The sequence below is a fragment of the Mya arenaria genome, chromosome 16 (assembly GCF_026914265.1).
Source record: "Mya arenaria isolate MELC-2E11 chromosome 16, ASM2691426v1".
Taxonomy (NCBI): domain Eukaryota; kingdom Metazoa; phylum Mollusca; class Bivalvia; order Myida; family Myidae; genus Mya; species Mya arenaria.
In genome coordinates, this window is record NC_069137.1 from 663,287 (window position 1) to 807,465 (window position 144,179).

At 34.6% G+C, this 144,179-nt stretch overlaps 7 protein-coding genes and 1 long non-coding RNA gene across 11 annotated transcripts in view; 5 read left to right on the forward strand and 3 right to left on the reverse strand.

Moving 5' to 3' along the window:
• Window positions 1-5,555: 5,555 nt before the first annotated feature.
• On the reverse strand, window positions 5,556-35,962 carry LOC128221364 (zinc finger protein 570-like). Its single transcript, XM_052929963.1, has 2 exons — window positions 35,875-35,962; window positions 5,556-7,843 (listed from the first exon to the last, which is right to left on the reverse strand). Exon 2 carries the CDS (start codon window positions 7,118-7,120, stop codon window positions 6,305-6,307), a length of 816 nt encoding a protein of 271 aa, XP_052785923.1. The 5' UTR covers window positions 7,121-7,843; window positions 35,875-35,962; the 3' UTR covers window positions 5,556-6,304.
• Window positions 35,963-38,856: 2,894 nt separating this feature from the next.
• Window positions 38,857-39,967, forward strand: LOC128221115 (uncharacterized). The gene is made up of 2 exons (XR_008258891.1): window positions 38,857-38,979; window positions 39,501-39,967. It is a non-coding gene; the product is annotated as an uncharacterized LOC128221115 (long non-coding RNA).
• Window positions 39,968-60,804: 20,837 nt separating this feature from the next.
• On the forward strand, window positions 60,805-62,307 carry LOC128222311 (zinc finger protein 160-like). The gene has a single exon (XM_052931290.1). It carries the CDS (start codon window positions 60,805-60,807, stop codon window positions 62,305-62,307), a length of 1,503 nt encoding a protein of 500 aa, XP_052787250.1.
• Window positions 62,308-71,882: 9,575 nt separating this feature from the next.
• LOC128221111 (uncharacterized) lies at window positions 71,883-92,802 on the reverse strand. Its single transcript, XM_052929566.1, has 6 exons — window positions 92,613-92,802; window positions 91,069-91,200; window positions 87,535-87,663; window positions 85,911-85,997; window positions 84,956-85,086; window positions 71,883-72,003 (listed from the first exon to the last, which is right to left on the reverse strand). Exons 1-6 carry the CDS (start codon window positions 92,722-92,724, stop codon window positions 71,968-71,970), a joined length of 627 nt encoding a protein of 208 aa, XP_052785526.1. The 5' UTR covers window positions 92,725-92,802; the 3' UTR covers window positions 71,883-71,967.
• A 13,347-nt stretch (window positions 92,803-106,149) lies between these two features.
• On the forward strand, window positions 106,150-109,385 carry LOC128221110 (zinc finger protein 726-like). 4 transcript variants are annotated; one of them, XM_052929565.1, is made up of 3 exons: window positions 106,150-106,284; window positions 106,495-106,575; window positions 106,839-109,385. In XM_052929565.1, exon 3 carries the CDS (start codon window positions 107,267-107,269, stop codon window positions 108,467-108,469), a length of 1,203 nt encoding a protein of 400 aa, XP_052785525.1. In that variant the 5' UTR covers window positions 106,150-106,284; window positions 106,495-106,575; window positions 106,839-107,266; the 3' UTR covers window positions 108,470-109,385. The 4 variants fall into 4 exon arrangements, with proteins under 4 accessions (XP_052785525.1, XP_052785524.1, XP_052785523.1 ...); XM_052929564.1 differs by having other exon boundaries at window positions 106,150-106,575; XM_052929563.1 differs by lacking the exon at window positions 106,495-106,575 and having other exon boundaries at window positions 106,150-106,314.
• Window positions 109,386-111,100: 1,715 nt separating this feature from the next.
• On the reverse strand, window positions 111,101-129,338 carry LOC128222312 (zinc finger and BTB domain-containing protein 18-like). Its single transcript, XM_052931293.1, has 9 exons — window positions 129,192-129,338; window positions 127,230-127,447; window positions 119,118-119,277; window positions 118,406-118,481; window positions 116,821-116,957; window positions 114,778-114,846; window positions 113,907-113,978; window positions 113,032-113,237; window positions 111,101-112,684 (listed from the first exon to the last, which is right to left on the reverse strand). The coding sequence occupies exons 2-9, from the start codon at window positions 127,419-127,421 to the stop codon at window positions 111,794-111,796; spliced, it is 1,803 nt and encodes a 600-aa protein (XP_052787253.1). The 5' UTR covers window positions 127,422-127,447; window positions 129,192-129,338; the 3' UTR covers window positions 111,101-111,793.
• Window positions 129,339-136,602: 7,264 nt separating this feature from the next.
• LOC128222313 (BTB/POZ domain-containing protein 6-B-like) lies at window positions 136,603-139,075 on the forward strand. The gene is made up of 3 exons (XM_052931294.1): window positions 136,603-136,809; window positions 137,399-137,550; window positions 137,908-139,075. The coding sequence occupies exons 1-3, from the start codon at window positions 136,618-136,620 to the stop codon at window positions 139,073-139,075; spliced, it is 1,512 nt and encodes a 503-aa protein (XP_052787254.1). The 5' UTR covers window positions 136,603-136,617.
• A 4,172-nt stretch (window positions 139,076-143,247) lies between these two features.
• Window positions 143,248-144,179, forward strand: part of LOC128222508 (BTB/POZ domain-containing protein 6-B-like) — an 8,465-nt gene continuing 7,533 nt past the window's right edge. Inside the window, exon 1 of the mRNA XM_052931547.1 lies at window positions 143,248-143,499. Coding sequence (XP_052787507.1) covers window positions 143,314-143,499 — 186 coding nt within the window. The 5' untranslated portion in view covers window positions 143,248-143,313. The remainder of the gene's footprint in view (window positions 143,500-144,179) is intronic.

Below are 144,179 nucleotides of genomic sequence, written 5' to 3' on the forward strand. Positions count from 1 at the left end.
AAGGTAACATTTAGAGTTTACTTATCATGAAAAGCTGAACATATGCACATGGGTAGGATACCCGTGTCCGGGCTGTTACGTTGTCATTGGTGGAGGGATTTAAAAATAATTTCGCCATACTGGTCTATCGAAATACGTTCCTTCTTTCAGTCATCATCATTATTCCAGTATGACCAGTCTTTGTTCAAGGTCACACTGAAGTCGTACCTTTATGACCCGTCAAGGTCACACTGAAAAGTTGTTTTTTTTGTGTGTGTTTTTTTTAATTAACAGCGGTCCTGTTTGATAATATGTTTGATAAATCGACATGGCGCACACATGTATGTCAATGGTAACCCTAACAAAAGCGCCAGGCTTTACTACACATGTGTGTACTATCTCCCGCAGCATGTGGACCACAGTTTCATTTGACTATCTTCAACAGTGATAACTAACGGCTTTTGCAGAACAACACCGATAAACGGAAACGTACCAGCTTAACATCTGATATATATAAAAATTATATGTTTTATGAGGTCAATGTTTTCGGCTTTCGATCAAACCTTTTATTGAAAACCAAACATTGTGCAGTACTTTTGCACCGATTACGTAAAATTATTGCTTATAAAATATAAAAAGAAAGAAAAATAATATTTAATTAAAAGAAGCATAATTTATCGCTAAGTCAGAAACATATTTTGCAATGGTTGATCACAGATCTGATTATCATAACGTACATGTACGTATGCAGAATAAACTTGAATCGTGAATAGTGTACGTATGCAGAATAACCTTGAATCTTGAATATTGTACGCATGCAGAATAATGTTTCACATTCAATACCGTTGATACGAATTATCAAGCAATTAAAAATTCTTACTATCGAGTTAGGACGTGTTCTTATGAAACTATATTCAATTGGTTAAATGTATTATTATTTCGAGTCAATTAATCGAATATTCAACATGAATGAGCGGAACATTGAATATATACCTCAAGTCACTGTATCCAATGATCCAGATAATAAAATAAACTAGGGATGGCAACGAGTAGTAAAATTGGTACTCGAGTACTCGGACAATCTTTCGATCGTGTACTCGGGTACTCGATTACTCGGAAAAAATGAATTCGTTTTCGGAAAAGACAAGATCGTGTATACATGTATCCTCATGGCGAATATTGTGCGTTGGTCGTATTTTTGATCATTTTCATCTTTAGATTAGACTTTCATTATGTACTTCTAACAAAAATAAAATAAAAGGAAAACAAATTTTGTTTCAGGCTTTTAATTATGTACTGCAAATAAGCTACAATATAGCTGGAAAGTTAAACCCGGATTTTCTTAGTCGAGATTTATATTCTTGATTTAAAATATCAACCAATCAATTGTGATAAACATTACAAAAATAGTTAAAATACGCCCATTGATCACTAATTGGTAAACAATAGAATTGTGTATGTGGAAGTTCCGCTATCAAAACTTTGCTAATCGACATCAGTGCTCAATGGAAATAGGGGCCCTTTGTTGACAGTTTGCAACACTCAACTAATTTATTAGGGTCAATTACACAGCGGGGATTAGAGGGGCCATAAATTGTCCTCTTGGCAACTAACCAGATCTGATACTTCGTGTGTAAATCGTGTATTTTGTGAGTTTTGTAGATTTTTTTCCGAGTACTCGAGTAGTGATTTGGTACTCGAGTACTCGGACGTTCGATCGAGTATTCAAGTACTCGGGTACTCGTTGCCATCCCTAAAATTAACGCCACACCTTTTGTATGTAATTTCACTTGTCTCTATATCCAATGTTCCACACATTTAAGAGCTCCTCTTGTATGACGTTATCAATTGTCACTATTTTATTTCATCACAATAATTTCGAGATTTTTAAAGGCTCCCTCCATTTTGTATTCCAGTGTTTACTTGTCTTGTATCCAATCATCCACATAATATAGGTGAAAACATAATGAGTCCCTCATGTTTTTTTGTTCATGTGTTTTTTATCAGTTTACCTTCGATGAACACGTAATGGCGACTGTGTGTATACGTGTCTCAATCGCCGTTGATCAACATAACTCATAGAAACATTTAAGAAAATAATAATAAATAAAAACATCGGCATAAACACACAGAAGTGTACAGCAAATAAACATGTTTACATGAAATGTTTAATCAACATGACCGTTTGTGAATTCCTATGTGTGACTTAAGACTAGATTTATGCATGTATCCAACCCCACGGAGACGGGCCTCAAAAGTAAAGTACCAAGTATCACTTCCGGTTCGAACACCAATGGCTCCCCGATATCGAGTTGGCTCAACCTAACAGTATTCCTCATACGGAGACCTCCAAGCTCTAGGGTTGCGCGGGGAGTGTGGCATTCTGTGACGTTTGTGTAACACGCCCGTGCTCATCTTCGAAACTTCATTGTGCCCATATCTCTCCCGAAGAATTTCAATCTTTGGTTAATTCCCATAACGAAACGATGAAAAGTGATTCTCGTAGTATACAGCATCCTGAAAATAGAAATAATAATTTGTCGAATGACCTCTGTTATGATGTTTTACATTTATATATTGGTTCACTCAACGTGTGTGGCCTAAAGACAAGGCTCAACTACCCAGAATTTGTTGATCTAATTAAGAATTTTCATATTTTCTGTGTCCAGGAGACTAAAATTGACAATTTTGATATCATAAGTTTGGATAATTATCACTTTTATTCTAAACCACGGTCACAAAAGTATCTCCGGAAATCTGGGGGTCTCGGTTTCTTTGTTCACAATAGTTTAGATCATAAAGTGGAAATTATCCAATCTAATAATGAATATGTTCATTGGCTAAAGTTAAGCTTATCAAATAACGATTGTATAATAATAGGCAACATCTATGTCCCACCCGATCAGTCTAGATTTTTTAACGAAGATGAATTTTTAGAATTTCAAAATGATGTCTCTGACAAGTGTATAACATACAAAAAGATTTTTCTGACAGAAGACTGTAATGCATGCACATCTAATATGCCCGATTTTGAAGATTTTGATGATTTTCTATCAAAACACTTCAGATTAGACGAAGAAACATTAAGTTCTCTTAATACATCACGAGTTTTAACTGACCTGAATCTGCCATTGTCACGCAATTCACAATGTCGTAAAATTAACAACCATGGATATATGTTGTTAAATATATGTAAGTCCAACAATCTTTTTTTATTAAATGGACGTCTAGGTAACGATACCCACTCTGGAAATAACACATTTCGTAATAGTTCTGTTATCGACTATAGTATTGCATCATCTCATTTACTCTGTTCTGTGAATGACTTCGAAATAATTGAAGTCGATCCACTTTTTTCGGATGGTCATAGCTTACTGTCAACAATTGTCACTATCGATATTTCCAATACACAAACAAATGCAAACATTACCTCTAGCTCGCGAAATCCAACCCGTCATCCTAAATGGTAGCAGGAAAAACACGAGGAATTCGTGTTCAACCTGAACAGTACCGACAAAGAATCTATTGATAACCGGTTGCGTAATCCCCCACGGTCAAATACGCGATTATTCCTCAATACAATTACTGAAGATATCGCTAATCTGTTCAAAGAATCGGCTTTTAAAACATTCTCTCAAAAAATAAGTAATAACACCTATCCAATAAAATATACATATAGCACGAAAAGGCCGTGGTTCGGCCTACAGTGCAAGAAGGCGCGGTTGCTATACAATAAAGCACGGAAAGCTTATAATATGAATAAATCGACTTCGAACAAAGAAAAATTACATATTGCGAGTAAGCATTATAAAGTTACAATGAATACGTATGTCGCAAAACACAAGCATACAGCAGAATACAAACTTCGAGAACTTCATTCAAAACATCCTAAGGATTACTGGAACCACTTGAACAAGGTTACCAACGTATCTAAACATGAGTCACCCCCTATAGACGATTTTTTTCATTATTTCAAAAAAATCAATGACGTCGTTGACGCGAATGATCATATATCGGATAATAACCACCAGAGCTTCTCTATCGCCGAAACCGATCTGTTAAATAGGGCAATAGAACATGACGAAATTAACAAAATGATACTGAAAAGTAAGAATGGTAAAACATCGTCGCAGTTTGATAATATTATCAATGAATACTTTAAAGCCTCGCGCGCCAATATGGTCCCAACCTTCTGTACACTTTTCAATATAATTTTTGACACTGGTATTCTCCCGGATGTATGGCTAATCGGGACAATAAAGCCAATTTTTAAAAACAAGGGTTCTCCTACCGACCTCCAAAATTATAGACCGATTACCATTCTTAGTTGTTTAGGCAAATTATTCACGTCTATCCTTAATGAACGCATCAACACATTCCTCTATAATAATAACTTATTAAACGAGAACCAAGCCGGATTTCGCACAAATTATTCAACCTGCGATCATATTCTTACATTGCATTTCCTTATAAGTAAACTTAGGGCCCAGAAAAGAAACTGTTTTGCTCATTTATTGATTTTTCTGCCGCATTTGACTCTGTCTGGCGAGCTGGCTTGTGGCATAAGCTAATGCAAACTGGCTTACAAGGTAAAATTCTCACAGTCATAAAAAATATGTATAATGATATAAAATCATGCGTTTCCATCAATGGGCATCTGTCTCCTATGTTCCCAAGCTTTTGTGGAGTTCGTCAGGGAGAAAATCTTTCTCCGATTTTATTTTCTATTTACCTAAACGATTTAGAAGAATTCCTTAAAAGAACATGTTCTAGTGTTTCTATAGAAGTAGATGCTAATGAGAAAATTATGTACCTTCAGTTACTTATTCTCTTGTATGCTGATGACACTGTACTTTTTGCAGACAATGAACGTGATTTTCAAAAAAGTCTTAACTGTTTCCAAGATTACTGTTTGCAATGGAAACTCTCAAAGACTAAAATAATTGTCTTTGGTGCCAGAAATCTGAAGAAATTTAACTTTAGCATTGCTAACCAAGCGCTAGAGATAGTCAAGGAATACAAATACCTAGGTGTATATTTCTCGTCCACCGGTAGCTTTTTATACTGCCGTAAATATTTAATAAGCCAGGCTAACAAAGCAATGTATGCTCTATTTCTTAGAATTAATAACCTAGACTTGCCTTTGGACATACAACTGAAGCTTTTTGATTCTACCATTGTCCCGATCCTAACGTACGGATGTGAAGTCTGGGGTTTTGAAAACCTTGATCTGTTGGAGCAACTTCACTGTAATTTTTTGCGACGGATTACAAATACTAGAAAAAGTACTCCACGGTACATGCTCTACTTGGAACTGGGTAGATACCCCCTTAACACCATAGTTAAAACCAGAATGATTAGTTACTGGAGTAAACTCGTTTCATCCCATGACTTGAAAATAAGTTTTTTGATATATAAAGGCATTTCACATAGTAATAATTCAGCCTGGACCAGTTACATCAAGTCAATACTTGATTCAACGGGTTATTCATACGTTTGGCATAACCAAACAAGAGTACCTGTTAAACATATCAGTAAACTTGTGAAATCTAACCTTGTAGAACAATTTCAGCAAAACTGTTTTGAACAATTTAATCTTTCGTCTAAGGGTAAAATGTATTCTCTGTTTAAGTCTGATATTAAATTTGAGGAGTACCTTAATATTTTACCCAAATCTCTACGTTTTACACTCTTGCATTTCCGCACTAGTAATCATAAATTCCCTATCGAAGTCGGTAGATGGAGACAGAATGCTGTACCACATGTCAATAGAAAGTGTACGTTTTGTAATCTAAACGATATCGGTGACGAACTGCACTATTTACTTACATGTCCATTTTTTAATCCTATCAGAAAACAATACATAAGTAGTCGGTTTTACTCAAGACCTCATGTCTTACACTTTAGTGAAGTTTTAAATTGTAAAAACCCGGATACCTTAAGGAAAACAGCAATTTTTGTTAAAATCTTAGTTAATCACTTTAAACGAATCTGATCATGTATTTTATAGTTTTTCATTTGATATCTCATAACTATATCGATTATGTTGTATCTTAATTCAAATAAATGAATTTGTTTTGTTATTAAAAAAAAATAATACTATTTAAACTAACCACATTCCCCTTACTTACTAATTATATTTGTTTTGTATAATGATAAACTCTAAACCTGTTGTGAAGCCGCCATTAACCCACATATTTATACCTGTGTTAACATATATATATATTGCGTTTTCACATGCTTTTACTTAGATGTAAACTGTGATATAATAAAAGAATATTGAATTGAATTGAACAAAGTAGCGTCACATGTCACACATATAAAGTTAATCTCCAGTGTGAATTCGCATATGTTTAGTTAAAGTTCCATTGTGGGAGAAACTAGTTCCACATATCTTACACAAATAAGGTTTCTCTCCTGTGTGAACTCGCATGTGTGATCTAAGTTGAGTTTTTCTTGAAAACGTAGCGTCACAGATGTCACACCTGAACGGTTTATCTCTAGTGTGAATTCTCGCGTGTGCCCTCAGAGAAGATTTATCTGAAAAAGCAGAGACACAAATGTCACACTTGTACGGTTTTTCTTCAATGTGAATTCGTATGTGGGTCTTTAAATTATGTTTGTGTTTAAACGCAATACCACATATGTCACACGAATACAGCTTTTCACTTGTGTGAACTCGCATATGGCTTGTTAAGCTAGATTTTACTGAAAAGGCGGTATCACATATGTCACACTTGTACGGTTTCTCTCCGGTGTGAATTCGTATGTGTGTCTTAAGAGTAGTGTCTTTTGAAAAAGAAGCGTCGCATATGTTACACTTGTATGGTTTCTCTCCTGTGTGAATTCGCATGTGTGAACCAAGGCTATGTTTATGGGAGAAAGCAGCGTCACATATGTCACACTTGTACGGTTTCTCACCGGTGTGAATTCGCATGTGTGTACCAAGATGATGTTTATGAGAAAAATTAGATTCACATATGTCACACTTGTATGGTTTCTCTCCAGTGTGAATTCGCATATGAGACTTTAATCTACTGCTTTGTGTAAATGCCGAATCACAAAGCTTACACGTGTACGGTTTTTCCTCTCTGTGAATACTCATGTTGGTCTTTATTGCTATATTTTCTTGGAAAAACATGCATCACATATTTCAAATTTGCACGGCTTTTCACATGTATGGATTTGCATGCTGTTTTTCAAATTATACTAAGTGAGTATCACATATCTCAAACTTAAAAGGATATCTTCCAGTGTAAATAATTATGTAGCTCTTTATAACTAACTTCACACCTGGTTGGTTTAACTCCAGTATGAATTGGCACGTGCAGTCTTTAGGAGAATTAACGTGAAAAGGCAGTATCTCTCGTTTCTCTCCAGTGTGAACTATCATCTGGGCCAGCCAGTTACTTTTATTGAAAAGTATATCACACTTTAAGGATTCTATTCCTTGAGTTATATTAAATAAGATGAAAGGTATGTGAAAATGTGTTTCCACACATCTGATACGGCTTCTCATCCATGTGCATTATCAAGCGACTCTTCAATTGATAACTTTGTTAACACGCCTCTTGATAAGTTAAACACGTGAAAGGACTTTCAAATGGACTTTTAAGGACGTTGTAGTCCATGCAAATTAGCAAGCAGTTTTTCAAATGACAACTTTGTGAACACGTTGCTTGATAAGTATGTCACTTATGCAGATTTTTCCCCGTGAAAATTAGCCAGCCACTCTTCAAATGATGAGTTTTAAAAACACGCAGCTTGATAAACTCCCTCCCTATGGCTTGTCTCGCGTGTCAACTAGCAAGAAGCTCAATTACTCCTCATATCTTGTTTGTAGTATGTGTTTCACCTTGTATTCCTGAAAAAGTTCATATAAGTATAAACAAACATATAAATTATGTATGATTAATTGATGAACTACAAGGACATTTAACAATTGATATATCATAGCGTTTGGCTTTCATTGTCGTAAACGTTAACATATCAATACTCAAATTTACGAAAAACAACAACATTAAATTAAAAACTCTTTAAGACTCAACTAATAAATATAAAGTTATTATACACATGAATGTGGTAGAGGCTTAAGTTTAAGTCTCAATTTAGTGAGCAATTTTGAGTAGTGATTTATATTTCGCATGTAACGGACTAATTCAAGTAAAGAGAGAGTCGCCTTTCTGATTGTAATACACTATTCTCCATACCGTAGAAGTAATATTTTTAAATGATGTGCATAAACTCAATATTTGCCGCTGAGCACTTTTACACACATTTATATATGTCTAGCTTGCATATTTCTAGAAATATTATTGGATCTTTTGTTTCCAGATGGACGGTAAAGCATACACACTATGTCCGTTGTTTCTGCAACCTTATGTTTTTAGGACAACAATGTAACGGAAATACTCAGTGTTTCATACAGTATGTAAGTTTAATAGCAAACTAATAAAAGATGCCAGTGCTAAATCATATATAACCACCTCCAATTTGTGTTTGCAAATCCAAGATTTCGCAAACTCAGGTACCCTTTAAATACGGTGTAATCAAATATACTGGCCTATAATTTAGTTAGAAGGCTTCATTTAGGTATGATTTTGGTGTTTTCGAAATGTTTCTGGTAATTTGTCATATTGACCCGCCAATTTCGGACCCCAGCGGGTTTTTTGCAGAAAAACACGGGGGTTTTCACACTTCCGCGGGGTTTTTCACACTCCCGCGGGATTTTTCTCCCGATTTTCAAATGCTGGGGAAAATCCTGCGGGGTTTCAATAATACAAGATTTATGTTATATTACCACAAAACAACATCTTATTTCTAAAGGAGCATTATGCTTCAACATCGGAAGTGAAATAACGCGAAACAAAAAAACCTCTTTTCAGTACGGGGTTTTTCTCCTGCGGGATAAAACTCCCAGATTTTACCGATAATGCAAAATCCATAAAAACACCCACTTCTGAGCTATTATATTATTATTATGATGTTAATTATCACTTGTTTATGGATTTTGAAATACTTGTTTTTATATAAAGAACAACAGAAATTTCATGTGTTTCTTTACGGGAGAAAAACCCAGCAAAAACTTTTTTGACTATTTATGATTTAAAACGCGATTATTGCACTTCATTTAAAGCAAAACAAATGTTTCTACATATGAATCTTATATGTTTAATATAACATCCATGTTAGTTATGTAAATGATATTATTAAAGGTAATTTGACTGATTTCGAAACATATGAAATATAGTGTAATGTTTCCTTGTTTTTCAATAATCTTCCTTTTTTAGCGACTTTAAAAATACTGCAAAAAATGAAAATTATAAGTGACGTTAAAAGTTGTAACGTTAAAATGTTAATATTGCTTAAAATGTTTAATTATTGGTACTTGAATCTGACTTTAAACAAACATACAATTACGATAATCAATACTGCTGAAAAATTAAGTGTCAGACGAGTTATTTTGTCGTTCATAGAAGATAAACAAAATCATCGAGCTTTGCAGAACAAAGAATCAGAATGACTGAATGACACTAAGTTTTGCAAAAAGCATATATCCCAAACTTCCATGGTAAGTCATATATGTTATTCATTTGCATTTTTGTGTGGCTTGTTGAATATGTACAGCTAAGATCACAGGTACTTGACACAAACTTTGTTCAATAAGAATATCTTAATACTCATATATAAAGCCGATTTTTGATTATGTGACTTGCGCCTGTTGCTAAGAAGTAGGACAACTCTTATTTATGCACCAGTCACTTGTAAACACGCCCCCCCCCCCCCGGTCCGGGGAATAGCGGGGACTTTGACTTTTGGTCCAGCCAAGCCCGGGCAAAGGCCCATTTCCCCGGCTATCCCCAGTATACCCCCGGCCTCCGGTAATCACGGCCTCCCCAGGTCCGGAGAATAGCGGGGACTTTGACTTTCTATCCAGCAAAGCCTGGGTAAAATCATTGTACTGCGGGGACAAACTGCCGGTAAAATCCTTGCCAAATGACCCCGCACCCGAAGGACCCTATATATGTAAGGCCCATTCCCCACTGTTTTGGGCGCGAAGGCAAACCCACCGCATTCAGCCGGCACTGTAGGGCAACCTGGAAGGTAAAAACATGGCCCATTTCCCCAGCTATCTTCGGTATAAATACCACTGGACATGGGGGCATGGTTACATTTGACTGGTGCATTCCAAGGGTCCGACTATCGGACCCATTCCCCTTGCATTTCATATCATGTTTTTCCCGAACACATTTAGAAGTATTTATCTTTCATGAAAATATTTTTGCCTGTAATTGCTCATTCAACATCCTATTGCATTATTAACTGTTATGATCTGATTATAATATATTAATGGCGTATTTAGCTGACTGAAGTGCTCAAAATTGACACAAGCCAAAATTTTATGTAGGGCGTGTAAAAAAAATGCCAAGCATTAGTGTTAGAAGTCGGGCTTGTACCTCCAAAAGTCTAATTGAATGACTGTGACTCAGTATGTGCATGTTTTGACATATTTTTGTTACTGTTTGGACTTGGATGCCAAACTACATTACTTCGACTGTTGGAGGACTGGAATAAGGCACTTGATAACAACGAATATGTGGCTGCAATACTAATGGGTTTATCTAAAGCATTTTAATTGGTGAGATTCTTTGTAAGGTACATTTCAGAATACCTATTTCTGAATGGGTGTCAATGTTATGTCCGTCCCTGAATAACTGTCACCATGTGGTGTGTCATTACAATGTACATGTCAGAATTACTATTACTAAAGTATAATGTCATTTAGTCAATGTATGTTTGTCCCTGAATAACTGTCCCAATGGTTCAATTCTATGTAAAGTAAATGTCAGGATAACTATAAATATATGGTATGTCAAGCGTGATGTCTGTCCATAAATAAGTATCCTCATGGCGTTTGTCTTAAAATGTTAGTCAAAATAACTAGAACTTTAGTGTATACAACAATATTATGTCCGTCCCTGAATAACTGTCCCCATAGCATTTGTCTTTACAATGTTCATGCCGGAATAACTATAACTATACTGTATGTCAATAAAATGTCCATCCCTGATTTGTCCCCATGGTGTGTGTCTTTACAATTTTCATTTCAGAATAACTACTTTTATAGTGTATGTCAATGTAATGGTCAATGTAATGTCCGTCCCTTATTAACTTTACCCACGGGGTATGTCTTTGCAATGTTCATAAATTTCAGAATAACTATTTCTATATAGTGTATGTCAATGTTATGTGACGGTCCCTGATAAACTTTCCCCATGGTGTGTGTCTTTGCAATGTTCATTTCAAAATTACTATTTCTATAGTGTGTGTTAATGTAATGTCCGTCCCTGATTAACTGTCCCCATGTAGGCATTCTATGTAAAGTACATGTCAGGATAATTAATTACTGTATTGTATATCAGTGTTATGTCTGTCCCTAAATAAGTCTCCCTAAGGTGTCTGGTGCGTGTCTTTGCAATGTTCATGTCAGAAATACTATCAGTATAGTATATGTAAATGTAAAGTCAGTCCTACAGTAATTGTCACCACGAAGCGATTCTGTGTAAAGTACATGTCAGGATAACTTATTACTATATAATTGTATGTCAATGTTATTTTCCTAAATAAGTCTCCTCATGGCTGTCCTTGTAATGTTCATGTCAAATCATTAGGGTAACCTTCCCAAAATGTCTAGGTAGGGTAGGTAGGGATTTTTTTTAATTTTTTTTTCAAAATCTGTCTTAAGTTCAGAGTGTTTTCTTTCACATGGCAGTCTTTCCTACATTACTGTCATTGCCTGACTTTGTTTTATCATATAAACAATAATTCTGTTTAAAATCTGCATTTATCCGCCCTTAGTAACTCTCTATTCGCTAATGAATTATTTTTTTTTGCTCAGAAACGGAAAAAAATAGTTAGGGTCGGCGCATTTTTATAGGTAGGGTCGGGTTACCCGAAACGGACATATTTATTTAGGCCTTACTATAGTGTATGTTAATGTTATGTTTGTCCCTGTATTGAACTGTCCTCATGGTGTGTGTCTTTTCAAAGTTCATGTCAGAAATACTATTACAATAGTGTATGTCAATGCAATGTCCATCACCCTGAGTAAATGTCCCCATGTAGTGATTCAATGTTAAGTACAATTCTATATTGTCAATGTTATAATGTCCGTCCCTATATAAGTATTCCTATTGGCGTGACTGTCACTGTAATGTACATGTACCCATAATTATAACTTTAATATATAATCTTAATACTTACAGTAGGATGTCAAAATGACTTACACCATGATAAATGATAATTTTATCATGTGTGGATTGTGCTCTGAAATTGCAGATTCTAATATTATTTTTTTTGTTGGAAGATTCTACTATTGTTAAAGTGTGGAATAAACAGAATTTATGATGAAATGAGTTCATTTTCCTACATGCCTTGGCGAAACAAAATAACCCTCATAATAGTTCTATCAGTTCCTTGAAGCTGTCAAATAAGTTCACATTTGGATTAAATATATATATTGTTTATATTATATATGTCTAATGTATACACTCATCCACAATAGTTTGCCCAGAATTGGGCGCAAGCCCACTAACGCGTTCACAGGGGGTACTTTGAATGACTGGGGAATAGCACAGAAGAGCCCCTGTGCGGCCTTGTTTTCAGTCCCTACTGACAGATACTGTTGGCCAGCCTTAGAGTATTTGAGGTTTGCTGATGTAGTTTTTTCAACAGTCAGAGACATCTGTTTTGAGGTTTTCCATTCCTTTATTCAAAGAATAATGTTCTGTTTAAATCAGAGATAACAAATAACACAATTCCAATTGCAAATCCAGTATGATTTAAGTTTATGTATAGTCATATGAATTTTTCATATGTGGCAGGTCTATTTTAAGAAGTCTTTTGTTCATAATTGTCACTGTGACTGTATTTATGTCACTGATCCTGTTGTTATTGAGATAATAAAGGTCTGCCCGTGCCCTATGATGGCTTGATCCCTTTACATACCCAAGTGTGACTGAACAAAATTTTGAAACCAAAGGGGGAGTTTTAACCCCATCCGTTAATGGAATATTAGCTAAAGGAGTAGTTTTGTACCCAAAATGCTGCGAAACCTGCAATGAACGACATCTAGAGTCGGACAGACCCTCAAAACTCTCCATTAGCAAAAAGTCCCCAATTAGAAAGAAGTAGGAGAGGACATAATTAAACTTTTCCAATATATTTTTTTAATCAAGATATGGAAAGGGCCATTATAATGGCAAATTAAACTTAAAATTAAAAACAAAAAGTAAGACTTATTAATTACTCCAAAATCTAGGTGTTAGATGACATTTAACATTCTCACTTTCATATCAACCATCATGCACGCTGATTTGTGTGTAACTTGGCTGATGTTTTCCTTTTTTTCTTTTGTTCTTTCCATTTATGTGTAATTTCTGAAAAATCTGTCAATGATACAAAAATCATTTAAATCGTGTTATACATGAAACTATATATATTTTGATTGTTTATGTGTGTGTGAATTCAATATTTATGTTTATATTTGTGTAATGTGACGATGAGCTGTTTACACTTAAGTAAAAATAAATTTTCTGTTCTGTTTTGTTCTGATGACCGTAAAGCTGCATTCTCACATATACCATTTGACAACTTTTTATTGTTTGTCTTGGAAAGAGCAAATTTCTGCCTAAATGTCTTCAAATAAATTTATGATATAAAATTGCTGACAAAATCAGATCGTAGATTTTCACATTTTACTGTTTAAAAAATTAACAAATTTACTGTTTATAAAATTAACGTTTTTTAAGGAAAATTCATATTAGGCCACTCCTTTTTTATTTTTTGGTTTACAAGAATTTTTGGAAAAAATGTCCACTGGGTGGTCGAAAAAAAAAAAAGTCACAAAACATACTCTTAAAGGGTGAAAATCAGAAAACAACATAAAAAAAGTGAATATTTATATCATTTACTTGTCAAACTGCTATTAATGCATGTTTTAATACACTCAAAGTTTCAAAGTTCTTATTAAACACACAGTTTAAATCTTACATACTGTGCATATAAAACATCAATGAGGCCACTACTTTTATATAAATTGGTTTACAAAACCGGCGGGTGTAATTTTCCGAAGAGTACAAAAAAAATAAAAAATGAATTTCACTATTTTTTCAAAATTATTTTCCCGACCGTATTGATTTTGGTACGAAACGAAAGAAAAACGCTCAGATAAGAGTACGAATGCAGTAGATCTCGACTGGTTTGTTGTTCCGTGGCCGTATTTGCCAATTTATAGTGATAGCATGTGAGCCAGTCAACTGTTATGGCAGCGCCGATGGCAATGGCGGAATTGACGATAGCAGTCATTCTTTGTATGAAATAATTAATTAAAATATGCAGGAGCTGTTAAAATAACAATAGCAATAAACCTTGGCAAATTTAACAGCCGACACAAACAATAACTGTCAAGTGATTGTTGTTATTACCCGCCAATTTAGGTCATGAAAATATTGTTGTTTATAGATAAAAAATAAAATTGTCAGCGGCTGCCATCGAATTAGTAGACACAAATATCTGTAAATTATGTGTGAGAATTGTTTTTTATAACATTTTATGGTTAAATATCAAATAATAGTGCACTAAGTGTGCGTGGTGAAATCGAAAGTAAAATATCTAAGTTGACACCGGTGACCTAGTTTCACAAGTTCGGTCGATGGTGTTTATGGATTTGAAATCACAAAATGGTTTGGAAATACTTGTTATTGAGTCAATGTTAAGCTTGTGTTTATTCTAGATTACATGTTTATTCATGTTTGGGTTAATAGTAGAGTAAAAACAATGAAAGAGTTGAACACATGTCTCAATGACATTTTAATACTAATGCCAGGAGTTGTGTGCAAAACATTTAGATAAAACAACACTTTTTTATTGGCTTAAAAGGTAATTTAAAGCTTGTACTTTAAGAATATATGTGGTTATCATAGCCTGCATTCGCTCGAAGTGCCTTTAAATGTTGTCTAAAAATTATAATTTTACATTGAATTATATAGGGAATAACAATGGTGGTGTGTAACCTGTAACCCGATCCATGCTTAGTTCGGATATTTTCGGACCGGGATATTTACCATGGGATGTTCCCCAAATCCATTTCAAATTCAAATCTTGCAGCAAATTACCACATCAGTACATAAAAATCACATAGCAAAATAATAAATCTAGCATGTGACTTAACTTTATGTACCAATGATAGTAACAGAGAAATCCATAATTATGTATAGGACATTTGCATCTTCTCCCAACTCCGCCATTTTGTGTATACATGCGTTCACAGGGCATCTATACTTCATGCTTGTTTATTTTTCATTTTAAAGAGTATTCCTTGGTTATAACAACAAATCTCATTTATAGTGAAATATCAAGTTCATTACAAATTGAAATTGACTTATTCAAAATAGTTTTCCGTGTTGTTTTATCTAAATGTTATCACAACTCCTGGCATTAGTTAATGTCATTGACACATGTGTTCAACTCTTTCATTGTTTTTACTCTACTATTAACCCAAACATGAATAAACATGTAATCTAAAATAAACACAAGCTTTACATTGACTCAATGACAAGTACTTCCAAACCATTTTGTGATTTAAAATCCATAAACACCACCGACCGAACTTGTGAAACTAGGTCACCGGTGTCAACTTAGAAATTTTACTTTCGATTTCACCATTCACACTTAGTGCACTGTTATTTGATATTTAACCATAAAATGTTATAAAATGTTTTTCTCACACATAATTTACAGATAGTTGTGTCTACTTATTCGATGGCAGCCGCTGACACTTTTATTTTTTATCTATAAACAACAATATTTTCATGACCTAAATTGGCGGGGAAAAACAACAATCACGTGACAGTTATTGTTTGTGTCGGCTGTTAAATTTGCCAATGTTTATTGCTATTGTTATTTTAACAGCTCCTGCATATTTTAATTAATTATTTCTTACAAAGAATGACTGCTATCGTCAATTCCGCCATTGCCAACGGCGCTGCCATAACTGACTCATAAGTTGACTGGCTCACATGCTATCACTATAAATTGGCGAATACGGCTACGGAACAACAAACCAGTCAAGATCTACTGCATTCGTACTCTTACCGTTCGTTTTTCTTTCGTTTCGCACCAAAATCAATACGGTCGGGAAAATAATTTGGAAAAAAAGTGAAATTCATTTTATTTTTTTTGTACTTTTCGGAAAATTAGACTCGCCGGTTTTGTAAACCAATTTATATAAAAGTAGTGGCCTTACATGATTTTTTTTGGATTTTTTGTCAGCAGTTTGATTTATATAACTGGTTCCATGGATTTTTGCAAAAATTGGCTGGTTCCAAGACAAACAATAAAAAAGTTGTCAAAACGTTCAATCTGTGAGAGTGCAGCTTTAAGTGCACCATACAAAGAAATCTGATAATAATATTGAATAAACACTAAGTCAAATCATGTTTAAACAATTGCGAATAACAACAATAATAATAGTTTTGTCTGGCTTTTCTTAACAAGAGGCCCAAAAGGGCCTATGCTCTACTGGCATGGCTTTTGTGGTCATATCAATCCAGAGCATGTATGTATGGGTAAAAGGCAACAGACATATAGTTTATGTTTTGTGTTTGGGTTACCTGAAAACGTAGCACGTTCAACATCTGAGCCCAGAAAGTATTGCAAGCAGATTAGTTGCATGAACTATTTTAATACCCGGTATGTGCCAAGTAGAAGTCATCTGACAAAAAAAAATGCTTTCAAAACTGTACTCATAGTAAAATTTTCTGTAGTTTTAAAAGTTAAAAAATGTTGGTCAAAAGGTCAAAGTCAAGGGCATCCTAGGACAACATTGATCAATTTGAACAAACATTCACAATCAATTGTGCTGAGATGGATGCATGAACACACAAAAAGATTTTCAAACCTTTCCAGATTTATGTTTACCAAACCTGTGAACCCTGGGTGTGGCCAGTAATGACACCAGGTGCATAACTTAAACATTCACAATCAATTTTGTTAAGATGAATGCGCAAACTACAGAACTTAAAGCTAAAAAATGGCCTTTGGGCTTTCAACAAGAACAAGGCAGAGTAATTCACAAAATCAACTGCAGAAGCAAAAAGCAAATTGTCTCTCAAAATCCTAGACTTGCAAATTGTCTCCCTTAACTCTAGACTTGAATTAACATATACATGTAAACTTGGCTAAAAATAGAATTCGCTCATGCAGACCTGGCTAAAAATAGAAAGCATTTCTTTAAAACTTTCATGGCCCATAATCTAGGCATTCATGGGCGGATCTTGCTGGTTTTCGAAAGGAACCAAGCTCTAATGGGTATCTAGATACTGTACAAGTTTCATCGAGATATAATCAAAACTGAAGACTGTATCGTGCTCACAACCAATTGTTTACACAATAGCATTTTTTATACTATCAAGGGCCATAATCTAGGCATGCATGGGCGGATCTGGCTGGTTTTCGAAAGGAACCGAGCTCTAATGGATATCTAGATACTGTACAAGTTTCATCGAGATACAATCAAAACTGAAGACTTTATCGTGTTCACAAGCAATTGTTTACAGACGCACGACCGCACGGACGCACGACCGCACGGACGCACGGATGCACATACTACGTACACATTACCATCGCATAAACTCTTCTGGCCTTTGGCCAGTAGAGCTAATAAAAAAAAATTAATTTCTTAATCAAACAAAATACATTAAAACTGCATTTCCAGAATATTCTTAAAATAATATCAAAATGTCAAATGTACAAAAACAAGAGCTGTCACAGAGACAGCTCGCTCGACTATTCCGCCGCTTTTCAGTGTAAGGATTGAAAAGTTTTGGCAAAACATGCATGGATCACTGTTCGATTAGATTTCAATGCAATACATGATGTGCTGAGATATTAACATAAATGTGGTTATATGCAAAATTTTAACCAGAATTTTTAAGTGTAATAATAAAGGGCCATTATTTGCAAAATACAGTTATCTAACTTGGTTATTCAATTAGGTTGGGTGGTTGAATACCATTGTATAAAGTCTCAATGCAATACATCAAGTAGTTGCTAAGATATTATCCTATGTGTGCTAACATGCAAGACCTTAACCAGAATTTCTAAGTCGCATAATAAAGGGGCAAAAATGATATCATATGAAAGATAGAGTTATCTTACTTGATAAAATAAGAAGGTTAAATGGTTGGGAGCCTGTGTGTAAAGTGTCAATGCAATACATGATGTATTCGCTGAGGTATTGACTTACCGGTAGAAGTGGTTACATGCAAAACCTTAATCAGAATATCTAAGTCTAATAATAAAGGGCAATTATTTTGCCTTATATGCAAACTAGAGTTATCTAACTTGATTAATTTAGTAGGTTGGATGGTTGAGTACCATTGTATAAAGTCTCAATGCAATACCTCAAGTAGTTGCTGAGATATTAACCAATGTGTGCTAGCACGCAAAACCTTGACCAAAATTTCTAAGTCTAAAAATAAAGGGCAATTATTTGCATTAAATGCAAACTAGAGTTATCTAACTTGCTTAATTAAGTAGGTTGGATGGTTGAGTACCATTGTATCAAGTCTCAATGCAATACCTCAAGTAGTTGCTGAGATATTAACCTATGTGTGCTTGCAAGCAAAACCTTAACCAGAATTTCTAAGTCAAATAATAATGGCCTATTATTGGCATTAAACGCAAACTAGAGTTATCTAACTTGGTTAATTAAGTAGGTTGGATGGTTGAGTACCATTGTATAAAGTCTCAATGTAATACCTCAAGTAGTTGCTGAGATATTTACCTATGTGTGCTTGCACGCAAAACCTTAACCAAGGGGTTACGCCGAAGCCGACGCTTGGGTGAGTAGTATAGCTCTCCTTATTCTTCGAATAGTCGACCTAAAAACACAACAACGTCTGAATTAATTAACAATTAGCAATTTTAGCAAAATGAAGAATAAAACATTTAAGATATTCACATTAAATTCACCTCAATTTTTCCTTTCCATATAATTATATATATTTTTTATTTTATTTCCTCTTTGCTATTAGCTTAAATCAACATGACCATAAGCAATTATATTAAACAATTCTGTGAAATTTTATGCTATATTAAATTCTATTTTGCCATATTATACCATTTAAGGATATTAACTTGTTGCATAAAATTTATGTTCAATTCTAAATTGACAGTCATTTATTTCTTCCAATATTATAAGGATTAATATTTTAAGCATAAGGAACATGAAATTTGATCAATTAAAGTGCATAACTTTAGATTATGTTTATTATCTTAAATAAATCATAAGCAAATTCATAATCATATTTATAGCCTCCTTTTCAGAATAATGATTGTGATTGTCACAGGCTTTCCCTGTATATTAAAAACTGTCATTCATAAAGAAACCTTTAAAAGGCACATTAACTCAGCCAATCAGATGTCAAAATCAGTATAAGAACTGAGGAACTGTTTTGTTTTTCCTCATTTGCTTGTAATAAACATTAAATTTTAACATTGATACAATATGAAAGTGAAATATTTAAGCAAAATAATGACACCAAACATGACACATCTTGCAAAAAGATTTGCATTTTGATAAACTTCCTGGAATTGTTATAATCAAAATACCTTGCACCAATATATCAAATCCTACTCCCACACAATGCAATGTAATAAAGTAAAAATATATACAGTATGCAAAACTCTCTTCAAATTAAATCCTTGATTAGGCCAAAAAAATATTCTACTAACATCTCCAAAAAAAGGGTAGATAGGTAGGCATTACTTTTTTTTCTTCTTTTTTTTGGACGAGCATAATTCTTCAGCAAACTGACCTGTATCAGGGTATTATTTTAGGTCTCTGAAAAAAACACATTTTGATCAAATGCCAAAACAAGAGGGCCATGATGGCCCTAAATCGCTCACCTGAGTAAAAGAGTTTAACCTTTGTTATTAATATAGCTTGTTTCTCAAAGAATATTGAACAAGAGCTGTCAAAGTATGTGACAAATGCCCCCCCAATGTGACATTGATCTATGAACAAGTACATAAAAAGTTGATCTTGCCTTTATGTGTCAAATACATATTGAAAGTTATATTAAATTGCCTCTCAGCATAGAAAAAAAAACAAGCATACTAAATGACAGCCAACACTCTTTATGTCCTCATATTCAGCATTCCATTGTGAATAAACACTTAGTGTATCTTTCACCTTAGAGGTAGGGACATGGGTCTTGCACACGACACGTTGTCTTGGTATGTCGAAAACATATGGCAAGTCATTTTAAAATCTGTCCATATAAGAGTAAGTCACAGCGCAGACACGACAGCCTACATTTTCCTTCAGGTTGCCATGGCAACCAGAGTTCTGCATGGAATTAATTTTTTTTGAACAATTTTGAAAAAGCACCAACCAAGGATCATTCCTATGAAGTTTCATCCAAATTGTCCAAGCGGTTTAGGAGAAGAAGATGATTGTAACCAATTGTTGACACTTTTCCTTTAGGTTACCATGTCAACCAGAGTTCTACATGGAATTAATTTCTTTGAACAATTTTGAAAAAGCACCAATCAAGGATCATTCCTATGAAGTTTCATCAAAATTGTCAAAGCGGTTTAGGAGAAGAAGATGATTATAACCAATTGTTGACATTTTCCTTTAGGTTGCCATGGCAACCGGGCCAAACAAAATTATGTGAACAAATTTAAGAGAGGTCCATGCAAGGACACTTCAAACCAAATTTGCTGAAGATCTATCAAGGGGTTCATGCGAAGAAAATGTTAAGTTTTTTTTACTAATTTTAGCTCTGGTGGCCCTTAAAAGGGGCCAAACAAAATTATTTGAAAAGACCTGACAATGGCCCATGCTAAGATGCTTCAGACTTGAAGATCCATCAAGCAGTTAATAAGATCAAGTTGTTTAAAGGTTTTTCTATTTTTTGCTCTGGTGACCCCTAAAAGGGGCCAAACAAAACCATTTGAACAAAGTTGAGAGAGGACCATGTAAGGATGCTACATATCAAGTATGGAGTCATTCTGACCTTTACTTTCAGAGGAAAAGATGTTTAAGTGATAAGACAATGTAAAAACAAATGACCCCTGAGCAAGGCCAATTTGACCCCGGGACAATAATTTGAATACCTTTGGTGTAGGTCCACTAGGTAACACTATATACCAAATATGAAAGCTCTAGGTCTTATATTTTGGAGAAGAGAATTTTTAAAGTTTTATTATATAAGACTATATAAAAATATTGAAAACCTAAGCCTATGAACACGGGGCGTGGCCAATTTTGACCCCAGGGCTAAAGTTTGAACAATCTTAATAGTGGTCCGATAAACAATGCTTCATACCAAATATCTAAGGCCTTCGCCTTTTGGTTTCGGAGAAGAAGATTTTATAAGTTTTCATCATATACATATATATGGAAACCCATGACCGCCCGGGTGGGGCCATTTTTTGACCCCAGGGCCAAAGATTGAACAATATTGGTGCAAGTCAACTAGATGATATATCATGCCAAATATCTAAGCTCTTGTCACTACTTGATTTTACGTGTGTATCTATATATGTATATTTGTTATTAATTGTTGTATGTGGCCCATATTGAAAATTGGTATGTGTACTAAATATGTTATCCAGTTTAAATTAAGACGTTACTTGTCTTTGTGAGTTCGGAGAAGATTTTTTAAGTTTTCACTATAATACATATAGAGAAAACCCATCAGCCCCGGGGTGTGGCCAATTTTGACCCCAGGGCCATAATTTGAACAAACTTTATAGAGGTTCACTAGACGATGAATCATGCCAAATATCTAAGCTCTAAGCCACGTAAGTTCAGAGGAGATGATTTTTGAAGTTTTCACTATAAACATATAGAAAAAAGCCATGACCCCCCCAAGGGGGTGGGGCCAATTTTGACCCCAAGGCCATAATTTGAACAACCTTTGTAGAGGTCCACTAGATGATGAATCATGCCAAATATTTAAGCTCTAGTCCAAGTAAATTCAGAGGAGAAGATTTTTGAAGTTTTAACTATAAACATATAGAGAATACCCTAACCCCCCTGGGCGGGGCCAATTTTGACCCCAAGGCCATAATTTGAACAACCTTTGTAGAGGTCCACTAGACGATGAATCAAGCCAAATATCTAAGATCTAAGCAATGTAAGTTCAGAGGAGATTTTTGATTTTTTTTAATATAAACATATAGAGAAAACCCATGACCACCCGGGGCGGGGCCAATTTTGACCACAGGGCCATAATTTGAATAATCTTTGTAGAGGTCCACTTGACGATGAATCATGCCAAATATCTAAGCTCTAGGCCAAGTAAGTTCAAAGGAGAAGATTTTTGAAGTTTTCACTATAAATATATAGAGAATACCCTAACCCCCCGGGGCGGGGCCAATTTTGACCCCAAGGCCATTATTTGAACAATCTTTGTAGAGGTCCACTAGACGATGAATCATGCCAAATATCTAAGCTCTAGTCCAAGTAAGTTAAGAACAGAAGATTTTTGAAGTTTTAACTATAAACATATCAAGTATACCCATGACCCCCCGGGGCGGGGCCAATTTTGACCCCAAGGCCATAATTTGAACAATCTTTGTAGAGGTCCACTTGACGATGAATCATGCCAAATATCTAAGCTCTAGTCCAAGTAAGTTCAAAGGAGAAGATTTTTTAAGTTTTCACTACAAACATATAGAGTAAACCCATGACCCCCCGGGGCGGAGCCAATTTTGACCCCAAGGCCATAATTTGAACAATCTTTGTAAAGGTCCACTAGACGATGAATCATGCCAAATATCTAAGCTCTAGTCCAAGTAAGTTCAGAGGAGAAGATTTTTGAAGTTTTAACTATAAACATATAGAGCATACCCATGACCCCCGGGGCGGGGCCAATTTTGACCCCAGGGCCATAATTTGAACAAACTTTGTAGAGGTCCACTAGACGATGAATCATGACAAATATCTAAGCTCTAGGCCAAGTAAGTTCAGAGGAGAAGATTTTTGAAGTTTTAACTATAAACATATAGAGAAAACCCATGACCCCCAGGGGCGGGGCCAATATTGACCCAAGGGCCATAATTTGAACAATCTTTGTAGAGGACCATTTGGTGATCCTACCTACCATATATCAACGGCCTAAGCCTTGTGGTTTGGGAGAAGAAGATTTTTAAAGTTTTTCCTTTCCATTGCCATGGCAACCAGAGTTCTGCATGGAATTCAATTCTTTGAACAATTTTCAAAGGGGACCACCCAAGGAACATTCCTGTGAAGTTTGGATGAAATTGGCTAAGCGGTTTATGAGGAGATGTCGTTTAAAGTAAAAGTTTACGGACGGACGACGGACGGACGGACAGACGGACGACGGACGCCGGACAAATTGTGATCACAAAAGCTCACCTTGTCACTATGTGACAGGTGAGCTAAAAATAATATAGGAAGAAAAAAATATATTCAGATGGGTGGAAACAAAGATTTGTTTACGCCTTATTATGTCCATGTTGTCATGTCTAAGTGATCAAAATAATCAAAAGCCCACAAGCCCTGCAAATGTAAAGTTTTTTCTTGGCTGTCAGGGCCCACTTAAATTCTTGATTTATAGTAGGTTTTGTTGAAAGTGTTTGAAGCAATATACAAGTGTAAGAATATTGGCTTTAAAAGTCTCCATAGTAACACTTCTAAACCTAATAAATGGAGTGAATAAGGGGGTTAATTGGGGGTAATAAAACACATCTTGATAGTGACAATTTAAGTTTTAATCTTTCAAGTGGTGGTTCAATTAAGGAGGGATATTTATATTCTGTAACATTCTAAACTTTAGCATAAAATGTTAACTTAAATTTAATAATAAAATAAATCATTTAAATGTGATTTTTTTGTCATTTGAAAAAAAGAGTCACAGCTTCACATTCTCTTATTTTTAAGGCCTTCGACATATTTGAGTGGGATCCTGAAACAACCCCCGACACAACAACTTAATTTACAAGAACAACCCTGTGTATAAAAACTACAATACTTCTGACAAACAACAGCAACCCCAGATTTATGAACAACTCTGCTTACTAGAACATGAACACCAACCCCACCTTCAAGAACAACAACACCAACCCGGCAGAACATCAACACTTCTTACAGGGACAACTACAAAAATACCAGCTTCAAAAACAAATTCATCCTATATACAAAAACATCAGCAACATTAGCTACCCGAATACCAATACTCAGACTTCAAGAACACCAGCAACATACACTTTTAGAACACCAGCATCATCATCTTCTGCTAGACCAGCAAGTGCAACAAACACCATAGACAAAGTTGAATGGTATGTATATATGAATAAAAAGTTTTGACATACACATGTATAAGATATAGTTATTTGTCTTATTCCATAAATATGACCTACTCATTAGAACATCATTGATTCAATTATGTAAATAAATAGAACTAAATAATCATTTTGTTATCATGGATTTTTTAAGTCAATGAGCATATGACTTTTTTTATTGTCTTTTTATTTTGTTTTTGTCTCAAAAAAGAATGACTACCTGTACCTCAAGTTCGCTGATTTCCATTAGATTTGAAACATTATTGAAGTATTCAACAATATATTTTGAATAGGCTTTTTTTATAGAAGATTATGTTCATGCAACATGCCTACTTTATTTTTGTGCAATGTAGCCATAAACTTAAAGGGACTACACACCAGGTTGGCAAGTACAGTATTTCTTCAAAATAAGCCTAGAATTGTCGATGTGAGCATTTAGAAGGCTGATAATACAATAGGGTTATTAATTAGTACTGTGTTTTGATCCAAAAGGTTGTATTCAACTTCAGTGGATTTTGCAGATTCGGATCTCACAAGGCACAAGCCTCCCAGATCAAAACACAGTTCTTATAACCCATTTATTATATACTTGTTAGATCACTTAAAAGCCACATGTTTTCATAATAAACGTCATTTTAAGGGCATACTATTTTGTTTTATGACATCATTTTAACATCACGCAACGATACTTGTAAAGTTGTTATGACGTGACTACACAAGAGTTGAAAACGGCTGTAGTGCACTGGAGTGAAATACAGACTAATGTATTTTGCGATATGTTATATAATAATTGCGTGTGGATAAATTTTGGGTATATAATAAATAATTTTACATGATTAAAAAAACAGCGCAATCATTTAACTGTCTCATTTGGGTCTCCTTGTTTAACTAGAACTGTAAGCCATAGGCTAACGAATACCCCCCACCCCTCCATGTCTAGGTTGTTTGCCCTGGAGTTAGGCCGGACAAAGCTAATTTTGCCTACAAGGGGAGATAACTCCAGTCAGGGTCATGTGACCTGTACCAAATTCACAGAGGCGAAAGTTTACAACATGGCCATTAATTTCTGAAAGTTTGATAAAGATTTGTTGAATAATAACAAAGATGAATCCCGGACAGGGCTTATTTTGCCTACTTTAACACATCAAGGGGAGATAACTCCAGTCAGGGTCATGTGACCTGTACCAAATTCACAGAGGCGAAAGTTTACAACATGGCCATTAATTTCTGAAAGTTTGATAAAGATTTGTTGAATAATAACAAAGATGAATCCCGGACAGGGCTTATTTTGCCTACTTTAACACATCAAGGGGAGATAACTCTGGTCAGGGTCATGTGACCCGTACCAATTTCACAGAGGCGCAAGTTTACATCATGGCCATTAATATCTGAAAGTTTGAAAAAGATTTGTTCAATAACGACAAAGATGAATCCCGGACAAAAAAAAACGGACGGACAGACGGACAGACAGACAGACAGACAGACAGACGGACAGACGGACAACCCGATTCCAGTATACCCCCCCAAACTTTGTTTTGGGGGGTATAAAAATAGCGTGTTAAGTTTTCCAAGTTTATATTATATCCGTTTATGAATACAGATAAATATACTGATGCTTTTTTTAAACTTACTGGGATGATGTGGTAAACCCAACCCAGTAAGTTCATATTAACAAAATGTGCAAAAACTGTGAAATATGGATGTGTCTTAAGCAATGTTTTACATATATCAAAGTAATATTAAAAGTTATATCAATTATATGTAAGTTTTTGACAATTATCTATTTTTTTGCAATTGTATCATCTGGTGTCTAGTCCCTTTAATAAACACTGTTAAATTCATACATTTTAAAAGCTAATGTCTGATTTTTGAAAAAAATGACAAGCAGCAATTGTCATCACTTGTCATCACTTGATTGTTATCCTTGCGTTGGCGTTGGTTAGGTTTTGCGTTCATAGAAACTATCAAAGCAGTCACTTTGAAACTTGGGGAACTTGTACATCTAACGGTCCCTTCTTCACAATTTACCCTAAAGATATTGAGTCTCATCTGTTTTTAGGGTAAAAAATGTGAATTTTGGTTGATTTTGAGAAATGGACACTAAGCTTCAATTTGTTCACAGAAAATGAATGGATAATGCCTTTAATATATCAAACTGGTTTCACATTTTGAAGGATAAGGGGAGTGTCAGGTGGGGGATACTTTAGTATTTTTGGACTTTGTAATTTTTAGCTAGTTTTTTTCTAAGTTAAAAGTTTTAGGTTTAGCTTACTTGCATGGAAAAGTTCTATCAATGTTGTCACTTTAAAACTTGGGGAACTTGTTCATCTTTTAAATGCCCTTCTTTACATTGTGTACCCTTAAGATGCTGAGTCTAACCTGTCTTTTGGGTAAAAAACATAAACTTTGATGGATTTTGAGAATTGGATATAGCTTTTTTTTTAATTTTGTTGGATTGATTTTATTTTTTGTCACAAATAATGCCTTCAATATATCAAATGTGGTTTTGAATCACACATTTGGAAGGGAAAGGGGAGGATGGGGGATATTTTAGTATTTATGGACTAGTATATTTTTTTTAAGTTTAATAAAATAATGTGCTAAGGCCACTTACAAGCAAACTATCAGAGCTATCACTTTCAAACATTGGAAAATTCACTATTAAATGTACAATATGAAATATATTAACCATAAAAGGATATAATCAGACGAGCGTTCAGCACCCGCAGGTGGTGCTCTTGTCTTATGCCAAATGTGCTAATATGAACATGTTCTGCATGACAATGTGCTTATTAAATGCAATTTAAGGCTCTTTAAATGCTTAAAACCCATGAGCTTCAGGGGGCTTTGCCCCCTCTGAACCCCCACAAGGGCGCTGCCCTGGACCCATAAGGGGCCCTTTCGCGGCCCCCTTAACCCCCCCGCGAAAAAGTGGCGACAACTTTTTAGAACCAAGGGGGAACCTGAAGTGCCATTTTTTGTGTGAAATTTAAAGTTTCCTTTCTTAAATTGCAGGCTAACTTCAATGGAGAGGACAGATTAGTGGCAAAAAGAGGATCATTTTAAAAAGAGGAGGAAGTTGGATTTTATGTAAAGAGTGTTCTGAGGCCAGGATATCAGATTCTATTTCACGATGGGGGTATGGGGGGTTGTTTTTGAGAATTATTGACATACATGTGTGTATATATATATGGTAGGAATTTTGTTTGCCTTGTTAACTGTGACTTAAATATTTAGTTCTTGTGTCAGCATGTGCTTATCTCAAATATTTAATGACATTTTATTGGTTTGTTTGATAAACATGCAGATAAATGATAATCATATAACTATTAAATATAAATGGCAACAATTTTAGATAAAACATTGTAACTCAGGTTAACTTTATAAAAGATAATTAATTGTTTGTATGCAATATATATTTAAGGATGTATATTTCTTTTATTCTTGAATCTATTTTTGTGAATTTTTTCATATATTGAAAATATTTTTTTAATTGTTTGTCACTCTCAGAAGAATTAAACAACTTGTGTTCGAATTAATTTACTAGACTGAAACTTAAGGCTGTTAATATTGGTCAGACCAATTGAATCTGAGAACAATATGTACAGCTAATACGATGACTGACCAATATAGTGAATTTAGTCAATGATGTATGACCCTAAGATTAAGATTGACTTAAAGCTGCACTCTCACAGATTAAGCGTGTTAACAACTTCATTATTTTTGGGCTTAGAAAGAGCCAATTTATGCGAAAAATATATTCATGAAAAATAGTGATATAAGACAGCTGACAAAATATCAGACTGCATACTTTCATATATTTTAAGTTCAAAAAGTGATGTTGTAGGCCATTACACATTAATTTTCGAACGGAAATCTGAAAATCTGCGATCTGATCTTTTATCAGCAGTCTGATTTGCTGTCAAAACGGTAAATCTGTGAGTGTGTAGCTTTTTTGCATATATCAAGTATATGTTTCTTCATATTTTTTTTATTTTTTAATTTATTATCAATTTAGATCTTAGAATATTATTTTTATAATTGATTTATCTAAATATATAACAATATTATACTAATATCAAAGGAAATTCGTACTGGCAAATTTTAAATGGACAGTTAACAAATGGTTAAATGTTTTGTTTTGAATTCTGATTTGTATAATAAGTAGATGATCGCCATGTAACATTGAAATAAAATGTAAAAAAAATAATCTTGTTTATTTTCCAACCATGTTTTACATTTAAATTTGCTGACATAATGCTCTCCAATAACTTCTGATATGTGGTTTTAAAATGTGTGTTCATCCTTTATTCAGCTAGTGGATGGAATTCTTTAAACTACTGTATTCAATACACCATGCAGCTCTTCCAATTGTTTGAAAGCAATTATTTCACAGAATCTGATAATAAAGAGACTAGACTCAAGATTCTAAATTGCAAGAAAAAGTGAAAATTGTCAAAATTTAACATCAAACTGTTCTTTCAACAGTGTACAGTGCACTGAATCTTACTTACTTATGTAATCATATATTCCAAGTCGAAATTAACTCGCTTTGTCTACCATGTAAATCGAAGTTAATTTAGAAATAGCGTTCATGTATTTATCTGTACTAACCATGTGACTTTTACATGCTAAAAGTAGATATGCTAATACTAACAAGCAAATTCGTTGAATTGATATCCCCCGCCTGATTGGGCTAAGTCAAGGAATGGAAATCAATTGTTGATGAAATATATATATATATATATATATAGTTTGAGTTTGATTGCAACTGTTTGAAATAAAAAATATTGTATATATATAACATTTAGAATTGAACAAGAAACCTAGTTTATGACTCCATGCTACCCAATTCCAAACGAATCTAAGATTTCATCAAGGCAAACATTCTGATAAAGTTTCATGAAGATTGGTCCAGATAAATGCAAAAAACAGCCTCTAGAGTGTCCACAAGGATTTTTTTAAGATTTGATTAAGATTTGACTCAGTGACCTCATTTTTGACCCCATATGACCTACTAGTTTCAAGCTATTCCAAGATTCCATTGAGACATCCTGATTAAGTTTCATGGAAAATAGAGCATAATTTATGTATTGCCTCTAGAGTGTTCCAAAGATTTCTGTAAGATATAACCTATTGACCTAGTTTTTGACCCATTAACCCACTTTTAAAACGCAGTCGAAATTCATCCTAAGAGAACATTCTGACCATGTTTGAACTTAATCGGACCAATCACCACCATAAGATAGTTTCGGACATAATCCGACCAATCATTTCCATTCCAGACAAAAAAAATCTAAGATTTGATCTTGTGACCTAATTTTCAATTATATGTGACCCAGTTTTAAATAAGTCCAAAATTTCATCAAGGAAAACATTATGATTAAGTTTTATAAATATTTGACCATGTATAATGCCTCCAGTATGTTCCAAAGATTTTTCTAAGATTTGACCTACTGACCTAGTTTTTGACCCCATGTGACCCACTTTTTTAAGTGGTCCATATTTCATCAAGGTTTACATCATGACCAATTTTGAACATAACTTGACCAATCATCACCATGATATGGTTCCGGACAAGATTTTTCTAAGATTTGACCTGGTGATCTCATTTTTTATCATATGTGACCCAGTTTTATTAACGACCAAGAGTTCATCAATTTGACCATTCTGATTAAGTTTCTTGAATATTTAACCATGTATAATGCCTCTAGTATGTTCCAAAGATTTTTCTAAGATTTGACCTAGTGACATAGTTTTTGACCCCATGTGATCCACTTTTATAATAGGTCGAGATATTATCAAGGGGAACATTCTGACCAAGTTTGAACATTTTCTGATCAATGCCTACCAAGATATGGTACCGGACGGACAGAAGGACGGAAGGAAGGAAGGACGGAAGGAAGGAAGGACGGAAGGACGGACGGACAACGCCAAAACAATATATATCCCCTCCCGAAATCTTCGATTCGGCGGGGGATAATAAACTGGGAAATCATTATGTGCTCTTTTTCAAAAGAGAGAGACAGAGATGAAATCTTTTAAACACATAAAATGATCATATATTCTCAGTCTCGAAATAATTGGTATTAATTCGGCTAGGCTTGTTTTGAGGTAATACTGAATATCACGTTTATGGATCATCTGGTGTCTAAGTCCCTTGAATGTGTGTCTGGGTTGGAATCATCCACTGGGGCTGAGTAGGGGACAATGCTTGTGTATTGTCTATCATGGGTTTAATCCCCATATTGGGCGCGCTTATCTATAAAGTTTAACCAACTTTTTAACAGTCGGTATAAAACATTGTGTAGACAGGGTATAGATTACATTAGTATTAAATGGGTTGTGTGTGTGTCTATGGGGGAGGTAGAACTTTGTTAAGCCAAACAAATTGTAGTCATTAATGGTATTTTTTCTCGACAATTAAATAATTCTAGATAATTATTAAAGCTGCACTCTCACACATGGAACGTTTTGACAACTTCTTTTATTTTTTTCATGGAATGTGAAAGTGCATTCAAACCATTCATATAAGACTGCTGACAAAAAAATAGTCACAGATTTTTTCTTTATAAGTTAAAATTTTATGTTTCATGTATTTATCTTAAACCATAAGTAACGCTTTATAGAGATAAAACATTAGTTTTCGAACTGAAATTTAAAAATCTGCTTTCATATATTTTGTCAGCAGTCTTTGATCACTGGTTTTCAGATATATTTATGCAAAGATTTGCTCATTTGAAGACAAAAAATCAAAAATCTGTTAAAACAGCAAATCTGTGAGAGTGCAGCTTTAAAATGTTAAGTGGCAGTGACGGGGAGTGGGGGCGGGGGTTAGTTATCCATTTTTAAACGAAATTATATATCGCTTGGTAGTTCTTGAAATTTTAAAGCCTTGAATGAAAATTATCATTTAGACAATAAATAAACTGGAAGATCATTGATGGTGACAAGGCCATAACGTCTGTATATCGACGATGCCAACGGTTACATACAACTAATTATTAAAATCTGAAATTAAAAAAATAAATATTAAAAACACATGTTAACTTAATATTATTAACTAAATATAAATATGTAAAACAACTTCACATCCTTAACAACATCCAACCGCTGGAAATTTAAATTTAAATGGCATTTGTCGTTGTTTTTTTTGTTAAATTGCATTCCTGTTTTTTGCTGGACTGGGTTTTTCTCCCGTAAAATATGCATTAAGTTTATGGAATTCTCAAATGAAAGATATGACTCTAGAAAAGTCATTCAAAGTAGTTATTTACATAAAAGTAATGTATAAAATCTCAAAAACATAAGGCTTGAATTGATTTCGTTTTTTATTGCTAAAATCTGGGAATTTTATCCTGCAGGAAAAAACCCATACTGAAACTGTTTTTTTTGTTTCGCATTATTTCACTTCCGGTGTCGAAGCATAATGCCTCTTTTGATATAAGATGTGTTTTTAAGCTAAAATAACTTGAAACTTGTTTTATTGAAACCCCGCAGGAATTTTTCCCCAGCTTTTGAAAAACGGGAGAAAAATCCCGCGGGAGTGTGAAAAATGCAGTGTTTTTCTGCAAAAACCCCCCTGGGGCCCGAAGTTGGCGGGTCAATTAGACAAACTTCCAAAAACATTTTCGCAACATAAAAACACCTAAATCATACCTTAATGAAGCCTTCTTACTAAATTATAGGCCAGTATTCGATTACACAGTATACTCAATGTATCATCTATGTATACCGTCTATCGAGAACTGTTAGCTACAAACATTTGAAGATCATGTTGTTTCTACGCGTAAGTATTCCCCAAAAATTAAAATATAAACGTAATTACATTTTTTTTCTATATTCTAAGGCCACTACTTTTATATAAATTGGTTTACAAAACCGGCGGGTCTAATTTTCCGAAAAGTACAAAAAAATAAAAAATGAATTTCACTATTTTTTTCAAAATTATTTTACCGACCGTATTGATTTTGGTGCGAAACGAAAGAAAAATGCACAGATAAGAGTACGAATGCAGTAGATCTCGACTGGTTTGTTGTTCCGTGGCCGTATTTGCCAATTTATAGTGATAGCATGTGAGCCAGTCAACTGTTATGGCAGCGCCGATGGCAATGGCGGAATTGACGATAGCAGTCATTCTTTGTATGAAATAATTACTTAAAATATGCAGGAGTTGTTAAAATAACAATAGCAATAAACATTGGCAAATTTAACAGCCGACACAAACAATAACTGTCACGTGATTGTTGTTATTCCCCGCCAATTTAGGTCATGAAAATATTGTTGTTTATAGATAAAAAATAAAATTGTCAGCGGCTGCCATCGAATTAGTAGACACAAATATCTGTAAATTATGTGTGAGAAAAACATTTTATAACATTTTATGGTTAAATATCAAATAACAGTGCACTAAGTGTGAGTGGTGAAATCGAAAGTAAAATTTCTAAGTTGACACCGGTGACCTAGTTTCACAAGTTCGGTCGATGTTGTTTATGGATTTGAAATCACAAAATGGTTTGGAAATACTTGTTATTGAGTCAATGTAAAGCTTGTGTTTATTCTAGATTACATGTTTATTCATGTTTGGGTTAATAGTAGAGTAAAAACAATGAAAGAGTTGAACACATGCCTCAATGACATTTTAATACTAATGCCATTAGTTGTGTGCAAAACATTTAGATAAAATAACACGGAAAACTATTTTGAATAAGTCCATTTCAATTTGTAATGAACTTGATATTTCACTATAAATGAGATTTGTTGTTGTAACCAAGGAATACTCTTTAAAATGAAAAATAAACAAGCATGAAGTATAGATGCCCTGTGAACTCGTGTATACACAAAATGGCGGAGTTAGAAGATGAAAATAGCCGATACATAATTATGGATTTCTCTGTTACTATCATTGGTACATAAAGTTAAGTCACATGCTAGATTTATTATTTTGTTATGTGATTTTTATGTACTGATGTGGTAATTTGCTGCAAGATTTGAATTTGAAATGGATTTGGTGAACATCCCATGGTAAATATCCCGGTCCGAAAATATCCGAACTTAGCATGGATCGAGTTACACACAACTAGGACCCACCATGGTAAAGGTTATTAAAACTCAAATCTAGGTCTAGTTTGGTTTTTAGTTTTTCCGGAATTGCTTTCACAAAGTTAAAGCTCAAATGTCTTCATAAAATGTTACTTCCTTATTTACAAAATTGGTAATTATTTCACTTTATTGGCATTTTCCAATATTGAAATAACTGAAACAATGTTAAGAAAATAGTATGTATTGTTTTAATACAGTGCAATTTTTTGTATTTTAATGCGTAAAATTGCCTTCTCTTTTTTCAATTTAATATTGTTCAGTTTAGTGTTCTGCATTCACTTTTGTTTAACATACCCTTGAAGCTTAACAAATGTCTTGCTGAGTGATATTCAATGTATCTTTAAAAAAAGGTGTAGTTTATACATGTAAACATGTTTTATAGTCAATTTCATTGATGTTTTATATGCACAGTATGTAAGATTTAAACTGTGTGTTTAATTAGAACTTTGAAACTTTGAGTGTATTGAAACATGCATTAACCCTTTAGCGCATGTATACGAGATAGGCCGACATAGCTCATTACCAGATGTATACGCATTTGGCCGACCGTATCCATTACTGGATGTAAACGCATGGCCCGCATATTTCAATAGGGTCATTTCAATATTTCAATTTTGCATCTTTCTTTTTGTAAACAATATCCCGGATGTTTATAAAATTAAAGTTTAACCTTTTGTGTATTGATTTTCCCTTGAAAATATCGTCTGCTAAATTGAGAAGGTGTTTATACTCCCAATCGCAGGTGTGATATCCCATTGTGACGTAATAAGACCACGAGCTAAGTACTGTATGGAATTTCCCCCAAATTCATTGATGCGTAAATCATTAAATATATTACGTCAGTTCAGTTTACCATTAAAATCAATTGAGATTATATTTACTTAAAGGTAATATTTTGTTTACAAACAAAAGAAACAATTAGTAAATGAGAAAATGATAGGTAAATTTTCTGTGAAGCTTATATAATGTCCATCATAGTTTTGGCTGTAAAATAGGTCATGTGCAAGCGTTTTGTTTGATCTAGATCTTTTTATTCATACCGGAAAATCATTTATCGGCTTTCTTTTTTTGTAAACAATTTTATGAGGGGGTAATAAAGTTAAACAGACACCTTGGACTGGATCTCTCAGTTGGATGACACCGGATATTCCTGACATATGTCTGTGTATTAATACACAAGAACATAAATTGTCGGCTTTTTAATCCAGATGGGTCTTTTTTATGATAGGGGTAATAAAAATTAGATCGATCCCAGCATTTTATTACCCTTTGATTTAATGCAATTATGACATTTCAAAGAAATGTTACAAATCCATCTTGAAAATACATTCACAGCTGAAATAAAATAATTTAATATTTCATCATTGACACCATTTATTAGATAATTTAATTATCTATAAAAAATGAATTCACATAAAAAAGATTTGGACACAATTATTTGGAGTAACATTGATTTTAAGGTCATACTGCTGTATTCATTTTCTCATTTTCAAATATCCAGAAAAGTGCCTATGCAGATAAGGACTGCTTATCAGTAAGATGGCTATTGACTGGGAGGTGTAATCTGGCCACTTGTCTATGTGCTAAAGGGTTAATAGCAGTTTAAAAATTTAAAATGTCATGTAAATGATATAAATTTTCAATGTTTTTATGTTGTTCTCTGATTTTTACCCTTTAAGAGTATGTTTTGTGACTTTTTTCCTTTTTTTTTTTCTTTTTTTTCGACCGCCCGGTGGACATTTTTCCCAAAAATTCTTGTAAACCAAAAAATAAAAAAGGAGTGGCCTAATTCAACTTTCTAAATGTAAGCCATTGCTATCTCGCAAAACCCAGATCGGATTTTCCCGATTTCATCTATTTATATATGCGGATGACATCACTGACAGGTGCTTCTTAACAACGTGCATATTTGCGGTCACATTACCTCTATGTTTGGTTTTGTAATCTACTGAAAATGTCATATACACCGGTTGATTGTACATACGTCACAAAACAAAATGGCCAACCCCTGTCAACATATAGGTCAGGTGTCGGACATATACTATAGAAATACTTTTTATGGCAACATAATTTGAAAAGTAATTAAATCCTCAACATATTATGTATTAAAAATTATACATTTATGACAACTTCGATTTAACAGTAAGCAAAGGAAGTCTTAGTCTTGATACACACAGGCACAGGTGCTGGTCACAAATATTTTACAAAATCGCCATTTATATGTATATTATTATAGTATATAGCCCATATAGAACATTAAAAAAAGTTTGTGTCAAACACCTGTGCACATGTGGTTATTTAAAGGGTACAGGTCTGAGTTTGCGAAATCTTGTATTTGCAAATACAAATTGGAGGTCGTTATATGGTTAAAAGTAAATACTTTGCATATGAAATTAAGTGACATAACTGTACCTTTCAATAAATGTATCTCGAACATAATGTTACAAAAGCAGTTTTCTTCGTCAACCATTAAAAGGTAACAGACAACAGTGTCAAAAAGCAGTCAACAAAATTGTAACGGCACATACCAAACACCACACCGCAGTAACTTCCCCTTACAGTATCCAGCAATCGCAGGTACAGTGCTCGTTAAATAATTTAATCCTTCTTTTTTGAAAGCAAATACTTTCATCAAGTACAAAAGATGTCAAAAGTAATTATCTAATTTAGGGAAATTAGAATACAACATCGCTATTAAAAATGTAAATGAATGTTTAACCGGTATACAACATGCTTATAACAATAACTCTAATGTAACAAATGTGTGTTTAATATCTAAATGATGAACTTAATAAACACACACAAACAGAAAGATAGATACATTTTAAAACATGATTTACACGTAATTCAAACTATATCCATAAGTACTTTGCTAAAATATACGGAAATAAACACAAATTCATTATTGAAAATAATGACAACATACCTGAATAATAAAGATGAAGCTTGTTTAATAATTAAGTCCTTTTATTTTGAGAGCAAACAGTAATGTATTTATTAATTCAACTGATTGGAAATAAAAAATAAACAAATAAAAGCGATAAGTTTTTAAACAGATATATAGTACATAAATTTAAATCCATTTTTAATGCATGGTCACCATTGTTATATCTGAAGTTTGGAGCATCCTGGTTAAATCATATGAATAGGCTATTATATATAACATTACTCTTAATATTATTCAAAGGCATTGTAATGATAATATTATTGTCATTTGAAAACAACAACAACAACAACAACAGCTTAAAGACAATATGTATTGTCCATTTCTATAATAAAACCTCTATAACTGCACAGCTGGACACTTAGATCGGAGATCTGATAAGCAGCACAGGGCGATTAAGATCAAGATCAATACACAGAAGTTGTGTTTTGTATACGGGTTTCTTTTTTGTTTTGTTTTTTGTTGTTGTTGTTGTTGTTTTCTTTTCTTCTTTTTTTCTTTGGGGGGGGGGGGGCACTTTTAAAAGGCTTAGGGTCACTTTTAGAAGGCTTAAACTATGCCTTTAAGACAGCGAAAGCTCATTTTTAATCCTCAATAATTAGTTAAGTATATTCGTTTATTTGTTCTTAATAAATAATAGGATTGTAAAAAATTAGGAGTGTGGTGTCAAATTAACAACAAGTCTTAATTTATGTAATGTTTGACGAGCTTAAGGCAGCGAGTACACATTATTAGTCCCCAAAACTGAGCTCTCGGAAAGAATGTAACAGTTTTAATTAATATAAGTTTTATTTTGTTTTCTAATTCTCGAACATATTGTGATGTATTTCATTTGTATACATATAATGTATGTATATTTATTGGCTATTTGTTTAATTGCGCAAATTGTAATTTTGAAATATTGCGTTTCCGTTTGGAAATTACAATATTTCTACAATAAAAAACTATCTATATCCCTTAAAATATTCCTTCTTGTATCATCACGTTCTGTTAGTTTGGGTCAATGTGCAGCCATGCAGGAATGCTTGAATATAGGTATGCTTTAAAAAAATCTTGTCTAAGGGAAGAAACAGTACACTTTTTATATCATGAGATCATGGGTGCTCATTCACGTAAAATAGGGAAAAATACATTTTGGGATCATGTAGCTCTAAAGCTAAATTATGCAACCTTCTAAGAATGTTGAAACTGGCTTTGATGAATCTTATATTTTTTATATTTTTATTATTAAATAAATGTTGTGACAAGTATGCTAAGGCCGTATAAACCAGTTTAAGCCCCCAGTAGACTCGTGCCCCGTAACTCAGACCGTTCCAAGGTCATAATCTCATCATATATCGGTGAAGCTATTTCGATGCGTGTGTGGTCTGTTTTGTCGTGTTTGTACTTACGTGTGTGTCTCTTATGTAGTATCGTGTGGGCAAATATCTGTAACAGGGTTTGTATTTGTGTTTTAGCTACTGTTTTATTGTTTTATTTATACTGGTAATCTCTGCAACGTGATTAATTCATAATCGTTTAAAGGTTTGTCCAAACAACGTTGATGTTTTAAACATACATGTATGTCAACATTGGCACCACAAATTGATGGTTTTTCTTCCAATTTTGTGCGACTAAGCACAAGTATACCGACTCAGAGATGAACATAAGAATCCCCTGCGTGAATCTGTGTTGGCTGCGCATCGGTCCGTGATGATACAAGACGAAAGATGTGAAGAATATGTGAGAAAAGCGGATATTTCATTGAAACATTGAGATAATTCATTATTTTTACCTTTTTTGTTGTAGGAATATTGGAATATCAATTTGTAATGTAAATGCAATTGACTAGGCAGAATGTAAAAGTAATTTCAAATTTAATACTAGTTTTCGCATTTCCCACATTTCCCTCTCTAAGTTATTATTATCTAGTAGCATTTTTTCCCGGAATATCCAAATCGCGTTACTGACGCTTTTCAATATCACCGACCTCAAAGGCAAGATAACGACCATATGTTAGCATTACTTAAAGATTGCAAGCTATCAAATTACTTAATTCTTACACTTTAAATGATTCGGAAAACCTAATTTTGAAAAGGGATTGTTTTCCTATGTGTAAACGAGTCACTTTAAATATCTCTTCAAACGATTTGCCACGCTTAATTTTCAAAAAGGGATGCACTGTGCTTAAAAACTGCTATTGATATGTGAACATATCCCTTTAAATAAAGAGATACGGAAGCATTATAAGAAACTTATATATTTCATTTATATTATAAGTCTTTATACATTTGTACGAGTAGTCTGTAAATGCATAGATATATTTTCCAAATATTTGTTATATATATAACTCGCTTAATGTCATTCCAAGACAACGATACTGGAAGGGGAAGCTACTACGGCTTGGAGTTTGGTATGTGCCCATATGAAATGTTGACTGCTTCCTGTACTGTTGTCTTTGACCTTTAAATGGCATTCGGAACTCCTCGGCCATTTTTTTCAATTTTTTTTTGTTGAGTTTGTTATTAAATTAAATGAATGACATGTTGCAATTAGTGTGAAATTGTTAAAATCTGCAACTTCAAAACAGTCAAGTAAATGAAGCTTAAATGTGATTAAGAAGGGCATTTAAATACTGACTGCTGTGCTGTATGTAAACAAATATGCAGGTCTTAGAATAACAGCTTATTAATATTGTACTAGTAAATTGTAACTATTTAAATATCTGACTGATATTAAAGCTGCACTCTCACAGATTAAACATTTTGACAACTGTTTTTTTTTGTCTTCGACTGCCAATTTATGCAAACGTGCAAGAAAACCAGTGATAAAAGACTGCTGACAAAACATTGGATCGCAGATTTTCATTTCTAAGTAAATAAAATAATTTTTAAATGGAGATATGAAAATCGGTGATCTGATTTTTTTGTCAGCAGGCTTATATCACTGGTTTGCAGATATTTACGCAGAAATTGCCTCTTTCCAAGACAACAAATAAAAAAAGTTGTCAAAACGGTAATCTGTGAGAGTGCAGCTTTAACAGTTAAGAGTCTTTTATATTTTTATTTTTTTCAGGCTAAGTTGGATGATGATAAAACTATTTATTTTATTTCAGAGATGTCCATCCCGGATGTTTGAGTCCGCCAAGTTGATGCTCAACAGGAGTAGGCAGTTGATACCATTAATCTGATAGCACCTGCTATATCAGTGGTTTTACAAGATATTTTTGTGCAAAACACAAGAGACGGAATCGGTCCAAGAACAGAGATAACATAAATGAAGTGTGTCAATATGAATGAAAACTTTCCTTGACTGCAAGGACTAAAGAAATGCACACAAGTGACATAAATTTAAATGTTTGGTACAAAAAGTAGACATTTAGAACTTAAAATTATGACACAGGATGTGAAACAACACTTTATAGCCGATAACTGTCGAACAAGAGATTTTTCAAAAAGAAGCAAGATGTGTTTTTTTAACCCTTGGCAAATGAACCTTTAAAGGGATTATTGCATACCAAGGACAATTTATTGTTATTGAATTATATCATGTTTAATGTTGTTATTAAATTGTAAAAAATACCGTTGTTATTAATATGGTTGTCTATGATCTTTTTATTCCAATGACTGTGTAAACTCCCATGGTTAATATTAAAAAGACATAAAATCGAGTTAACGTTTGTGGGCAATAATTAGCCACCCGGTTAACTTAGTTTGTAGGAGCACCATGCCTTTTCCGGCAGCCCTTGGTTCGAGCTTTTTCCTATCATGTTACTTTAGTATTGTTATAGTCAATAAGCCTAGGTGTCGTTAGCGCAGTACTGTAGGCCGAATATTTTCTTAGCCCAAATTCAAACAGCCTTGAGATTTAAATGAAACTTGGTACACATGCAAATTTCCAGAAACAATAGGCTCATGTCCAGCAAGATCAAACATAATATTTCAAGACTTGAATGATTCAATACATCTGTTCCTATGTATTTTAATTTTCATAACTAAAATTGTTCATCATTGTAAATACAGTGCTCAAGTTTAAAGCTGCATTCTCAGACTGACCATTTTGACAAAAAAATGTCTGAAAACCAGTGATATAAGATTGCTGATGGAAGATCAGAAAACATTTTTACAGAATTATCTTGACCGTTTTGACAAAAAATGTCTGAAAACCAGTGATAAAAGATTGCTGATAGAAGATCAGATAACATTTGTACGTATCTTTGTTTGAAAATGGATATATTTATGGTTAGAAGCGTTTCTAACGCTTTAAGAAAATGGAGTCTTTTGACAGTGTTTCAAACAACTGATATCTGTTATTTTGTAAATCATCTTATACGACTGACTGAATTGAAGGCAATGATATCAAAATCAGTTAATCTGTAAGATTGCAGTTTTAAAGGTGCATGTCCCTAAAGGTCAATTGGCAGGAGATCTCATCAAATTTAATGAAGAATCCTACATTCAATGATGCAATTCAACTTATTCATTTTGAGGAGAATCAGCATTTAAAGAAGTTACCATGAGCTCTGATTTTTTTGCTGTTGGCAAATCATACAGGTGACCTTATTGTCGTCATTAGTTCGATAACTAACGTGTGTTTTGAATTGGACTTTGTTTGAACTTTGACAAAGAGAGGGCTAGTTTTTGACATTCATGTATTACCTGTATGTGTCTAAGAAAAATAGAACATTATGTCATTTTTAATAAATCAGCAAAGTTATTTTATAAGAATCTCCTTTCATATGATATAAAACAATAAAACGTAGCGTCACATATGTTGCACTTATACGGTTTCTCACCAGTGTTAATTTGCGAATGGGTCTTTAATAACTATTGTCTGAAAAGCAGCATCGAACACGTTTACGGCTTATAACCTGTGTGAATTCGCATGTGGGGGTTTAAGCTACTTTTTAGCAGCATCACATATTTCACACTCGTACGGTTTCTCTCCTGTGTGAATTCGGATGTGTGTCCTAAGATGAGGTTAATGTGAAAAAGTAACGTCACATACAGGTTGTCACACTTGAACGGCTTCTCTCCTGTATGAATTCGCATGTGTGTCCTAAGATGAGTTTTTGTGAAAATGTAGCGTCACATATATCACACTTGTACGGTTACTCTTCAGTGTGAACTCGCGTGTGTGACTTTATATTACATTTTTTTGGAAAGGCAGCATCACATATCCCACACTTGTACGGTAGTTCTCTGTTGTGAATTAGCATGTGGCTCTTGTAGATTATGCTTAAGCGAAAAAGTAGCACCACATATTTCACACTTGTTTGGTTTTTCACCAGTGTGTATTGACATGTGTATCTAAGGAGTATTTACGTGAAAATGCTGCACCACATATCTCCATTTGAATGGTTTCTCTCCCAAATGAGCACTCATGTTGGCCATTTAAGTTTTATACTTTGATAAGATTTTGCGTTTTATCTTTATCTCGGATTGTTGGGATAAGAGTGAGGATTTACATTTTACTGAACGTTCCAAGGCGGTACCTAACAATCCTTGATAAATAAACAAAGCTTTTTATATATGACTAGAAAGTTAAAGAAGTCATACTTTAAACGAGATTATGGCTTACACTATAAAAACAAATGTTTAAGAAACACCTTGAAATTTGATGATGTTCAACCATTTACGTTATTATTTTATTCAGGATTGTTGGGATAAGAATGAGGTTGTACACACAAACTGGTTTAAACCCCCAGTAAATTTACATTTTACTGACCGTTCCAAGGCGGTACCTAACAATCCTTGATGAACATACCTAGTCAATGTGAATCAGCAAAAAACTCACAAAATGACAACTATGTGATAACGCAGCATAATAAGCCTTACACTTGAACGACTTATCGTCCTTGTGAATTAGCAAGCAACCTTACAAACGACAACTTTGTTAAAACGCAGCATGAGTCTTACACTAATACAGCCTCTGGTCCCTGTGAAATATCAAGCAACTCTTCAAATGACAACTTCGTGAAAACGCATTCATGAGTATAACACAAGTACGGTCACTCGTCCCTGTGAATTTACAAAAGACTCTTCAATTAAAAACTTTGTAAAAAAAAACCTTGATAAGTACGGCTTCTCGTGTGTGTGAATAAGCAAGCGACTTCTCAATGACTTTGTAGAAACGCAGCTTGTTAAGTCCTTCACTTCTATGGCTTTTCCCTCGTGTGTACTAGGTAGATACTCGCGTTGTTAAAAGCAGCCCTTTGTGAAAATAGCGGTGTTTGTGTTGCACTTTGTATTTCTGAAAATATATATATATGCAAATATAAATATTCGTGTATAGGTGATTTATTGATAAATAATCAAGAATATCTATCAATCGATTGATCATGTCGTAGGGTTTTCATTGTCGAAGAATTAAACATATCAAGACAACAATTTCGGACTGCTGTTGTGAGTAAACAATTCTGATTATTAATTGAAATTCGCTTCATAAAGTTATTTTCAGCATAATTATCAAGTAATATGAGCGTCGCGTTTCTGGTAGAAGAACAATAGCCCGCTTGCCATAGTAGCAATACTTTTAAATGGTGTGCATACTTTCCTTATTGGCCCCTCACCACTTATTCACAAAGTTTCATATACTTAAAGCTTGCATACTTCTTGAGTTATCACAGGATCCATTTTTCCAGATGAATGGAATGCTGTTTTTTTCTCATTTATTTTCTACATCGAATGTTGACATAAAAGGCAAACGAAAATGATATTTTGTAAACATTTCAATGCTTAATACATTTTACAAAAAAGAACAAACACACACACACACGCAAACACGCACGCACGCAAGCACGCTCGCACTCATACATACACACCCACGCCCACACAAAAGAAAACTCATGCACGCGCATTTACACACCTTCAGAGTGATGTCTCTTTTTTCATGAAGATTATTTTTGTATTTTTATAAAAGGTTCTTTTTGATTAATATTGTTGTGGCTACTCATGTCGTTTTTTAGATTAATCATATAAGATATCAATAACTCTCCATTTTTGTTTGTGGATCTCATATTTGTCATGATTAAATGCTACTTGTTCTTCTATTTTTATTCTTAGCTTCAGGTACATCAAGTATGCATCAAACGACAATATTCTACTGTTGGAATGTTATTTACAATATTTCTGTTGTTACAACAACCACATGCTTTGTCGGACAAAAAGTAAATTGACATGCATAATCACCTTAGGAACTCCTAACCACAAACCAAATGTCATAACCCTAGTTTGCCTTCTCTTTGAGTTTATGCATTATGCATTATGCAGTGATCATTTTGTTACAATAGCATAGTCAAAAAGTCCTTTTTGTTCTATATGTTCATTGCATATAATGTTTGTACGCCCAAAATAACATTACGTATACTATTTAAATCCAGACAAAACATGCCCACGCACCACTGCAACATTGTTGTTAACCCATCTTTTTAGGTTCTCTTATTTCTGTCAACAAGATTTTATATATATAAATGGCTCAAAACTATTAAAGTTTACTCTTTTCCCCGTTAATTAAAGGGCAATTAGACTTTGTGTTATTGACCAGATTCAAACGAATCGTGCGCATGCACCATCACACTATATTTATAAATATTTTACGTATTAAATACATCAATTTCGTTAAAGGTACTCGCTCAAGGTTTGTAAAATTCACGTTTTTTTTTAATTATGTGTGGCAAATCATAAGGTGTGTTAAAACTAAAATACCAAAAGCTGGAACCCTTCAGCAAATGTTGACATTTGCTCAAAAATCGTCTTTGAAGACCACAATTTAAATTAGCGTTCACTACGCTAATTGTCACTTAATTACGACTGTGTTGTTGCGTGATTGGTTGATTGACATCTTCACGTGATGTTATCAATGTGTCATTAACAGGTCAACATATCTATCACTTTTGTTAACGTCCCGTAAAAGCCATTAAGTTACATAGAAATAGTTCAGGACGGCCAATTTTACCGCTTGCCATTTCTAAAGGGCATTAACTTTTGTGTTATTGACCCAATTCTGTCGAATATTGCATGCAATGCCAGTCTACAGTAATACACCTTTCACACAAGCAATAGCTATTGTGTTACTGACCTGATCCAAATGGATATAGCGCGTGCACCTATGCGCACCACGGTTATTCACACATAAGTTTCATTTATTTATTTCCAGTAGTTACATAGTAAAGAATTCAGGACGGACAAAAGAGTGGAAGGAAGGACGAACGAACGCACAACGCCAAATCTATCTCCCTTCTCCAAAATATTTCGGCGTCCGGGGACTAATAATTTATTGAACAGGACGGACAAAAGAGCGGAAGGAAGGACGAACGAACGCACAACGCCAAATCTATCTCCCTTCTCCGAAATATTTCGGCGTCCAGGGACTAATAATTCATTGAATTAAAACAAAATGAGTACTAAGGTGGGTATATGTCATGGAACTGTATATTCGCATTTTATGCGAACTGTTTTGTCTTGCCGGTAATTTCACTTTGTGGTAGTTGTCTTATCTTTGGTTTCATTTTTCATTCGTAAGAAAAACGTTTTCGCACATGTTAAAGAAGATTTTTATGTTGAATGTCCATTTAGAGTCCGCACAGTGTAAGTTTTATCATATTTTTGGTGTATTTTGATAGATAAATGTATAGTTTACAATTCAGCAAAGTGTCAGTTTGTAATAATTCGTTTTTATATGGAAATTCCTCGATTAATTTTTGTACGCTTTCGGACTATGACCTGTTCGTACCAAATGTGTTTTTATGGCAATTCTTTAAGTTAACTTAGATTTTGTTAAAATATTCAAGTACATATTGTAAGGAACACTATGTATATGAGAACTATTGTCTGTTTTCAGCTTCTTACCGATTTGACACCAATAAAGATGGTATGGTTTACATGGCTGTTATTTGTTTATTAGACATCATTGAGGCAGTTATAGTATATGTTTTACTTTAATTAAATACCCTGTCCAATATGTGGTCTAAATTATTTAATATACATTCAATATCAAGTTGAGTTAAGAAGGTCATCCATACATATTTGTTTGAAAATACATCATGTTTGAATACGACAAGGATGGATTAACCAATGAACTTCATAACGTAATAAAATGGTGATGTACACCAAATGATCATAAAACAGAGAACAACAGATTGTCCAATTTTGCCCATAATTACACTTAAATGAGATCTTAAAACTTTAAAACATTCTGTATAAATATCATGTGAGGGTTGGCATAGCAACTAGAATGTAAGGTGTATGACTGTAAACATAGTGAACATAGTAAAAATAGTAAAAATCAAGGGCAATAACATTATTTATTTGATCAATTAAGAGGGGATAAACTAAAGACGTTCTGATCCAATTTAGCCCATTTTCAAACATGGTCGAGATATAGCGTGCATACATATTAATTTTCAAAATGATTATGATTGGTGAAGAAATGAAGGTGCTAGTGTGTAAACAAGGTGAAGTATGGCATATTTTAATAAATCAAGGGCTATAACTCTTGACTTTATTTTACTGACAATCGAACCCTGTCAATATATTATTGTCATACACGTTTAACCACATCGTGGCCAGGCGAGCAAAAAGTCATCTTGTCGATCACCGGTCTTCCGCTGAAGGAAAAATCAACTAGGAGACAATTCTTTTATTTCTGCTTTAATATATGGAAGTCATATTTCAAAAAGCACAAGATCATAAAAAACATTAGTTAATTAATTAATTAAAATTTGCATTATTAGTATGATAATAATTATTATATTTATATCATAATTATTTTTATTTTAGTTATGTTAAGAACATATTTTTAATACAAAATTCATTTAAACATTGGATGGTCCCAGCCAGCAAAACATATGGGACCCATATGGATCCCATGTGGGCTACCCATCTGGGCCCCACATGCGTTTTGCAACAGGGCTCCATGTGGGTCCCATATGTGCAAGCCCATATGGGTTGAATGTGGGACCCACATGGGTTTTTGAACAGGGCTTGATATAGGACCCATATGGGCCCCACATGGGTTTTTGAACAGGGCTTGATATGGGACCCATATGGGCCCCACATGGGTTTTTGAACAGGGCTTGATATGGTATATGTGGGCTGTATATGGGCCCTACATAAGCAATACATTTGGGATAAACCGTTACTTTTGTTATTACATGTTTTTATATATTGATTCCAATTACCTAAAATATTTTATCTTGAGTGTTCACCTATTGCATTACTATCCTTTATTGGTTATCTAGACCAACAGCTATGTTGAGAAGTACAAATGACATAATGTCAACATAATATTTCATTACACAACAAAGATAGCAATAATCTTATTAAGTTTATTAACATGAAAACATTAGAAATGTAAAACAAGATGTACAAACTAAAACAGTCAACAAAAATTAAATACTGACAATCTTGAGTGGCACACAAAAAAAATGTGACTGAAATTTTGACACATTTTTTCAGTTTGGTTTGACAATACCAAGCTAAAAGGATCTAGTACATTTATATAATAACTTAATAATAAGTGTTAACTTTGTTTTATTGATTGTATCAGTCACTTAAAGCTGTCAAATTGAAAAAGCGTGTCAAAAATTACATGTAAAAAACCACACATTTTAAAGGCTTTAACAAAATTCGGAGCTCCTCGGCCATTTTTATCAAAAACTATCTTAAGTATTAAACCATTTAAAGGATTGTATAAAACGCCAAATATTGAAAGACAAAAATATTGGGTTTAGCTTAATCATGTTTAAAGAGACTTGAGATGTTTCGAGAAATTGGGACCAGAGCATGGAGTGCATCTTCACATTCAAGTATAACAATATTGCTTAGAAATAAAGCAGCGTTTCAAACCAGAATTGAAATAACAGTTTCAAGTTAATAAGCACATTGGATTCAATCACAAAAATCATACATGTAAAATAAAGAAGAATTTAAAAGGAGAAAAATTAAACACAAACCCGAACTATTGACTAACACAATTAATGCACCTTGTAATACTGACTAGTGAACCGGCATGACTGAATGTTAAAACATATATATATATATATCCTTATTTCCTCCATGTATGAAGAGTTACATTACAAAATACATATGAAACAAAAGTAGATCAACAGCATATATTATATACCAAATATTTACATAATAAATTTATATCATTTAGACCCGTTTCATTGTGGTCTATCAAGTATTAATTAATATATAGACACTCACTCTATAGGTTAAAAAAGCATGTACAAATCAGCGATCACTGTTATGGCCAGGGAAATAAATGGGGTTCATATAATTATAAAGTCATCTGGCCCCAATTTCTCGAAAATTCTTAAGCGTAACACCCTTAAGTAGCTTATTTCATTCAGCCAAATTTCTTACTTCATCTTAAAATAAGTTTATAGTGGGTGTATCAAAGTTTAAAATGGTGTACCCAGGATAAGAAAATATTATAGTAAAACAAAAACCAACATCATTCCGAGATATAATGATAATTATTCAAAGCCAACAGGTTTCGCTTTCAATGTTCATCAGGGAAACAATACAATCGAAGTAAAATATGATATTATTGACACCGTAACTTGGGAACATTATTGTGTTCACATGTGTACATGTGTTGGTAAATGAAATCTGGCATCGTCACTTATTGTTTAGAATTGGATTAAAAATGTTAATAAAATATATTTCCTTAAATAACCTACCTGAAACATCAGCGTAATGCTGTTTATAAAAGGGAAGGATTAAATATTAAGAGTCTTCTTTTGAACAATCATCCAAATCCGAACTAAACATATTTGTCTTGTTGATGGGTCTCTTATTTGTCATGGACAGTTTGTCTTGAAGTAAAAGCAACATGGATTTGCCTATAAATATAGATAAGAAGTGCTGTTCTTGCAATCCTTAGCGATATGAAAATTTAGGGCAAAAGTTGGAGATATCTCATTATTACATTTTTGTGATACAAACTATATAACATGTCACACGACATTGATGTGTATGATAAAATAATCGATGCATACATATTGTATATAATCAATTTGAAAATCCGTGACAATTATTCGGACAATTTTTGTTGGTTAAATTCCGAGTCGTGAATCCGATTTTTTTTGGTAAGTAAATAAGTCAACATTCTACTCAGGAAGCATCGGGGTGACCCTTGCTCGGTCTTTGCGGCCAACCTCACGACCTCGAGACTCGAAAAGCCACTTCTGGATGGCCCCCTCCATTTCCTTGCGGCTACAAAAGCGCGTTGCTGGGTTCAATTGTAGACATCCTATAAATAGTGTTGGTGGATAGATGAATATCCGAGACAGTTATTTCATCAAAGTGATTATCAAATGTTTACTAATAAATCAGCAGCATTTTATCGTCAACTATATATTCATCGAATAATGAACGGGTAGCTGGAATGTTGGGGGGTGTTGGTCTTGCCATCATCGTCATCATCACCATTAGCAGTAGTGGCAGGCTGTTTACCCTCGCTCACATCCTCGTACAGCCTCCTTGGTGCACTTTTAAATTGGATAAAATATTAATGTCAGATTGTCAGAATCCATTAAAGAGAAAAGAATAGGTTTAAGTCTCTTTGGTGGTTTATATGTAAATAGGTTCCCCACAGCTGCATGAACCATTAATTTGTCGTTGTTATTTTTTAGTTTTGTTTTGTTTTGCCATCTGCCATCCCGAATGCCTCTACTTTATAATTTATATCGATATGATCGCGAAATTATATGACAAGTTACAAAATCGTACCACGAACAATACTTCTACATGAAAGTCATCAGTAATTCACTTGTTTAAAATTAAAATACTATTAATATTAATATAACTTGCATTAAAAGTTAAATTAAAACCTTTACCTTTTCTTTAAAGACCATTGTTTTTTCACCCAATCACGTCGATAAAATATCACGTGACAAATTTTCCGCATATTTTTTTTATTTGTGACTGAATTGCTCATAAAAACACAATTGCAAATGGTTTATATTTAAGAAGTAATAAAAAAAATGAAATGACGGAAACATATCTGTTCCTTGTGTATGTATGCATCATCGCCACAACATCGTGCCTTACCATCTAACACTGCCCTACTATAATGACAATGCCGAGTATATGGGACCCATATGGGACCTATCTGGGGCATATCATAGCAAAATATATGAAGCCGATGCATGAAATAATGAACTTTTTGCACATAGTATCGATGTTTACATATTTTCATATAACAATGATCTTTGTTTCCCTTTTTGTATCCAATTAATATAGATGAGCAGCCATATGGGTCCCATCTGGGTCCCATCTGGGCATTCTCAACCATATGGGACTTATATGGCCCCATATGGGCTTTTTGCCCAGATTCAGCCCATATGGGACCCATTTAGCCTTGCTTGCTGGGGTGTAGAGATGAGAAGAAATAAGCATAACCAGTCGGTAATAACAACAAAAGAAAGGATAAGAACGGTGACGGAAATAGTTGTAATAGCAAATTATGAGCAACAATGCTGAAAGGAGTCGTAACAACGGTGTCAGAAGGGGTAACAGTGATGACAGAAAGAGTTAGAATCATAATAATCGTATTGCGTTAAGATCAAGTTCCAAAGGCGCTTGTAATTTCGAACATGAAAAATGTTAAATAGCGTGAAATAGTATCGGTATGATCAGACTCCCGGGGCACTTGTATGTTCTTGATTAATTAGCTAGTGCCAAACATGGGTATAATTGCGTAATTGTCAATGACAGGGAGTTGTTTTAGCATATGCTTAATTTTCAAAAAGGGAAACTTTCACTGTTCTTAAAAACTGCTATTGACTATGTGAACATATCCTTTTAAATAAAGAGAGACGATAGCAGTATAAGAATCTAATTTATTTCATTTATGTTATAAGTCTTTATACATTTGTACAAGCTGTCTGTAAATACATAGATATATTTTCCAAATATTTGTTATTTTGGATTAAAACACTATTATTTGAAATATATATAACTCGCTTAATGTCTTTCGAAGACAGCAATATTGTAAGGGGAAGCTACTTCGGCGTGGAGTTTGGTATGTGCCGATATGAAATGTTGCCTGCTTCGTGCACTGTTGTCTTTTACCGTTAAATGGTTGACATTTTGAAAAATAGTCATAATTTCAAATCAAATTTATTGAAAGGTAAGGTCATTTGAAATCATAGATACAAATTATATTTAAGCAGTATATCATTGAATACTTGCTTGTAGTTGTGCGTATAGTGTAGAAAACGGAGGGTGTTTTGTGCACTCGATCGGTCTACGTCAGATAACAGTAACTTTTATATATCAAATTGTACGCTAGGGTCTGTAGAATATGGAACTATATTTCATTTTTACCGAAAGTGCTGGATTCTCCTACAATCCAAGATGGCGTCCAAGATGACCGCCAAAATTGCCAAAAATACCCCTGGTCTTTTTTACGATTGACATATAGTCATTTTTGGTATGAACAACAATTCATTCTGCTACAAGTCTTTAAAAGCTAATTAAATATGAAGTTAATATTATTTCAAGCCACTGATTTCATTTGTAATGAATATTTTTTAGAAAATATGAAGAAAAATACCTTGAACTTCGTATATTTTTGCGATCCAGTTACTACAGTTTCAGTAATATGTTTTAAACTTAGCAAATTAATTATTTTTTCATCGCTAGGAGCAACGTTATGCTTTAACTGTTTGTGTCTAGTAAACTTGAGTCACTAGGATATTTTTGTCTGGGAACAAATGTGTTCTAAAAGTGGGTGTGGTAAATTGGTATTCCAATAAAAGCCAAAAACTTAATGTTTATAAATGCTCAATTGTCTTTGTGTGAACATACTAAAAAGGTTTCATTCAACAACAATAAGAAAAATAAAAACAATACATGCAGATGAAGATTTAGTTAGTGAAAAATGAAATAAAAAATAGTTATATATAACCTTGTATCAACATAGTTGCTGCCCCTGGATACACTTTTTCCATTAGGTTGTTGTCCTATTCTGCAATGTCATATGATATCATCAATCATATGAGTTCATATTTGCCTTGAAAATGCTACTAATTTTGGAAAAGTGAACACAATTGACGTGAGTACAAATTTACTTGTTTAATGTATAAATGAAATTCAATTTATTTAGTATTTTCTCTCATATAAATGATAAAGAAAATTCAAGGACAATTTCGGATACAATTGTGGCATTGTATATTTTTTACACAGTAAATCTTTTATATACTTCGAAACTAATGATTATTATTTCCTTGTTCTATACATTGGTAAAAATTCCAAGAAAGGCACTTACTTTATCATTTTTTTAAATTAAAAAACTTGAGTAGTATTCGGATATATACTAGTAGTAGGATATGTTGTTTTTTTCAAGCAAATTTTGTTTGTGACCCATTTGAAAGTTGACATTTTTTACTTTTCCGTTTCTGCAAGATATTAATATACGTGTATAGGTGATTTATTGATAAAGAACCACGGATATTTAACAATTGATATTTCATGAAGGAAATATACAAATGGCAAAAATTTAATCAAGACTCTTCAAAGAATAATTTAAAAAAGTTATTATGAATATGAATAGGGTATAAACTTAATCATTTTTTTTTATTGATATTCATTTCATAAAGTTATATTCAGCAAGCATTATCACGTTATAAGAGCGTCGCGTTTCTGCTAGCAATACAATAGTCTCATGCCGCAGTAGCAATATGTTTATATGATGTGCATAATTTCTTATCGGTCCTTGACCACTTGTACACAAAGTTGTATATACCTAGCTTGCATATTTTTTTTAATTATGCTATCCCGACAAAAAGTGGTGTTTTTAATATTTGTGTTGCCATAGCAACCGCAAAGTTTGCCCAATGTGAAATACCTTATCCCCTAATTGCCCTCTTATAACATACGTACTTTCATAAATATTGCTTTATATACTTTTGAGATACTAATCAAGTAAAAAAAATAGTATTTTCACTATTTTTGTTGCCATAGCAACCTAAATATTTGTCCAAAAAAACCCCAAAACATGTGCAAAATATTCTTACGGCTTCTTTCTACCAAATTTCATGAATGTATACTAAGCGTTTATAAATACGTTTTGAGTAAATATACCAAGATCCTGTCAAAAAGAAGTATTTTCACTATTTTGTCTAACAAAAATATAAAAAGACGTGCATAGTCTCCTTAATTAATGGCCCTCTATATATATCCATATACAAAGTTTCATCAACCCAGCTTGCCTTCTTAATGAGTTATTGTATATATTCTCTTTATTTCCATCCGAGGGTGATTTCAATATATATAAAAATTGAAACAATCACAATTATACAATATACTAGTATACTGCAATACAAACATGTCATTAGAAAGTTTTTACAGAAATAAATACAAATCATGTGTTATCATGATATATATTGTAGCATGAGCAAGGTTATGGTGAAATAGAATACTAAGGATTGGATGAATGATTTAACTTGGAAAAAGCGTGATGAACATTACTTGTCGCCGATATCACCGAAGGCAGCGGTGCGCATAGGTGTGATTGGGTCAATCCTTACCTACAGGACACAGCCAAGCTTTAAGTTACATAGCAATAATTCAAGACGGCGAATTTTAGCTTTTGCCATAATAACATGCAATACCATACTACAGTAATACACACATCACATAGGTTTCATTAATTTATGTCAATTATTTAAATATAAATGGTTCTGGGCGTACAACATTTAGCTTTTTCCATTAATTAATGCAATGGGCATCGTCAACATTTATATGAGGCTGAGTTGTACTACTTAAAGTTCTTGCCGCAGCAAACAGTGAACCAATCGTTTTTGATCCCTTAAATTCTTCTTTTCCGGATTTTTGTACAATAATACTTGCTTTTGTGCGACATTCGTTCCCGTTCACAATCACAATTCGTAGGAGCTACAATAGAAAAAGCCCTGATTATGACACCAGCGTATGGGTCTCATGTAGTGCTTCAAACGGGCGAAGAAAGATTTTTGATGTCTCAACAAATATGGTTATGGTTAAATTTACTGCTTACGTTATATATAAAAAATATTACACTTGAATACAAAATGAAATACGTCTCCTAGTTTGTAACCGTGAACCGTGAATGGTCAAGACATGGATTGTTTTTCTCCGGGAAATATCTTGAAAATTAGTGTCATAATAACTAATTATTTCAATCAAAATTGATACTGGATTAAAGTTTAAACATTAAGCTTCATGTCTGTGGAGTTAAAAACTGGAAACAATCAACCAAATAAGAAATATAAGACGAAAAAGAGAAAAGCTAGCCGCTCGTTATCGGGTAGCCATATTGAAAACAGTGACCACGCTGGATCGATAGCCACGTGCATAAATACTGAGTCGGATTTTCTTTATAATTCACAATCATATGTGTCAACTGTGATGAATCCTAACCAATCACCTGTATTTAACTATGGACAGCCGATGCAATTTGGATTTAACCCCCAGTCCCCAGGAGTGTTCACATCGTCCACCCCGCAGGGTAGTGCCGCCCCACCCCCCTGGGCAGCGGAAATTATCGCGGACATTAAATCCATCAAAGCGGTAATTCCGAAAATAGACCAAATAGAAAAGGCTCTGAGTTCTATAAAACTGAAGCTGACAGATTTCGACACCAGAATAGGATCTGTGGAAGCTAAAGTTAACGACATGGAAAAGTCGTGCACCTACATCAGCGACGAAAACGATGCGCGAAAGCAGGACTTTGCTACAATGCAACAGCAGGTGAAAACGCTAGACAGAATGTGTAAGAATGCGGAAAGTTCTCTTAAATCACACCAACAGGATGCAGAAAAATCTAAGGAGGACCTTTTAGACTTAAAAGCCCGCTCAATGAGAGAAAACCTTATGTTTTACGGCATCCAAGAGAGCCCTTCCGGAAATGTCGAAGACTGTGAAAGGTTAGTCAAAGACTTGATCAAATTAAAACTAGATCTAGACACTGATAACATGACATTTGATCGAGCCCACCGTCTTGGTGCCCCATCAAGAGGTCGAACCCGCCCTATCGTGGTTAAATTCCACAGCTACAACACCAGACAAGAGGTACGTACCAAAGCCTTCCAACCGGAAGTGAGGTCCGCCCTGAAGGATAGCAACCAGGGTATCGGCATCCAAACGCCCAAGGAATATCGGGACGCCAGGAAGGCGTTCGCGCCGCTCATCAAGGACGCCCAGGAGCGAGGACAGACCGCCCGCGTTACCGGAAATAAACTTTTCTTCAATAGGACACTGCACAAAACGTTCGTTAACGGGAAGCTCTGTGATCCACCACGTGCTTAGGACAGTCAAGAGAGATTGGACATAAAATTACTGTCATGGAATGTGAATGGACTATCCAGAAAATTATTTGATATTGACTTTTTAGATATTATACAGCAGTATGACATTATTCTATTATCTGAAACTTGGATTTCAAAACAAACTTGTTTAAATTTAGAGATAAACAAATATGTAAGTGAACATATTACTGGAAATAAGGCACATAATACTAAAAAATGTCGCTATAGCGGCGGATTATCAATATACATACATACAACTTTATGCAAATATTATGAAATTGTGGATAAAAACCAACATGGTATATTATGGTTAAAACTGTCAAAACAGTTATTTAACTTTGATAAAGATGTGTATATTTGTTTCACATATATTCCTCCTATTAATTCGAAAATATTTGCAAATGATCAATTTGATTTTTTTGAAGAAATAGAACAAGGAATTGAGAAATATTCTCCATACGGCAAATGTTTTGTCTTCGGTGCACACGGATAATAACGTGGGAGATTATACTTTTCATTCCCATCAAGGGTCCAGTGTAGTAGATTATTTATTATTGAAGGCCCATGATATTAAGTACATATCAAATTTTGAAATATTAGAACCAAATGAATTCTCAGATCATTCAGGTATATTTTGTTCTTTTGGGAGACATATGATAGAAAGAAATAATACAAACGATACTGAAAATGACGTAAACAAATCAAAATACATTAAATGGGATTTGTCAAAGGTACAGGATTTAAATAATAAAATAGCTTCGTATCACGAACAATTAACATTATTGACTGAGCAATTAAACTCAAGCACTAATATTAATGAAACTACGCAATCATTTATACAAATAGTTCAAGAGTCTGCGTCTTGTATGTCTGTTACCAGAAATACATTAAATACAGATAAAATACCACATCCGAACAAGAAAGTATGGTTCAATGCAGAATGCTATAATGCACGATCTACATTTAAAAAGGCAAGGAATAAATTCATACGGAATAAATCGAGGCAAGGAATAAATTCATACGGAATAAATCGAGTGATGAATTGCGCCATAAATATATTGCATCAAAATCTAATTATAATAAGGTTAAACGCAAGAATAAAAATAAATACTTAGCCAAGGAAAAGGAAACATTAGAAAAATTAAGCAAAACTAAACCAAGGGAATTCTGGAAAAGGGTGAAGAACCAGTATAAGAAACGCCACCAAGATGCGGAAAATCTAAATATTTCTGATCTTTTCGAAAATTACCTTACGATGAATACCTTGATAAAGAAATAACCGTTGCTGAGCTAAAAGATGCAGTATTTTCCCAAAACAATAATAAAAATAGTGGTCTAGATAATATCCCCGCAGAGATATATAAGCATATATTTCATCATATTGCACCGTTTCTGCTTAAACTTTATAACTATATGTTTGCAAAGGGGGAGTACCCAACATGTTTTGGGGAGGGTATTATCGTCCCAATTTTCAAAGGCGGGAATGTAGAAGAAGCAAAAAATTATCGAGGAATCACACTCATTAATATTATAGCTAAAATTTATTCAACGATATTATTAAATAGGCTCACTAAATGGAGTAACACTAATGAATAAATAATTGAAAATCAATTCGGATTCCAGAAAGGAAAGTCCACAATTGACTGTGTATTTATACTTCATTCAATAATCGCTAAAACTCTTGCATCAAAAATGAAATTATATTGTTGTTTTATCGATTACGAGAAATGTTTCGATAAAATCTCAAGATCTCATTTATTTCATAAACTTATAACCCAAAATGTTAGCTCATTGTTCGTAAAAGCTATTCAGGCCATGTATAATACTGTAAAAACCTGTGTTCGATATAAGGAAACGGCGTCCCCCTTTTTTACCTCAAATATTGGAGTAAAACAGGGGGATCCCAGTTCAAGTTTGATGTTTTTATTTTTCGTCAATGACATACTTAATAATATTAATCATAATATAGATGGGCTATGCAGTATCAATGATATCAAACTATACTTACTATTATTTGCAGATGATGCAGTTATTTTTGCCAATACGCCTATAGCGCTACAATCAATGCTTAATGATATACAATTATATTGCGGCCATTGGGATTTAAAAGTAAATATACCAAAGACTAAAATAATGATATTTGTAATAATACTAATCTAGATATAGTAGAATCATTCAAATATTTAGGCATAACTTTATTTAAGAATGGAAACTGGAACAGAACGCAGAAACACACCGCTCAACACTCATTATATGCTTTGCATAATTTATTCATCGCAGTCAATCAATTAAAAGTAAATACAAAAGAGCAATGCAAGTTGTTTGATAGTCTGGTAGGATCAATATTAAACTATGGATCCGAAATTTTCGGATATTATCCTGCAAAAGATATAGAAATTATTCATTGTAAATTTATGAGAAAGGTTCTTAAAGTAAGAAAAAGTACAAATTTATCAGCGTTATATGGTGAATTAGGAAGACATCCTATGGAAGTTCAGAGAAAAATAAATATGATACGGTACTGGGTTAAAATATTAAAAAGCAATGATAACTCATTAGTGAAAAATATAACACAATGCTTAAAACCGAAGCAAATTCTAATAACACATTTAATGGATTAAACTGGGCTTTTCAAGTGAAAACAATATTAGATGAAATTGGAATGTCTGACGTCTGGATCGAACAAGATATACAAGTTATACCTTTACAACTAATTAAACAGAGGATAATTGATATATTTATTCAATCGTGGAGTGCAGATGTGAATGGATCCAACAGATTAGGTACATATAGTTGGTATAAAAAAGAATTATTACATGAAAATTATCTAGATCTTATACAGATAGATAAATATAGGATATCATTAACTAAATTTAGAGTCTCATCCCACGACTTACTTATTGAAAAGGGAAGGCATTTTAATATACCTAGAACAGATAGAATTTGTACATATTGCAACATGAATGTCATAGAAAATGAATATCATTTTTTGTTAGTATGCCCGCATTATAATAACCTGCGAAAGGAATATTTTAAAACATATTTTTGTCATTGGCCCACAAAACAAAAATTTATAGATTTGATGTCAGCAAATACAAAGAAAAAGTTAAATTCTCTTGCTAAATTTGTATACCATGCTTTTCTTTTACGATCACGTTTAGAGTAACATATAATAAATATATATGTATGATAATATTAATTCATAAAACAATCTTAATATAACATCCAATTTGTAATTCTCTCTTATGACCTTTCACGTTTGATAATATGTGAAGCATTTTGGCTATGAATGTTGTACATTTAATGCTAAATAAATGTTGTTGTTGTTGTTGTTGTTGTTGTAACCTTTTCATATTGGATGAACTAAATCAATGAAGGGCCATTTGTATTTAATCACGTTTTATTAACATTCATTTTGAACATTATGAATATTGGCAATTCACACATATTGTTCTCAAATCACACATGATTAGTTATAGGGTTGACATAAAATTAGGTCTTAGGTGGCAAATAAGCATTCCTAAAGATAATAATTAAAGGACTTGATATAATTGTGCGTATTTATTTAATGCTTAGTATACATTCATGAAATTTGGTAGAAAGAAGCCGTAAGAATATTTTGCACATGTTTTTTTTTTTTTTTGTAAGACAAAATAGTGAAAATACTTCTTTTTGACAGGATCTTGGTATATTAACTCCAAACGTATTTATAAACGCTTAGTATACATTCATGAAATTTGGTAGAAAGAAGCCGTAAGAATATTTTGCACATGTTTTGGGGGGGTTTTTTGGGACAAAAATTTAGGTTGCTATGGCAACAAAAATAGTGAAAATAATATTCTTTTACTTGATTTGTAACTCAAAAGTATATAAAGCAATATTCATGAAAGTACGTATGTTGTAAGAGGGCAATTAGGGGATAAGGTATTTCACATCGGGCAAACTTTGCGGTTTTTATGGCAACACAAATATTAAAAATACCACTTTTTGTCGGGATAGCATAATTAAAAAAAATATGCAAGCTAGTTATATACAACTTTGTGTACAAGTGGTCAAGGACCGATAAGAAATTATGCACATCATTATTGCTACTGCGGCAAGGGGACTATTGTATTGCTAGCAGAAACGCGACGCTCTAATAACGTGATAATGTTTGCTGAATATAACTTTATGAAAGGAATATCGATAAAAAAAATGTTCGTTTACAACAACACATCTTGTCTTTAAGTTTATACCCTATTCATATTCATAATTACTTTTTTTAAATTATTCTTTGAAGAGTTTTGATTAAATTTTTGCCATTTGTAAATTTCCTTCATACATGTGTGTTATGTACTTGTAACTGTATAATTTATACAATAAAATATGGTTAAATCAAAATCAAATTTTTGCCTAAATTTGAGTCTTGATACAAATGTATGTATAATTATTCGACAATAAAAATCCTACGGCATGAAATATCAATTGTTAAATATCCGTGGTTCTTTATCAATAAATCACTTATACACGTATATTTATATTTTTGATTTTTTTCAGGAATACATGGTACAACACCTACATGTACAACAAGCGTAAGACTTGTCGAGCTGCGTTTTCACAAAGTTGTCCATCGAAGAGTCGCTGGCTGATTCACACGAACGAGAAGCCATACAAGTGTAAGACTCATCAAGCTGTGTTTTCACAAAGTTGTCAATTAAAAAGTTGCTTCCTAATTCACACGGGAGAGAGGCCATACAAGTGTATGACCTATCAAGCTGCGTTTTCACAAAATTGTCCATTGAAGATTCGCTGGCTGATTCATACGGACGAGAAGCTATACAAGTGTAAGACTCGTCAAGCTGTGTTTTCACAAAGTTGTCAATTTAAAAGTTGCTTGCTTATTCGCACGGGCGGGATGCCATACAAGTGAATGACCTATCAAGCTGCGTTTTCATAAAATTGTCCATTGGAGATTCGCTGGCTGATTCATACGGACGAGAAGCTATACAAGTGTAAGACTCGTCAAGCTGTGTTTTCACAAAGTTGTCAATTTAAAAGTTGCTTGCTTATACACACGGGCGAGAGGCCATACAAGTGTATGACCTATCAAGCTGCGTTTTCACAAAGTTGTCCATTGAAGATTCGCTGGCTGATTCATACGGACGAGAAGCTATACAAGTGTAAGACTCGTCAAGCTGTGTTTTCACAAAGTTGTCAATTTAAAAGTTGCTTGCTTATTCACACGGGCGAGAGGTCATACAAGTGTAAGACTTATCAAGCTGCGTTTTCACAAACTTGTCATTCGAAGAGTCACACGGTCGAGAGACCGTCACACGGTCGAGAGACCGTTCACACGGTCGAGAGACCGTATGTGTAAAGTTACATTTGCACATACTTGTTATTTAATACAACACATGCTAATTCACATATGAGAGAAATAAAGTGTGATATACTATATATCACTGTGTGATATAATTATTGTTCTTTTTAATTAAAGGAACATTAATGGCTCGCATTGTCACTTAAATATTCCTTAAATAGTCACATGCCAACACACACTTGAGAGAAACCATTGAAATGTGAACTATGTGGTGCAGTATTTCCACTTAAATACTCCTTAATGTGTCACATGCAAATTCACTCTGGAGAGATACCATTCAAATGTGAACTATTTGGAGCTACATTTTCGCTTATATATTCCTTAAGGAGTCACATGGCACCTTACACTGGAGAGAAACCGAAAAAGTGTGAAATATGTGGAATTACTTTTTTTACTTAAGCAGCCACTCTGAATTCAATCTGGAACACAAACGTACAAGTGTGAGACATTCGATGCTGCCCCTTTTACAACATATAATTTAAAGACCAACATGATAATTCACACAGGTGAAAAAACCGTACACGTGTAATCTATGTCATTCTGCTTTTTCATAGAAGTTATTTAAAGTCCCACATGTGAAGTCAAACTGGAGAGAAACCGTTCAAGTGTCACATATGTGGCGCTACTTTTTCAATAAAAACATCTTGCGTATTCACACAGGAGAGAAGCCGTACAAAAGTGAGTGAAAAGTGTTGCTGTTTTTTAATACAGCAAAACTTAAAACCCACATTCCACTCCGGAGAAAAATCGTACAAGTGAGACATGTGTGATGCTTCGCTTTCACATAAACAGCGTATTGGTACACGCATGCCAATTAAGACTGGAGAGAAACCATACAAGTGTGACATATGTGATGCTGTTTTTTCGAAAAAACCTTATCTTAAGACACACTTGCGAATTCATACAGGAGAAAAACCGTACAAGTGTGACATATGTGATTCTACTTTTTCACAAAAGCCTAATCTTAGGACACACATACGAATTCACACAGGAGAGAAACTGTTCAAGTGTGACATATGTGACGCTACGTTTTCACAAAAAAATACTCTTAGGACCCACAGGCGAATTCACACTGGAGAGAAACCGTACAAGTGTGACATTTGTGATGCTGTTTTTTCACATAAACCTTATCTTAAGAGACACATGCGAATTCATACTGGTGAGAAACCGTACAAGTGTGAAATATGTGAGGCTACCTTTTTAAGAAAACAGCATCTTAAGTCACACACCCTATATCACACAGGAAAGAAGCCGTTCAAGTGTGAAATATGTTTTGCTGCTTTTTCAAAGAAAACGAACTTAAAACCCCACATGCGAGTTCACACAGGAGAAAAACCGTACAAGTGTGACATTTGTGACGCTTCTTTTTCCCATAAACAGAGCATTTGTACACACATGCGAATTCACACTGGAGAGAAACCGTACAAGTGTGACAAATGTGACGCTGCTTTTTCACACAAACCCAGTCTTAGAAAACACATGCGAATTCATACAGGAGAAAAACCGTATAAGTGTGAAAGATGTGACGCGGCTTTTTCACAAAAACATCATCTTAGGACCCACATCCGAAATCATAAAGAAGAGAAGTCATTCAAGTGTGAAATATGTGTTGCTGCTTTTTCAGTGCATAAAAAATTAAAAACCCACATGCGAGTTCACACAGGTGAAAAACCGTTCAAGTGTGAAAGATATGACGCTTCTTTTATAAATAAACAGCGTCTTGATAGACACATGCTAATTCACACTGGAGAAAAACCATACAAGTGTGAAATATGTGACGCTACTTTTTCGCAAAAAACTTATCTCAGGACACACATGCGAATTCATACTGGAGAGAAACCGTACAAGTGTAACATATGTGCCACTGCCTTTTCATACAAACCTAGTCTTATGACACACAGGCGAATCCACACAGGAGAAAAACTGTACAAGTGTGACATATGTGCCACTACTTTGTCCCGAAAAGCTCATCTTGAGACACACATGCGGATTCACACAGGTGAAAAGCCTTACACCTGTAATATATGTGATGCTGCTTTTTCACAAACGCCTAATCTTAGCAGACACATGCGAATTCACATTGGAGAGAAACCTTTCAAGTGTGACATATGTGACGCTACGTTTCCACAAAAAAATAATCTAAGCACACACATGCGTATTCACACTGGAGAGAAACCGTACAAGTGTGACATATGTGCCGCTGCTTTTTCATATAAAACTAGTCTTAAGACACACAGGAGAATTCACACAGGAGAAGAACGGTAAAAGTGTGACATATGTGCCGCTACCTTGTCACGAAAACCTCATCTCGGGAGACACTTGCGGATTCACACAAGAATGTGAAGATGCTTCTTTAAAATATAGACTTAAAACCACCTGTGAACTCACACAGCAGAAAAGTCGTATACGTGTGCAACAGTAATTTGAAGATCAACATGAAAATTCACTCGGGATAGAAACCGTACAAGTGTGAGATATGCCAATGATTTTTTCATTATTTTGAATGGACAATTGTTTTTTAAATGTGTGGTTCATTGGTGATACATGGGCACGTGGATGTATACACATGAGGCAGCCATTACGTATTTCTTTAGGTGATGTTGATCAATGAGATGGATGCTTAAAACTCAATATAAGGAGATTCGTGAGCTGTTTCTATAATGTATGTTAATCAACGATGATAGAGACACGTTGAGATAAACACAGGACCCATTAAAAGACACGTTGATATACATGCATGAGGGAGTCAAACAAAGTTCTCCTATATTAGAGTTAAATGAATACAATAATACAAATGGAAGGAGCTTTTAAAAACATTTCTAATTTATCATGGTCAGTGACACGTTGAAATACACATAGGAGGAGCTCTACATTTCGTTGAAAATTGGATACATAGAGACAGGTGTAACATATACGAGAGAGCCATGATGAGTTTCTCTTATTATCTGGATCATTGGATACAGTGACACATTGATATACAAACTTGAGCAAACCTGACAGATACCGAATATGTGATTTCTTGATAGTTCAGCGTTGATTAATGTGAAACGTATTTTTTGTACTTTATTATTTATCATACGTATAATATACTTATGCTATGATTATCAGATCTGTTATCTCCTGTTTAAGCCAAAGATTGCGCTTGTTATAAATATACTTCTTTCTTATTCTTTTCTTTTTAATAATTGTATAAGCAATAATTTTATGTTATTCGTGCAAGAACACGTGCGCACCATTTGGTTTCCAATAAAAGGTTTGATAAAACAATTTATTGACGTCACAAAATATATCAGATGTTTAGCTCGTAAATTTTCGTCGATGTGCATGTTTTAAATTTTTGACATTACCGTTGATATTTAAAATAAAACGTTGGTCAGCATGTTGCGAGAGACGCGTAGCGTTAATAATTGTAGAGTTATGCCCCCTGTTTTACTATGTTGCGAGAGACGCACATGTGTGTTAAGGCTTGGAGTAAATAATTGTAGAGCTATGCTCCCTGTTTTACGATGTTGCGAGAGACGCACATGTGTGGTAAGGCGTGGCGTTAATAATTGTAGAGCTATGCCCACTGTTTTACGATGTTGCGAGAGACGCACATATGTGGTAAGGCGTGGCGTTAATAATTGTAGAGCTATGCCCCCTGTTTTACTATGTTGCAGGAGACGCACATGTGTGGTAAGGCGTGGCGTAACTAATTGTAGAGCTGTGTCCCCTGTATTACGATGTTGCGAGAGACGCACATGTGTGGTTAGGCGTGACGTTAATAATTGTAGAGCTATGCCCCCTGTTTTACGATGTTGCGACAGACGCACATAAGTGGTAAGGCGTGGCGTTAATAATTGTAGAGCTATGCCCCCTGTTTTACTATGTTGCGACATACGCACATGTGTGGTAAGGCGTGGCGTTAATAATTGTAGAGCTATGCCCCCTGTTTTACTATGTTGCGAGATACGCACATGTGTGGTAAGGCTTGGCGTTAATGATTGTAGAGCTATGCCCCCTGTTCTCCTATGCTGCGAGAGACGCACATGTGTGGTAAGGCTTGGCGTAAATAATTGTAGAGCTGTGCTCCCTGTTTTACTATGTTGCGAGAGACGCACATGTGTGGTAAGGCTTGGCGTAAATAATTGTAGAGCTGTGCCCCCTGTTTTACTATGTTGCGAGAGACGCACATGTGTGGTAAGGCGTGGCGTTAATAATTGTAGAGCTATGCCCCCTGTTTTACGATGTTGCGAGAGACGCACATGTGTGATTAGGCGTGGCGTAAATAATTGTAGAGCTGTGCCCCCTGTTTTACGATGTTGCGAGAGACGCACATGTGTGGTTAGGCGTGGCGTTAATTATTTTAGAGCTATGCCCCCTGTTTTACGATGTTGCGAACGACGCACATTTGTGGTATGGCTAGGCGTTAATAATTTGATCTATGCCCCCTGTTCTCCTACGCTGAAAGAGACGCACATGTGTGGCAAGGCGTGGCGTTAATAATTGTAGAGCTGTGCCCCCTGTTTTACTATGTTGCGAGAGACGCACATGTGTGGTAAGGCTCGGCGTTAATTAGTTTAGAGCTATGCCCCCTGTTTTTCTATGTTGCGAAAGACTCACATATGTGGTAAGGCTTGGCGTTAATAATTGTACAGCTATGCCCCCTGTTTTACTATGTTGCGAGAGACGCACATGTGTGGTAAGGCGTGGCGTTAATAATTGTAGAGCTATGCCCACTGTTTTACGATGTTGTGAGAGACGCACATGTGTGGTAAGGCGTGGCGTTAATAATTGTAGAGCTATGCCCCCTGTTTTACTATGAACTTACGTTGGCTTTCATCCGAGGGGCTTTCTTGTTAGGGTTACCATTAAAAATAATTTGTGTTGAAGTTGGACTTCTTTAATTATCACCATACGGGTTACCATTGGCATTCATATGGACGCCATGTAGATATAGTTATCATACAGGTCCGCTGAAGAAGTCTTTTTCCCATAAACCTTGTTTTAATTCAGGCAGGGGTCCTTTTGTTCAGACTTTTTTCTGACAGCTTTTGGCATTACGCAAGATGGCGTTGGTTTTATTCATTGAAACCAACATTAATACGATTTTGATTTTGTTTAAGTAAAGATAAAAGGTCAAGTTTATGTGTGCAATGCATGTATGTATGTCTGACAAGCTGATATAATGTATACGGTATATGATTTATTTGTCTTCTTTAACTGATCAAGGAAGATAACTCAGTAGGATAATTACCATTTTGGTAATTACACCCCGACAGACGAAGTTTTGAAGCAGATATATTTGACCCTCTTTGGTCGGTCGATTGATGCGTTGGAAATTTTCTTGTCCGGAGCATTACTTAAAACTTCTGGATGAAATATAATGAAAGGTAGTGCAGTGTACATGAATCATAACTCTAGTATAGCTTATTACTGAGTTCTTTGCCCTTTGTTACTTGTTCATGACCGGAGCATTACTTTAAAACTACTGAATGAAATCTAAAAAAAACTTTATATAATGGTAAAGCACATTGAGAGAACTTGAAGTGTACAATAACCATATACTATTTTAGCCAATTACTGAGTTTTTGCACTTTACTACTTTTTTTGTCCAGAGCATGACTTGAAAATTACTGGATGGAATTAAATAGAACTTCATACAAAGGTAAAGCGCAATGACAGAATTTGCAGTGTACAAAACCATAACTATTTCAGCTCAATACAGAGTTATATCCCGTTGTCACCGTTTTCTTGTCCGGAGCATATATTCAACACTACTGGATGAAATAGAATTAAAATTCAAACAGAACAAAGAACAATAAAATGAAATGCATCGTATGACAGCCATAACTCTGTCTTCACTAATTACAGAGTTATTTCCCTTTGTTACTTTTTCTTGCCCGCAGCTTAACTTCAAATTACTCAATGGATTTTAATAAAATAAAAAAAAATATGACAGATATAACCTCTTGATTTGTTTTGACCAAATGTTTTTATAATAAGATTAGATATTACATCCTAGTGTTCAGTAATCGTTGTAAGTATTCTGATATTTCCACCAATTGACCTTTTGCCAAAAAATAGTTTTAATTCACACCCCTCTTCCTAACTAATTTTGTTCAGTAATAACTGATCTACATTCTAAAACTAAAACAAATTTTGAAATGAAATGCAGCTCAGACCTTCCTACTGTAAGGCTCAGTTTCCTTGTTGCTACTCTACTTTTAAACCGTCGATCAGGTTAAATGATGATATATTTCTTCAAAATCCAAAAATAATTGTATAATATATGTTTTGTTACCAGGCTCGGTGTGCTAATCAGACATGACTGGGCTGCTTATCTGCAACATTTCCTCGAATTTCTGCAGCCTGGATATCTTTTGCTCTTAAATCTGTTTAAATTAAAAGTAAACATGGAGTGCACAGGTGTAAAATGCTACAAGTTGCAGCCAGTATGCGGTACATGAAATCTTTTAAATGTTTAAACTTCATTTGCCATTTGTAGAAAAAGTTTTATTTGTGGCTGTTAGGAATCTGCTCACATGAATGCAATCAGATAATCGCTGTTTAAATCCAGCATTATGACTAGAAACAAATACAAATTCTTAATGTTTATAGTGACAATAGAAACAGTTATTTGGCACATTCGATGAAACCAATTTTAAGCATAATAAACAACTCTCCCCTTTTAAAAATAATTGGAGTTTGTTTTATTTTTCTGTGTGACCTTTGTGCAAGCATATAATTCAAAATTTAAAGTTGAATTATTTCCATATAAACGGCAAATGTTATTAAACAAGAAATCATAAAGGTACGAGACACATCTTAACATAATGGCTGTCTTTTTATGATCCCAAGTGCGACCCCAACTTTATTCTCCGCCCCACATTCATTTCCACGTTCCCCATCAATGTAATCAATGATCAGTTACCTATCTCTTGCGTGTCAATGAAAATCCATTCGGAACTCCTCGGCCATTTTCCAACGAAAACAATTTCGGACGTGTATAGACGATTTACAATGTCAGAATTCTTTATACTTAACTACGCTGCAAGTAGATTGCGTAGTAATTTAAATTTAGCAGTTAAACTTAATGACTTTACTGTTGGGAATCTTAATTATTTATGCAATAATACGATTCACTGGCAATCAATTTAAACTTCGTAATACAAAATATTCGATGAAACACTTCTATTAATTTAAACTATTTTTTAAAATTTTACGATATTCTTCTACTGATGTACCGACAAACATCCGGGGTTGTTTTCGATGGAAAATGACCGAGGAGTCCCGAATAATGAAAATCTCGTTTAAAATGTTTACTTTCATAACTAGGTATATATATTTGTCTTAAATTGATAACATGATCATTTCATGAAACTACATTTTTAAATGATTCAGTTAAATACAAAATGTAAAACTTATATATAATATCGACCATTTGCTGCAGAATGAAGAAATAAAGGGAAATAACTCTATTCCACTGCTTCTGATGCAATTAACTCCCTTGTACAAGGTAAACGTCAAAATATTATTTCTTTATGCACAGAAAGTCTCAAACAGCCGCGATCGCATAACATATAATACCAAACATGATTAAAGGCAACACAGAATCACCTCCCCTATATACCACCATCAGAAATCATCTTGATCGTGGGGGTTAGAGGTGTCGAGGAGCAACTGGTCTTTAAACCAGTAGATGTTGACAGGAAAGTGATCTTTAAGTCAGTATGTGTTTGGTCGCTCCATTCCTTCCTCACTCGCTGGGTACAACAATGTGACTGGCTGGCCCGTCTCCACATTCTTCAGCTTTGGGTTGGTGACTATACGAGGGTATCCCTGCGGAATGCCTGAGTTAGGCATTTAAATATGGTTATTTGCTGACTAGAACAATGGAAGAAGAAAAAAAAACAGTTTACAATTATTATGAAACTATAATGTGCATTTTAATTTAAAATAAAACTGAAAGATGAATAAAGAGGTAAAGGGGGGGGGGGCGCATTTTTAGCTACAAAGGTAGTTAGCATTACATGCAAATCTTTCAAGAAATCAGAACAAAATAAGTTACAATTTCTGTAACACAATGACCTGCGCCAACATTAATTCATCTCTGTTTAGGTCATCATTTCTATCTTAAGCAACTTAGAGGTCAAAATGTCATAGCGTTCATTTCATCGGAGCATCACCACCGTTACCCGGTATTCTAAAATGATAGACGTGTTATACGGGATTTTTCTAATCCCTAACGTCTAAACGAGTTTGTTCCAAAAAAAAAGCAACAGAAATTGTATTAAGAGATCCGATCGGAATAACTACCCACTTTTGGAACAAAACAGTTAGTACCTGAAGTCTTTTCCATATCAAAAATCGTAAAACATCCGTCAACGAACAATTATTTGGACTACGTTACCCGGCAGGTGTCGATTAGATATTCTGAGAATAGATGGAACAGTCAATCGCTTAAGCACATGTTTAGAATGGCCCTAAAACTAATATACCGTTAATAATTATTATCAAAGGATCTGCCTTTTGCTAAACTCATATTTTACTTGGCTCCATCGAAGTTCAATCGATTCAACCATAGGTCAACCGCTACAGGCTATTGTACGTACTGTCTAGAAAATAGTTTAATTACCTTGTTTGGTCTGTTTTTGTTAATTAATCTCAAAAAGATTTGGCCATGCTCCTTGATTGACAAGCTCCTTTTTTGTGACGATAGCCAGTAAAATAATTTCATTATTGTCACGCGAGGTTAAATGTATCCCTTCAAGTCATAAAACTATTATGGAGAATTAAGAAACAGTTTCTGAATGGTCAACTGCAATTGGAGTCAATTGGGAAGTATAAAAATATCCGGAGCTTGATAGTTAGTTAGTAAGTTAATAAGTAAGTATAGTCTGAGTTATATTCTAAGAAGTGGTTAAAATCTGAAAAATTGTAATTGGGTTTAATGTTGAGGTATATGGATCGAGCTAAGACAGTCTGCCTGATAAACATCTGAGAAATTGTATTTGGGTTTCATCTTGAGGTATATGGACCGAGCAAAGACCTGGTTAAAATCTGAGAAATTGTAATTGGGTCTAATCTTGAGGTATATGGACCGAGGTAAGGCAGTCTGCCTGGTTAAGATCTGAGAGTCAGCTTGGCTGTCGTTTAATATAACAAATTAATGTACAACTTAGAAATACATAATTGCTTACAATAAAACTTGTATCATCGGACGTGGTTGTTTTATCTTTATAAAAAACGATCGGACGGCATAGTGTATACGACGCGGATTGAAGTGAGGATGAAACATGTCTACACCATTATTAATAGTTTATGTCCTACTGAAACAGAAATTTCAACCATACACGCTTTCATTGACGTAGCGTGGAAACGCAACGTCAGTTTTGAATAGGTTTAATTGTTATACTATGAAGGATTAAGTGATCAAAATTAATCAATGAATAAAATATGATTGATAAAAAACAACCTTAATTAACAACCATTTGAATGAACTGATTAAAGAAAAAAGAATCATCAAGATACAACAAACGTATGTCTTATTATACAGTTATTAGAAACCTTATGAAACATTCAATGGTTATTTAATAACTTGTCCCCAAACTCGTAGACTGCGTTTTTTTATAGCTTGATTTACGAGAATTAGGACCTGATTTATTAAAAAAGTGATGTTTTGCTTATTTAAAATAATCTGAACTGTAATAAATGAGTAAATCGGATGTTCAATGTCAATTCATTAAATATAACAGTTTCTTTCATGCTTATCATTAAAATAGTTTTATCAGTGAAATAACAACAGTGAAAATATTAATTTGATATTTTCTTTGCAAAATAAAGAAAGAAAATATCAAATTTTAGAACTACTTTTAAAATCCATTGTAGTTACTTCCCCTTGAGCCAAAAAATATTTGCACACTTACTGAAATTTAAAAAAAAATGTTGCATAAATTTAAATAAAGATACATGTGGAAATAAATAAATTACCGATTATGCGAAAAATGGTAATTCTGTTTAGTTAACATTTTATTGAACTTTTAAGCTAAATGTCCGAGCATTTGCTTTCATACAAAACAAATAACGGAAGAAAACAACAGTTCGAACATAAATAGGATGTTGAATCATCGTTCAAATATCTTTTTGAACTATCTGTCGTTGTTATACGTAATACGAACTTCCCGACAGTTCGTACAACAATAAACAGATAAGCTGATGCTTTATTTACCCCATCCATGCCTCATAATTTGTTAACAAACTAGCACGGTCTTCACTCTTTACCTGGAAAATGACCTATCTTCAAGCGAATCTGACTGGTCTGCTCTCTTACAGTGAGGGATGACTGAATACCCATGTATTTTGAAACAAGCTCTAAAACTAGGTACATTGTTGGTTATTTTCATCCACACGTTCGACCTTTCATTCAATAAATGGCGGTGGAGTAATAAGGTCATGAATTCATACCCTGTTAAATTTACAAGTGCTTTCATTATGTTATGGAACGTAGATGCATCAATAAAAGTTCATTGATGAATGTTCATAAAAATGATTGCACCTGTGTGGTGTTCTTGTACCACAAAGTGTTCAGTGCGTTTGAAAGACAGTGGTTTCCTAGCTACCCTGCCTTATACAAAAGGTAAATTTCAGTATCTGATTCTTCATTGGCTACCTATCTCGATTTCCTTTTCCCTTGCCTTTTCAGGTCTTTCCCGTTGCTCTGGAGTCATGCTCTTGGGTTTATGTTTAATTTTTTTTTGCTTCTGAGCATGTTTCTGTAGTTTTTCGCAAAAATCTTGAGGAACTCTTGCCTCGCCCCACTGTGGTTTCATAGTCATTCTCCTATAGATGTCTTCATGCAGAAATTATTCATTGATTAACAAGTAAGAACTCGTACAACTATTATGTCTGATATGTAAAGTCTACACTCAAAAGAGCAACGCCTTGCATGACATGACTCATTTGTTTTTGGTCAGAGTCTTTTATGATAACAACGAGTGAAATGTTTGCTTTTCAAGTTTGCTTTTCGACTTAGTATTAAAAGCGACTTTCCCATATCGTAGCGTCAGACATCAAAAATATAAATTGATTCGTTTTTAAAAGAGGGCGAGTTTAACAAGACAAGTTTGGAAGAGTCAATCATTACAAAAACATAATTTATACTGATTATTTTGATATCTGTTTCAAAAGGTGGCAAAAATGCTTTGTACTAGTATTTCACCGCGTAAACAACGAAAGTGAATGTTTCACTCGTGGATACGCCACTCGTTAATTATAACTTTTGGTGCTCACTCGGTGAAATATATTACCATCGTACACTGAAAAAACAATTTTCCTGTATTTATATCATAAATGCCAACATAAAATAATGTCATTACATATTTCTTGTATACTGTATAGTAATATAATTTACAGTGCAATATTTTTCATAAAGTAATAGCGTTACAACGAAAATGGACGTGTTATATAGTAACTATTTTTTGTGCTGTAAATCACTTAATCGGTATTAACGTTATAAATAGAACATCTTATTAGTGGCCATCCAATACAAATTTTAAAATGATCAATTTTAGAAAACTGGTTTAATAGATTCTGTATTGATTAACCCCTATTTATTATTTAATCATATGAGAAAAGATTTTTCTTGTTCACTTCAATTACCTTATTAATTTATTTTCTCATATTTATTACAATACTTATCAATAATGTTTAGGTAATTCAGAAAGGTGCCAATTTATACCTTAATATCAAAGCTGCACTTCATTTCACGGAGTGTGCTTGAGTCATACACCGTCCCGTCCTTATGCCGCACACAGAGAATAAGCTCCCGAACAAGTATGTTCATTTTTTCCGGCTGAATCGTGCAGACTTCTCTCAACTCATGTTCAGGAACTGGTGCATCAACTTCATCTGGGATTTATTTTTTGCTCTCCGTGTTCTTGTTTTTTAGGAGTTCACGGTATTTAGCAGGAGTATACTGGACTGAAGCAAAACGTTATCAATTGAAGTCGGTGGAGTCATACTGTGGTACAAAATGTACGGTTTTCATTTTTGAGCTGAATGATTCATAGCGGTAGACTGAATTGAATCATGGACTTAAGGAGCATGAACTTTTTGGTCTGCTGGAGGGACAGTATGGAGGTTTAACTGGAGGGATGGGAAGGCCTACACACTAACTTCATTGTTATTCCCTTAGTTAAATTCATGATAATTTGCAATGGTCTGCATTGCCTGATCAATGTCGTTGCGTGAAAACCAATCAAATAGGTCCTGAAAATCTTGGTCATGCCATCCTTTCACTAATTCAAGGCGTGCGGCCGACTTAAAAGCACCTGTGCAGTAGGTGTGTACCTTGTACATAGAAAACGTACCAAGACGTATAAGCGCCTCCGGAAATGATTAACAGGTACCCTACCTATTGCCAGACGCGTGAATTTCGTGACCGTTTAAATCGGTATTCGGGAAAAAGGGCGAATAGTAGTAACATTGCTTTACAAGGCAGTGTTTGTAAAATCTAAGTTAGTTTATATTACAATTTATATAGTAAAAAAGAAGAAATCTTAATCTGTTTGTAAATGTAAAATATGTCATGAAAATGTCTGGCAATCGTTTGCAGTTAACAAAAATAAAAGTCCATGTTTTGTAAAATGTAACGTCAATTACATATTTGACGTCGCAAACTGAGCCCCATACTGCCAAAAGGCTTGTAATAGTCAATTATGTTGCCTTTCTAACCCTTGCTGCCTATTTGAACGACATTCTTCAATTTTAAATTCTCGCAAAAGAGACATTTAAGTTGTTTTTTTTGTTTTTTTTATTTATTCTGTTTTTTGTTTTTTTTTAAGAAAACGTAACCGGAAGTTGATTGTGCTCGCACGGTAATTATTCTGTATATCTCCGTTGTTTGGGAAACTCCCGAAAATTTCATTTGATTTAAAGAGCTAATGACGGTACATATTTGTATGTAGTATGGCTCATAACTGAATCATTGCATGATTGGCACATAGTTGTATGTGTATGGCTCATAACTGAATCATTGCGTGATTGGCACATAGTTGTATGTAGTATAGCTCATAACTGAATCATTGCATGATTGGCACACAGTTGTATGTAGTATGGCGCATAACTAAATCATTGCATGATTGTATGTAGTATGGCTCATAACTGAATCATTGCATGATTGGCACATAGTTATATGTTGAATGACTTATAACTGAATCATTTCATGATTGGCACATAGTTGTATGTAGTATGGCGCATAACTAAATCAGTGCATGATTGGCACATAAATGTATGTAGTATGGCTCATTACTGAATCATTGCATGATTGGCACATAGTTGTATGTAGTATGGCTCATAACTGAATCATTGCGTGATTGGCACATAGTTTTATGTAGTATGGATCATAACTGAATCATTGCGTGATTGGCACAAAGTTGTATGTAGTATGGCTCATAACTGAATCATTTCATGATTGGCACATAGTTGTATGTAGTATTGCTCATAACTGAATCATTGCGTGATTGGCACATAGTTGTATGTAGTATGGCTCATAACTGAATCATTGCGTGATTGGCACATAGTTGTATGTAGTGTGGCTCATAACTGAATCATTGCATGATTGGCACATATTTGTATGCAGTATGGCGCATAACTAAATCATTGCATGATTATCACACTATGTAGTACGGCTTATAACTGGGTCATTGCATGATTGGCACATAGTTGTATGTAGTACGACGCATAACTAAATCATTGCATGATTAGCACACTATGTAGTACGGCCCATAACTGAATCATTGCGTGATTGGCACATAGTTGTATGTAGTATAGCGCATAACTGAATCAGTGCATGATTGGCACATAGTTGTATGTAGTATGGCTCATAACTGAATCATAGCATGATTGGCACATAGTTATATGTAGAATGGCTCATGACTGAATCATTGCATGATTGGCACATAGTTGTATGTAGAACGGCTCATAACTGAATCATTGCATGATTGGCACATAGTTGTATGAAGTATGGCTTATAATTGAATCATTGCATGATTGGCACATAGTTGTATGTAGAACGGCTCATAACTGAATCATTGCATGATTAGCACATAGTTGTATGTAGTATGGCTCATAACTGAATCATTGCATGATTGGCACATAGTTGTATGTAGTATGGCGCATAACTGAATAATTGCATGATTAGCACACAGTTGTATGTAGTATGGCGCATAACTAAATAATTGCGTGATTATCACACTATGTAGTACGGCTCATAACTGAATCATTGCATGATTGTCACATAGTTGTAAGTAGTACGACGCATAGCTAAATCATTGCATTATTAGCACACTATGTAGTACGGCTCATAACTGAATCATTGCATGATTGGCACATAGTTGTATGTAGTACGACACATAACTGAATTATTGCCTGATTGGCACATATTTGTATGTAGTATGGCTCATAACTGAATCATTGCGTGATTGGCACATACTTGTATGTAGTATGGCTCATAACTGAATCATTCCGTGATTGGCACATAGTTGTATGTAGTATGGCCCATAACTGAATCATTGCTTGATTGACACATAGTTGTATGTAGTATAGCTCATAACTGAATCATTGCGTGATTGGCACATAGTTGTATGTATTATGGCTCAAAACTGAATCATTGCGTGATTGGCACATAAATGTATGTAGTATGGCCCATAGCTGAATCATTGCGTGATTGGCACATAGTTGTATGTAGTATGGCCCATAACTGAATTATTGCATGATTGGCACATAGTTGTATGTAGTATGGCCCATAACTGAATTATTGCATGATTGGCACATAGTTGTATGTAGTATGGCCCATAACTGAATTATTGCATGATTGGCACAAAGTTGTATGTAGTATGGCTCATAACTGAATCATTGCGTGATTGGCACATAGTTGTATGTAGTATGGCTCATAACTGAATCATTGCGTGATTGGCACATAGTTGTATGTAGTATGGCTCATAACTGAATCATTGCGTGATTGGCACATAGTTGTATGTCATATGGCTCATAACTGAATCATTGCATGAGTGGCGCATAGTTGCATGTCGTATAGCGCATAACTGAATCATTGCATGATTGGCACATAGTTGTATGTAATATGGCTCATAACTGAATCATTGCATGATTGGCACATAGTTGTATGTCATATGGCTCATAACTGAATCATTGCATGATTGGCACATAGTTGTATGTAGAACGGCTCATAACTGAATCATTGCATGATTGGCACATAGTTGTATGTAGAACGGCTCATAATTGAATCATTGCATGATTGGCACATAGTTGTATGTAGTACGGCTCATAACTGAATCATTGCATGATTGGCACATAGTTGTATGTAGTATGGCTCATAACTGAATCATTGCATGATTGGCACATAGTTGTATGTAGTATGGCTCATAACTGAATCATTGCATGATTGGCACATAGTTGTATGTAGTACGGCTCATAACTGAATCAGTGCATGATTGGCACATAGTTGTATGTAGTATGGCTCATAACTGAATCATTGCATGATTGGCACATAGTTGTATGTAGTACGGCTCATAACTGAATCATTGCATGATTGGCACATAGTTGTATGTAGTATGGCTCATAACTGAATCATTGCATGATTGGCACATAGTTGTATGTAGTATGGCTCATAACTGAATCATTGCATGATTGGCACATAGTTGTATGTAGTATGGCTCATAACTGAATCATTGCATGATTGGCACATAGTTGTATGTAGTATGGCTCATAACTGAATCATTGCATGATTGGCACATAGTTGTATGTAGTATGGCTCATAACTGAATCATTGCATGATTGGCACATAGTTGTATGTAGTATGGCTCATAACTGAATCAGTGCATGATTGGCACATAGTTGTTTGTAGTATGGCTCATAACTGAATCATTGCATGATTGGCACATAGTTACATATCCTGAATCATTGCATGATTGGCACATAGTTGTATGTAGTATGGCTCATAACTGAATCATTGCATGATTGGCACATAGTTGTATGTAGTATGGCTCATAACTGAATCATTGCATGATTGGCACATAGTTGTATGTAGTATGGCTCATAACTGAATCATTGCATGATTGGCACATAGTTGTATGTAGTATGGCTCATAACTGAATCATCGCGTGATTGGCACATATTTATATGTCGTATTGCTAATAACTGAATCATTGCATGATTGGCATATAGTTGTATGTAGTATGGCCCATAACTGAATAATTGCATGATTGGCACATATTTATATGTCGTATTGCTAATAACTGAATCATTGCATGATTGGCATATAGTTGTATGTAGTATGGCTCATAACTGAATCATTGCATGATTGGCACATAGTTGTATGTAGTATGGCTCATAACTGAATCATTGCATGATTGGCACATAGTTGTATGTAGTATGGCTCATAACTGAATCATTGCATGACTGGCGCATAGTTGTATGTAGTATGGCTCATAACTGAATCAGTGCATGATTGGCACATAGTTGTATGTAGTATGGCTCATAACTGAATCATTGCATGATTGGCACATAGTTGTATGTAGTATGGCTCATAACTGAATCAGTGCATGATTGGCACATAGTTGTATGTAGTATGGCTCATAACTGAATCATTGTATGATTAGCACATAGTTGTATGTAGAACAGCTCATATCTGAATTAGTTCATGATTGGCACATAGCTGTATGTAGTATGTCTTATAACTGAATTAGTTCATGACTGGCACATAGTTGTATGTAGTATGGCTTATAACTGAATCATTGCATGATTGGCACATAGTTGTTTGTAGTATGGCTCATAACTGAATCATTGTATGATTGGCACATAGTTGTATGTAGAACGGCTCATATCTGAATTAGTTCATGATTGGCGCATAGTTGTATGTAGTATGGCTCATAACTGAATCATTGCATGATTGGCACATAGTTGTATGTAGTATGGCTCATAACTGAATCATTGCATTATTGGCACATAGTTGTATGTAGTATGGCTCATAAATGAATCATTGCATGATTGGCACATAGTTGTTTGTAGTATGGCTCATAACTGAACCATTGCATGATTGGCACATAGTTGTATGTAGTATGGCGCATAACTGAATCAGTGCATGATTGGCACATAGTTGTATGTAGTATGGCCCATAACTGAATCATTGCATGATTGGCACATAGTTGTATGTAGTATGGCTCATAACTGAATCATTGTATGATTGGCACATAGTTGTATGTAGAACGGCTCATATCTGAATCATTGCATGATTGGCACATAGTTGTATGTAGTATGGCCCATAAATGAATCATTGCATGATTGGCACATAGTTGTATATAGTATGGCTCATAACTGAATCATTGCATGATTGGCACATAGTTGTATGTCGTATGGCTTATACCTGAATCATAGCATTATTGGCACATAGTTGTATGTAATATGGCTCATAACTGAATAATTGCATGATTGGCACATAGTTGTATGTAGTATAGCTCATAACTGAATCATTGCATGATTGGCACATAGTTGTATGTAATATGGCTCATAACTGAATCATTGCATGACTGGCGCATAGTTGTATGTAGTATGGCTCATAACTGAATCAGTGCATGATTGGCACATAGTTGTATGTAGTATGGCTCATAACTGAATCATTGCATGATTGGCACATAGTTGTATGTAGTATGGCCCATAACTGAATCATTGCATGATTGGCACATAGTTGTATGTAGTATGGCCCATAACTGAATCATTGTATGATTGGCACATAGTTGTATGTAGAACGGCTCATATCTGAATTAGTTCATGATTGGCACATAGCTGTATGTAGTATGGCTTATAACTGAATTAGTTCATGACTGGCACATAGTTGTATGTAGTATGGCTTATAACTGAATCATTGCTTGATTGGCACATAGTTGTATGTAGTATGGCTCATAACTGAATCATTGTATGATTGGCACATAGTTGTATGTAGAACGGCTCATATCTGAATTAGTTTATGATTGGCACATAGTTCTATGTAGTACGGTTCATAACTGAATTAGTTCATGATTGGCACATAGTTGTATGTAGTATGGCTTATAACTGAATCATTGCATGATTGGCACATAGTTGTATGTAGTATGGCTCATAACTGAATCATTGCATGATTGGCACATAGTTGTATGTAGTATGGCACATAACTGAATCAGTGCATGATTGGCACATAGTTGTATGTAGTATGGCCCATAACATAATCATTGCTTGATTGGCACATAGTTGTATGTAGTACGGTTCATAACTGAATTAGTTCATGATTGGCACATAGTTGTATGTAGTACGGTTCATAACTGAATTAGTTCATGATTGGCACATAGTTGTATGTAGTATGGCTTATAACTGAATCATTGCTTAATTGGCACATAGTTGTATGTAGTATGGCTCATATCTGAATCATTGCTTGATTGGCACATAGTTGTATGTAGTATGGCTTATAACTGAATCATTGCTTGATTGGCACATAGTTCTATGTAGTATAGCTTATAACTTAATTAGTTCATGATTGGCACATAGTTTTATGTAGTATGGCTCATAACTGAATCATTGTATGATTGGCACATAGTTGTATGTAGAACGGCTCATATCTGAATTAGTTCATGATTGGCACATAGTTGTATGTAGTATGGCTCATAACTGAATCAGTGCATGATTGGCACATAGTTGTATGTAGATTGGCTTATAACTGAATCATTGCATGATTGGCACATAGTTGTATGTAATATGGCTCATAACTGAATCAGTGCATGATTGGCACATAGTTGTATGTAGTATGGCTTATAACTGAATCATTGCATGATTGGCACATAGTTGTTTGTAGTATGGCTCATAACTGAATCATTGTATGATTGGCACATAGTTGTATGTAGAACGGCTCATATCTGAATTAGTTCATGATTGGCGCATAGTTGCATGTAGTATGGCTCATAACTGAATCATTGCATGATTGGCACATAGTTGTATGTAGTATGGCTCATAAATGAATCATTGCATGATTGGCACATAGTTGTTTGTAGTATGGCTCATAACTGAATCAGTGCATTATTGGCACATAGTTGTATGTAGTATGGCGCATAACTGAATCAGTGCATTATTGGCACATAGTTGTATGTAGTATGGCTTATAACTGAATCATTGCTTAATTGGCACATAGTTGTATGTAGTATGGCTCATATCTGAATTATTGCTTGATTGGCACATGGTTGTATGTAGTATGGCTTATAACTGAATCATTGCTTGATTGGCACATAGTTCTATGTAGTATAGCTTATAACTGAATCATTGCATGATTGGCACATAGTTGTATGTAGTATGGCGCATAACTGAATCAGTGCATTATTTGCACATAGTTGTATGTAGTATGGCTCATAAATGAATCATTGCATGATTGGCACATAGTTGTTTGTAGTATGGCTCATAATTGAATCAGTGCATGATTGGCGCATAGTTGTATGTAGTATGGCCCATAACTGAATAATTGCATGATTGGCACATATTTATATGTCGTATTGCTAATAACTGAATCATTGCATGATTGGCATATAGTTGTATGTAGTATGGCTCATAACTGAATAATTGCATGATTGGCACTTATTTATATGTCGTATTGCTAATAACTGAATCATTGCATGATTGGCATATAGTTGTATGTAGTATGGCTCATAACTGAATCATTGCATGACTGGCGCATAGTTGTATGTAGTATGGCTCATAACTGAATCAGTGCATGATTGGCACATAGTTGTATGTAGTATGGCTCATAACTGAATCATTGCATTATTGGCACATAGTTGTATGTAGTATGGCTTATAACTGAATCATTGCATTATTGGCACATAGTTGTATGTAGTATGGCTCATAACTGAATCATTGCATTATTGGCACATAGTTGTATGTAGTATGGCCCATAACTGAATCAGTGCATGATTGGCACATAGTTGTATGTAGTATGGCTCATAACTGAATCATTGTATGATTAGCACATAGTTGTATGTAGAACAGCTCATATCTGAATTAGTTCATGATTGGCACATAGCTGTATGTAGTATGGCTTATAACTGAATTAGTTCATGACTGGCACATAGTTGTATGTACTATGGCTTATAACTGAATCTTTGCTTGATTGGCACATAGTTGTATGTAGTATGGCTCATAACTGAATCATTGTATGATTGGCACATAGGTGTATGTAGAACGGCTCATATCTGAATTAGTTTATGATTGGCACATAGTTCTATGTAGTACGGTTCATAACTGAATTAGTTCATGATTGGCACATAGTTGTATGTAGTATGGCTTATAACTGAATCATTGCATGATTGGCACATAGTTGTATGTAGTATGGCTTATAACTGAATCATTGCTTGATTTGCACACGGTTGTATGTAGTATGGCTTATAACTGAATCAGTTCATGATTGGCACATAGTTGTATGAAGTATGGCCCATAACATAATCATTGCTTGATTGGCACATAGTTGTATGTAGTACGGTTCATAACTGAATTAGTTCATGATTGGCACATAGTTGTATGTAGTACGGTTCATAACTGAATTAGTTCATGATTGGCACATAGTTGTATGTAGTATGGCTAATAACTGAATCATTGCTTAATTGGCACATAGTTGTATGCAGTATGGCTCATATCTGAATTATTGCTTGATTGGCACATAGTTGTATGTAGTATGGCTTATAACTGAATCATTGCTTGATTGACACATAGTTCTATGTAGTATAGCTTATAACTTAATCAGTTCATGATTGGCACATAGTTGTATGTAGTATGGCTTATAACTGAATCATTGCATGATTGGCACATAGTTGTATGTAGTATGGCTTATAACTGAATCATTGCTTGATTGGCACATAGTTCTATGTAGCATAGCTTATAACTGAATCAGTTCATGATTGGCACATAGTTGTATGTAGTATGGCTTATAACTTAATCATTGCATGATTGGCACATAGTTTTATGTAGTATGGCTTATAACTGAATCATTGCTTGATTGGCACATAGTTGTATGTAGCATGGCTCATAACTGAATCAGTGCATGATTGGCACATAGTTGTATGTAGTATGGCTCATAACTGAATCATTGCATGATTGGCACATAGTTGTATGTCGTATGGCGCATAACTAAATCATTGCATGATTATCACACAGTTTTATGTAGTATGGTGCATAACTAAATCATTGCATGATTGGCACACAGTTGTATGTAGTATGGCTCATAACTAAATCATTGCATGATTGGCAGATAGATGTATGCAGTATGGCTCATAACTGAATCAGTGCATGATTGGCACACAGTTGTATGTAGTATGGCTCATAACTGATTCAGTGCATGATTGGCACATAGTTGTATGTAGTATGGCTCATAACTGAATCAGTGCATGATTGGCACATAGTTGTTTGTAGTATGGCTCATAACTGAATCATTGCATGATTGGCACATAGTTGTATGTAGTATGGCTCATAACTGAATCATTGCATGATTGGCACATAGTTGTATGTAGTATGGCTCATAACTGAATCATTGCATGATTGGCACATAGTTGTATGTAGTATGGCTTATAACTGAATCATTGCATGATTGGCACATAGTTGTTTGTAGTATGGCTCATAACTGAATCATTGCAAGAATGGCACATAGTTGTATGTCGTATGGCGCATAACTTAATCATTGCATGATTATCACACAGTTGTATGTAGTATGGTGCATAACTAAATCATTGCATGATTGGCACACAGTTGTATGTAGTATGGCTCATAACTAAATCATTGCATGATTGGCAGATAGATGTATGTAGTATGGCGCATAACTGAATCATTGCATGATTGACAAATAGTTATATGTAGTATGGCTCATAATTGAATCATTGCATGATTGGCACATAGTTGTATGTAGTATGGCTCATAACTGAATCATTGCATGATTGGCACATAGTTGTATGTCGTATGGCGCATAACTAAATCATTGCATGATTATCACACCATGTAGTACGGCTCATAACTGAATCATTGCTTGATTGGCACATAGTTGTATGTAGTACGACGCATAACTAAATCATTGCATGATTAGCACAATATGTAGTACGGCTCATAACTGAATCATTGCTTGATTGGCACATAGTTGTATGTAGTATGGCTCATAACTGAATCATTGCATGATTGGCACATAGTTGTATGTAGTATGGCCCATAACTGAATCATTGCATGATTGGCACATAGTTGTATGTAGTATGGCTCATAACTGAATCAGTGCATGATTGGCACATAGTTGTATGTAGTATGGCTCATAACTGAATCATTGCATGATTGGCACATAGTTGTATGTAGTATGGCTCATAACTGAATCAGTGCATGATTGGCACATAGTTGTATGTAGTATGGCTCATAACTGAATCATTGCATGATTGGCACATAGTTGTATGTAGTATGGCTTATAACTGAATCATTGCATGATTGGCACATAGTTGTATGTAGTATGGCTCATAACTGAATCATTGCATGATTGGCACATAGTTGTATGTAGTATGGCCCATAACTGAATCAGTCCATGATTGGCACATAGTTGTATGTAGTATGACCCATAACTGAATCATTGCATGATTGGCACATAGTTGTATGTAGTATGGCTTATAACTGAATCAGTGCATTATTGGCTCTTAGTTGTTTTAAGTATGACGCATAACTGAATCATTGCCTCACTTAATGTTTGTGCCTTGTTCGTCTTATAATTAAAGTTGTGCTGACGTTTAAAATTGCCCATATTTGAATAACGGATTAAGATATTTACAGGAAACATATACTAGCAGGAAAACAGTTTTCTGTTAACAAAAACTGGTACCCTACGTTACTTTTTTTACAAAAAAAGAGAAAGAGGGTACCAGTCTTGTTAAAAATGAGCAAAGTTTGACTTTAAACTTACATTTCGTATGGTTATCCTACTTGGACTGAGAAAATCCTGACATTCTTTGTATAGTCCATACATGCATTAAATCCGTTATATTTTTATTAGACTATTATCATTTCGATTTCTGTCATGTACATTGTTTGTGTGCTCAAGATTTTTCCAACGGAAACGGTATGCTTTAGGTATAGAAGAAAATCGTAATATTTAAATGCGAACATACTTTGATGTTACAATTCTTACCTTCCCAGAAACACGCACATATAATGTATCAACATAATTCATTTCTCTGTTTCTTTATGACAGTACAATGTGCCTTCTTTACGAGGATTAAAAAATGGTGTAAATCGCCGGCGGCCTCATCACATTTTCGTAACCCGTACTTAAGTTTACGATTTTTATCCCGAGGTTTACCGGAGATGACCGGGTTGTTACGATTGTCAATATTTGTGATAAAATCGAGCATGAAGTATATGTTAAATGTGATTTGCCAATCTGACATAGATATATACTATAGTTCCTTAAAACGCGTGTACTGTTTGTAAAAATCAAATAACACCATTGAATATTGCAGTTTATTGCACTCCTAAAAAGAGCTCTTCAATCAAATGAGGCTCTTAATAAGGGAACACATTTTCACAAGAAGGAGCATTTATATATATGATTACATAAACAAACACATATACAGTCGAACTGCGCTGGCTCGAACTCCCAGGGACCTGCGTAAATACCTCAAGCCTGGGTTAGTTCGTGCAAAACTGGAATGCTTACATTTAGTATAAAGAAATCGCTCCTTTACATCCAGTTCGAGCCAACGAGGAAATCGAGCCAAGCGAGTTCGAGCCAACGGAGTTCGACTGTAGACCAAAGCCCCAATTTCTCGAAAGTTCTTAAGCTTAGTCAGCTTAAGTAGCATTTAACACTTTTTGGTTACTTGAATTTTGTTTTACAAAATATAAATTAGTTTATCGGTATTAAAATAAGAATAATATCTTTTAAAATTCCAAAAGCTCTGAGATATTTCACAAGACAAAAAAAAAAAAAATAGTTAGCTTAGCTTAATTAATCCTGTTTTAAGTTCAAGATATTGGAGCCTGACAATAAAAAAATAATATTGTGAGCAGATAATCCTTGTAACAAACATTATGTCAGAACAAAAAATAGTGCGTAATTAACAAGAAATTTATTATATTTATACCTGTCTTATAAATATGTAAATTAAAACAGTATTTTTTTATTAGGCCTCCGTTTTGATCCTGAAGGTCGTATTTGACTTCCTTGGATTTTAAAACTGCAAAACCCACTTGGGAACACCCTGATAAAAATGCAGTAGTTATAAACCAATAAACCTATTGTATCATCATTTAAGTATAGGGAACATTATAAAAGAACCATATTTTTATGTTAATTGTTCATTGAGAAGTAGCAGTAGCAGTAGCAGCAGTAGCAGTAGCAGTAGTAGTAGCAGTAGCAGTAGCAGTAGTAGTAGTAGTAGTAGTAGTAGTAGTAGTAGTAGTAGTAGCAGCAGCAGCAGCAGCAGCAGCAGTAGTAGTAGTAGCAGTAGCAGTAGTAGTAGTAGTAGTAGTAGTTGTAGTAGTTGTAGTAGTAGTAGTTTCTTTTTTTTACATCAACCTGTATTGTGCCCCTTAAACTGAACTCAGGGGTAGATGAGATTTCGAGCGAAAAAGCCTACCTATTCGGTTCTCCGAGAGAGTTAATACAAATTGTTTATTCTGAAGAATTTATTTGTATAACATACGATTTAAAGTACCCTACCAACAAGAATGTGAATTGTGTGTTCGAACTCCACACACTTTAGCCAGCTCAACTGCGATTAAACCCCGGTAATGACATCAGGTCCGCGATTTATTCGTTATATATTGTCTTCCGACGTAGCATTTATTTAAATATTAACGGTTATATGGTATAGTAGTACGCTACCTGAATGTTCAGTTTGCCAACAATTTTGGCACAGATTTTCCTCTGACGAATGTCGAGATCATACAGTTGCAAGCAAACCTTTGCTACCGGCAGGCCGGGTACAGGGTAACAAATAGCAGGGATATGGTTCACTGAAATGATAATAAAACATAAGAAAAGACTAAATACATTTGGTTATTTCAATACCATGCGTAACGCAATCGACTGTGGACACATTGAAAACATATTAAAACAAAGCACTGAAAGTGCTGATAGACGGTGCCATATTTCGGTCTGCTGCAAGTACAGAGTTTTTCCTATTTGTAACACAGGAGACCCTCGGGGCTGGACCCAATTTGAACCTATGGCCATAATTTGAACCTGTCCGAAAACTGGCAATAATGCTTCCATACAACTCCATGTAAACCCTGGCCATAATTAGGCCGATAACCGTAACATATACTGGGGACGTGTGTTAGTGAATTGTTGAAAATTTGATAACATACACTTTCTTTAGACATCTCACGACACAGAAAGGACATTCTCCACTTAAGCCACTGTGAAATGCTGGCAGTATTAATTTCGAACAGTTGCAGACATACTTATTACCAGAAGAACTAGAACTAAAATTACTAAACTGTGGAAAGGTACCTACAAATTTACCTAGATCCGGTCCGATGCGCGATACCGCTTGAGAATCCGCACCGATATCCCAGACGGACCATAAATGAAATTACTCAACTGTAATAAGGTACATACAGAAGAGAGGCTTGAAGAGCCATTTATGCTCTCGTCTCAATTCTCTAAGTGTACTTTCATTTCTAGTAGGACTCATTATTGCTATGTCATACAAATATTGATCATCATGATTACTTTGTGATTTCCTGTCTATTTGCTTCTATATGTGTTTTGAACTTATCGTATTATAAAAATAAATACAGGTTAAACCAATAAGATGCATATAAATCATACTTACAATCAACGGCATGGCTGAACACTCTATGGTCGTTAAGTGCGAAAGTCAAGGTGAATGTTCTACCGCTGTATGTGGCAGTCATGCTGGCTGAAGGTGAAAATACACAAATGAGCAATTATTTGAGCATCAACTCATTTCAAGTCAATAGGCCCAATTTCTTGAAACTTCTTATTGAGGAAATTTCCTTTTATCGTCCAAAAACCTATCAACATGTGACTATTTTAGACATATACGGAAACAAAAAAATGAGAGTAGCCTAATCTTGTTAGGAAGAACTAAAGATGCTTTGAGAAATCGGGGCAAGAAATGGGTATTAGATTAATCGTTTCAATTAAAGTGACACTCTTATTCAAAATCAATGCATGCACATGTATAACAAACATAAATTTTGAGTGATAAATCTTGAACAACTTGCTAAATAAAGCATTTATTGAAAATATTAATTACTGATAAAAAAAAATTAAACAGTGTATTTACTAGCTGAAAACAAAAACATATTAAATGATTGGTGAATGCTAAAAGATTTACAGTGATCTACTATAGAGTAATACGGTAGAAATACCGTGTTTTCTACACAATTCTTTTAAATAAAACTCGGAATCCTTTATAAGAACCTTTGTTTTCGACATTTATTCAACCTTTCTGGTATATTTAAACAATTGTATTAATTGTAGAAAATCTTATTTGGGAGTAATAGTTCATCTTTAATAATGTCAAGTATCATATATTTACACCTCAACTTCCATTCCCTAAATGAACTGCCTTTCGGCAATTGCGTTCATCAATCGATGAACGCAATATCTTCGGATATGTTCGGATCGCAATTCACTTTGATCTTGTTATTGTTTGTATTGTATCAGCAGATACTGTAAAATATAAATAAACATTTTAGAAAGTGTTAAATTATGATATGTTAAATGTACCGTTGCCGTAAGTGTTTCAATTTTACGTTTGAAACTGATTTCAAGCGGTTGATCTTTTCCCGCGTTATCGTGACGTCATTTAATAAAACGTTTCCGATTACCGTCGGGTCGTTCTATTTACAGAATGGGTAAGAAATGATTACTAAAAGGTTTTCTTAAATGAAATTAAGTATTTTCTTAACAATTCTTGAATAAAATAATGCACTATTGGTGTAAATATAAGTAATGAATTGCGGGATTGATGTCATTATCGGGGATATGAACGCAATTTTGCTGGTCGCGTACGCGTGGCCAGTCCACATTGACCTGCCCAATTGCGTTCATACCCCGATAATGACATCAATCCCGCAATTCATTCCTTAAATGAAATAAGCTATTCATAATTAGAAGCATAAACTACATTACATCCTGGAATAAAGATAGTAAGGCATTAGAAAAAAGAAAGTACAGTTTACAAAACATGAGCGAGTCCTTTAAGCATTAGACTCTTTCATATAAACAAATAAATTGGGTTCACCAGGCATCAGATTTTACATTATTGTAATGTTTTTTTGCGCATTATTTTTTTTTATTTAACAGTGATTAATTTTCACGATCCTTTACTTCACAAGTTTTGAATCCACGACAGGGTAAAATCAAAATAAGAGCTAGAGTGACTACTCAACAAATTAAAGCAATATGCAGCAAACAACTACCCCTACCTTTGAGGGTAAACGTGTGACCCCTGAAGCTAAATGTGTGGGACAGACTACATTCGCAGCTAGTCCCGTGGCATCCACAATTGGCGCTGAGCCCTAAGCGTTGTAGAGGGTTGATACTGCTCGCTTCGTCTTCAGAGTCATCGTGATTGAAAACGTTAGATTAATGCACAGTCAATTGTAACCACGGCACCCAGGTCCGGGGAATAGCGGGGACTTTGACTTTCGGTCAAGCCAATCCCCGGTAAAATCCCGGGGACAAACTGCTGGTAAAATCCCTGCCAAAAGCCTCCGGACCCCAGTGGCATCCTATGTTAGGCCCATTTCCCGCTATTTTCGGCGCAAAAACAAAACCACCGCAGTCACTCGGCACTGCGGGGCCACTTGGAAGGTAATACACGGCCCATTTTTCCCGCTATCCTCGGTATACTCCCGGACCAGGGGGAGGGGGGGGCATGGTTACAACTGACTGGTACATAAACAATATGTTCATGTAAAATAGTCGAGTAGGTAGCAAGATCAGCTTTACAGCTGACCACATCGTCGGCAACAACGGTACTTAATTCCGTTATACTTCATAAATACCGTGGGACAATTGACGGACAAAATCTCGATTTAATAAAACAAGGGAGGATACTCTTCTCCCAATGGCATCACATGTGTTACAATTAATTAGTCTGCAATAACTTGTACAGTAATACCTCTATTGCCGAGTGGACTTGACTGCTGTCAAAATATTGTTCTGAAAAGGCGGATCCGTTAAAATCCGGCTTTTTTCTACGTGGAATCATTTAGTACCTTGCGGAACCAATGAAAAAGACTTATAAATGCTTCATGGTTACGAGATTTCTTTAGCCAAATTGCCAACGGTACACAACGAAGCCTAGCGCAGTAGGGTATCGGGGGTCTCCAACGATGAGCTGACCTGGGCCTCGTAGGTGATGCAAATGGTAAGTCGTGGTGTCATCGCCAGAGACCAAAAAAAAATGATAGAAAACTCAAACGCTTATCGAGTTATCACATTTTGAGCTATATCCGGTGTCCGTTCCCCAACAATGTTTACAGAATGGGTGAGAAAGAAATTCTGGAAGGTTTTAGACAGCTGGTTTGATGAAACGAAATTTAAAAACTGTGTTATTCATATTTGTATGACAGGCATCAAATACAGCTGAACTTTCAGACTTTATTACTGATCTGGGTCGGACTACAGAGGGCTGGTGGTGGTCTCCTCATCAAAGCCAGCTGGTTTGAAAACGTTACATGTATAAAATGTGTCACGTATATTTGTATGGCAGACAAAAAATACAGTTAAATGTGTAACCGTTACGGCTGGTGCCTGCCCTTAGGCACGGCAGTGAGTTGAAATGGTATCATCAGAGTCAACTGGATTCAAAACGTCCAGTTAACAATAATGGCATGAATATTTGTATGACTGATAAAAAATCCAGCGACCATTGAAGCCTAAAAACGTGAACAGGCCCCTAGGCGCTGCAGCGGATGGATGGCGACTTCCTCGGAGTCAGCCAAATCAAGTTATATTGGGGCCATCTTGTTAAAAAGCATGCGAATAAATACCATTAGATCAGGAAATTCAACTGCATACTTGACGAATTACTCCTATTTTTATCGAAAACAACCTCGGATGTTTGCCGGTACATCTGTTAAAGTAGTTCGCAAATTTTTGAATTATATCATTAATTAAATGTAGTGTTTAAGAGTAGTATTTATTGATCAGTTTAGATTGATTGCCAGTGGAGTGTATTATTAAACATAATTAAGATTCCCAAGAGTTAAATTATGAAGTTTACCTGATATATAAAATTACTACGCGATCTACTTGCAGCGGACTTAAACGTTCCATTTTTGGAGTATGTAAACCGTCCAAATACATCCAAGGTCGTTTTCGATAAAAATGGACAAGGAGCTCCAAATGGCAGATTGTTGCATCAGGATGCTGTGTGATACTGATAGGGAGTAAAACGGTTTCAATATGTGAAAATTCATGTGAAAATCATGAAATATATAAGACGAAGATTAAACAAGTAATAAATAAACTAGTTTCAGTATTATTATTTTACACCGATTGTTAAACAAGCTATTACACTAATATGTTAATCACTCTCATTGGCTCATTGGATTGGTGCCCAGAAACCAAACTCCCATGCGCCCATGTCCGGTATTGAATCCGGCACAAGAAGCGAGTGTACTATCGACTGCACTAACCGGCCAACCGGTAGTATGACATGGACCAGCTTTTCGCTTTCTTTATATCTTATATTCTTTATAAAAATGTCGCACACAATGTTACTTTAAGGAAAGCAATCCGACATTAATTTAACACAATACTACAGGTAAAATATCACTTTAAAGCTACAAAAGTTTAATTTCATTGTTTTTAAAGTTTATACAGAGAGCTCTTTTCTTAATAGACATTATGCTATTTAAAAAACACATTTATACAATTGCTATATAATCGTAGTAAAGCGTTGTGTTATTACCTCCTTTTAATATATCATTTAATATATCCATTCACCTTCGACGGCTGACTGGCCGGTCCTTATAATGCCATATGGCCCGAATTGGTGTGTTATATTTCTTATATCATACCGAACACTTTTTTACCATATAATAATATATATAATAATAATTTACCGTATATAATAAAGCGCCTTTGAAGTGTTTTATTGAACAGATCTAATAATGTTTAGTTGCAAAATAATGTTGTTGTGAAAATTGCAAGCAGCACCCATCAGTTTTATGACGTAAGCGGTCCATATTATATTACGTCAGCGGTCCATATTGTATTTTTGCCGAGGTCCGGATCGGTCAAAAACGTAATATGGACCGCTGACGTCATAAAAACTGGATTTTTATTAAAATACATTGATATACGGACCGATCATCTTTATATAGGAAAAAAGGTACTAATTAATGTAAGGTATAATATATCATACTAGTAGCATAATTATGGTGTTATTCGAAAATATAATCCATGCAAAAATAGCAAAATGGTAAATCAATATAAATTAAACATAGAAATAATTATCTCAATATTAATATCTTAAATGCACTATTAAACATCTTTGCATCCTAATGCCGGATGGCTTTTACCTTAGAGCTCTCACAGATATACCATTTTTACAACTTCTTTTTATTTTTTATTTTTTGTCTTGGAAAGAGCAATTTTTGCGTAAATATCTGTAAACCAATGATAAAAAATTGCTGACAAAAAATCAAAACATAAATTTTCATATCTCCATTTGAAAATTAATGTTTTATCGCTTAAACCGTTACTAACGGCTAAAGAAAATGCATAAAACATCTTCTTTTTTTAACTTAATTATAAAAATCAGCGATCTATTTTTTGTCGGCGGTCTTATATAACTGGTTTCCATGGATTTTCGCAAAAATTGGCTCGTTCCAAGACAAAAAATAACAAAGTTATCAAAACGCTCAATCTGTGAGAGGGCGGCTTTAAACATGTTCGCACTTTAAAAAATATCCTCTAACTTGTTTTCCAAATCTTATCGGACTTACCACTGATTTCCTCAAGAAGTCCCATTCTCCCAAGAACGTATTCTACGTCAAATTCATCGTTCGGTCCTCCAGGAAGATATATGACGTCATCATCGTCGGCTACGGCTATGCCTCTGTACTTTAAGTTTTCATCTGTAAAATTATGATATGATGTTTTAGCTAGAGCAAACACAACTTTAGTTTCATAACATTTGACAAATATGTATGTTCGTTGTGTGTAACTTCAGAGCTGAGCGTTGAGGTATCTGTCTCAAAGAATAATGTTTAAAACAGTTGTTTACAAGCCTATGATTTAGACACTTATGCTAACGTCTCGGGTGACATTCTGCTCTCGGGTTGACAATATCAATGTCATACATGCTGCTATATGACATTTATATAATGTAACAAACATTCTATTGCAATTATACTCTTGAATTGTACTGGGCAGTTGCCTAATTCCGGATTTGCCTAAATATTCGGAAATCGTTTAAAAAGCGTTTCGGCGACCGTGATCAATATATAATGATCACTGTCTACGCAACTGACCTCCATAGCAACAGAAACAACACAAACGTGCAGCTATTCGAGTATAACCCCAAAATGAATACCTCTAAACTTTCGCTTTCCCAAATGTCAATATTTAGTCACGTGGGGGATGACGTCACACAGCGCGAGCTTTTATATTTATGTTCGACAGGGTAATCTTTAAACACTAGACCTACTATACGATGTTTATGACTTATCGTCTATAACGAAAACGATCCCAATTACGTATAAAGTAAATAAATTGACAATGTCATTGTTTTGTGTTGTGCAGCATTTGAAATGAAAACGAAGCAAAAATGAAGCAGATTCGTACTTTCAAAATTTGGCAAATTCGGACAAATTAGTAGTTCGGATACGCCGAAAATACACATACAAATACTTCAGAGAAGTATAAAATTTATATACCGGTTAAACATTTAATACATGATGTTCATTTAAGTAGCATTTTAATATTTGTATATTGACTTGATGATGTTTACTTTGTTCTTTGAAAAAATCCGAATATTTAGGCACTGAATGCAGGTTGGACGTCGTTTATGCCCTTATTTCGTACTGAATATTATATTATAATTAATTGTTTTTTCATTTATTCTTTTTCCATTTTGGTTGATATAGGACTCAACATTTTTCTATTAAAATGTCATGCACTTATGTTCAGTAATTATGACAATATTTTAAGAAAACTTCAAAATTGATCCGGAATTAGGCAACTGCCCAGTATATTGTATTAATGTAAAAAAATAATCTTTTCCTTCATTTTTTTCCAGTTTTTTTTCATAATATCTCAATAATAGTATCTTATTATTCGTAAATAACTTAACTGCATTCTTATATTATATAATGTCATATTATGTTATGTTAAATGCATATTGTTGAATAAATCCAAATTTTGAAAAAAAAAAAAAAAAAAAAAAAAGTTTGTTACCACATCAATTAACATGCGACTATTCTGAAAATTCAAGAAACATAATATCTATGTCCATTACCGTAACAAATAAGAGAAATGCAAAAATTACCATCGATGTAGGGTTTGACGGCTTGGTAGAACTCATAATTCGTCATTGATGCAATCATCTGCCACTGGACGCACACCATCGCAAACAAAATCAAGCTTTTAAACGACCCCATTCCAATGTGTCGTGATCGGTAACGTCGCCCAAAACAGTAGCAGGTAACAAAGGACCGATATTAGTACACCGAAGTGAGCACACGATATCTGCGTTTGGGAGTAACTGGACGGACTATTATAAGGAGGTTTACAGGATGTCAGACATTTTGGATGGGCATCTTACTGGTCGTATGATTTTGAGGGGTATTATAAAAGTCTGAACAATTATATAGGTTTAGAGCAATGATTATATATATATATGTACTCCATAATATTTATAATAAGAGAAAAAAAAATGATAATGAAATACAGGGACAAGCCCAGTAGTTTAAATGGTTTGTACTTGTGTATGTGATGTTAATATGTTAATTTTTATAGTTCATTATTAGTATGTTATTAGTATTAGTTATATATGTTATATATTGTTATATATTGTATATATATATATATATATATATATATATATATATATATATATATATATATATATATATATATATATATATATATATATATATATATATATATATATATATATATATATATATTAGATATATATGTTACTATATATTATATATGTTATATATTGGTTATATATGTTATTAGTATTAGTATTAGTTTATTATTAGTATGTTAATAATAGTTCATTGCCGTTTGTGTCTATAGTTCATTGCCGTTTGTGACTATAGTTCATTGCCGTTTGGACCTTTGCCTTGTGTCCCTAAACAGGGTTTATTTTTGAATTTTCGACTACTGGGTTTGTCCCTGTATTATCAATACCATAAGGCAACAAACATAGATCATATGTGCATGGATTTCAAACTATAGTTATCAATACATTTATGGGTTACGGCATTGGAAAGTTGAATTTGTCAATGATATAAACATAAATGATTGCCGTTCGAGTGTCTAGAATCACGTTGTCTGTCTATGAAACTGGCTCAAATTATTGCGCTTAGGAAAACATAGACAAATATTGTACATATACATATTTAAATTGGCCGACATAATACGCTGCTAGACTGGAAATGATATTAACAAACAAAAATACGTCCGGATTAAAACTAAATAACAAATGAAAAATGCGCCAAATGAAGAAGGGCTGACAATTTGAATCTACGAAAATGAGAAAGAGTTCTCTCCCTTAATATTTTTTGAATTTCTTCAAATGTCCAATTTCTCGATCAACTTTAACTAAGCCTTAAAGGCTTAGTTTAAGCCTTTTATAAGTGATTCCCCCCCCCCCCAAAAAAAGACACAAAAAAATCCAGCACACAACCTCTGTTTATCTGTTTATTGATCTCTACATGTATATACCGTTCTTAACCTTTGTTTACAAGCATAGTTCAAGTATATAAATCTCCCAGAAATATGCGAAGGGATGTAGACAAATTCTATACAAACTACAGAAAAAAATAATTCATATTTAACAAAAACCCACTTAAAAATTAAGAATACCAAATTCCTTGTAAGTACACATATCCGGAAAAAAGTAATCTACCTATGTATTAGTAGTACATGCACTTATTCCAGAGGCTGTCGTGAGATTTATGGACAGCGTAATGTAAATGTCTTACAGGGGCGCGGCCTACACAATTTTCAGAAGAAAAAAACGAAAAATTAAAAATGCCAAATCTGCAATAAAACTTGGTTTTAAAATATTTCGGAAATCAGGTATTTCAGATATATCGTTTTTCTTTTCACTAAAATACATATTCAAACGACATTAATGATACGTATATTATTTGTCGAAATTTGCATACCAGTAGTCTGCGCTTTGACGCCGTTTTACTCTCATTAATGTTTTTACAACAAAGAATTATACGCTAGAACGCATCCACGACCATCTAGCTTAAACGAAATCCCGGGGATGCATGCTCTCGTACCCCCCTCCCCAGAAAATGGCCTACACATATATTTTCGTCAAGCTACGCCCCTGTCTTAGTGCCAAAGTTTTCCTTGAGCTCAGTCATCTTAAACCTGATAAGCAATTAATCGAACTTTGAACTGGTTTTCCGCAGCTATCTATAGAGGACACAGAGTCACTATAATAAACAATCTACTTACTTACTTACTATATATTTTAGTTTTACCTACAATAAAAATTGATGACCAGCCCACAATCACTAATTGTGCTGACACGTTGAATATATACATATATATGAACCTTGAATCTATAAGTAGTTATTATAGATGTTATATACTGATTTTGATTATGAGATTATGAGATAACCAGCCCACATTTACTAATTATTCTAACACGATAAGAGATTAAGAGATTGGTTTTAATTATAAATTTTGCAAAGATTATACAATCAAATAATTGAACACTTATATTATTGACATTTATCATTTAAAATCTTTATGACATAAACAGAACTGCGTCTGATTGTCCTTTCCCCAGTAAAGTGCTCGAAACACAGCAAACTGAATTTGGCAAATCTATTAAAGTGACACTCTTATTCAAAATCAATACATACACATATATAACAATCATCAATTTTGAGTGATAAACCTATAACTTCTTACTAAATAATGCATTTATGGAAAATATCAATTACTGATAACAAGATTGTAACCATGTATTTAATAGCAGAAAACGCAAAAATATTAAATGATTGGTGAGTGCTAAAATATTAACTGTGATCTACTCTCGTCTCATATGGTAGAAATAGCGTGTGTTCTGCACCCTTTATTCAAATTAAACTCGGTATCCTTCATGTCTTCGACATTTATCAATCCTTTTTGATATATTAAAACAATTGTATTAAATGTGATAAATCTTAATTGGGAGCAAGAGTGATTCTTTAATACACATGTACTATCGAAATGAATGTACTGATGCAGGGTTAATGTTTGGTTGAATGTTGTCTGATTATTGTGTCGAAGAAAAATATCAACATAATTATCATAGCGTCGTAACACCTCGATCACTTATCTAGTTAACCATTTAGTATGTAACTAACTTAGTGGAATTCGCAAATCAAAACAAGATAACCAGCTTCTGCTAAACCCCAAAAAGCATTTATAGATAAGTGGTAACACAAAATAGTATCTAGTTAACCAATTGTTGTGATATTTATTAAATGGAATTCGCAAACCATAATTTGGTAACCTGTTAATGTTGTACAGCTAAAAAAGGTAACAGGTGGCACTTCTGGGCACTTTCAAGCCAGTTTTTAGTCTTGTCTTATTATATGTATCTTACCAAATAAGTTTAAGCGAATATTAACTAGATGGATAGATGATTATCGCGAAAGTTAAGTGGCTAACACGAAACTATTCGCGAACGTTTACAGGGTAACGCGATTCAATAAAAGTCTTAAAGTTAAGTTTAAACTACATGTTCATGACAATTTATGAATAGCTTTAATAGTCGTTCATTTGCATCCAAAAATATTAGTAAAGAGACCTACTATCCCTACTTTTTGCCTTATTCCTTAAAGCTGCACTCTCACAGATTTACCATTTTTACAACTTTTTTATTTTTGTCTTGGAAAGAGCAAATTTTGGCGTAAATATCTGCAAACCAATGATAAAATATTGCTGACAAAAGATCAGATCGCAGATGTTCATATTTCCGTTCGAAAATTAATATTTTATGGCTTAAACCGTACGGTTTCAGAAAAATGCATAACACATCAATTTTTTAACTTAAATATAAAAATCTGCGATCTAATTTTTTGTCAGCAGTCCTGTATAACTGGTTTCCAGGGATTTTTGCAAAAAATGGCTCGTTCCAAGACAAAAAATAAAAAAGTTGTCAAAACGTTCAATCTGTGAGAGTGCAGCTTTAAGTTTGTGTTTGAGTCCTTGTGGGCGTGAGGCTTTGTTGTCAGTTTTCTACTTTTTCCTTGACTGTCCTGTGGTGGGTTCGCACCCAAATAAAACCAGAATTATTTTTTTTAATATACTTTAAGTGTATATATTTTTTTCAATTTCGGTATCAAAGAGTACAATTATACTTATTATATAAATGTTTTCAGAGGCATTACCGGGAAATCAAAGATTGTGCACCAAAACATGAGCGAGTCCCTATCATCTTTCGTCCAGCGGTGTTAGACTTGAATTCATGTTCATTATTCGTATGTGTGAAAGTTACGGTTCAACATACCTGGACTATGAATGTTCAGTATATGCTCAAAATGAAACTCTTCAATATAAATGTTTTGAGTGTATTGTCAATAAGGTTACGTAGTGCATGTGTCATTGACCTATTAAAGTTGTTGCATGTTCGAATTATGTAAACACTTATATTTCACTATCGAACAATCAAAATGCATTAATGAATAATTATGATGATTCCGATCTCAATTAATAATGATGATTCCGATCTCAATTAATAATGATGATTCCGATCTCAATTAATAATGATAATTCCGATCTCAATTAATAATGATGATTCCGATCTCAATTAATAGTGATAATTCCGATCTCAATCAATAATGATGATTTCGATCTCAATTAATAGTGATAATTCCGATCTCAATCAATAATGATGATTTCGATCTCAATTAATAGTGATAATTCCGATCTCAATCAATAATGATAATTCCGATCTCAATCAATAACGATGACTCCGACCTCAAGCAATGCAAAGTGTTTCTATCCCATATATTGAAAAACACTTGTATCAAATCAGGCTTCTGTTATCTTACTGGACAAGCGCCATTCCCTTGTCGTAAGAGTATTTATGTACTATGGTATTGGTTGATCTTAAAAGCCTAGTTTAAGCCTTCTATAAGTGCCACCCCCCCCCCCACCCACCCCCACCCCCCCCCCCCAAAAAAAAAAATATATATATATAATAATCCGTATACAGTACACAACCTCTGTGTATTGATCTTTATCTTTATCTACTTGCCTTGACCCCTTTTATCATATCTCCGATCTGAGTATCCTGCTGTGCAGTTTGGGAGGTTTTATTATAGAAATGGACCCTAAATGGCCCTGAGCCAATACACGAATACACAGGAAATTGACCCCTACTGTGACACCAGTGCAATTAGCAGGAGATGCACAGCAGGGGATTATCATGCAAAACATTCCTTAAACTAGGCCTTTAATCAATTGATGCGTAGTCATGACCCATGTTTACAATGTGTCTGGATAAATTTAACAAAGCTCTGAACAGTCGGGCAAATGTTTGATACTAAGCAGCATACAATGGTTTTAATGAAAGTTTTATTTGATGAGAAATGTTATTTAGTAAAGAAATAATCACCGTTTGTTAAAATCTCATTACAGAACGCATTTACGACACGCACACAAATGAATAGATATCTAAAATATATAAAACTGTTGGTAAAAGTGTGAGGCTGCACGTAACCGACCCCCAAATTTTTTAACTTAAATATAAAGAACTGCGATCCAATTTTTGTCAGCAGTCTTATATAACTGGTTTCAATGCATTTTCGCAAAATAATCGGCTCGTTCCAAGACAAAAAATAAAATAGTTGTCAAAACGTTCAATCTGTGAGAGTGCAGCTTTAAGTTATAATTAGAGGTCATGAAGTACAATCTTTATGATTAATAATGATTAAGAATGGGCGGAGTGTGACCAACGAACGAGCCCTTCGTAATCATTAAGATTTTCCTTCAGGTCACCGAATTGACTTGGAATACCACCTCATTGATTGTCGACACAAAATCTGACACAGAAAGTTCGTCGGATGAGTGGCAGTATGCGGACCTTTAAACACCCAATTCGGAACTCCTCGGCCATTTTTATCGAAAACAACCTCGGATGTATTTGGACGGTTTACATACTCAGGAATTGGTATGTTTAAGAACGCTGCAAGTAGTTCGCGTAGTTATTTAATATTGCAGTTAAAGTTAATGACTTAACTCTTGTAAACTTAATTATGTTTGCAATAATACACTTCACCCGCAATCAAATTAAACTTAGATCAACAAATATAAGCTTAACTACTACATTTAATTAATGATATAATTCAATATTTTACTGACTACTTCTACTGATGTACCGGCATACATCCGATGTAGTTTCCGATAAAAATGGCCGAGGAGCTCCGAATGTAAATACCCGCGAAAGTTGAAATTCTTAATGGTTAAGCCTATAACTTAATAATTGCCTTTCTGCAATTTCATTGGCTGAACATGTCGGTAGTATTTAAAGGGTATGTTAGAATACAACCTACATTTGAAGCCAAAGAAATTGCAGATAGGCAACCATTAAGTACTAGACTTAATCATTAAAAATTTCACCTTTCACGGGTGATTAAAGTTCCGCCCTCTACGCTCATTCGATACACATTCGCGTCAGGTTTAGCGTTGTCAATGTATCAGCCAATGAGTAGTATTCTAAGTCAGGTACATGTAGATGACCTGAGTTAATTTCTAAATGAATAAGAAGTGCATAAACTGATCATATATTGTAACATAATCAAATACATCAGGTGCTCGCCTATACAAAAAAGAAGGCAAATTCGCGTCATCGATAGTAATAGCGATTGACTCACGAACTTCCCTCAGTTCTGCATATAATGATCGTCAAAATATAGTACAAACATTCAATTTTGTAAAAATGACCGCGTTACGTCTTTATGAAATGTCGATTTGTTTAAACACGTAATATAAGTACCGTGTGCTGTGGCATTTTTATTTTTTTTCGTATTAGCATTTTGATTATTTTGATTATTTTTCTGAGATATAAAACGTTATCTTCTTAATTTGCTCAATAAAGTGAATTCCGTAACTTCTGACTTGTTTCGCTGGAGTAGCCTCCATTGACTTCAATACACAAAATTGTTTTTATGGGTACAAAATTACTCCACCGTTTGGGGCAAAACTCCCTCTTTGGATTCATTTTTCATGTAAATCACACTTGGGGGTCAAGCCATTTTGCAGCCATTATAGGGCGCGGGCAGACCTTTATAAGCAACAAGAATCAAAATAGTTCGTAAATTCTACACAACCGTGGGCACCGAAGCAGTTATTATATCGTTGAAAGGAGGTTGATAGCGGTTGTAAATAATACAAATATATGCTATATAATTTGGTTCATAATTTCAAAACAGTCTAGTGCCTTAAGGTTAATATTTAATTCACTTAAGGCCTTCGCCTTGGTATTGTAATGCTACACACAGAAAGCTTAAATGCGCACTCATTATGCCATCCGGGAAGGTTAAACCTAAACTAGTGGAATACAACCCATTTGTCGGCAGACCTGGGCTGTATTCAAGAAGCAAGTGTTTTGATTGGTCTATATATTAAGCTGACCAATAGGCTGAGTGGAATCACTGAGGCGTGTCTGAAGACAAGGATAAGATCAATATTAAATACCGGCCCTTCTGATCTACATCTGCACGTCATGGCTACAGTGTTGTTCCCATTTTGATTACACTTTAAACCAGTGGCGGATCTACCGGGGGCACATAGGGCCCGTGCCCCCCCCCTTCCCCAGCCAACAAGGAGCTCGAGCCTACGATACTATGTTCCTATGTATGTTTTAAATAAAAGTGACTGATAGTTTTATACAAAGTTGGCAGTCTGAGCTCAAGGATTCTAGTAGAGCCAGAACTTATGTACATGTATCGTTTTTGGAATTACAACCGTATTCGTGTAATGTAAATATAAAAAATATAGGTATGCATTGTGTATGTTTATAATGTCAAGTCATATGTTGAGTATCGAAATCGGCAGATGGCAGTAGCCAACGGCAACTCCTTACAACGAAAGAAAACGTCTATTTTGTAACACCCTTGAAGACGAATGTCAATTTTTACTTGAATGTCAATTGTATGCCGAAATACGAAATATGTTTATAAAACATATCACTTTAAAAATATGTTTAAGGTTATTGAGTCGATGACCTCTAAAAAACTGTTGTTAACAGAAATTTGGCTATGTATGTGTATAAAGCGTTCGAATAACGAAAAGCTTTTCATATGTATTGTGAGTAGAAAACATATCCTCTTTTCGCTGTTAATACATCCTGTCTTGCGAATTACGACCTATTTGTATTACAATCTACCTATTATAATGTGTATACTGATAGACGTATTGTCTAATGTAATATTAAACAAACTACATATTCTCTTCATTTGTGCTTGTATGTGTTGTTTTTTTTACCATACAAAATAAGATATTTTAGATTTCCATAGTATAATTTAGATTCCGATATTTAATTCTAAGAATTCTAAGAAAACCTGTTAAAACGTCATTCAGTCCATTGTTCAAAGAATTAGGCTGGTTATCGTTTGACAATAGATGTTAATTCAATGTTATCTATAAGTTTTTGCATTCTCATTCCTGAATACCAATTCATTCCAATAACACGAATTACACATTGCGGTCTACCACCCATAATGATTCAAGTTCCCTCTGCTATAAGACTAACTATAGTACGAAGTCATTTACTTATTTTGCTGAATCTGTATGGAATTCAATACCGCATTTTATTCGCGAATCATCATCATCATTTGCATTTAAAACACAATTCAAAAAACACCTTATGACAAAACAATGACTTTAGTGAATGACTGTCTGTTAAAATTGTTTGTTTAAATGCGATTTATTCTTGTCTTTTATAATTTTGAATATACTATTACGTTTGTAGAATCCATTGAAGACCACATTATCAAGAAGATACTTATGTAACTTAATGTGTTATCTTCATAAAATAAATTTATTATAATTATTATTATTATAATTATTATTATTATTATTATTATTATTATTATTATTAATATTATATGACAATAGTGTGTGTATGGAAATACTTGTACGTGAATGGTAACCGTGTTAACAAAATAAGTGACAAAAACAAATTGAAGGGGTCATGTTGGAATATGTCTTTTTATACGTTCAAGCTTTATTAAGGGAATTATTATTTCAGAACGTAATGCAAATGGAATTATATGGATAAGATAGATAATTTGTATATTTTAAAACATATAGTATTGGTTTACATGAAAAACTAGAAAACTACCTTCGATTATATAGTGAATATATTAATGTTTGCATAATGAGCGATCTTAATGCCCGAATATCGAAACTAAATGACTGAAAGATTTTGTACAAGTATTTGATAACTTTTTGCTGTCTGTAGATAGTGAAATCGATGATATTAACATATTTGCAGACATAGTGCAGATAATGTAGTGAATTCATTGCGTAATAAATTACTGGATATATGTAAAAGTATAGATTTACGATTTACCAATGGCAGAATTGATGATGATGTAAATATTGGTCTATGAACATTGATGTGGAATACTGACAGAAGTGTGATCGAGAATGCAGTTAATTGTATCTGCTTTTTTTGTTTAGTTTATTTTCTAATTGTATATTGTTCACGATATGAATACATATTCCAGTCATGCACCTATACACATAAATGTTCGTTGTGCTTTCGAAAGTGCAAAAGATGATATTTCAAATGCGACTGAAACATTAGCTTGGACTATTGATAGAATATATTTATATAAACAATCAATTGCAAATGAGTTAAATAATGTGAGCATTTTGTAAACGATTTATTATGTTATAATGACATGATGGTAGAACATGGTATCGCTTTACTTCATGTTAGCCGACTTGTTGACATTTGTTGCCGTGCACTTTACCTAATAAGTCACGTGGGTTCTCCACCGTGTAAAAAGCAAAGCAATTTTAAAAGAAAAGAACACGCAATACACACATGCACAAAGCAAAAGATAATCGGAGAGTCATATGTTTAACATAATGTTTTAAACAAATATGTGTGATATTAATAACTTAAAGATTAAAGACACTCCTATTGCTGTTCGCATGTAAGTATATATGTATTGACAGCGTTAAAACGTAATTAATTTCTTTTACAAACTGGCATAACTTTCTATATTTTTGCACAGTGTATTGTATTGTATTCAAACGAACATGAGTGATATTAATAATGTAATGATTAAAGACACTCCTATTGCTGTTCGCATCTAAGTATTTATGTATTGACAGCGTTAAAACGTAATTTATTTCTTTTACAAAATGGCATAACTTTCTATATTTGCACAGTGTATTGCTACCTAAACATATTTAAGATTTAAAATCAATAATATATATTTGGATTTACATAGATTTTCAAGTCGATGATTCGCTTTCTGCTATTGTTAAAAGATTTAAATAGATGGTACTCGGATCCAATACTACTGTTAACTTGGCACAACGGACACTTCCGTAAAAGTTCACCAAGTCCAGCCCAGCTGCCGGTCTCGATTGGAAGATGATGATTTCTAGTTCGAAACTTAACCATAAACTTTAACAATTTTTTGAGGAGTAGCTATTACATAATTCTCTAGTCCAAAATTGTTTTTACACAAGTTATGTTTATATGTATGTCCCCGAAAACCCAGGCACAGAGAGAAACTGATAATTTGAAACTTACTCCAGGCCGTAAGACAACGGTTTTTAAGAAACTGCTATTGACTCATGTGTTTATTCAGGGTCCAGTCTTTTTACATACACAAATTCCACCCAATCAACTACTTAGGCAGGCACAGTCATGCGTCCTTTTTTATCTGGACATACAGAAATTAGGTTGCATTAAGGACTTTGGTTCCATTATTGGTGAAGGGAATATCAACAGCTCCAATCGTACCGAAAATCTCACATGAGCACGATGTGAACTATCATATGACCGCAGAACGCTAAAAGGAGACTAACATTCATTCGTAACCTAGACGTGCGATGGCAAAATCTTTGTCGAAACAGGGTAAGATGAACCCGCCATTCTTGCAAGATGCCTCAAGGATGCCAGTACGGTAACAAGTCACGTACGTTATGGGTTTGCCATTTTGGAACAGTAAGTTCCCATGACTCTTGCATAATGAATGTTGTTGTGTGTTTTTTGTTTTTTACAAAGATTATAATATTAATTCTATAATGAAGTTGTGTTTACAAACCTTAAATATGCGTTGTCAAGTTATACCATGTCTATTTATGGTAATTGTTCACATCTCATATGTTGAAAAAAAATCGATGTTTGAGCAAAACTGGAATTTATCACTTATTTAGAACATGTACTGCGTAGTCCAAAACTTTGACATTAAGCCAATGAATCGTGTATAAATGTATTACGAAAACTTTGAATTATCCCAGCGAACACATAACGTAAGTATAACGCTGTGTGAAGGTTATGGCATGATATATGTTTTTGTATGTATACCGTTGTTAATTTTGCACTAAGTATCATTCAAATTATGAGCAATGTAATAAATAATTAAAGGCAAGCATCTTATAATGATTTGCAATTATCAACATTTTAAGTGATTGAACAACGTTATTTCAACGTTGTATTAGCCTACGTAATGTTTTAAAACCCTTTTTTTCAAAATCATTACAAAAAAAATAAAATCACGATCCAGTTTTCTAATTTATTATCACATGAGACCCAGTTTTAAACATATCAAAGAGTTCATCGAGGAAAACATTCTGATCAAGTTTCATTAATATTAGACCATAAATCATCATAAAATATATATATTTATTATCATGTGTTCAGTCATACATGTATGAACATAATCCAACCAATCACTACCATGAAATGGTTTCGGACGAGATTTTTATAAGATTTGACCTAGTGACCTAATTTTTTACCACATGTGATCCAGTTTTCTAATTTATTATCACATGAGACCCAGTTTTAAACATATCAAAGAGTTCATCGAGGAAAACATTCTGATCAAGTTTCATTAATATTAGACCATACATATATATTGCCTTAAATGTGTTTCAAAGATTTTCTAAGATTTGACCTAGTTTTTTACCCCATGTGCCCCACTTTTACAAGCGTTCCATATTAAATCAAGGGGTACATAATAACCCAGTTTGAACATAATCAGACCAATCATTTCCATTCCTGACAAAAAACCTAAGAATTGACATAGGAAAACATTTTGATTAAGTTTAAAGAATATTTGACCATGTATAAAGCCTCTAGTATGTTCCAAAGATTTTTCTAAAATTTGACCTACTGACCTAGTTTTTGACCCCATGTGACCCACTTTTTTAAATGGTCCATATTTCATCAAGGGGTACACCATGACCAATTTTGAACATAACTTGACCAATCATTACCATGATCTGGTTCCAGACAAGATTTTTCTAAGATTTGACCTAGTGACCTATTGTTTAATCATATGTGACCCAGTTTTATTTACAACCAAGAGTTCATCAAGGGAACATTCTGATTAAGTTTCATGAATATTTGACCATGTATAATGTCTCTAGTATGTTCCAAAGATTTTTTGTAAGATTTGACCTAGCGACCTAGTTTTTGACCTCATGTGACCCACTTTTGGTCGAGATTTGATAAAGGGGAACATTCTGGCCAAGTTTGACCATTTTCCGATCAATACTTACCAAGATATGGTACCGGACGGACGGACGGAAGGATGGAAGTACGGAATGACGGATGGACAGCGCCAAAACAACATCCCCCTCCCGAGACCTTCGGTTCGGCGGGGGATAAAAAGTTGTGTAAGTTATCTGAAAATCATTGCATGGATGACGTGTCTGAACATTATGAAAAGTTTTGTATAAAGATGTAAAGAATGTTCAGTTTAGTGACATGTTTTGTTATTTGTTCTAGATTTTATAAGTTTTATTCATGTGCAACAAAATAATTTTCTCACAAGGATTCAAACAATACTTATCGACATCAAAATTTTCTCTTTCGCTTTACAGTTTTTAATTTCTATCAAAAACACATTATAAATATACGTCAAATAAAAAAGGAAAAAAAAAACTAATAATACTTGCCATGCGTTTTGTTAATGTTCAATCGGGTACACTGATTGTGTATTGAATAATGTAGAAACTTAAATGTATCGTGGAAAGATAGGCATGTATCGGCCTGCATTTACGTTCGGTGGAAATATCCGAATGTCTCCTTAGATAGAAGTTTGTAACGCAAACACGCATGCAAATTATTACAAATTAAAAGAAGAAAAAAAACTTTATTATTTTCTTAAGAAACAAGCTGATACAGTATGTAATTTTTCCACAACAAACAAGTTTAGTTGGCAATACACATTTCTGAGTATGGTTCTTTACCAATATATTTTATAATGTATGAAGTACAAAAAAATCACTATATAATTACTTAAGCAGTAGTCTAATTTTACAAAAGCTGCGTTTTCACTATATATCAATCTTGGTCGCGCCGCTCCCTTAACGCATAACGCAGACTGCGCAATTGACAGCGTTTTATATCGACCCTGAAATTTGTCTCACAAACTTTACACGCACCAATTATCTACATTCAAAACACCAGATAATACCAGACAATTGTGTGCATTTAAAATATAAATGTAAGTATGTAGGAAATTAATTTGCCTTAATAATAATTCTGAATTCTTCTTATGTTTCTGTACATGCCAAGGTTTCACAATGCAGCACACAGATTAAATATATTAATGTTGTGTGCTGCTATATCATACAAACTGTTGTCTGTATCTCTCTGGCCAAATTTGCACTAAAATTTGTTTTTAATTACTTTTTTGCAGCCAATCTGCTACTTCTTTGGAATTGATGTGAATTCTTTGAATGTTTAGACGACAAACATGCTTTATAATAGATTGGTAGGCAAACACTCGCATCACTATGTACTGGTATATATATATATATTATATTCCGGATGTAACATTAATTCGGATATTGAAATAATCGCCTTTAATTAGTGTCAAAGTCGATTTAGGCAATGATAAATGATAGTAGTAAAAGTTTCATATTTAAGGAAGTAGCTCTCATAAATCTGTGTGTCTAAGACTTCTGAATGCAAATATTTTTAGGAAATCAGTGAGGGATAAAGTAAACCTGGGAGGAAAAGTGCACCCGGTGTGGGGCTCAAACCCACGACCACCGGAACACTAGTACGGGGCTTTAACCAACTCAGCTAACCAGGCGGCTGGTTATAACCCAAACACACTACACTCTTCCCCCAAGTCAGAGGGAGGCACTCCTGCCGTTTTTGTTTTTTTTTGGTATTTTTCTGAAACTTGGGAAAAATATCTTATATTTCCTTTTATGCAGTAGTTCAAATATTCTCCAATATTTACCTGCATGCATACTGAATTATTATATAAATGTCTTACGTTTTGTGAGTGTAATAAGTATTGTCTATGATCTTTTACAGATTATAACCTTGACCAAGACAGAGATTGTGATTTAGTCACGGAGACTTCATTGCAAGATGTACATGTACATGTATGGAGTGACACGAAGAGGCTCCAATTTACAGATGTGGGTAGTGGTCAAAATTAGCACAAGCCCGCAAGCCCTTCACTGGTAAAATGCTTTCCAGGCATACTCAAGTTCTGGATTTTATATAGCAGGGCTTGTTAAAATGTTGATGCCAAGCACAAGTGTCTGAATTCCGTCTTGTTCACCCAAAGTCTAATTTGGATTATTGTGTGAGGCATGTGATTTGGCTTTTTGCACATGGCTGTTGAAGCATCATTTTATACATGTGTAATGATATAAAGAAGTTCATTTCATGGAAGGTCAAGAGAATGGTTTATCCGTGCATCTGTAGAGTTTTGTGGTTGAAATATATTTAATAGAATGGAAACTCGTGAATATCAGTATCCAAGTATGAGCTCTGCAAAGAAGGCATTCAAGTGTAGAAAATGTGGCGCTAACTTTTCCCTAAAAGGTGTTCTACAAGTCCATAGGCGAATTCACACGGGAGAGAAGCCATATAAGTGTGAGTCTTGTGGTGTTGCCTTTTCGCAAAAAGGTACTTTACAAACACATGTGCGAATTCATACAGGAGAGAAGCCATTTAAGTGTGGGATATGTTATGCTGTCTTCTCACAAAAGGGTAACTTTAATACTCACATGCGTTTACACAATAAAGAGAAACCATTTACATTTAAGACAAGCAGTGCCATAATGCCTCATAAGGATTCTTTGGGGAGTCCATATAGGAGTAACTTAACAGGCAAGACAGTTAATTGGCAGATACGTGTTGCTTCTTCTATATGTTCAACTAAACCATATAAATGTGAGAAATGCGGTGCTGTCTTTTCACAAAAAAGTTCTCTACAAACACACATGAAAATGCACACAGAAGGGAAACCGTACAGTTGCCCATTCTGTGACGCTGCATTTGCGCGTAAATATGCATTACAAGACCACATGCGAATTCACACGGGAGAGAAGCCATTCAAGTGCCCCTTTTGTGACGCAGCTTATCCACGAAAAGGTGCCTTACAAGACCATGTAAGAATACACACCGGAGAGAACAAGTGTACAGAATGTGGTGCTGCATTTGCTCACAAAAATTCCCTACAGAACCACATGAAAATTCATACAGGAGGTGTTGTTAAACCACACAAATGTGAGGTTTGTGGTGTGGCCTTTTCACATAAAGGTCATTTACATAGTCACATGCGCAGCCACACTGGAGAGAAACCATACAAATGCGAAATTTGTGGAGCTGCATTTCCATATAGTTATAGTTTAAAGACCCACTTGCAGATTCACACAGGAGACAAACCATACAAATGTGAAACTTGTGGAGCTGCTTTTACGCAAAGTAGTGCTTTAAAAGATCATAAACGAACACACACGGGTGAAAAACCATATAAGTGTGAGACATGTAGTGCTACCTTTTCACGGAATAGCAATTTGAAGCGGCACGCTGTTAGTCATACTGGTGAACAACCATTTATATGTGAACTATGTGGCTTTGGCTATATGCGTAAATATAGTTTAGCAAAACATATGAAAGCACACCCAGAAAGGAAACCTGAAAAAATGTGATATGTACATACATATATAGATGATAATTGTTTGTTCCAGGGAAAGATTGCAATGTATTTCACCAAGTGACGAAGAAAGGCTATATTTCACTATCCAAGATCAAAACATTTTAGTTTTCACAAGGTGAAACTTATTTTTATCTTAGTTACTTTGAAATCTTATGTTTTTATTTTTGTGAAATGCCTAAAAAGGATATAAAACAACAATTATTTATAGTTTTTTTGCGAAAAAACAACTAAAATTATTGGGTTTTTTAAAACGACTTGCTTTCACTATTTTAATGAAATTTCTATTGACAATGATGTCACTGTTAAATTCGGTCAAAAACGGTGTAAGCTGGGGCTAATTTTAATTTACCTCCTTTTCCAAAGGAATGAGTTTATATATATATATTATTATAATGATATAATTAATAGAGTTATGCCAGGACCATTTAAACTTATATGTAAGTTTGTATACACAATGTACCTACTTCACATGTATACTGTTAGCGCATTTATCGGGGCATTTGCTAGTACAAGCATTGGATTAATTTACATGTATATATATATATATATATATATATATACATGTAGTACACTTGATTAGGGCTATTCCAGTAAAACATATAACCTCCGGGGGGGAGGCAATTATTTAAATAGTATATGGTTGGGTGCCTTTTTTCCCTAATTTAAGTGTAAATTTGCTTCTGTAGGGGGTTGGCATTATTTAAAAGTGCCTTCCCCCCGGGGGATATATGTTTAAATGGAATAGCCCTAAACTTATTTGTTATTTTCTTTACAATATCTTTAAGCGTTTATCTTTTTGAAAATACCATGCAGTATATGTATATCTTTTTTATTCTCTCAACTTAGTGAATTGTAATTACTTGTTATATTTGTTATTGTTTTTATCAAGATAAAAAGATTTTGCATAACTTGAAATTGTTTTGTGTTCTGCTTTAGAAAAGACCAAATTGCAATAACTCTCTAAATATCCATGGCAGAGTTATAGTTCCTATTCACTGTACTTAGCAATACAACATATGTATATATGAAGTTTGAGGTCAAAACTTGGAAGACTTGATGTTATTCAGTGGACAAAAATTGAATATAACCGAAAATGAAAAAAAAGTCAGACTGCAGAGTTATGGTTCCTATGATCTGCAATAGGATATATCTGTATATGAAAATTGAAGACTCTGGAGTAATCCTTTCGATAAAAATTAAGAATAGTTATTTGAATATGAAGTGCAAAAACTCTAAATAAAAATACTTAAAAGAGTAATGGTCATTTATGCACTGCACTTTTTCTCGGTAAGTTATATGTACATGTATGTGAAGTCAATACGTCAAAGATATCTGGTGTTATACTTGGAAAAACATTCTAGTAAAACATGAACAAAGGGCAATAACTCGAAATAATACTAACAAGACAAAAGTCATGGTTCCTGAGCACCACACTTCTCCACAGTGAGACCTATATGTATATGACGTTTAAAGTCAAAGTCCTCAAAGACTTTTTGAGTTATACTCTGAACAAAATAAGTAGAAAAATGAACAAAGTGCAAAAAGTCTAAATCTCTGAAGTCAGAGTTATGGTTCCTGTGCACTGAACTCCTCCTCAATAAGATCTGTTTGTATATGCCATTCAAAGTCAACACCTGAAAAACTTTTGGAGTTATGCTCCCTCTACACACAAAATAAGTAATAAAAAAAAATGAACAAAGTGCAATAACTCTTAAATCTCTGAAGTCAGAGTTATGGTTCCTGTACACTGAACTCCTTATCTATATATATGTTTAAACTTTTAAGTCTTAAGTCATCTAAGACTATTGGTGTTATGCTGTGAACAAAATTAAGTATAATAAGCACCCATAATAATGGTAAAGGGGACATAATTCCATAAATATGGAAGATAGGATTAAAGGTCATGCACACTGCTATTCACGTATATACCTATTTTTCAAGTTTCATTTTAATCCCTTCAAAACTTGTTGAGTTTAGGTCAAGACAAAAAGATTCGTTATTGATGCATACAAAAAAATGAAAGGGAGAGTTATCCAGCAACGACTGAAGATAGTATTACAGCTTATTTGCACTGGCCTTGTGCATTATAAGTGTTTATGTTTCAAGTCAAAGGTTGAAGCAAAAAATGGTTTTATATTGAATGCATTTCAAAGTTTAACTATTCCACTTTTATTAATAGTGATATTAACAAATTAAAACATAATTTATTATAATTCAAGTACAGATAAAATATTAGCCTTTATAAAAAAATTTTTTTTAAATAATATCAAGATGGCCATAAATTACTATTAAAGTTAAAAAAGCGCCAAAACATTGCTAATATATTTTTATTTGTATCTAAATCATATGCATTTTTTTATTCATGCATTAGAATTAATAAAAATATTTTTAGCATCAGCTCCTGTTATTGTGCCTTGATTGTGATTAATATTTCCTTTAAAAGTCTTAGAACTCTTCAAAATGAGAATATAACACAAAAAAATCCAACACAAAATATTGAGCTTAGCTTCATCCTGTTATAAGGTAATTTAGGGACTTGGATAAGGACAAGAGGTTCTATGAAAACTGGCCAAGTTAAAGTGTTCAAGTCCTTTAAGAAAGAATTAATTCAACTAATATCAGATAAAAATTCCTGACATTTCTTTAATTTCTTTGACATGTTTCATTACACACAGAAAAAAAAGGTAGAATAGTAATATCATAACCAAATCACTTCAAGCGTACAAACGTTAAAACAATTCTACAACATACGGTATAAATAGATTGTCAATTCCTGAATTTCACACAAGGACAGATGCATCACTGAACACAAGAGGAAATGAGGAGAAAAATTAGGTAAAATCTCAGTAAGATTTCTCAGTGGCTGTCCACTTAAAACAATGGCTCTGTATGACCACCAGCCTCAGCAGGGATTTGCTAGCTAGCCATACTTTAAGAGGCTAGACACCAGATGGTCCCAAAATAGGCAAATATAACTTATTTCCTCATAACTAGAATTATCAAAACAAACTAGTATGAGGCCAATAATAATCATATAACATGATAAAAAGAATAATATGTCACTGTCAAAGCTGAGTTTCCTGGTTCAAAAAAGTGCAAAACTGAGTAAATTTTGAATTCATTGGAATAATGTGCAAAAATTGCTTAACATACATGTGTCGTAAACAATGTGATACATTTGCAAGTAAGATTCAATGCTTTGTACACAACGATTTCGATTGAAGTTTTTGACAATTTTCTTTTTGATCTTGCAATTGTATCATCTTGTGTCTTAGTCCCTTTAAATCATTCACTGTTATAGGTTTATTGCTATGGTTTAATTGTTAATGTTGTCAGCCTGCCTACTGTTCTCAGTGTCTATATTTTCACCATCGCTCTTGTGTTTATCCATTTCAGATTCATCCATGCTAGATTCCTCAGAATTCAGATTTTCTTCCGATTTCTCAAGACTGGTTCCCTGCTTTGCCCTAATATTCCCACTAACTTGCACTAACTCATTATCCTGGGAACCATTTCTGAAATCATTGGCTCCCTGCATACTTTCCCCTGCTGCAGAATTACTGAGCTGGGAATCATTATTTGAATTTTCGGTTCCATGCATTGAATCCATACCTTGTAAATTACTACGCCGGGAATCAATATTTAAATCATCGGCTCCCTGCAAACTATGATCTTCAGAATTGGTTCCCGCTTCAATATTCACACCATTACTCTGTTGCTTAGCAGCCGGGCACCGTTTCGAATGCCTGGAGAGACCTATTTTGTACTGAAATGTTTTCCCACAAGCACATCGTTCCTGTTTTGCAGCATTATGGACAGATTGTACATGGGCATGGAGATTAAACATACTACCAAAGGTTTTACCACAAGTTTCACATTTGAAATCTTCAGATCCGAAGTGCTCACTATCTATATGATTCTTTAGTTCTGGGAGGCTGGAAAATACTAACTGACAGTAATTACATATCTGATAATTCTCATCTGCACTGTTTTCATCATTTGAGGTATAATTTTCAGCATTTTCATTGAAACCGGCAGCCATCTTGGATTGTAAGTCGGCCATATTGAGCATCATGGAGTCATTATCAGACTGGTTTTCAGTTTTGACAGAATCAGCTCTCTGCAGTGTCTGTTCAACTATAGACAGGTTTTTATCCAGATTGAATGAAGTTTTGCGGTTCTCGATTTCACTCCATGTGGAGCTTAACTGAAAAACAAATTTTAACTTGTCTCAATTATCTTATTACATTTTTAAAGGCAGGAATAATAGCTATTTAACTCTTTTTTTCTGATCAATTTGGGGCCACAATTTCCATTCCCAATATTAATTTTGACTTTACCGGCATGAGTTTGCACCCCACTAATATCAAAATATTCTCATATACTGAAAATTGTATTTTTTCAGTAATTTCGATATCATAGAGTAAAATAATGATAAAAATTATATATAAAAATTAGTGTTTTTAGATGCGTTATCGCCCAAAACTAACATTTGATCCAAAAACAGGAGTTCCTTTAAAGAATTAAGTAATACAAGTCCCAACAAATACCCACCTTGTGGACACTTTTCTCATGTCTCATAACATTGGATCTGTATGTCGACCGATACGTGCATAGCGCACAAACATATTCAGTCGAGTTCATTGCTCCATCGCAGTTCATTCCATGCACAGATTTCTCGTGTCTTGTTACATTCGCCTTGAACTTTGAGTTGTAGTTACACATGGAACATTTGTGGTGGCCTTTGGGGATTGGAGATTCTGTAATTTAATGCAGTTGTAAGAATAGCAAATGAATGAAAATCGCAAATGCATCAATTTCTTATAAGCGATGCTTTGATTGAATTGTAGATGCTAATGGAATACTTGTGGTTGCCTTTATGAAAGTGGATGTCTAAAAAATGGTCTAGTTGTGAAATTAGCAAATGTACAGAATTCTGATGTTTTTTAAATGTTGGCTGTAGCCAAGAAACTAATTCAACTAATAACTGAAAGAATATTTCTTTATGAAAAGTGCTCAGCTCTGTAAATACATGAAACATGTATAAAAATATGAATGTTCTACTATTAGAAAAGAATGAACCTCAAAACTTAGCAAGTGCACTGTGGAGGGAACGCTTATGCTCATCTATTAATTTTCAGGATAAAGGGGGCATTTCTCCATATGTATTTAAGCTGGAGTTATGGGCCTTGCAATACATGTGACTCTGGCAACATCTGTACCAAGTTTCATTTGAATGTCTTGAACTTGTTCTCAGGTACATATGTATTGCTAAGGGTAAGATTTCTGTACATCGACCAGACAATGCCCAGGATATATAACAATACTTCAACTGTTTTTCTTCAAACTTTTGAAATGCATAAATCTATGGCATTCCCCACCCTTTTTGCTATTGAAGAAAGTTCTTTTAATTTGGTTTCAAATCATACCATTCTGAACGATGAAGGTTGCTGCTGGTTTTCTGGCCTTTGTGGCCCAGCCATCACTGGACCCTGGAGTACCTACAGAGAAGATATATATATATAATGTCAATATTTAAGGACGATAACGAACAAAACATCCAAATCCTTAATATTTACATTGAGTATGAAGGATTTTGAGGCACCAGACAGAGTTAAAGGGCTCTAAAACCTCTGAATTGGTTTTGACAACTTTTTTTTTTTTTGTCTTGGAACGAGCCAATTTTTGCGAAAATCCATAAAAACCAGTTATACAAGACTGCTGACAAAAAATCAGAACGCAGAATTTTATATTTAAGTACAAAAAATGTTTTATGCATTTTTCTTAAACCGTTAGTAACGGTTTAAGCCATAAAACATTAAATTTCGAACGGAAATATAAAAATCTACGATCTGATTCTTTGTCAGCAGTCTTATATCATTGGTTTGCAGATACCTACGCAAAAAATTGCCCTTTCTAAGACAAAAAAAAAAAGTTGTAAATATGGTAAATCTGTGAGAGTGCAGCTTTAAAGCCATATATGTCCATAACAAGGTACTTCTTACTAGACAAGCAAAACAAACTTAACAAATAAACAGCAGTCTGATATTGAACAATCTAAATCCTGATTCCAGAACAACACAGATATCTGACCCATCTTATCAATGGCCATTCTGAAAACTATCGTACAAGGAAGAAACTCAGTTGAATTCACTGACAGTCAAAACTTTCATTTACAAACAAGAAAGTCAATGTAAACACAGTACACTTTCCCCACCTGTTTATACACATGAAGACAATAAATAAACTGTAAAGGTTGTGTTTCCCAACCTCAATTATAAATAAATAATGCACACTTACCTGGCAAGGGGGAATCTGGTATCTCTGTCTTCATTTGAACAGGTGGAGTTACTCCCCTTTGTCCCAAACCTGCCATTTGTAAACATGTCATATTTTACGGTTTTTGTATGGATGAACTAATGATCAGTCACAGACTATTTGTCAAAATGTAAATAGCTTTCAAGTCATCAGTGGAGTAAATTGATCAGTTGGGAAATAAGAAGAATCATTTAATAATGTGTTGCCCTGGACTGCAGGGAAACAAAAGTTAAACACCTATTTTCATTTACCTACGTTAACTTGACCTTTGCATAATGGTATTCAGTCTACAGACAATCTGAACATATAGAGGATAATTGTTTGTTTCAGTGTAAGATCATAATATATTTCACCGAGTCAGCAACAACAAAATTTGTTACAAGCGGCATGAAAAATTCACTTTTGGTGGTCACGAGGTGAAATATATTGCTATCTTACACTGAGACAATCATTTTTTTCTTTGAATATATGCCTAAAATTGGAATTAATAGGCATTTTATAACACTTTTTTAGAAAAACAGTGCAAATCCTTTATTTAACTCTTTATTGATGTTTAACCTAAAAGCTTTTTTCAAAATACTAACAAAGAAATTCCGTTTACAATTTACATGGGAAATGTTATACAGGAAATGACACTATGCGTCAATTCCAATATGAAGTAAATTCCATTTAAAATGGCCGTCTCCAGAAAGACATTTCAAAAGTTCCATAACTCTCCCAAAACTTTTCACATTTTGAAACTTCTTTCACAATGAACTCATTTTTTAAGCACTTTCATTTAAATGTACACATGCAACTGAGGCTGCAACCTCCTGTAACATTTTACCCTGACATGGTCAAAATTGACACAAGCCCTCATGCCCTGCACTGGTAAAATGTCATAAAGCTTGCTTAATTTCTGAATTTTGAATAGCAGGGTTTGTTTAAAAATTTGATGCCAAGCAATAGTATCAGAATTCTGGCTTGTTCATCAAAAAGTCTACCAAGGCCTGGACAATACATTGACTTTTTCCTCAATTAACAGACAAGCTAAGTCGGCAGCCTAGATAACCAGTTACCAGAAATTGTAGACTTTTTAAGCTACACTCTCACAGATTGTCAGTTTTGACCTAGATTAGTCTATTATAATAGACATGTTATACAGGATTCTTCCAATTCCTAACGTCTAAACGGGTTTGTGCAAAAACTGGGGGATTTGAAAAAAAAATTGAACTTGTATTTAGTGAAGTATTTTATGTTTGGAATGGATAATAAAGGTTTATATTTATACTTTACCATGTAAGTGCAAAGCTATTTTGCACACAACAAGCATTAAATGCATTAAAACACATAATTTACCTTTCCAATTAAACGAAACTTGATTGACACAGACAACAATTATGCCAAGTGAAACAACTCGACCCAATCATAATAACTAAGCCACCTCAGACAAGCTTCGAGATAGACCTCGTAAATACAATTGTTACAACTCAGCCATGGCCGAAATGTTCCGATTGTTTTAAAATTGTGAACTGCAGCCTTGCAGGTGCCCTTCATGTAAATATTGTTATGTTTTGACAGAATGAAATGAAGAAAAACCCATCAAACTCATTATTATTTGTAGGATATTTATTTTTTGTGTAAAGAACTAATATAAAATAAAATTATCTGGTATGATTTCTTGTTTTTATGATATTATATAGACACAAAATGCTTTAACCCAGAATCCGGATCAGATTAACTACCCACTTTTGGTACAAAACAATTTGTACGTGAAGGATTTGCCATATCAAAAATCGTAAAAAAACACCCATCAACATACAATTATTTTGACTAGACTTAGATATGATAAACTGTCATCTGATATTTTGTCAGCAGACTAATATCACTTTTTCCAGACATTTATGCAAAAGTTGTCTCATTCAAAGACAATAAATAAAAAAAAAGTCAAAACGATGAATCTTTGGGATTGCAGCTTTAAGGCAACTTGTGATACTTAGCCATTTGCATATACATCGCATATAATATATATTGCACACATCTTACCAGGATTGGGGGAATTTGAAGTAGCCTCCATTTGATTGTAGTCGGCCATTGGAATAGTTCCAATATTCTGCTGGTTTCCTGTCATTACTCTAAGCCTTTTGCTCTGTCTAGTCGGTGTCTGCTCACCAGCTTCAGGCCTGTTGGGAATTGAATCTTCATGCATGAAACTATTTGGGTAAGCTCCCTTTGAATATAGCTTGCCATTTGTACATTTCTTAGAATGGGCTGCGTTCATGTCACTGGGTGTTCAAAATTTAAATACAATATTTGAGTTATTAAAGCTGCACTCTCACAGATTGAATGTTTTGACTTTTTTTTTTATATTTTGTCTTGGAACGAGCCATTTTTTTTCGAAAATCCATGAAAACAAGTGATATAAGGCTGCTTACAAAAAATAAAAAAGGTGTAAATACGATAAATCTGTGAGAGTGCAGGTTTAAAGAATAAATCACTTATTTTCTTGCATTTATGCTGTATGAATGCAGTAGGGCACACCAGCAAATTCCATGAAGCGTGCTTACTACTTTATACTTATTTCTGAAAATTGACTCTGCCAAATCCGATATGGAGGGTAATAATGGTAGCAGGGTGCTGGAAAAGGGCAGAGGGCTGCCCCACCTTGCTATTTCAGCCTAGCTGGAGCATTCCAATAGTTTTCTTGAATTTTGGTTATTACCATTAAAAATTTGAATTTTCAAACATTCCTTGATATTGCACCAATACAATGTCATTTGTTTTTAAAGCTAAAGAACGTTACATTTGCATTATAAAGCAAATAAGCAGAATGCTTACACACAAAAGGGTGTTCTAACGCCTACAGAGCTTTCTTAATTATATATTAGATTATATCCATTCACTAACTCTTATTAAATAGTTCATCACACCTGTCTGGTCTGGTAAAATTAGAGTAGGACGGGTAAAATATTTGACAAATTTAAAACTGAAAAAGAAAAAAATGTATGAAAAACAAGTTATCTGGTTAAAGCTGGAAGTCTTTCGCATGATCTGGAGCTAAAAATACTGATCAGAACACTTTAGCTTCCATTATCCTCAGCTCTTAAAAATTTACTTAGGGAAAAAAAAGGACAACGGCAAATGATAGGGATGTTTATATATTTAAATTGGTCGTGACACAAATTTAAATACAAATAATTCTAATTTGAATTATATGAAGTCAACTGACTGTCATGACAAACAAGACTGAATGATTTTTTCTCCTCAAGCAATCTTTATTAGAGCCACAAAACAATCAAAATCTCAACCAAAGACAATCTATAATTATATTTACTGCAAACTGGAAATCGAAAGTGAAACTAGATTTGCATACTGGAAGATCCAAAGTGAAACTAGATTTGCAGACTGGAAGATCCAAAGTGAAACTAGATTTGCATACTGGAAGATCCAAAGTGAAACTAGATTTGCATACTGGAAGATCCAAAGTGAAACTAGATTTGCAGACTGGAAGATCCAAAGTGAAACTAGATTTGCATACTGGAAGATCCAAAGTGAAACAAGTTGTTGCCAAGTATAAATTCATTATGGTATATTTTAAATTTAAAAATAATGAATTATACAGTTAGCTCACCCATTTTGAGACTGCAGGTCGGTCCATTTTCTCTTCTTTGCCCAGCTAGGTATGAAAATCTCCTTAAGTTGTCCAACTAAAAACATAAAGTTGTACTTGTTTCTAATTTAAAGTCAATGTGTCACTGGTAAGGCTTTTTGCATAACATAAGATCACAAACTTTAGTTTAATATCAAATGAAAGACATAAATATGAAAGTTTTCCTTTCAAAATCAAATTTACTTTGCCTAAACTGACAGACAAAGCTGTTACTCTTAAAGCTGCACTCTCACAGATTTACCGTTTTGACAACTTTTTTATTTTTTGTCTTGGAACGAGCAAATTTTTGCGAAAATCCATGGAAATCAGTATTATAAGACTGCTGACAAAAAAATCAAATCACAGTTTTTTATATTTAAGTTCAAAAATTGATGTTTTATGCCTTTTTTCTTTAACCGTTACTAACAGTTTAAACCATAAAACATTAATTTTCGAACAAAAATATGAAAATATGCAATCTGATTTTTTGTCAGCAATCTTATATCATTGGTTTGCAGATATTTACGCAAAAAACTTGCTCTTTCCAAGACAAAAAATAAAAAAATTGTAAAATTGGTACATCTGTGAGAGTGCAGCTTTAAAATAAATATTACTTACTCAGAAATATCAATTGAAAAAACATTAGGATGCATGCTTTGATAAAATGGCCCCATTCATCATACATGTAACTCACATTTCTTGCAATAATCCCTAAACCCAGACTTCACATCCATATTCTCTGTGATGTATCGAAGACCCAGATTTGATCCAACACTTTCAGACTCATCTGTTTCTTCAGTCAGAGTCGCTGTCAACAGGACACTCTCAACTCCGACATTGGACAACTGATCAATCTGGAAATAGCAATTGTATGTACATGTAGAAATTGGCTAAGTTTAGTTTTATTTTTGCAAGGATTGTAAAACAAGTTATTGCCACTTATATTAATCACTCTCGTTGGTACAATGTTGTGGGAAAGTGTGGTCTTGTGTTGTAGGGAAAACTAGAGTTCCAGGAGAAAAACCACACGCAAAACTCACATGCATCCAGGCCGGGAATCGAACCAGGTTAATGTAGTAATTAGTGTAAACAGGTATTTAATATCTATATATCTGCACTAACACAGTTTCACTATATAGCTAGCTTTAATGGCAATGCAATAGTGTCCCACCGCAGAGCGAGAGGCTGTGGGTTTCGATCTCCACCATATGCACATACATATATATATAGCAATTCGTGCTGTCTGGTACATTTGGTGCCCAACATACATAACTCATGTGGCATGATAAGCCTCAAGGTCAGTGCAAATTGACCTTAAAGGGGCTATACACCAGATGGTCCCAAAAGCGGCAAATGCAGTATTTCTCAGAAATGTCAATGCGAGCTAGTAGGAGGCCAATGATACATCATTTTACATGATTAAGATAATAAACACAACAAATATGTTGCTGTCTAATCTGTGTTTCACTTTCCCTGTTTAACAAGAGCGGTCACAGACAGCTATATCCCCCACCTCATGTGGGCATTTTTTGTAAAGAAAGCCAATCAATGGTAAGGGAAGTTTCTCAGGAACATAAGAAATGCGTAAAATTAAGAAAGGGCAATAACTCTTCCTAAAATGGTCGAATCGCGAAAGCCCAACAATATGCGCTGCATTACTATAGAGTCATCAATCTGTGAAAGTTTGGTAGAAATTGCATGAAAAACGTAAGAGGAGTTGCGAAGAAACTAATTTTAAATGTAAAAAAAGGGCAATAACTCTTTCAAAAATGGTTGAATCGCAAAAGCCTGACAATATGCACTGCTTCACTTTATGATCATCAATCTGTGAAAGTTTGGTAGAAATCGCATGAGAAATGTAAGAGGAGATGCAAAGAAATGAATGTGGGATGGACTGACGCACACACTCACGCACGGAATCGCGCCTACCATTACTATATAAAAATAGCGCATAATGGTTTTCCAGTTTAAATCATATCTTTATGAGTACAGTTAAATATACCGATGCTATATTATAACCCCATGTAACTTTTGAAATGAAAAAATGTGCAAAAACTGCGAACTGCATAATGGTTTTCCAGTTTAAATCATATCTATTAGTGCTGCAAATCAGATCACATTACACGAATATTTAGAGGAGTAACTGGTCTATGTCTGCCAACAAGGAGTTTCATATACCAAAATGTCCGCAATGATATGTAGTTTTTGGAAAAGTTAATCGTTTGGGTCAAGACCGATGCAGAGCTGAGAAATCCAAGATGGCGTCCAAGATGGCCGCCAAATCAAAAACATTTAGTAAGTATTCGTATTTGCCTATTTCCATTACTACATTTGAGTTTTCACTGATATATATCTACTGATATGTTAGTAGGTATATAACCAATGCAAGATAAGTGTATTTATTACTATTTTTGGCGCTTTTGTTTATTTATTAAGCTAAAATATGCTTAATTATGCGCAAAATAGGGGTTTGAGTTAGCATTTTTATATGTAGACTGAAAAAAACATTTGTTTTTTTTTCTGTTTAAATGACAATACATAATATGGGTATGCATGTATAATGTTTTCCTGAACAAATGTTGAATAAATGTGTATGAAATGACAGCGAAAGTCAGATTTAATTGATCACATGGCAGTATATGAGTAAAATTCACGTTTTAAATTAATTTAGTACTAACTGCAGAACAATGTGTTATAAATAACGTCTGTTATTTAAGAAATGCGTTATAGTTATATTACACTGGAAACGAGTGATGGCATTCTTTTTATTCATCGTCGGAGCTTTCGGTGTCCTCGACAGAGAGGGATTCAAGTGTGTACGTAAACGTTCGTGCACATCATTTCGTCTGTGTTAGTGTTTCCTGTGCAAGAACATGCCACTGTGCATGGTTGTCTGTTTGCAAAGCAAACACATGTTTCGCTACATATTTCGCATCCGCAAACGAGGTCGTTCAAGATCTCCGGTGCAGCGGCTGGCTGACTCATCATTGTTGGTGTCAAACCAGCTTCGTCTATTTCATATCCAAAGTAGGTAAATGGAGGAAGATCGTACTGTGCTGTAGTGGCGTGTCTCCATATCCACAACTGGATCACACATCTTTGCAGATGAAGATTGAGACTGTCTGCGGTTGGGGGAATGTTCCTGTGATGAACAGAAGACTTGGCTTTGATGCATCGTAACTGGTGAAGAGTTTGCACGTCGTTTCCCCCATACAAACTGATAACAAACCTAGTGCATGCTGTTCTTTGAATGTCGGTAAGCAGTAATTCTTCGCCCAAGTTGAAGAGAGGTTGGTAGTTCGACGCGCGCTCCGTCAGCAATTTGAATACTCTTCGCTTTCCCTTACCGAAAAATCCGCTGGTAGTATCACATCCTGTGATACAGTACACTGACAGCAGAATATTTAATTGATCTTTAGTCAGTTTGTCGATCAACTGGTGGACTGGAATAAATCGTCTACAATCCGCGTGAAGAGTAACCCTTTCAGTTGACATACACAGATGAGCAGCGCCTATATATCGATAATGATGCAGCAAGAGCACAAGAACATCTGTGTCTGGAGAGTGGATTGCTATACATGTTGACCCTCTATCCGCCTCATACTTGGCATGAAAGTATCATTACAGTGTCTGCTTCCTCTTGGTTAGTATCAAGTATGGGTTGATTGCAACACCCATTTGTGGTGACAATAACGCATGGTGTGCTTTTACCACCATTGATCAACAGGACTTCATGTGCTTTTAAATTAGTACATGCAAGTTCGGCCATGTATCCACTGTAAAACTGGATCAGTCTCTCCTTATTCTGCCCGTTACTCAAAAACATTTTCCAGTCCTTCGGTACTTTAAGCTCACCCCGGACATCAACATTTCTACAACTACTTTGGCTATAATCACCTCTGTATTTTCGTATTTCCGTTTTCAAGCCATTTATGCTATATTTATCGAAAATTATATGGATTTTCGTCACTTTGGGCGATATTTCACGGGCTTTGCTGAAGGTATATTGTTGAAACTTAGCTGCCATGTCAGTGAATGTCTCTTGCTCACTGTTCATAGGTAATGTCTGTACACTAGCCACACCATCAAATATGACTACTTCTGGATTGTCTGTCATTTCTCGTGTGTTTGGCAACAGTTCCTCCAACTTGGTCAACAAGTCTGACTTCTTTGTTTTGATCATATTTCCTCCATCACTGAACATACTCAATGGTACTGTGGTATTTTCAAAGGAAAATACACGTTCAGACGGCACCTTCTTGTATGCATTTATTGCTAATAATCGTTGAAACATTGCTGCCCCATTAATGATTTCTGCCTTTTGTTTCTTTGTTGTTTTTTCTGCTTCATGTCTGACATGGTTTTTACATTACTTCTTTGCATTGGAGCAAACACGTTTTTCTCAGGAGGATCTGAGCCATCAATTTTTGCAATTAGCCTTTCAGACACAAATGTTTAGAACAGCTGATGTCCTCTTTCTAAACATGTTGTCATCGATTGCTGAACTTCCTTTGTAGCATGAACAAATGTCGCAAAATTTACAAGCTTTTCAGACGCGTCGGTTAGATCGAAAGGGTCGATGAAATTGTTGTCAAAAAGGTTAGCCATTTTTGTTACAGTTTTGTCATAGTTGTCTCGTTTTGCTTTTGTATCACTATGGTGTTTGGTGTTGTCCTCGACGTTTCGGCTGTCTATGCTTTCATGAAATACCGTGGAATATCAGGATGCTAGAGGTCGTGCCAGAAACCAACGTGCAAGGGCATTTTCTTTTAGTGTAAGTCCGATGATTCCACCGGACCCCTTAAAGGCTTTATTTTGAGTTACCTCGAGCGTGTAGTCTAACCAGACATTGTTAAACTTCCCGGGTGCCAGTTGGTCGTGAAAAGACCTGCAAGAAATCCCTCTTCGACTTCCGTTGGTAGCCTGTTCATAGTCAGAATTTGAATTGACATAAACTTAGCATAAATTGTACGTTTGGAGGCAAACAGTAGAGGCATAAGTTGTAATTTTGCATGTTGATGTACTGTCCAACTTGGAGACCTTGTAGACGCCATGAGAAGTTTAAGGTGTGTTGATACTCTTGATAAATAATTGTCCCATACCTGGAACGTTCGGGATACTTTCCGACCCTCCTCTCGGAATTCGTCGAGCAGAGGCACCACATGAGTCGCAATAGCTTGGCAGAAACTTTCTATTTCAGGCTCTGGGTAAGAATCATCATTCATACATCTGAGTGTTGACAAGACCGATGTAACGTCATGAGGTAGATGTTTGTTGTTGTTTATACACCAGCTTTCAAGTTAATGAGCCGACGGCTGTATAACACTTCGTCAATCAACTTGAATGCTGTCAATGCCCGGTCGAAATCTTTCCCAGTCATGATGTTGGCTGCTGTAGCTTGGGCATATGTTCCAGCATCGGTTAAAAGATGCTACAGGCCTGCTTCCCCGTACAAGTAGCCGATTCCAGCAAAGATAGACATGAGAAGGTGCATCACACCTTTCAGAAAAATGTCTTGACTCCATACAATTTCAGAAGCTTTTGACAGCAGTCCCATGTCAAAAATTACAGGGATATGACTCTGTCCTAACTCATGCATAACCTCTTTGGCCCGAAGAAGTGTTGTGTACACAGTGCTGTAATCTGTTGGTTTGTCCATGACGATTGGGTTGTAGGCGATAGTCGAGATGGTTTGATTGGCTTGCCCAATTGAATTTGCGAAAAAAAATGCTCCAGTTTGGAACTTTTTCATCTTCAGCTAAGTCATCACAAAAGACGGAGCTCCGTCCCAATGAGTATAGCAACTCCTTCAGTCTCGCACATTTTACAGCATTGGGCTCTACTGGATTTATTTCGTCTAGTGTGACAGAGCTTTTGAAAACGGGAGTTGGTCTTTGACTCGGTTTCTTGTAAGCAGTGAGACAGCATAAACTACCATCTGGTAGGCACTTTTTGTCGAATGTCCTTGATGATTTTCCTAATCGTTGACTGATTCTGTTTTCAACATTTGTACTGGACACTAGAATACTGGTCATTGCATGAGTAGTCCTTTTCCCATCAACCGTCCTCTCATTACGGTCCCAATTATCTGCCACTGCGACCACAAGTTTACCCCCTCTCTGTTTGGAAGCAATATTATCCGGTACAATTCCTCCAGATGGTGTAACTTTCTGTGCTGTAATTGCTTGATGAGGAGCCGAGGTTAGAAACATTCTTAGATCAGGATACGTTATTGTATACCCAAGGGCTGACATGTCTTCAATTAAGTGGCGGCTGTTGAATTCGTTGTAGAGATGAACACCTAGCCCAAGATGCTGTGGTGATGGGGTTGACGTAACTAGAGTAGTAATGTCGCAAGTGAATGTTATACATTTTCTGTTTGTGATTTCCGATGCGGCATTGAACCATTTCCTGTCTGATAGCCAACATACAGCTTTATAAAGCAAAGGCTCGCAAAAATCTGCTTGGGCAGACATGTTCATTTCATTAGGTGAATAGTATTCAGAATGATAATCCATATCGACTGTAGAATTATAGCCCATTACTCTTCTTCGTAAAATTCCAATCGCTTTATGCACAATAGTTTCGTCTGTTTCTGGTTCTGATTCTGTGGTGTTCTCATAAGAGCATTCGTTGTCGTGTTGAATGATTGTACTCAAGTTCCTTAAAAAAATTACATGGGGTGTGTGACAAAAGAACCGAACATACCAAGTTTTTCACCCTTACTACTTACCTATTTTTTATCTGCCTAAATTCGTATTATTTGAATTCATATTGTACATTTTAAAATAGTTTAGTTCTGTTTCATACTCAAGTGGCACCTCAAACTGTACTCAAACTGTCTCTAAAGATATTGAATGTGTAGCAAAACATAAAGAAACATATTTTATCAATTCTATGAAATGATACATACCATAAAAGTTACTTGTCTCCAATAATATCAATAGCATCAAATGTGAACACCACTGACTTACAAACTTACAGTAGATTTTTCCATGGCTTAATTATATCAAGGGGGAGTAACTGCTCAGATATATTGTAATCACCAGCAAGTAGGTTTACTGATAATTTCGCAGTTAAAGGCAAATGTAGCATGCGCCTTCTGTTAAAAGAAATAAATTAAAGTTCTAAGCAACACAGATTTATGAATTATTTTCATTTTTTTTAATGTAATATATTATGATGGGTCTGACCTCTCATAAAATTATGAAAACTTACCCCCCCCCCCCCCCCCCCGTATTCTTTAAAATGTAGTTGCCACCTTGGCCAACAAATTATGAATCATTAAAGAGTGTAATTAACTGTTTTAATATGTGTCTAGTTTAACTATAAAGTGTAAGAATACTTAAAACTAGATAAAAATAGTAGATCTGTAGTAGAAAAAGCGCAGTATGAGGTACCCCTGAAACTCGTTTTAATTACTCCACCCACATCATATACCTTACTGCAAGAGAACATGTCACTAATTTTAATTAAAATGCCACATACATGAATGTCCATACTCTGTACATCCATTTAAACTGAAAAATACATATGCCTGTTTTATCCTCTTTCAGTATGCACATAGAAATTTATGCTAACCCCAACCCCTATTTTGCGCATAATTTAGCATATTTTAGCTAAATAAATAAACAAAAATGACAAAGACACTAATAAAAAACACGTATATCGCATTCGTTATATACTTACTAACATATCAGTTGAAAATTGTCATTGAAAACTCAAATGTAGTGATAGAAATACGCAAATATGAATACTCACTAAATGTTTGTGTTTTGGCGGCCATCTTGGACGCCATTTTGGATTTCTCAGCTTCGCATCGGCATTGAACAAAATGATTATTCATTCCAGAAACTTCAGACCTTTGCGAACATTTTGGTATATGAAACTTGCTGTTGGCAGACATAGACCAGTTAGGTGCTCCATACCTCTCAAAATTTGCAGTACTATATTTATGAGTACAGTTAAATATACCGATGCTATATTACAACTCCCAGTAACTTTTGAAATGAAAAAATGTGCAAAAACTGCCAAAGATGCATGTGTCATAAGCAATGTGATACATCAGTAAGTAAGATTCAATGTGTTATACACAATGATGTCAATTTTATGTAAGGTTTTCACAATTTTATTTTTTTCTTGCAATTGTATCATCTAGTGTCTAGCCCCTTTAATCTCTGAAATTCTGTACTCAGCGCATGAATCTACACTCAGCTCGTCCTTCAGTCAATTGACAAATAGACACTTTCTACCCAGGTGAACATTTAATAGTTGGCACAATATCATTATCTAGCTATAACAATGAGCGATCAGGGATACTTTTTTATTATTTTGACATTTCTTATGTATCCCTGTCTCGAGTTTGCCATAGTAAAAAAAATCGTCAAAAGACTTGTTGACGGCCATTTAGGTGGACTATATCATTATCATGAAAATAATTAAATCTCAGTCTCAACTAATGTTTTCCACATAACAGCCTCATCCAGAGATGGTGGAAAAGAACACTGAATTTCTTATTGTTAACATTATTGAAATTGTGTAAGTAGCATAAAATTTCTCAAGAGAATTAGCCGAACACAACTAAGAGAAAAGAAGGCCTGACTGAAGAAATTTCAATTTATTTATTTTTTGTCTTTTTTTAACAATTAAACTATAAATTTAATATCTTAACCTATTGCCTTAAGTATTTTTACAAATTATTAAGGAAAGTCTCAAATCTGATTACTTAAAAATAAAAAGGCAGCACAGCAAGACCCATTGTCTAAATGCCAAGAGGAAACACTTAATATTTCAATCCAATACTCACTAGTGCTTTTATCTGGCTCTTGAGCAAATCCCTGTACATCAATGAATAAGCTTCAGACATCGAAGTTGTTTGCTGGCCTCGCCCCTCAGACATCAAAGTTTCTTTCTGGTCATGATCTTCAGATATCGAAGTCGCTTGCTGTTCTTCCTCCTCGGACATTGAAGTTACTCGCTGGCCTTGCTCCTCAGACATTGTGGTTGCTTGCGGGCCTCTAGATCCTAGAATAAATTTCATACTTAACATTAACCAGCCACTGAAAACCAAGGAGATATATCAGTATAGAAGGATATTGTCTGGAATGGCCAAATAAGGTAAATGAATGACAGTGTATAAAGTGGATTGGTATGAACCAGCCCCCTGGCGTGTTCAGTTTGAGGTTGTAATCTGGGAACCAGTTACTATATCTCCTTAATGAATCCATCTTACAGAAGCAGGGAACCAGTAAACAGATTGAGGATTTATATATAAGCTGTATAGTTTATTTCCTTTCTTACTAAAAAATATGCAGAAAAAAATCGCCACCCTCAACAGGGCTCTCACTAGGCTGAAAATTTTGGGAGAAGTGACTTCTCCCTTCAGTCAAATTAGGGAGAAGTGGGGAGACATTAGGGAGAAGTGATACTTTTCATAACACCTGATACAGAAACTATGCCATACCACACACCTCAGTTTATGCACCAGTCAATTATAGCCACAGCTCCCCCCAGGTCCGGGGGTATACCGGGGATAGCCGAAGAAATGGGCCGTGTTTTTACCTTTCAGGTGGCCCCGCAGTGGCGGGTGAATGCGTTGGTTTTGTCTTCGTGCAAAATATAGCGGGGAATGGGCCTTACCTAGGGTCCCTGGGGTGCGGGGGCATTTGGCAGGAATTTTACCATCAGTTCGTCCCAGCAGGGTGGGGTTTTACCCAGGGTTGGCTGGACCGAAAGTCTAAGTCCCCGCTATTCCCCGGACCTGGGGGGGACGTGGTTACAATTGACTAGTGCATTATATTCACATTCAAATTGAATGCTTTAACTACCGGTATATGAAACGTTCATAAAATAATGTAACATTTTTGGCTCAGCAAAAGAGTATTTGTCAATGTCACATAGTTTACCTCCAAACAGCATCTATAATGAAACAAAAACCAAAACAGCTAAGCTCAACATTGCCTCAATGTCACAGTATGCTCTATGTTTTCTGCCAATCCTACAAGTAACAACCCGGAAGACGATGAAATGTCAACTGTTATCCTGCTTGATATTGATTTTTACAACCCTTAACCAAGTAAATTGTGGGCATAAATAAACACATTCCAAACCTCGTGGACGCAACTTTGTTCACAGTTGTATAGTCTAGACATTCAGTACAGGATTATTCAAATCGCTGTAAGATTTGACATATATATAAAGAACTTTTTAAAAAATCAATCCACATACAATTTTTTGGACTAACTGTAACTGTTCACGTATATTTAGGGCATTCTATAAATGACTTTCTACCAGCATTTGATTGAACAGACAGCATCTGTTGATTTTTGTGACAGGTAAAATTCAGAGCAAAATGGTCTACTTCACATCTACATCTGATATAAAGTCAGGTGAGAAATAACATCACTAGCAGTTGCTTGCCATTGAGGTGTTATGCACCAGTCAATTGTAACCACAGCTCCCCCATGTCCGGCGAATAGCAGGGACTTTGACTTTCGCTCCAGCGGATTCCCCACAGTGCACAAAACATCCCCGCTATTTTCGGCACGAAGACAAAACCACCGCATTCACTCGGAACTGCAGGGCCACCTGGAAGGTAAAACCATGGGCTGTTTCACCTGCTTTCCCCCTGGACCTTGGAGGACCGTAGTTAAAAATGACTGGTGCATAATACTTAGTGACATACACCAACTGTCAAAGAAAAGTGAAAAATATTTCTGTGTAAACAGTCAATAAATGAAGATAACAACAATGTAATATGGTAGCATACCCAATTAGTAAAGTTGCGAAACTTTACAAATCGAAGAAATCACTCTGGAAAATACGACATGTACGAACAAAGACGCAAAAATGCCGCCTACGACTCTTTATGCGTTAATCGATCAATCAATCATTCATCACGAAATCAACAAACGCTTGATTCACAGGCGCTTGACACTTCGGAAAAACCGAATTAACAAAATAAACGGAACCGTAAATACCGGGTTACCAAAACCCACCGTTTTAGCGGATGGTAAAATACAAAATATGGTTTGGTACAAAAATCACTTGAAACTTGTAACTAAATTGAGTAAGATGTCTTACAATATGCATTTATTCTGCAATTAATGATTGCATGTCACATAATACACCACAATTGAACTTTTATTAGGTCGCTTGCGGGTGGGGTCAAAAATCTGCTCAGAGTCAGATCCTTCCAGTTAGATGGGTGATCCGGGAAATAAGTTATGGACAGTCATTATTATTGTTATACGCATTTTAAGTGTTTTCCGGAATATATATGACTAAAAGACTCATTTAGATCGATGAACATCCTCGGGTCTACAGTGGAGCAACGCCAGCGAGTTCGTATAAAACTGCATGACCCTTTATTTGTATTGCTCGCCTTAAGCTTGTCTGGTTTCCAGCGTACTCTGCACAACAAGATAATGAAATGGTAAGGGCAGGTAACCCAGGCGGGTCACGGACACTACGGACCATGGACATTACGGACCAGACATTACGGACCAGATTTAGGGACATTACGGACCAGATTTAGGGACATTACGGACCATCTTCAAAAACTTACGGACCATGATTTATAATGTTTTTAAACATTTTTTTTTTTAATTTATTCACTCATTGGTCTTAAATTTGATAATAAATACTTTAATATAATTGCTCAGTATGACAATTATCTTTAATGTAGCTGAATAATCCATGAAATTCCAATGTTAAACATCAATTAATTTTTATAAAATATTATAATAATGTGAATAATAACGAACGAAATATGTGTTTATCTTATAATTGTTAATATGAATATTAATGTTTTCATATGTGATCGATTGCTTTCTGAAATAAACTTTCGATCGTCATATTTGTTTGTTTTCCGTTTCATCTATTTTAATTGAAAGGTTCAGTGAAAGTGTGCCATCACAATGGGTTTTCACACATTTATGATTGCCAATTAAAGGTTGTCAGTATAATGTTTGTTTCTTTTGTAATATACCGCCGATAATTACGGGTACAATTATAACTAATAAACACTAATTAAGGCAACAGAAATTGCCAGTTTTAACATCAGTTTGCAAGAATTGCAACAAACACTGATATGTTCTTATATGTGCTCGATTTATTTTGGGAAATAAACTGTTTTGGAAAATATTTCTGCACGATTTATTTTGGGAAATAAACTGTTTTTGAAAATATTTCTTCTGTTGCTTTTAACTGATTTTACTGCCAATCTTTCAAATTTTGTTCATTATTTTTCAAATAATTGTTATAAATACATAGGTCTTTTACACCTTTTGGAATTTCACAAGATTTTATATTGAACCATTGATCTATTCGAACTTCACGGGATTTTTCACAGTTATATGGAAGATATAACGTCATACTGAGCACTCATATTCAAGTATTTATTAACAAATTAAAAACTAATGAGTGAATAATCTAAAAAAAAATGTTTAAATCATGGTCCGTAAGATTCCCAACATGGTCCGTATTGTCCCTAAATCTGGTCCGTAGTGTCCCTAAATCTGGTGCGTAATGTCTGGTCCGTAATGTCCATGGTCCGTAGTGTCCGTAATTCACCCAGGCTAGCCTTAAGCTTGTATTTTCAACCAACTCATAAGCTCGCTGTCTGATAGCTCTATTAACGTTAATATAAGATTTAGATACTTGGTAATCTCCATATAGTTTTGATATCTTTTGACGTGTATTTTATGGCTGTTATTACTATACACAAATCAAACATAAAGTTATAACAGTTTTATATTTGGTCTATAATTCAAACGTAATTGGACGTAATATAACATTGAAAATATGTCAAAAACACCCAATTTGCATAAAATATAATCAAATTGCATAAATAATGTATAAAAACAACAAGGACATTTACTTAAGTTAGAAATGTTTTATGAATACTAACCCGGCCTGCACTGCTATTCTATATTCTTAATACAACCAATTAACGACTAAATGCAGCCTTAAAGATGAACACCTTCGTTTGACCCCCTTTTTAAGATAAACTCCTTCGTTTGACCCCCTTCTTTAAAAAGACCCTCTTCGTTTGACCCCCTTCTTTAAGATGAAACCCTTTGTTTGATCCCCTTCTTTAATATGAACCCCTTCGTTTGACCCCTCCTTTACGATGAACCCCTTCGTTTGACCCCCTTCTTTATGATGAACCCGTTCGTTTGACCCTCTTCTTTAAGGAGAACCTCTTCGTTTGACGCCCTCCGTTAAGATGAACCCCTTCGTTTGACCCCCTTCTTTAATATGAACCCCTTCGTTTGACCCCCTTCTTTTTTAGAAGAACCCCTTCGTTTTACTCCCTTTTTTAAGATGAAACCTTTCATTTGACCCCTTCTTTAAGATGAACCCCTTCGTTTGACCCCATTCTTTAAGATGAATCCCTTCGTTTGGATATCTGACAGTTGTTGTTCAGTGTTTATTCATGAAATTAAATATAACAACTAATTTTTTACAAATAAAATACCGCTGCCATCAAAGATCTTTGAAGGTTACCCTCTTAGGCGATTTAATTTCTAGCCTAGAACGCCAAAATTGGGAAAACTAATACCATCTTAAAAAAGCGATCGAACAGCCTCGACAAAATTAATGATCAGTAATGTTGGGAATAAGAGAAAGCGTACCGGTACGAACTTGTACCTATTCAAAGTCGTATCGGATGCGGAGAAGTCGTCCCATATATGCATTATAAAGTTAAACTTTTTAGTTATACATGTGTATTTCTTTTAATACAATATTCAGTCATATTATTTCGAACGATGCACATGATCTGAAACGTTGGGATGTTGACTAGCACATGAAATTATGGACACTCTCCATTGTTAATTGTGTCTATTTTGCTTTAAGTGCCTTTATTCACTTATCGAAAGTCATACGCCCCGTGCTACAGGATCCTCTACTATACATATGTATATCATATATGGGGTGACTTCTACAAATATGGTACGACTTCCTAGTATTATGTCCGTTGCATAAACGTGAAATATGGTCAAAAGCCCAAAAATTTTAATCCAACTATTTACTCAATCATGGTCCTTATAAATATTTGGTATTTAACATCATATAGAATTGTCTGACTTTATTGTTTGATGGTCCTTACACTTTTGTGAAGTTTCAAGTCAATTGAATGAAGATATTTTAGATAGAATTACGGTCAAAAGTCCCAAAGAGCCAAAAACACTTTAACCAAACTACCGAAGTCAATATAAAGGTCAATAACTTGTATTTCAAACCATAAAACATAAATAACATATCTTTATTCAGCATTTAAAACGACATATGCACATTTATAGCCATTTACTAGTAGTACAATATGGAAGGCACAAATTATTTACAGAAAGGTCAAGCATTCAAGTAAGTAGATTTCATTTGACAAAAAAGACATGGTAACAATTTACATATTCCAATATGTTAAGATTAACATTATGATAACTGACCAGTTTTTGAAGTGTTATAGCTATTAGGCATTATTGCATATATAGAGGAACAGATCTGATTTCTCCCAAATTCATCATTGCTGACAAAGACACTTTAAAAGTTCCCATCCGAAACATGGCCAGTGAACTCATAAGCCAGTGATCATTTCCAAATAGTCTTAAGCTAGCACAAGTGACCCCTATTTTCAACAAAGATGACCCCTTTATTGAAAAGAACTAAACACCAGTCAGTATTTTACCATCAATGTCCAAATTATATGAACGGGTCATCAGTGAGCAAGTGACAAGTCCTTTTGATAATATTTTTCATCATTTTCTATAAGCATTCAGAACAACATTTGGATGTCAAACTACCCTGTTAAGGCTGGTGGAAGACTGTAAAAAGCCCTTGATGAAAACAAATATGTAGATGCAGTTCTAATGGACCTCTCAAAAGCATTTGACTGCCTGCCCCATGATCTCATCTTAATGCATATATGTTCTTTCAACCCCAGCATGTAAACTTATGCACAGCTATCTTACAAACAGAAAGCAACGTGTCAAACTTGGTCAAATTACCAGTGAGTGGGACTCCACCCTGAAAGGATTACCACAAGGTTGATATTAGGGCCTTTAGTATTCAACATCTTCCCCAGCGGCATCTTCTACTTTATCAAAAATGCAGCTTTGTATAATTATGTAGATGACAATAATCTTTTATTCTGTGTGTGATAAAAATCCTGATGTTGTTAAGACCACTTTTTAAGAAGAATGTAACATCTTGATAAATTGGTTTACTTCCAATCAAATGCAGGCTAACCCTGAACAATTTCAAGCAATTTCAATTTACAATATACCTACTTTGTAGTTAAGGTGCATATAATGCCTTGTTTTATCAAGAAATCGGAAATGTTAAGATATTTTTGTGTCTTGTGAAACAAAGGTTAAAAGATTCTTCTAGAATGCACATTGGTTAATGAATTAAGAGTGAGATATATACCTTGGTAATATAAATAACATCCTAGTTTGTATAAATTAGTTGAGTTGATCAATACAGAAAATGAAACTATTTATAAAACATCTGAGTATGTTTTTATACAAAGCTTTCGAAATATTGCATTATATCCAACATAAGTATGTGTGTGTTTTTATATTGTAAACCGTACATATGAAAAACTGTGGGGTTCGGACATTTATTTCGGTGAATCTTTTTAAAAAGTTGTGATATTTATTGTTGCATAGGTGCATGTTTTTCTATTGCTTACTTAGATGTTTTACTTTATAAAGTACTCTACAAAAAAGGATGCGACATGGTTACACCAAACACATTATATGACCATGGTTGGCTGAACTGGTTCCACGTCGTGGACCCTCCTATCTCCACTTCCTTCGGTAGAGCAGATCTCTTCGGGAAAGGAGAGTCCTGCTTCTGGGAACTTCTGACAGAATTTCCCAAGTTCGTTGGCAAGCCACAATCTTGCATCGGACATTCTGGGGGACTTGCTCCTCCCTGCTGCAAGGGAGAGGTCTGCTTCCTCGCAAGGTCCGCAACCTGACGTAGGTTCACTTGGTAGTAGCTCGGGAGCTGGGAGAGCAGTGCTTCCGTGATCTTGTTCACTCGCAAGAGTATCTCCCTGGCTAACTGAGAGTTGCTCTTCGGTAAGTCCATCAGTACTTCCAGTAACTTGACCATCGTGATGCTCCATTGTTGAAGTTCGAATGTTTTCATCTGAGTCTGTCTTCGACAAAAGTCAAATGTGTTATGAGTAAGTTTTTACAAAATCTCAGTGTTTTATAGCAGAAAATCAGTGACGTAACAACTTTGTATCAAGGAATCTGATTCGCTAATGCACTTGTTGATTGACTCACGTGCATAACAAAGGATGTAGCAATGCTGACCTTGACTGCGTCACTCCTTAACAACGTCGTTCAATATAGTTGCTACCTCAAAGAATCAGCTACTGCTTTCTGATTGGTCCATCAGATGAAAGCTTGCATCTGATTGGTCAGTCAGAAATGGCGGGAGCTGGATCAGCTAACAGCGTTAAATCACCTTATATGCGTTATACGCTTTTCTCTCGGTAATTTTCAAAATGCGAGGGGTGGGATCGCGATTGCCTTAACTTGAATCGTCAAGTTCATTTTGCACTCCTTTTAATCAAATCAAGTGTAATCGGCTGACGATCTCTGCAATTAAATCTTCGGGACAGGGACGTTTTTTTCTAAAACGACAATTCTTTAAATAACCTCTTGATTGCATTTGATCAAGTAGTACGCAATTACAATGTAAACCAAGTACAAAGCTCATATTCCACATTACAATCTTTGTCAAACGATACGATTCACATTCATCTGTTTAAATTGTTTAGCCATTGAATGCGCAGAAAGGAAATCGACATTGTTAAATTATGGGTTTGACGATAGATATTTTGAAAGAGTTATACTAATGTAATATTCTTTATTTATGTTAAACAAGTATAGCTTTAATAATTGAATGGCAATGTATTAAATTTCGCAATCCTCAATGAAGTGAAGTCATCTCATTTCATTCTCGAAACACTTTCTAACCGATATGCTCGCAAAATGCGACATTCTGCTCAACTCTAGTCTGTATCACATTCGTCTTCAAACATACGATCATGCTCCACTCCTTCTTCGTCTTCAGAGTCACTGGAATTTACATCTAGACTACGCTAGAACAGCAATTACTTGTTTAACAATAGTACCACTTGTCCATTCGTTTTCGATACTACTTGGTCCTTTTTACCAACTGCTTCATTCTGCATCTAGAAGCTTCGGGCCTTTTCATGTTAGTGAAGCTATACATACACTTGCAAATGGCATTTCAAAGGATGACATACACGGCAGCAGTAAACTTATGTTGATATTGTTGAAAGAGTCTTTAGTATTAATGTGTCATCTCCAAATATTCAGTCACCTGTGTTTATCTTGGTTTACCATACACCAGACAAAGCGTTCTAGGCAAGGCACAAGGTCTTTGACAACAAGGCAACACACAGTTTTCTATAACGTAGGGAGTTGTACCTTTTGACGGTGTGACTTTCAATTTCAATACATGTATAATCATCTGTCACAATGCTCGATTGCTTAAAAAAGTGACACAGTTTAGACACAGTGTAGCATTATGGTATTGACATTGGTTATGTTATTATTGGTAAATGTTGGGACAAGTGTGATGTTATGACCATGTAAACTAGTTTAATTCACAAGAAATATCGTGTTCCATTTAACTTATCTCGTGTTTCACTGATCGTTCTAAGGTGGTTATACCATCAATTACAGGGACAGCTGTTCTGATGAGTGTGTGGTCCATTTGAGATGCTTGTATTACTGTATGTGGTGCTTTGTCTCTAGTTCACCGTAGAACAACTCTTAATAGGGTTTATTTTTTTAATATAATGTAATTGGGGTTGTCTTTGTGGTTTTCACTATATTATTGTATAAACATAAAATGAATTGTGAATACAAAAGCAGGTCGTTATCTCTACACGAACGAACATATATATATATATAGTTGATAAGATACCGGTATCTAGTTTAAGGTAGGCAATATAATCTTTTGTTAATTGTCACTGATGCATTTCGCTTTAAGAATGCTGACAGAGCATGTTAACTAATTAAAGTAGCGAGTATTAAGCGCCACTCTGTATTCAGTGCATTTGTGAATACAGCAACGCGAAATCCGGTATTTTAAAGATGTAATATACGTTTAAGATATCAATTCGTTGCTCAAAGTGTTTTAAAATGGCGTCTGAAAGTAACATCCGCGAGGACGCTTACGTTGAAAAAGGAGCAGAAGATGTTAAAACTAGCAACACTGATGACAACACAGGTGAAAGGAAACATTGGCAAGAAGACAAAGGAGTTCCTGGGAGTATCCTTTACACGTATGAGAACAGTTTGTGGACAGATGTGACATTGGAATGTTCAGCAGAGGTCAGTGGTGTATTTACAATAATACCAGCTCGGTTTTAATTTACATTAAGCAAAATCAGTTAAACAAAGTCCTTATATATTTGAGTAGTTCACCATTGACGTGATTATGTTTCACTGACCAAGCTAGGACAGCCCAGTTTAATATTTCAAACAGTTTTAAAAAACCTTTTGATTGAATTCGTTTCATTTGTACATGATCCTTGCCTTGATCCTTTCGTGGTGATACAATTTTCTGTCCAATCTAGATATCAGCAGAATTGAAGGAACGTGGTTAGATACGATGAGATTCTCTTTTAAATAAATCTCATTGTTCTTTGACTGCCTGTTGTAAAGCAACGTTACACTTGATAGTTCCATGGGGTTGAACCAGTACTGAATACTCCACAATTTGATATACTGTCCGTTAAAACCAACCGCCAGACAAGGAAGTAACTGTTACCATTTAGCGTATTTCGGTATTACGCTGCCGGGGATTGAACCCATGACCTTGTGCACACAAAGTACCCCGCTCTACTCCTGAGCTATTTGTGCGAAAAATACACATCAACACTAGTTTAAATGTTCAAAGGGTTTATTTGTATCCTTACAGAATGGAGACACTCGTTATCTAAAAGCCCACAGGATGATTCTGGCATCACGCAGTCCTGTTTTCGAAGGCATGTTGTTTGGTCCTGCGGCTGACAAAGGGGATACAATACAGATTACTTCTTTTACATATGAACTGATGGACTTTCTTTTAAGGTAAGTTTACACCTGCTGCACGATGATGAATGCGTCCTGCTGTTTTATCTTCGATACATGTTAACCAGTTGACCAGGGGAGATACTACAATGTGGTTTTCTAGGATCTGATGGATGTGCCTGTGACGTATAAGTATATGTGCTACAGCTTGTTATGCGAAAGAAGCACCACAGCTCAAATTTAACTTTGGCGAAAATGAATATGTTATTTGTTTTGTGTCCCTAAACTGTTTCAATAATCAAATTTACTTGTTAAATCAAATATATTTTATTACATAAAGTTGTTCAAACATGAAATAGTTGAAACTTGAAAGGCAAACACATTTTGCGTAAACTAGTTGATTAAATATCATTGTAGGTATCTCTATTCCGGTGTAACAGCACTGGCTGAAGATACAGCGATTAAGAATTATAAGACTGCCCACTTCTTCCAAGTCCCGGCACTTGTGGATGAATGCAGCCAGTACCTTCGAAGCATCTTTAGCAAGGACAACGTTTGCGAAATACTGGACCTCTCTTTGCAGTATGACAATGAGGGACTTAGAAATGCAGCAAGCGATTATATCGATCAGAACGCGTCAAATGCTATCGAAACGAAAGGGTTTTTACAGGTTTCCCAAAGATGTCTGGAATACATGTTTGCTGGAGATACGTTCTACGTTGACGAACAGACAATCTTTCGTCGCTCATTAGATTGGGCTAAACAACATGAAAAAGAAAAAAATCCAAATAAGACAAAATACCAAGGTGAAGAAGACAAAGCCGACACTACCGTAAAAGACTTCAGAAAAGCGCTTGGCAATGCGCTTCAATACATTCGATTTGGAACGATGTCTTTTCTTGAGTTTTCAGAAATTGCAGGGAGCTCTTTAAATGCAGAGGATATAAAATCCATTCATCAGTATGCAAACAATGACACCGCTGATGAATTTCGTCAACAACGATTGCCCAAACAGGAAATAGTAACAATCGGGAAAAGTAATATGAAACAGATTTTTGACGACCCTTTGGGTCCGTCATATTACAGGATCTACGTTCGGAATGATATTTTCTGCGAAGGAATTGACTTTTCCGAAATGTCAGTGGCAGTACATCAACCATCGTATGACATAAATGTTAAGAACACAGTTAGTCCTGATTTCGAAATCTTTTTTAAGGTTAACATTAAAATCAGCAGGGTTAATTACAGCTTTACAACCACAAAACGAAACTTATCATCAAACTCTGTGACATTCGAATCACCAATTTGTCTTAAAGCATCAAAAAAACCATACACACTCGCTGTTAGTAGTGAATTCCAGCTGCAACCACTAGAACTTACCGTAACAACTGCGGAGGCTGAAGAAGGATCAGCCAAGATTAAAAGAGCAAAGGTTACTTGGGAAGATCAGTGTTCCATTGTTAGCAAAATTCGATTTTTGAACAGATCTTACAGAGAGTTTGAGATCAACGAAAGTGAAAATGGGGATAGCGATACTAGTAAAGAGGATGACACTCAGAGCACATCGTCTGAAGATGATATATAGTCGTGGTTTCAACCAGTTTTTGAATATGTATCAAGAACAGATTTGCCTTACATCATGTTTTCGTATTTACGTATGTGTGGGAGCGACATAGTGTGGGTAATAAAAAACTGTTTTTGTATCAATACATGTATTTACGAAGGCTTACGGATCAGTATGTATAAAACTGGGCGGAAAATGTTTTCTCAAAATGAAATTTGTTTCATTATCAGTTCATGTCATTATCTCATGATAGAAAAGGGAAGGCATTATGGAATCGATAAAGAATATCGTTATTGTCTATATTGTGAATGTATTGTAGAAGACGAATTTCATTTCCAGCTTGTTTGTCCACTGTATTCAAGTATACGCGTTAAGTATATACCAAGTTTGTATTACGACTATCCAACCTTAAAAACATTCTACAATCTGTTGCCATGTCAAAATGAATTGGTTATAAAAGATACAGCTTTATTTGTATACCATGCTTTAAATGTGCGAAATGAATATTTTACCGAAAATGGTATAAGCACCTGATAATATCGGTGTTCTATCTATATAAAAAATAATTTTACTATAGCTAATACCTAAATTTATTACAATCTTGTTCTGCTAGATATGTGTATGTTTGCCTAATATTGTCATGCTTAAGTTTGAATTTGAATGATCAGTTATACCTGTTGGAATGATATATGTATTTGTTGTACAAATGATTGGGCCGCAGGCTATATATCATAATAAATATCTATCTATCTACACGTATTTAACGGCTAAATAAATTTCAGTTTTGAAACAAAGCGAGTAAAGAACTTTGATCTCCACTTAAAGTTCTAACATTTGAAGCTTTACTCGAAGGTTGTAAATTATTTGGACCTTAGTGATATAGTTTGTATTATAGCTTTTAGAAATATATCCCATGAATCTTAGAATAAAGGGAAAACAGTAACAGTTCAGGAAAAAGTGTATTCAAATTATGGCGGATTTGTTGGTGTGTGTACGATCGTGTTTGAACACTTATATCGCAAGTATTGCTATTATATTAAACGGACTCAGGTTTGTTTTTAGAAAGTGATTATTCCCGATAATGAGTCTTATTGCATAATTATTTTACTTTTATCATATTTAATGATACCGAAATTGTAGAAACAAATACAATGAAGTTAAAATAAATAGTTTGGTTTTAGTGGGATGCGAACCCAAGCCGGTAAATAGCACAAAATAGAAACCGATATTTTAACCACTAAGCCAAAAGAACGTACACACCAATTAATAAATACTTCACCATTTTACGGATACATTGATAACATCACGTGATTATGTCAATCGACCAATTACGATGCATCGAATATCTGAATCCCGATAGTAACGGTAATCAAACGTTTGGTCTTGAAATCTTCATTTTATATACTTATGACGTCGTTATCTAAATGACGGGACGCTTCAAACTGTTATGGCTAGTTTTTAGATTTCAAATGAAACATAAGCCAACAAAATCTCGAAGAAAACTGTGATTCAGCGAGATGCCGATTATATTTCATCGAGGAGATATCATCTGTTCTTCACTGAAATAAATAACTGTGAACTTGGACCAATAACAATCCTTCCGCCGGCTCGTATTTACGAATTAACTTCCGCTAATATGATATCGAAAACAACTAGTTAAATGGCGCGACTCTTATCTAATCATATAAACAATTATGTCAATTGAGCAATTGCGAACCGAGGCTTGTTTGTTGTTGTTTTCTAAATTTTGTGTTTAGGCTTCACCGAAATAGCCTAAGCAAAACGTTCTTCGGAATCCTATTAGATTAATCGCGATCTCACATCGCGCCTTATAAATTGTAAAAACGCGTTTGTAACACCTTATTTCTTTCAGTCGTTTAAAGTCCATGAAGGTTTGTGCTATTTTGTATTGAAACTATTGCGGCTGTATTTGAAGTTCGATTAAAAAGCTAGGATTGACATTTACTTCAATGCATATCTTTTAAAATAATGGATGCGACTTGATTTTAGCAAACAAATTGCGTTTTTCTCGCGGACATTTTCAAAAAGCGAGAGGTGGGATCGCGATAGCCTTTATTGGATTATGTAAAAATCCACTCACTACCTTTTAATCAATAATCAAGTGTAATCGACCGACGATTTCTGCAATTCAATTTACCAGACAGGGACCATTCTTTAAGCTAAACTCTTTGTTTGCATTGGAACAAGTTGTACTCAATTACAATAAAACCAAATATAAAGTTCATATTCCACAGAACAATAATTGCCAAACCATACAACTCATACTTATCTGTTCAATTATGTAAGCCCTGAGCAGAAAGAAATTGACACCGTTAAATTATGGGTTTGGGTACAGATATTTTGATTGCAGTATTCTTTATTTATGTTTAACAAGTAAAGCTTTGATAATTGAATGGCAATGTATTTAATTTCGTACCATGCGCAGATTAATATGAATATCGCAAAGAAAACGTCAGAGACAAAGGTAATGGTTAAAATGCGTATGAATTGTTAAAGGGTACGACGATTAAAACGTATAAAACTCGAAAGATTCACAAGAGATATCACATAATAACAAAGCATAAGGGGTTTTAAAAAGAAGTTCACTAAAACTAAAGATTACTATGGAAAGGTCAACAGCCTTAAATATAAGCACAATGTTTACAGACAAACTGGTCAACGCTTTACAAGTACCAAATAAGTGAGCCAACGCTGCTAGAAATATTTTTAACAAACTCAAAATATCGTCAATGGTAGGTAAAGGTAATATCGTTCATAAGTTTAGTATATTAATCATGGCCTTAAGTCCTTAAACATGGCTTCTGAAGAAATATTTCCGGGTATGGTTACATAGAAAAACGAGAAGAAATTGTTAAAATAAGCAAAACTGATGACAACAAATGTGCAAGGAAACCTTGGCAAGAAGAGAAAAAAGATAACTGAAAGTTTTCACTACGTGTTTGAGAACAGTTTGTGGACAGATGTGACGCTGGAAAGTACTGCAGAGGTCAGTGGTATATTTATAATAATATCAGTTGGAACTGTTTTAATTTAAGACACATTTAAACTCTTTGTGGATTGAGATTAGTGTTGAGGCGTATACTCCAAACATACAGGTCAGTTGTAGAGCGTCTGCTAGGGTTGCAGAAAGCCCTGAGTTCAATCCCCGACAACGAAATACCGAAATATACTAAACAATGGTACCAGTAGCTTCCTTGCCTGGCGTTTGCCATTAGCGGACAGTATATCGATTTGTGGAGTATTCAGTACTGGTTCACCACCATGGAACTATTTCGTGTATCGTTGCCTCACAACAGGCAAGTCAAAGAACAATGACATTTATTTGAAAGAGATCTTGAGTATCACATCAGATCTCATCGTATCTCACTCCGTTTGTTCAACTCTGCTGATATATAGATTTGTCACTTATGACATTTAAATCTAATCCACGAAAGCATCAAAACATAGTCCATTTGATGGAAGCGCGTTGTTCTTTCTTATCTTTAAAATATGGTTATTCGTTTATGTATGCATAAACCTCCTCTGATGTAAATAACCAAGATCCTAACATAGAAATAGGAACATTCTATTTTGGAAGACATGTTGTACGGTCCCGCGGCAGACCAGGGAAGTTAAAACAATGTTTTTCTATGATCTGATGAATGTGCTTGTGAGGTATAAGTATATGTGCTACACCACATCTCAAATGTAAGTATTTTGATGAGTGTGTGGTCTTTTGGGGGTGCTTGTAATTATGTATATGGTGCTTTGTTTCTAGTTCATTGTAGTTTTGGCCTCTTAATAGGGTTTAGTTTTTAATGTTGGACTATTGGGCTTGTCCCTGTTGTTTTTATTGTATAATTGTATAAACATATATAATTGATATATATACCGAATTATCGAATATACTCGTAAAGATCAATTAAACAAATGTATATTGCATAAATATAAGCTGTTGTAAGTAATGTACACTTCCTTTTAAATTAGAACCTTTAAAATGAAAGGCATGAATGGATTTTACGAAAACAATATTCTTTGATCAGATACAGGTATTGAGTTTTAGAAAGGCAATATAATCTTTTGTCAAACTTCGCTGATGCATTTTGCCCTATGACGGAAAACATAACCTACTTACTATAAATGTCGCTTGTATTAAGTGCCTATAGTGCAATTGTTTATAGGCAACGCGAAATCTAGTTTTACGAAGTTTTAAAAGCTGTAAATTTAAAAAAGCAATCCGTTGCTCAAAGTCTTTAAACATGGCTTCTCGTAACGAAATTCCTGAGGATTCTTACATTAAAAAAGAAAATGTTAAAACCAGCACCCAGGAGGACAATAAATATACAAGTAACCATTGGCAGGAAGACAGAAATGTTACTGAAAGTTATCTCTATGCGTATGAGAACAGTTTGTGGACAGATGTGACACTTGAATGTACTGCAGAGGTGAGTTATACATTTTTAATAACATCAGCTCGTACTGTTTTGAAATATATTACGCAAACACAGTTAAACAAAGCGCTTACCTACTTTTTGGAATCATTTCAAATGGCCCGTATCGGTAAAATATATATACATTACACCACAAAAGTTATGGATATCTCGATAAAAAGTTCGGAGTTCATTTAAGGAATGAATTGTGGGGTTGATGTCATTATCTGGGTATGAACGCAATTGGGCTGGTCAAAGTGTGTGGGGTCAGATAATGACATTAATCCCGCAATTCATTACTTATAATTACACCAATAGTTCGTTTTTTTCATTCAAGAATTGTTAAAAAAAGTCTTCATTTCATTTAAGAAAACCTTTCACTTACCCTTTCTTACCCATTCTGTAAATAGAACGATCCGACTGTAACCGGATACATTTTTTTTCAAATGACGTCACAATAACGCGGGAAAAGATCAACCACTTGAAAACACTTTTAAACGTAAAATTGAAACACTTATGGCAACAATACATTTAAGATATAATGAATTAACACTTTTTAGAATGTTGATTTACATTTTTTGGGACCTGCTGATACAAACAATAACAAGATCAATAGCTTTTACGTATATTGTTATGCGATGAATTGCAATCCGAAGATGTTGCGTTCATCGATGATTGATAAACGCAATTGCCGA

Excerpts from the sequence above, each read along its gene's own strand:
- LOC128221364 (XM_052929963.1), bottom strand. The coding sequence starts at position 7,120 with ATGTTTTTCCAAGAAAATATAGCAATAAAGACCAACATGAGTATTCAC.
- LOC128222311 (XM_052931290.1), top strand. The coding sequence starts at position 60,805 with ATGTGTGATGCTTCGCTTTCACATAAACAGCGTATTGGTACACGCATG.
- LOC128221111 (XM_052929566.1), bottom strand. The coding sequence starts at position 92,724 with ATGGGGTCGTTTAAAAGCTTGATTTTGTTTGCGATGGTGTGCGTCCAG. Across the intron at positions 91,201-92,612 it reads CGTCAAACCCTACATCGATG|ATGAAAACTTAAAGTACAGA; the intron begins GTAATTTTTGCA and ends ATAATTTTACAG. Across the intron at positions 85,998-87,534 it reads TCACACGTTTACCCTCAAAG|CCAGCATGACTGCCACATAC; the intron begins GTAGGGGTAGTT and ends TTTCACCTTCAG.
- LOC128221110 (XM_052929564.1), top strand. The coding sequence starts at position 107,267 with ATGGAAACTCGTGAATATCAGTATCCAAGTATGAGCTCTGCAAAGAAG.
- LOC128222312 (XM_052931293.1), bottom strand. The coding sequence starts at position 127,421 with ATGTCTGAGGAGCAAGGCCAGCGAGTAACTTCAATGTCCGAGGAGGAA. Across the intron at positions 116,958-118,405 it reads GACCTGCAGTCTCAAAATGG|GCCTGAAGCTGGTGAGCAGA; the intron begins GTGAGCTAACTG and ends AATTCCCAACAG. Across the intron at positions 112,685-113,031 it reads ATGAGAAAAGTGTCCACAAG|TTAAGCTCCACATGGAGTGA; the intron begins GTGGGTATTTGT and ends TTTGTTTTTCAG.
- LOC128222313 (XM_052931294.1), top strand. The coding sequence starts at position 136,618 with ATGGCGTCTGAAAGTAACATCCGCGAGGACGCTTACGTTGAAAAAGGA. Across the intron at positions 136,810-137,398 it reads CATTGGAATGTTCAGCAGAG|AATGGAGACACTCGTTATCT; the intron begins GTCAGTGGTGTA and ends GTATCCTTACAG. Across the intron at positions 137,551-137,907 it reads CTGATGGACTTTCTTTTAAG|GTATCTCTATTCCGGTGTAA; the intron begins GTAAGTTTACAC and ends ATATCATTGTAG.